Source organism: Haemorhous mexicanus, chromosome 3 (genome assembly GCF_027477595.1).
Source record: "Haemorhous mexicanus isolate bHaeMex1 chromosome 3, bHaeMex1.pri, whole genome shotgun sequence".
NCBI classification, from domain to species: domain Eukaryota; kingdom Metazoa; phylum Chordata; class Aves; order Passeriformes; family Fringillidae; genus Haemorhous; species Haemorhous mexicanus.
In genome coordinates this window covers 59,308,162-59,429,392 of record NC_082343.1, presented here as the reverse complement: position 1 = coordinate 59,429,392, position 121,231 = coordinate 59,308,162, and the positions used below count along the sequence as shown (strand labels likewise).

Genomic DNA, 121,231 nt, shown 5'->3' with positions numbered 1-121,231 from the left:
GACAGCACTGCAGTGATAAAAGGAACATTTCTAACACTGACTTGGCCTTGTAAAAACACCAAACCAAACTTCACCACCCAGCAGTGCAGTGTGGTACACACCACACCAGCTCAAGGTAACAGGAACACTGCTCAAACATCCTTTTTTTTTTGTTCTCGTACCTTGTGGGTGGCAGAGGGATTGCCCCCCATGGCTGAACAGGAAACTGCTAGGATTAGCACAGGACTGCATAGAGAACAGCAGGTATTCAAACAGGTGTAGACAAACTTGGCTGTACATGGATATTGCCTGGCCCCTCCATTAGCACAGTTCAAGAAGTGATGTTCAAGGCTGAAGTTAGCTTCTTCTGGAAAAAAAAAATAGGATGGACAAGAAACACAATAGTTCTCCCTTAGTGCATAAACACTGTAGGAATTATACTGCAGATGGAAACTTGGCAGCTGTTTGCATGTGCTCTTTGCACCCTTCCTTATGAAACTGGAAACCAGGCACCTGCAGCAGCCACAAGGAGATTTAGCTGCTCTAAACAGCTGCCACAAATGCACGGTTAAGCCTGAAAGTGTTGATACTGCTTCAAAACTTGGCTGATTTCTGTAAAGTTACAAAGTAGCAGGAAAGAAGTATCACCATCATGTTAACGGAATTCTAAAAATAGTGCAAATCTTGAACACAGTAACTGCCAGACAGTTTCTGCTGCTTTATGGAGCTGGAGTTATCAAGTCTTAAAAAAGTTAAGTTTTTGTGTTTCTGCTTTAGCATGCACATGGTTTTCCTAAATCACAAGTCTCATGCCTTTCAGAGGAGTACTACTCTGAGCTGGCACCACTCTGAACTATTTTGTAAATTGATTAAAAAACCACCTCACCCAACTAAGACAGTAAGGACAGGGCAAGTGTCCCGCATGCCAGTCATGGTAAGTCTCATTTTTCCAGGACATGAACTGATGTGCCCTCTAGGGGAAGGTATGTGGGGGGACTGGGAACTGAAAAAAAAAAAAAAACAACAAAACCCATCTACCCAAAAAAATCCCTGGTGGGATAGTGGTAGGTTCCTAGAAACAGCAACATCATCTCCTCACAAGCACCTCTCTCACTGCAGCCCTTCCTGCCCTCAGAACTGTGTATCACCACATTGCGTGCTCCAAATCAAAATGAACCTCTGAGCTACAAATTCAGCCTCTATCAATTTTCTTTCCTGTACTATGGAAATGCTAATTTTGTTCAATCAGAGTGAATAGGGGTGGTTAAGTACTAAATTACTGCTTTTAAGTTGAGGTTTACTTTAGGAGTTCTCAAAATATATCACACTTAGTCTAAGTGGGCCCTTAATGGACTGCTGCCAAGGTCCAAAGCTTGCTTATTCTCCCTTCTGATGTGGGAGACAGATTAAATATTCTGGTTTGTTTGCAGTGAATTAGGAGAAGAAATCTGCAACAAGCCTAACAGGTACACTCTCATCCTTAAATACAAACAGAAAAATAAGTATTAAGAGTACCCACATCTTCCAAATAGTGCACATTTTTATTAACTCTGACACATAAGACTATCCGAAAATAGTAAACTTGTTTTCCATTGTGGAAATGGACATCTATAAACATACATGCCTGTGTACTCACCTCAACTTTTTCCTGTCATTTCTGGGCTCATCGTGCCAGGTCCACCCAGGGATTCAGGAGCTCTCACAAGATGTCAGTGTCTAACTTGAGCCTCTCATTGCTGACACTGCTGGAAGTCCCTTTTCAGCATGTCCAGCTGTCACTCACAACATAGCAATGAATGTCAGGCACATGAACAAGATGCTTACAATAGTGGCTTTTACACAGCTGTGTCTTTGAGATGCACTTGCCTCCTACTCAGACTGCAACTTTGCATTACCATTATGAACAGGAATTCCACAGCCAGCTAAAGCATGTATCTATCTACCAGGTGGAACAAATCCAGACCTATTTGATTCATGAAAAATAATGAAGTTTACCCATAAGCAGAGCTACAGCTGGCTGCACTGGGAGAAGCTAGCAGGAAGAAGTGTTTCCCAAACAGTAGAAGATGGATAGAAATTAAAGGTGGTTTAATTACAATTGCCACTGTTCAGCAAAATCTAAAATTATTACCTGGATGGTTACTGCAGACTCAGATAATGAGTGGCAAGTAGAAGCAGTTAAGTAATGAAAAATGAGAATTAAGATGTCAATTGTAAAATCAGGGTTATAAATTGAACACAAACACAACATGAGATGCCTTACCAGAATAACTGTGTAACCCAGGACCCAACTCACCAGTCTAATGTTTTGCTGCTTGCAGTACCAGACAGTCAAGGGAGAAACACCTATTTCAGAATTAATGCCAGAAAGCTTTTGATTTCTCAGCCTAACAAGGAAACCACACATGTGACAGCATCACTGCTGGCTGCACAGAATTAGTTTACACCAGCTGGATGTATTTTAATATTATTTAATGGCTACTGTAAATCCATGATGGTCTTAACCACTTGCTCAAACTTCACTAACTCCATTGACTGTTCCAGCACGACTGCTGTTCCACATCTCAGTCTTTGCATGGGTTCTTTAACAATAATTTAATGGTAGAATTCTCCAAGATCAGCTAGGAAAACTGTCTGTGTAACTGCATCTTGTTTGACCCATTTTCAAGTTCTCAGCATCCCTGACTCACTTTGCAGGGCTAGCTTGGGGGGTTTTATTGACACAAAAGCAATTTTTTAAGAGTAAATACTGATGAAAGGAGTTCTAGTCTTAAAGTAATTTAAAAATCTTGAAAATCAAATCAGATACCATCAGCATTTGAGAAAAGTGGGTGACTTCTGAGAAAGTTCAAAGAGAGCTAGGCAGAACTTGCATTTTAGAAAAAAATTTATTTAGACATCTGTTGCTCTTATATTACAAAAGTTAAAAAGAGCACGCAGTGCACTGACACATCACCGATCACTTCTAAAGCTGTTTTAAGACATAAGGTGGTTTCTTTGAGAGAGCACAACTCAACATGATCCAAACTCAACGATCCATTTCTCGTATTTCTCAATGTCCGCAGCAGAAACAGATTTAGAAACTTTCTTCAAAGCTATTTCAAAGTCTTCCATAGTTGTTGGCATGTGCATTTCATCTCGGGGAAGATTTCTGATTTCTTCTGGTGTCAAGCCTTCAATACGCCTTCTCATAGCCATCAATGATGCATCTCTAGTCGGGAGGGTAAGAAAATAAAATCATTACTCAATGCAGGATGGCGAGTTCAGTTGTTTGAAAGGCTCAACACAGCATTCCAGTAAAGCTGCTGCATTCAAAAAGATTCAATAAAGAACTGTAAACTTTTATGGGAAGATCTCCAAGTGCTTGTACAAGCCACAATACCATGTTATCCATATTTTTCAAAAATGGCATTATCCTCGCCGGATATCTGAAGAGCTACTATTCATAGGCTAGGCAAAAGAGGTAAAGACAAACTGATTGAGGTAAAGACAAGCTGATGTCACTGCATGCCTATTATGTAGCTGCTCTTTACAGTATTTTTAACAGGAACAAGGCAATAACAATTTCACTCCTCCTACATATAGAAGGGGTAGCTGGAGTGTTTTGAATGTTTCCTGGTTTGAACAGGAATCCCAATTCAAAGACGGAGGAGTCAACAGTATCTACCTCCAACCTCTACACTCAAGAGCTAAATGTTAAATAACAAAATCTGTTCTGTCTGTAGCTCCTCAAACTTCGGGCCTTAATGAGCACTAAGCACTTTTACAAGGGTGTAATTTTCTTTAGTGTTAGGTTTGACTACATTTAGATTTCCAGCAGTAAATCTGGTAGCAGCAGGTGATGAGCTAGTGAGGTGATAATTAGGTAACACTGGTAGGCTGAAGTTCCTGCTAATTCATTGTTCTAGATCTAATAACAACAAGAAAACGCTGCTAATCTGTCTAGCAGTATAAAAGATGGAAGTGAAATCTCAGTGCTATCACAACAGTATATTGTGTCATGTCAGAAGGTGAGATTCCAAAGAGAGAAAAACTTACACATTGTCTTCTGGAAGGATTTAGAAAAATGGTTTGAGTATATTCTGTTTCAATACCTCCCGCTAAAGGAAACCATAACTGTCAGACTTTAGGAATTTACTAAATGATTCACAGAATCACAGAATATTCCAAGCTGGAAGGGACCCACAAGGATCATCAAGTCCAACTCTTAAATGAATGACCTGTACAGGGATCGAACCCACAACCATGATATTATTAGCACCATGCTCTGACCAACTGAGCTCATCTCAGTGTTAATTAATAAATTAAAACCTCTTAATGCAGGAACTATAATTTCAGAACAATCAAAAGATTGCCTCCTTGAACTCCATCTCAACCAAATATCACCGTCCTTCACTGTTACAACATCATTTGCAAACCATAAGCTACTGTTACACAATGGGGTGAGGGGACATTCCATGCATCTCATTTGCTGCCAGACAACAGTTTAAAAAAACAGAAAGTCCAGCAAAAACAATCCAGCCAACCAAACAACAAGCCCATCATACCTTAACACACTGATAGAATTGAAGTGCAGCTGCCAACACTTCCCTTTGTGAAGTCATTCATGGACAGTCATTCCAAACTGAACTCCTGGTGTTTCTCAAATACACTCTTGGTGCCTCAAGAAGCACCAAAGCTCTATTCAAACCACAGGCAGCCATCCACTGCCAGACAGCAGGGACCAGTTCTGTTCTAAAGGCCTTTCAACACTGACAGTCCACCCAAAACAACGATTCAAATTAGTTCATACTCACATCTAATCTGCAATTTGGATGCATTTTGTATTTCCTGAATTTTTAAATGAAGGTTCACCTTCATTTCCCCCTGATTATTCTGACTGCTACGAACTGTAATGTAACCTATGACTGGTTTTCACTCTGGCTCAGTGAGCTTTGGACTTCACCACAAATTCTTTAAGATAGGAGGGTAATTTCAGTAAACCAGAGCTCTTGGTCCACTTCTCCTTATGTTTTGCTTGTGTCACTAGCAAGGACTGACATAGTATACAGGTTTGAACTTTAATCTGCTTATAGCCGGAGAGTCTGAACCATAAAAAAGGCACTTTTAAATCATCCACATCTTTGTTTCATTTACATTGAGACAAAATCATATCCAAGAGCTATTTCTCCTGACACCATGAACAAAGTGTAAATACACAGGCTAATGTCAGTACTTTCTTAGTGATTTCAAACCATTAACATCCAAATCTCAGTCCATCTGGATTTCTGCTTGCTGTCACCTCACTCATCACCTCAGAGACTACCACAAGTAGAAGATTCAGATGTTTCTTTGTGTTTTTTCAATCCATTTGCTTTTTTTTTTTTTGCTGTTTCATAGTATTTGTACAAAGGGGCTTTGGTTAAAAAAACAAAAGTAATTGTGCACAAATACATACACACATAAATTTCATTGAAAAACATTACAAGTATTTTCATTTCTAAAATAAATGTATTAATATTCACTATAAAATTAATTATAAGCAACAAACACCAAACAGACTGGAGGAGACAAACTGCAGCTAAAATGCACAAAGCAGCAGACCAAATAAACTCTCTTTCATATAACATGAACCTATTAGCACAAACTCCTTTCAAAGCAGAACCAAAGATCAAAAGAACACCAGAAATTCATCTCACAAACCTACAAAATGAAACAAATCTCCACAACACAGATACAGAGCAACTAACATACCAGTCGTTTACCAGACACAGTGCAAGGTTTGTTCAGGAAACTCGACTGAGGCTCCAAACTTTAAGCCCAGCCCGCAGTGGCCCTGCTGACAGAGCCTTTGGTGACAGAGCCTTTGGTGGCAGCTTTGTGTACAGGCTGCTTGCTTTCATCCCTGGGCACAGCACACTGTCCTCTCAGCTGTGCTGACACGTGTCTGCAGAGCCCCGTTAAGAATCTAGGCAAGAAACGGAGCTGCGTTTGAGGGAGAAGCCAGGAGGTGCTTTTACTCCAGCTCTCTCACCCTGCTCAAAGCCCACAGAAGCTGGGCTGGAGCAGCTAGGAGCTCAAGCCTTGCCTTGCCATGCTTCAGGGCTACCTCCAAAGCCTGAAAGCAGTGTTACACAGGTGCTCATCAGATGACAACAGCATCTCAAGCAGCTTCAGTTCTCTGTCTCGTACTGCAGGTCTCAGAGCTTGCCACTGCCACAGCTGTGCCAGTGCAAGTCTTCTGATGTAAACAGGACAGCTGGCACTTGTCTCCTAACAGATCAGGCCCTCCCATTTCCAATTTTTCAAAGAAAATACAAGGAAAGAATAAGAAGCTACTTTTAGTCAATTATTTCAGGAATCTAGGCTAGAGAATAGGCCCACAAACAACTGTATGCCAACAGTACTGAGGAGACAGGGAAATGAAGGAGGTAGCAGAAAACTTCAGTCAGTCTCATCACAAAAACCAATGTGCTGAGTACACAGCCCTTGTACTATCACACAAGACTCTACGCCTTTTCCATGTCATGAACGAAGAAAACTCCAGGTTTTTACTTTAGTTATTCCAACCTCTATCGCTGTTGCCTCTCACACATGGATTTCTGGAGAAGTCATATAGCCCAAGGAGAAGGACTGCAACTCCACAAGTTAAAGCTTACCATCCTCTGGATAATCCTCATGCACGGAATTTAGTCTATATGAAAGAAGGTGGAATTTTACCTAAATCACAGCTTATTAGATTACTAGGTTGCAACTACTCTTCAAATGGAAATTTAGGTACATATTAATGCAGTATTTCACCTTTTAGCTATACATAAAAGACAAGTTACACTCCATTTTTATCCAGTAACTTTAATCATGTAAACTGGCTACATTACAAACAGTTTTCCTAAAGTTTGCAGCAGTAGTAACACAAATGATGCAATGCCAGCTTACCTGCATACATTGGTAATGTCTGCACCTGAATAACCCTCCATTTTCTCAGCTATGTTTGCAAGGTCAACATCATCAGCCAGTTCCAGCTCCCGCAGATTTATTTTGAGGAGTTCCTCTCTACCTTTGGCTAATCACAGAAAAGAAAATTGAGTCTGTACAATTTGCTTTCTGAAGATAAACAATAAATTGAAGGAGGATATGAAGGAAGAGTGAGAAAAAGGACGCTGTACTTGCTAGAAGGGTAAATGTTCATGTTTAGATTTAAGCTGGTCCTGAATCCATAAGTGAATTTGCATACACGTATCAATTAGATTTTTAAACCAAGTGAAAAGCACTAAAGGAAGGTTGATGAAGTTTAGATTTTAGAATTTTTAACCACTCCTCTCCCCAGTTCTTCATACCTGATGGTAAAGGAATGTAAATTCTCTTTTCTAGTCTCCGTCTTAGGGCTTCATCAATATCCCAAGGAAAATTAGTAGCAGCAAGTACCATGACCATCTTAGAAGGATCATCATTTTCAGTAGCCCCCCCAACACCTGCAGTGCAGAAAAGAGGAGGTAAAATATACATGTTTTTTGAAATTTCATGTACAGAGAAAACACTTCTGAAGTATTAAAGCAGAACTGTATTCTATTGCACTTTAATGAGCCCAAGCATAATTGAATCACCAAGAGTTCGCTTTTACTTCTCTAGGACAGCCTAGTTTGAATAGCAGCAGGGGCACAGGGCACTGCTCAGACCAGGAAGTTCCTCTCTATCATGGTGGTTTTACAGCAGAGTTAAACCATTTATCAATGGTTTTACAGCAGAGTTGTTTGTACTTCTGCCACAAGAGTGGTTCAAGTTTCACGCCAACATCTGTAGCAGCCTGTGAGGAAACACAGCAACACCCAACACTATCATCACATACCAAAAACCAATATCCCCCACAGTATTCACCATCAGCCACCCAAAAGCAGCATGAGTCCCCTACAAGGTGTCTTCACTTCTGGTCAGGCCAAAGGTCTCATATGTACAGGTGGACTGTGAAAACTGCCAAAGTGAATGTTTAAATTTGGTGGATAAATCACAACTTCTTAGAGACAGACAGAACACCTCAGTTCATAAACACTATGAATCTGCTACAAGGGGAAGAAGGTAATTTTGTTAAAGTTGCTGTTCTCTGTATCTACTGGTTTTGCTTAGAACAACAGGATTGGGCTGTGGGATAGCTGCTGTACCTAGTCTGCCTGAGAGTCTGCATATAAAACACAATTTATTAATGCCTAAGTAAAAGGATTGAAATAGTTCTTACTAATAAAATCAGATTATGTACATACTTGATATGAGAACAGTATTAGAGCTCTGCTGCTTTTAAAGACAAAAATAAAAGGGTACCAACATCAGAGAAGGAGAAATAAACATGCAAATCTTCTGACTCATGGAATTCTATCACAAAGCAGTCCATAGATTAGCACTTCTCAGTAGTTCCTTTCCTTCTCTCTGCTCCCCAGAATATAAAATGGAGGCCTCTGTAGCAACTCTGCATTATTACCTACTTTTGAACTTCGTTGATTTGTGAAATTTTAGCCACATATTTGTAGTGACATCAGTGTTTTAAAATGAAAACTCCCCCAACCACTTCTATAAAACAGAAGATCTTCACTTGTTATTTATATTTTTAGGAGAAAAAGAGATCCCAAAGAAGTGAAATGTAAGGCTGCCTTTGAAGTTTAAATAAAATAGGTAACAGTTCTTTTGAAGCACTTTTTACTTAATTTTGAAGACGTGAGTGACATGTCAGGCAAAGACTGAGAGAAGCAGGGTTTTTTCTCCTGCTCTTTTGAAATCTTGTATTTTCCATTGAATCTTCCTTCTTCTGAGTCACTAATACAAGATCATAGCTCAGAGGCCAAAAGATTGTTAAATAATGTCACTTGTGGCTTTTAACCCCAATTTCAGGTAAGGCTTCTGAAAAACTGCTTCTGAAAAATGAAGTTTTTTTGAGGGGTTTTTTTTTGTGTCCCTCAAGTTTCCTCCAGCCCAGCAGTTCCCAGTGAGCAGGTTATTTACCATCCATCTGAACTAGCAGCTCTGCCTTCACACGTCGGCTGGCTTCGTGCTCCTCCGAAGTTCCCCTGCGGCTACAGATGGAGTCTATCTCATCAATAAATATGGTTGTTGGGGCATAAAATCGAGCCTGAAGAAAGAAAAAGATAGAGCAGAAGCTGAAATAGCAGTTCACTTCCATATAAGAAGTAGCAGCATATTCAGAGCTGAGTAATGATGTATTTACCCCAGGTATCAAACAATGCCCACCCTTCCCTCTTGGACCCCAGCACTCAGGCACACAGCAGCTGTGCATTCATTCAGAGCCTTTGAGTAGAAGGGCTTTTGGCAAAGTCCTGTAGTTGTTAGGGCTATAAACAGCATTTCATAAGCTATAGGCGGTTTCCCACATTAGGAGTAGCATTTTCAACTGTGAAAGTCAACACAGATTGCTTGAATAGTATTTCAGTTAAAGCCAGGATGAATGTTAAGCTGGGACATCATGACATGGAGCCTGTCCAAGAGATAGGTCAACTGCAAAATAACTGACCCTTTTGAAAACAAGAGCATTTAAAGACAAGGATCCAGGATAATAAAAGATAATGTATTAGAGCAATTGAGATGCTGTTCATTGTGTTCATTCTGCATTTTTGACCAATCACATTAAATGAGCTGGTATCCTGCCTAACAAACTATAACGTAAAAGATCTTTTACTTCTTGCCTTTTCTGACTACTGTAATTGTAACTCTGCTGTCCCCTTCAGCACTGGGCACCCTAACAAACACTGCACACACCCCTGGTAACACATGGGAAAAAAAGACAACTATTTTCTGAGTATTATTTCAACTATTATGTGCTCTGAAGCCAACTACAGTTTGGAAGGTCACTTCTTTTAACAACAAACAAAAAACCACCCACAAAAGCAACAAAGCACACCACCTAAATAGGGTTCTCACCCAGAAAACAATTAATACCACCCCTAGATTTCCATTCAAGTCTGTTCACCAGCTTATAGTGAGCTACCTCTAATGTAGCAAGCTAACCCTGAAAGTAAAAGACGACCTATTTTTCAGCTTTTATAAAACCATTAAGAATAATCTTGAAATGCAAATGGGCAAATCAGAAATGCCCCAAGCATTCCAAGCTTGGAGAGCTTGAAACCTTGCTATAAGTTTGAAACCTTGGTAAGGTTTCACTGTTCCAAAGGTGATTCTACTCCATCATCTCCTTGTTCATGTTCAGAAACTTAAATCACCATTTCGAACAGCAGACGAACAAGTTTCTCAGATTCGCCTCTGTATTTTGAGGTAAGTGTGGAAGAAGAAACATTGAAAAAAGTTGTCTTGCATTCAGTGGCTACAGCTTTTGCTAGGAGTGTCTTTCCAGTACCAGGAGGACCAACCATCAGCACACCCTATTAAAATGAAAAAGGACCACTTTTAGGACAAGAATCAAACCAGAGAATTTTACAGTTTGTTTAGTGTAATAGTAAACTACTGGATGTAAATTTTCCCTTGAAAAGTTATTCAAAGGTAAGTAATTATTGTCATTGCTTACTCACAAACACATAGCTAAAGACAGTGTGCAAGTATCTGACTGACATCTTTATTTGTTATTACTTACAATAAATTTTGTTACCAAGACGCAGGAAGAATTTATTTAAACTGTAAAACATCTGAAATTCCTTGTTCTGCCAAGATCCAATCTCAAAATCCGACTTATGATCACAGAAGCAGATTTTTTCATACCTTCCACGGTCTTCTAATCCCCTTGAAGAACTCTGGCATCCACATCGGTAAAACTACAGCCTCCTTAAGCAGCTTTTTGGCTTCTACTAAATCAGCAATGTCATCCCTGACAAGAAATAGAAAGTTGTTTGACAGATTCAGACAGCAGGCAAAAGAATCACTCCACAGCTTAAAAAACTGCACAATTAAACTTATTGTTACACATTGGTTCTCCCATAAATCTAATTCATTTTACTGAATTATTTATGTTCTAAAGGCAAAAGCCTGTAACAGCTACAATTGACATCTGCCTGGCAGACTTCAGATGGATGCAAAAGCAAAAAAAAAAACATGGACTATTTCAATAGAGCACAACTGTCAGTATTCAAAGAAAGACAAGCTGAAGAAAGCAGGTTGGTTAAACTTAGGCTAATTATGCTTTCTTGTTTTGCTGAGAGGTTGGATGTCTCTGAAACTTAAAAATCATCTTTCATTGTTACAAGAACAACTTGCTGAAGACCAGTAAATGGAGCAGAACTAAACATAATTTTTAGAATTATTTTTCAGAGTTACATAAGTATTGATTCTTAGATTCCTTATAGGCTGGTCTTATTTCCTTGAAAGTAACTTTCAGGGCATTTCTCTTATCAGCATGTGCCCAAGTAACATTTTGGTTTCAAAACATACCTATATGAAGAACTAGTTTAAAATCTGAAGTCATAATTTAAGATTCAGTATAAAAACTGAAACATATATTTAAATATTAAACTCAAATACACAAAGTATTTTGCACGCAAAGTATTTTGTGAGTTTTTTTTTTTTAAGCCTACTTTATTTGCCAAAAGAATTTTGCTCATTTAATCCTCACAAAACCACCTAAGCTTGGAAACATTTGGAACACAAAACGACCTTTATATAAGGTTTATATTAAACCTTTATATAAGGTTTAATATTTAACACGTTTATGTAAAGGTACTGGCACAGGGTTATATTTTATACTAGTGGCCACATTACATCCAGCAACATTTCAAAGGGCTCCTATATTGACATAACTTCTTTGTTAATCAGTTTTCCATCTTGATATGCCCCAGAGTAGCAAAATAGATTTTCAAATGAAGAGATACTGACAAATTAGAAACTTTTAAATCGAAAAAGAGTATATCTCAAAAATTGATCTAAGGACTCTCAGAAAATTTTGAGAAGCTTTGTATGGCCAAGTTGGACAGGACTTTAGGCAACCCGATTTAGAGAAAGATGTCCCTGCCATGGGCAGGAGACTGCTTTATCCAGCCCAAACTATTATATGAATCTATGTGTGGAAAAAAATTTTTTGAGCTCTAGAAGTATTGAACTACATAAAAAGTTTAGTTGCCTATTTAAAGGCAGTAAGGAAAACCTGTATGTATCTTTTTATATGTAAGTATCTGTTAAAATACTTAATTATTGTCATATCACGTGAGAGGAAACAGAAACAGCTCAAGAGACTAGCAGCAGTACTCAAACTTACCATCGGATGTTGGGATTCTGAGAAATTATATCTCTTTCCAAAGCTTCTACTAAATCTTTGTCATATCCAGTACTATCAAATTTCTTTGGTTCAGACTCTGAGATCTCAGCTGTGGATTTGTTCTACACATAAAGGATATAACAATGTAAATACATTACAAAGGTCATGCTACTAATGAATTTTTACCACCAGTCCACAACAGCATCATATTTTTAGAAGGTGGCAACATAAACCAGCATGAAAATTATGAAGCATCTGTATTACAGCTGCACTGCAGGATGGATCTGCGTGTTTACCCAGATTTCTGTACTGCCCTGGTTCCATTTCCTTCTCCCCAAAGCCAGCATATTCTACTGGTGCAGTTTCCTTGTTTTGGTACCTAATCAAAATTCCATACACCTATCAGAGTGTTACAGCTTCTGCCTCTTCTCCCACAGAAATGTGAAACTAAATGAGACACAGCAGGGGAAAATTATGTAAGACTGGACCACAAAGTGTCACACTGAGAGTACCTCAAATTCTCTAAGTGTCACAAATATGCCATGTATGTGGGACACAAAAAAAAAAAAAAAAAAAAAAAAAAAAATTAAGCATGACTTCCATATGTAGAATGAGCAATGGTGAGCCAACAGGGGTAAAACCAGAGCTAATTAACTGATACAGAAGCATGGACATGAACAGCAGAGAAGCAGCTCTGCAGCAGATTCAAAGCAAAGAAGCTACATAGTTGAAAGGGCTCAAACAGCAGAGACCATGCAACTGAAAGGAAATAAAATGCACTAGACATACCCTGGTTTTATACATTTAACAGCAAGCACTGGTGATGACAGAACAACTGTAAAACAGAAAAAGAGACCTATCCTGTCTCTCTGTGGGTATATTCTGATGGGGAGAGGATTATCACTCAAAGGCAATCTAATTTAGCTCCTAATAAAAGTAGTAGCTTACACAGCTAAACAATTCCACCCCTGTAGATTATACTACCGCCACAGGCCATGACACCTTAAGGCTGCTGAAGCTAACAAACTATTGCATGGATATTTTACTTATTTAGACCCTGGAAAACAATAAATCTGCTGTTTCCTGTATGGTCTCTTACCTTGGTCATCTGCTAAATTTATGGTGACCAGAGCACAAAAATTAAAGCACTCTGCCAAGAACAGATCACAGTTCAAGTATACTGGGGTTTTGTTCATTTACAACTGAAGAGAGTATGGAGCTAGCAATGTATCTCAAAAGAAAAAAAAAATGGCAAGGGTCTCATTTAAAGATTAAGTTAACCTTGATATGCTTTAGAAAAGGCAAGTCAATCTTGATTTAAATTATACTCAAAGCAATTATGCCACAAGGACGTTCCACGTGAATGAGCTCCACCAGGCTTGACTTCAGAAATTCAGTGGTATCATTTTAAACAATTGCCTTCAAGCTGCAATAAACATGTAAACATGTCACAGAATCACAGAATGGGTCAGGCTGGAAGAGACCACAGTGGGTCATTTGGTCCAACCTCCCTGCTCAAACAGCATCATGGCATAAACAAATAAATAGGATTGTGTCCAGACAGTTCCTGAGTATCTCCATTGAGACTCCACAACCTCTCTGGATAACCTGTTTCAGAGTGTGATTTCCCACACAGTAAAAAGTGCTTCCTCATGTTCAGGTGGAACTTCCTATGCATCTGTTTCAGCCTGTTGCCTCTTGCCCTTTTGCCTGGCACCACCAAGAAGAGCCTGGAAAAACCCTCTTGGCAGCCACCTTCAGATACATTTACCAGATCCCAACCTCCTAGAGCGATTGCTTGTTTTTAATTAATCCATAACCAACACTGTGCACAAAGGAAAGACACCTTACAAGGTGAGATTCAAATCAGCACACTGACATGAACAGAACAAACATTTTATAGGCATGTCGTTTTATAATACACTCAGTAGTAAGAAAGCACAACTGAGCTTCTCAACTCTACAAAGTTATTTTCAAGTTTACCTTTTCCTCTTTCCCTTTGTTTTGCTGATCCTTCTTTTCCCGGCTGCGGACTGCTTTCCCTTTATCGTTGGGGTTCCGAGAGGACGGACGGTGAGAGCCTCTGGCAGCTGCACTCACACGATTGCTGTGCCCTCTGCAATCACTGCACGGAGCAGACTGGCGCTTCCTGGGTCCTGGCGAAGGTCTAATTAGTTGTAACATACGCAAAAGCCTCAGTGTAAAGCCACTGGTGAGCATCACAAAACCAAATCAACTGGCTACAAACTGAAAAGCCATTTGGCTCAAGATAAAAATCTGTATGTCAGAAACAAGACAGGTATTTTTAGATAGTGACTAAAAATCCATTTTCCCTGAGCCACAAGCTCAGGGTCCACCTGGTTAAAACAAGTGCCTTGCTTTGTATACGGAGATCAGAAAAAATTAACCAGCAAACAATAATTTGACAATACAGTTAAAGTAATCTAACAGCTACTTTCTGTCAAAATGCACAGTTCTTTGTCTGCTTTGCACATAGTCCTGTCCCATCCTTCATGCTACCACTGGCACGTGTTAGCATCTTCCAGTGAGCCAGGTCAGATATCTACTCTCAAAAAAAGGAAAAAAAGCCAAACAAAAACCACTAGGCACACAGAACAATGTCTTTAGCATCCTGAAGCAGCTAATTAACACCAACAGAGACAAAAGTGAAATAAAAACTCCAAACCAAAAACCAAACAACTCAGGCAACAGTGTGTGGGGGGAAGAACCTTGACATTAGTTAGGACTATGTAAGATAAAACCCCCAGAACATTCACCTGACACTTCCTTCAACACAAGTGGTGTCAAGCTGCTGGTGTGAGTGTTACACACGTAAGCTCAACAACAAGAATTACACCACAACAGGCTGAAGTCCAAGCACACTTTGTCCTGATAAATATTAATTTAGGTCTCCAGGTTTTCTCTTACCTACGTTCAGCAGGTACTGGCAAAGACCAGACTTCTGCATCGTGAGCTGGTAATTCTTGTTGTGAGGCTTTCAATGGAGTATTGTCTAGTTTAAAACTCTCCAGTGTTTTCATTATATCTTTCACATGCTTAGCTTCCACACTTATCTCCTGCCAAACCTGATTTAAAAAAAAAAAAAAAAGGTAGATTAAGCACATTGGAAATAAGTTTGTAACAGTCCTCTGTTCAAGCCCATGAAATGCCTGGATGGATTCCACAGGGTTTAATGAGCTACCTAATTCTACTTCAATAAACAAGAATTATGCACATTAGATATTAAGGAGGTTTTTCTGCCTTCCTCAACACATTTAAAGAACAAACAAAGAGATTTTGGATTTAATATCAAAGAGACTTTTGACAAATTTTGCAGATTAAACAGGTATGACAGACCCTAACAGACTAAATATCAATCAAAAGTATCATCCTAATAGGCAGAATATCAATGAAAACAAAAGAGGGTCTTTGTTGAGGACAAATTATCAACTTGCTGTTAAGGACCTTAGTCCCACTAAAACATTGAGGGAAATAAGACCCTAAAGACACCGGGCTAAAAAACTTGAGCATAACATGAGCATAGCTGTCAGGGGAGACAGTGCACCTGCTCCTCAGAGCCATGTTCCACTGACTGTTCTGCCACTGTCAGACAAAGAATCACAAAGATGACTTAAACAAGTCTATATAACAAAAAAGAAGACTATATATAACAACACCAGCGTATGAGAGAATGGAGTAAGTCTTTTTATATTTTTGTTTGCAATCAGATAGGCAATTCTTGCTACTTCAATGCTTTTCCCTCAAAATGTCCCAGAAAATTGCTATTTACCTGCTGCCATTTCTGTTGCAGATAGGTATCTCTCACAGAGTACAGATACTTATTCATTTGGTCAAGAACTCCCTGGTAGTAGACCATGGCAGAGTCGTAATTTCCCAGTAAGGCATATTCACGGGCCAGCTTCACATTCTCAATGATCATAACAAGGCTCATGTTCAACATGAAGCTGAAAAACACCAGGAAACATTAAGGAAGTAAAAAACCAACTGAGGATTGAAACAATTTTTTCCAAGTATTCTCATATGCTTATTACCTCATTTGGCATATCAAAACATAGAAGCTGAGAAAACACTGCTTACAAAAAAAGGTCTAAAATGAATGTCATACACATAAAAAGATAACTGATGTTCTATTAGCAGAAATTAAGCTTTTCACTTCACTGCTTTGTTTCATCACGGAGATTCTGTCAAAAAGCCCATGCAAGATATGCAGATTTACATGCATTATTACAAGTCACAGTTGCATACTCTCCTTATCTCTTTATTCTACTGTAAGATAAATCAGTATTTTACTGTGCCTTGCCTGTCTTATGTGGTTCAAAAAAAAACACCAAACAAGCAATAAATCAAAGCCTTTCTTTCTAATGCATTATGTTTCATTAATTTTTTTTCACCTTAACATTCCGTGCATGTGAGTTTCAATAGTCTGATTTTGCCTTGTGGAAAACACTATTCTTCCATTAGCTTGATTTTAAAATCCTTCAATTTTATTTAATATTTCTTTGAAATAAACATCCACCTTCCAGCTTGCACCTTCCTATCACTTTCATTCTTACACCTACAAAGAAACCTCTGAAAAACATCAAGGCTCTTTAAGTTATCACTGAAAGGTAAGCAAAAGGCACAATTAAACTTTTAGTGTGTAACCACTCATTTTATTTAACACACTGTTCAAACCATGCTGGTTTTCCCTGTCAGTCATGCTTGTTTGCGGTTTTTTGGAGCAAACTTCATAGACTGTGACTACTTCCACTTTGCAGGCCTAACAGAATCTGCATTTTTGGATTAGAGCAGTACAGAAGTATTATCTATACAAGTACAGTGTAAGTAGAAGCAGTAGAAGTAGTCTCATTCTTTACAGTGCCACTGTCCATGGAACAGTTGTCCCACATTATTGCCAGTGTCTTACATACCCCAGCCCATTCTTCTCTAAGACACTCGTGCTGTCTCTGCTTTTCTTGTCTCTTACACACCCAGAATTTCCCCACTCTCCTCATAATTTCCTAACCAGGCACAGAAAACATTAAAATCAGCAAGAAAACACGCCTGCAAGAGAGTCATCCTGCTCTTATTTTGGTACCTGTACCCAGTGCCAGGAAGAAGCAACTGCAGATAAGCAACTCCAGCTAAGCCCTGGGATGAAGCATACTTGATACAGATCAACTATTTAAAGAATGTAAGAGGCACTAAATTCACATGCGCAATAAACAGACTTAGGACTGAATATATTTCAGGACCAGGTCGGGGTCGAGATCAGACACATTATCAGAGGTTTCAGAAGCCACCCTTTGCACACAGCTGCCAACCTATTGCTAAAATGTGAGCTCTCCATTGTAAAGAGGGGCTGCTAAGTACAAATCAAACATTTTAGGGCTTTCACTCCTTTTTCTGCTCCCTTCCCAAGAAGTTTCATACACAGAAACACAGCTCAGGCATTCCTGAGCCAACATCCTCTTCTTTATTTGCTTCCTTCCTCTTCCTTCCCCAGCTTCCATTAGAGCAAAAAGCTGCTGACAAAATTTTCAGTCCAGAGCAGCAAAACTCTGGCAGCAGCAGAGCTGAAGAGGGGCCTCTGAAAGCCCACAGCCACCCCTGCAGAGGAGACCTGTGGGGTGAGCAGGGAAGCTGCTATCACAGAAGCCACATGGTGTAGTCTCACTCCAGCCAGACACTCGCCCAGCTGGCCATGATGTCTCCAAGCTGATACAGTTAATGTGACCACCAACTACAAAGATTAACATATCCCAAGCTAATTAGGTTTTGGAGACACAGTTTGGCTTGGGAGTTTTGTTGGTTTTAACCTCAGGAGAAAGAGCCTGAAGATGTTTGTCAGCTGCTGTATGGATCATCACACAGATGTTAAAGTTTTCCCTGCTGTATTTAGGAGCGAGCTTTTCCACTCCTGCTCATCCTACCAGATACACCTGTTTGCCTGTCCTGAGAATTCAAACCGATGACTAACACCGCTGAAATCACAAGTTGAGCAAGATGCTAATAGACATTTTAAAAATCAAGTAATAGCAAGTTACTAAAACCAAACTAGACTTTTAAATACAAAGGGAAGTCATAGGTAACTTTTTTCACTGAATGCTGTAGGAGCAATCCAAGCAGAACAGCAACTTTATATATATAGAAAAAGAAAAAAAAAGTTTACATAAGAATAGTTTTCATCTGGAAATGTGAAAATAACTAGAATTAGGAAAAAATAAAAACAAAACTAAAGAGGCTAAGTCAGAAACATATGAAAGCTTGGGACCAAAAGGATAGCACTGCACATAATAAAAAAAGTCAAGGACATTTTCAGGTTAGAAAGGACAGAGAATGTAAGGACAGAAAGCAGAAACGGAAATGTAAACAGACTAAGCTAGCAACTTGTGGGAAGAAAAAAAAAGAAAAAAAGAAGGTGCTCACTTAAGCTTATAATGCTATTGGAATCTACCTGTGACATTAGTGCTATTGAAAATGCAAGATAATTTGTTTTAAAACCAGAAAACCAATTTAATTTGTTGCTTCATCTTGACTCATGAGAGCAAAAGAGCTTGAAGCGGCTTCCAAATACAAGGCTCTTGAGTACAAGAGAGGCAGAAAAAGCTGCTGGCTCTGCTTGTGTCTGGACATGCACTGCTGCAGCCACAACTTCAGGCAGCGTCAGAGCTGGTACACTGAGTCCATGGGTCTGCTGCTCTTTTAAGTGAAGACAGTAAAGCAGCTCTAAGGAGGAAAAAGAAGAGTTAGAGTACTAATCTGAGAGTAGACTGAAGTTTGTGGGAGAAGGCAACAATATACTGGGGCAGCTCGGTAGGGTGGAGGACATGGGAGAGGCATGACTACACATGAATCCAGACTTAAACCAGAACTGAAGGGATTAAAACTCTCACAAAACTAATCCTGCACTACTTAATAATCTTTAAAATATTTACAAATACTTAGCAATATCACACATGTTTACAAATACTTGGTGCTATCACGTAACAGGATGTCAAAGCAGCAGGTCTGCACTTATCAGCCACAACCTTTCCATGAATCATGACCACTGAAGTTATCGATGTTCCAACAGCCACTGAAACAGAGAACAGCTCAAAAAGTTTATAGTGAACAGGATATAAGGAAAATAACCTAAGTCTTGCAAGTTTAATTCTTCACTGTGTACAAACACACAGACTTCACAACAAGAATAATTGCTCTTCACGCCAGCTGTGGGTATATAAGGTTCCCTTAAATTAACCCACCTCCAGTTACTTGGAATTATTTGCTCCAAGGACCTAAAATATTTCTAGAGCATAGAACAGTAATGGTTGAACCTAACAAAAGTTCAAGATCCCTACAGATTGTGAGAATGAGGTTTTGGAACTTGTTTTTATATTTCATTTGAAAGATACCAGCCTAACCATTATCAAGAAAACCTTAGGGATACTTCATGTTTTCCATAATAACTCCAAGAAATCATCAGTGGAAATGACTATAAGTAATTTCTGCTCACAGTCATACATTAGAATCCAGGAACGCTGCATCAATCCCATAACACAAAGAAGTCCCCCAAACTTTAAAAAATAAAAGAAGAGATTGACTGATAGTGTGTCAATTACCGTGGTGGACCTGCTGACTGGAAGGCATGAACCATTCATGGAAAATACTTTCAAGGAGTTCTTCGCTCCAACCTTAATGTCTGGACTAAGCCAGAGCCTGAATTTTGGCAGAGCGCACATGTTTCCATTATTTCAGCCTGCTATACAGGCTCTGACATCAAAGCAACCCTGTAATATTTGCAAAGTTCTCTTGGCAAGCCAGATGAGAAAAAAACACCCCAAAGTAACAGCTTTCAGGAAACAGTTTTTACTGATGACACAATGGCCTGCATCACCTCCGAGCTCCCTTCCACCTTTAACACTCTTCTTCATAACACCCATGGCATGCAACATTTGGTATCAACAAGTGACTGTGTTGATTACTTGGGAAGGAGAGCTGCCAGACCTACTGGATACTAAACAAAATGGTTCTCATGCAGCTGCTGTATTTAACAGTAACGGTTAGCAGAAGAACAACCACCAGCAGCCACAAACATAAGCATGGCTGGCAGTTTGCAGAAAATAAAAAACATTACAAAAATCAGTCTCTAGGTAGAGATGCATGGGTGGCATATGACTTTATGTTTCCAGGCTAAGCCTTTCAGAAGGCTTTACTAAACAGACTACTTTCTCCCCACTTCATGGAGGGTGGCATTCTTTTTGACGATCAATGTTAAATTAACAAATTTCTCTGGCAGTTTTAAGAAGTCCGCGACTGAATAGATAGCTGAAATCGCTGCCTGCGATTTCAGCTCGAGAGAGAGCTTCCCTCTCTCTGGAGAGAAAGCTTGCATCATCGCAGATTACTGCATATTAACAAAAAAACCCAAACAACAAAGCAGGTGGAGGGAGAAGGGAGACTGCGGAAGCAGAGCTCCGAGCCTGGGCCAGTGCCAGCAGCCCCCGGAGCCCACCCGGGCGCGCTGCGGGGCCGGGAGCGCCGGCCGCACACCTGAGGGCAGCGGCAGCCCCCGACGGCGCTGCCCCGTGCGGCTCCGAGCACGTGTGAGCCACAGCCCCGACACAACGAGCTCCGTGGTCACGGCTGTCGCGACAGCAACCCCCGTGGCCCCTCGCCCTCCGGCCGCGGGGCAGAGCAGCCGAAGCCCGCCCGTGCCCGGGAACCCTCGGGGTGGCCCCGCCACGCGGGGCGCGGCTGTCGCTCCCCGTCCCGGGCCCGCCTGTCCCTGCGGCCCGGCCGGACCCCGCGGGCCCCTCCCGCTGACTTACTCCTCTCCGGAGCTCGCACCCGCGAAGGCGGCGGCAGCTCACGGCGGCACCAGCCACGACCGCTCCACTTCTTCCGCCCCCTTCCTCCCGCAGCGGCGCTGGCCCCGCCCCGGCCCTGCCCGCCGCCTCCTCCCGCCGCCGCCGCCGGCAATTTTTGAAGGCAAATCCGGCTGCGTCACTTCCAGCCTGGTGGGACGGGAGAGGAGGTCCGCGCAGCCGAACCGACATGGGGTTGGTGTCTGTTTGAGCGTCATTACAAAAAGCGAAGAGGTGGTTTGGTTTTAAATGATAACAACGGAAAAAGAAAATTTTAAAAGCGGCGGGAAAACAATATTTGCATTGGCCGGGAATCGAACCCGGGCCTCCCGCGTGGCAGGCGAGAATTCTACCACTGAACCACCAATGCTTATTTAAAGAATAAGTTTTACTTTCATAAGTCGAAGGTGACAAATGCAAATTTCCCTGCTTCACTGAACCCGCCTGAGATCCTGCCCCGATGGTCGAGAGTGTTCTTTTGCTATTTCCGTAACTCGCAAATGTGAATTTTGCCGAGTGAATAGCAAGCACCCACTTTTATCTACGTGTTCTTTGCTTGTGACTTCTCGGCACCTCTTCAAGCTTTCACAGATGTTCCGGGGAAGAGAGCGTATCTGAGCGTGCTGGGGAAAACCTGCTGCCGAGCGGAGTCAGACCAGGAAACTGCCCTTAAGTGTCCCTGATGTGGAGCAGTACCTCGTCACCTGTCTAAATAGACTCAGCTGCTTAGCAACAAATAGGATCTAAAGGTTGGGCACAATGCAGGAGGTTTATGATAGTCCTTCAGGTGAACTTCAAACCCCCACAGCATTATGTCATCCTTTAATTAAGTGTATCACATCCATTCTTACTCGTCTCGTTATTCTATTTCTACCCATTCTTAAACTGGCAGTTCTAGTCTACCCCTTTAACAAATGTCTATGTTTAAAACAACCATTCCCACATTACTTCAGCTATAAAGACACAGAAAGCTGCTATGAGTTGCTAAAATTTTAAGTATATCACATCATTTGGTTGATGAGAGCTGGAGGAATTTCCTTTTTCCCCCTTTATAGGTGGGCTAATGAATAAAGAATTCCACAAGTGTAGAAATCAAGTCTCTCCAATAACACATCAGTTTCTGCTTAAGTACTTTGAGAAATGCAGGGATTTTCACAAAGACAAATACAGATGAAAGCTGTGATACATTGCCCTCTTAAGGAACAGCTTCACAGTACATAATGTATGCATAATAATAAAAAATAATAATAGTAATTAATAAGATTTACTTATTTTGATGAAAGAGGCAGCAGAAGACATGGAAAGAACACCAACTTGAACTTTTGAATATCAACATGTATACTTTTAAGAACAGGTTACAAACATGAGGTGACAGCCAAGTACAATAGCATTCCTGCTCTTACACTTGTGCCGTTTTATTGTTCAACAGTAGAGCTGTTGCGGCATGAACAAGACTTGTAGAGGAGGGATGCAAAGGGGGAGAGAAAAATAAATGCAATTGGGCAACTAATGTTTATATTTCATGTCTGAATAGCCAAAATAAGGATGCAATTTTCACTTCTTATAAAGATCCAGTGTAGGGTTTATTATTCCATCAAGTGTTACACTACGGAAAGCAATTCTGAGAAAACAGGATCAGTTTTTATAATTCAGGAATGTCACTGACTACCAGTAGCCAAGAATTCAGTTAGGCTGCTCATGAGAGCTGTAATTCCTTTTCTTATTCTAAAATAACTTTTAAGAAGGTGTCAGTGCAACCACGCACCCATATCCCGTCCCCCAGGTCAAACACACATGCTCTGTGTTCAGACAGCAGGGGCAAGGAAGTCTCCACTGCTGGGCACTGACAAACTGGAAACCTGGCACTCCTGGATGAAGTGGATGGATGCTCCAGTGTACCTACTGGAAAAGTCAGCAAAGATGCACATTCCCTTCATACGAACATCAGGAGTCTTGGAGATCATGGTCCAAGCCAGCACCCCATAAGCCCCTAAGACCCAAATGTGCATTCAGAGATCACATGGCACACATGTATCAGGATTGCAGGAATGCAGAGACTTGGCAAAAGGGGATGCTCAGGTCATGATTGAGACAAGTAAAGAATACTCAAAAACCCAGTGAATAACTTACTATGGCCATGAGATAATGTGAAATTGTTACATTTACCAGCTAGATACAGAATAAATGAATGATCCGCTTTGGCAGAATTGTGGGATGGTCTATGCATTTAATAGGAGAATCCAAAAGAACTGACAGTCTTATAATACAAAAAGGACATTATATATACATATACACACAGAGTATGTCTATATATATCTATATAGATATATATAAATCAGTAAACTTGAACAGTGCCTTTATCATGACCATCTAAAGGCATTCAAAACATTTTACTATGATATTGACCCAATTCATTATCTTTTTTGCTTTGGCTGAAATAAAGCAAACAGATTTAAAGGTCTGATCTGAAACAACCCACAACATCTGAAACAAAAGCCTAATATATCTTCAGTGACAGCAGCATAATCTAAGAACCCACCCACTGCACTGCCTATCAGCTGAATAATATTAAAAGGAGTCTAAATAAATCATTCCCACTCACAGTTTTTGCAACAGCAGAAGATACACCAGTCTCAAAGAGACTTTCTAGCCATAAATTCTATAGATTCTATTACAAATTGAGGATAGAAAAGATACAGCAAGAGGGCCTGCCCAAGGATAGAATGCCACTGAATATCAAATAGTATTTACAGTACAAGTAATAGGATTATAGAACATTTTATAAATACAATTAATATGTATACAAGGGCACATAAAAGAGAAACTTGTTTTCATGCTTTACAAAGTAAAGGTAACGTGAACTAAAACTCACTGCAGAATTCCACAGCTGCTGGCTAGGAGCCTCTCTTCTCCACTGCCTGTACAAACCAATCCCCATTGTAGGTCACCAGTGAAACACCCATGTTTTAAGCAGCAACTATGAAGAATCTCAACAGACTCTGAATCTATGTATGAAACGTCAAGTTTCAAAACATGGGTAAGGCAGAGTATGCTGGAGAGCTCTGACAACATTCATGTGTAACTAACTTTGTCAGAGGAGAACCTGGACTGTAATGAACTGTACTTTTTGCAAGGAAATACATAATACTGCAGCATATAGGTGGTGAAATTCAAACAAGGAACATTATAACTTATAACACATGATATTAGACAACGCCAGAAGCATCTACCAAATTCTAAAGTTGTGAGCACTTCCAGTATTTGTTTAAAAAAGGCAAAAGAGCATTTTGTATTTCAGTATTTGGACATGTCCTTAAAAGAATCAATGATTTCCTTTAATAAAAGCAATTGGTTTTTCTTTTTAGACCAATGGTGCCTTTACAGGACACTTATTTATTCTTTTTTAGAATTATTTATAAATTGCCTAGGATCAGTAATAGTATTAAAGAGGAATACACCATAGTATAGTGCAGGCAGAGGAGAGATATACTCAGATGAAAAGGCAATTTTAAGAGTCAGTTTAATGAACTGACATTATTTTCTCTGCACTTCAAAAATGGTGAGGCAGGCTTGATTCAATTACCTTTAACCAGCAATATATTATACTTTGCTCCAAGACAAGTAGACCAGTTTTACTGGGATACTTACTATGAAGGAGGATAATCTTTAAAGTTTATTTACATGAAAAGCAATCTTTTTTACATAATATATAAAATGGAGTAGTTATGCACTGCAGCCATTTTATAATAATTAAGCTAAATGAAATAAATCTTAAAAGCTACTCTATTTCAACAGCTGTGGGAAATGCAGAACAGGAATTGTTTTATTAAGCTGCAAACTCCTTTTCCTCATAGTAAGCAACGAACTAACTACTTGTTTGAGAAAACAACTTCTCACAACCATCTTCTAACCATTTAAACACTTCACAGCAGAGGGGTGAACTTCCACAAACATTTCCTTCTGTGACAAAGTACATTTAAGAAGCTTCCTCGCTGCCAGCCTGCTGCAGTTCCCTCAGTTATGTCAATAAAAATCATTGTTGGACCACACCAGAAACTGGATCGCTCAAATTACCACACTAACAAAAAAGGAAACTCCAAATGCTAACCAACAAGCACTTTCTTCAGTGATCCAGTATTTAGGACAACACTAGAGACAGTTGCACTGGCACAAACAGAGACACTGGACTGGAGCACAGAAAGAGAACAAATGGCCGTAAGCAATCAAACCAGCCTGGTGAGAAAAGTAAACTGCTAACTGATGTTGGCTGCAAGAACAGCTATGAACACCTATTTCATGACGTTTAGATAGTTGCAATGCCAGTGCAATGGCACAAATAATAATTTAGGAAAGCAGTAATGCTTACATGCATGTTATTAGATTATCCATTGGAATTAAATTCCAACGTAGAAGAAATGTTTCAAAAGACACTAAGTTTACTAAAAATAGTGCATTTTTTTTTACCACTGTGTTTATTTTAGGAAAAAGAAGGATAGTGGCAAAACCGTAATTCTTTCTGCCTTTCAACACTTAACTCCTGGTCTTGTCTCAGTGAAGCTGCTTAGAGTGATGCTCCCATCCATGCTCCAGATAACCTCAACAGGCTCAGTACCCTCCATGAGACCCTAGGAGATACCTGAGCATCTGCTGCTGGAAATTATGGAAACTAATGCAGAAGGCAGCAGGCACAGCTGTAAGTTCCTAATTCTCTTCTGAACCAGGCGGTGAAAGACAGAGCATTGAAACTGTACTGCCAGCTCAGACAGACCCATGCACAGCCATTCTCCTCAGTGCCTGTGCAACCAGGAGCAAACTGTTCCAGCCAGGGCAAATGGGTCTCCACAACAAATCTCAAAAGTCATAATTTAGAATACTTTCCCATTACTATCTCAAATTTATCATAAAGATACTACTCTAAAATTTATTTTTCAAACTAAAAATTCCAACTAAAGCAGCACTGTACATACTTTACAGTTTAATTGTTGTCAGAAAATTGAACTAGATTTCAGGAAGTGTTGTTTCTAAGGCTTTTTTTTCTCTTACATCTATAGAACTGATGACAAGAGACAAGTTGTTTCTGAGTGAGCAGTCCTGCTTTGAGAGTACCAGTCACATGCTACAGTGTTACTAATATCACATCCAATTACTATTTAATAAAATATACTTGTTCTAATGTTTTATCATCTTACAATCGTACTATAGCCAAGACTGACACTTTTTTGTTTCAAAGCTGAGAACTAGGCCACTCCCACAGCAGCTGGAAACATTTCAGCAGATAGGTAGCTGTTTTTCCAACACTGTGAATAATAAGGCTAAATACAGCGAGAAGTGAGGGTACAGCAGCCTTTTTTTTTGTCTTCAGAAATAAATCTGAGAACTTTATTAGCGTAAAGTAGGTTTTATATTTGGTCAATGCATGGAAAAACTGTGATTAAAAATTCTGAAGCAGAGATTTGTTCTCTAAAATTATTCACTATATGTATAAATAGATACCAGGCATCTTAGGGAAAAAAAAATCACTATTTCCTATTTTGAGTACTTAGAGTACAGAGAACCAATAACAATATTCAAGTGATTTTTTTTTTTAACCTAACATCAAATCTTTTCTAAATTAAACAATGAACATCACTGGAATAAATTAATTCTCAAGTAGGATTTCCCTGTATTCTAGGGAAACAAAATGTACAGAGAGGGAAAGTGAAGAAATAATTTTTTTAGTGTTTAAAAAGAAGTGTGCACACTTTTACCTAGCAATCTTTCTTTCAGTACTCTTAAAGAAAGAGACTTTTCAAAATCTAAAGCTGCAGAATTTATTATTTAATTTTTGACCTTTACTGCTCTACTAAACATAAACCAGATCACGACTCTGAACTCCTCTACTTGCCTGTTCATCATCATCATCATCATCTGACTGCTGTTCTGAGTTTTGGGAACTACCATACTCATACTCAATGGGCTTTGGATTGTTGTATGGGTAGCCATTGTCATCAAAAAACCTTCGGAAGGTGAACTCATAAAAAGCGTGTTCAGGATGTTTTCCATTTTTGTACCACCCATTGAGGGTATCATTTCTGTTCCCCTCCTTATCATCATCACTCCACAATTTATCTGGATCAACTGGATCAAAGTTTGACGTGTCCGTAGGATGAGCAATTTTGGGAATGTAGAAAGCAGACTGTCGCCGCAGATCGCTGGAAAAATCAATTGTTTTGAAAAATGGATGAGCTTTGATTTCATCTGCACCGTTTTTGCCCAAACGATCTTCTGGTCCTCGGCAGAGTTTAATAATGAGGTCGGAGGCCTCTGGAGTCAATTTAGCCTGAGGTGGAATATGAAGTGCAGTTTGCCAGTTGATAACCTTAAAAGCGAGAAGATGTGTTATTTATTTATAATTTCAAAAAAAGGAAAAATATGTTAAAACAACGAAACAAAACAAATGACCACAAAGAAATAATTTAGTATGTCTAAGGTTTTTCACGGTAGAGGGGAAAACATGAAGCTGCTCTTTCAGAAAGATGAGAAATATTTTGTCTTTGAATCTGGCAAAATGCAGGCAAAGTTTATTCACATTCCAAATCTAAACTAGAGTCAGGCATGGAAGACCTCTGCTATAAACCAACAAAGATACCATAAAATCTGGACCTGAGATTAGGCACATGCCTTACATTCCTAAACAGATGAGGCAGATGAGTTTTGAGTTATATGATGTACTGTAAAGCCTAAGAGATTTCAAGCTGAAAAAAAAAAATCAAAAATCAATACTGCACTACATTTGAGACACCTGAATGCAATTTTGCAAAAAATGACACATGGAGAAGACTGCTTTGATGCTTTCTCTGAAACAGCAGGGGCTCAGGAAGGAAGGGACCAAAGGCTCTGAGCTGTCAGTAGCTTTGAGCAGGCAGTCATCTGCTGCTCCTCCACCTTCCCACGCTAAGCACCTGCATGTACATCACCAAGGAAATCCTCTGCAGGCAAACAGGCATGGAAGCCAAGAGGCGAGAAAAGAACACATAGATACTGGAAGAGGGAAGGGGAAAGGGAACAACAACTGGAACAGATACAGTGAAAGGCTGAGATGAGATGTGATTTTTAGTTGACATGTTTACTGTGTGACCAGAAAAGTCACAAATGTGATTCTAGAAGTCTCTTTATAAATTAAGTGCACCTCCACAGTAACGTCAAGTTTAAAATCTTTAGTTTATAATATGCTTGGATAGGCAGTGCCCTCAAACATCACCTTTGTTTTCACTACAAATTAGTAAAACTATGTAAGTTTCAAGCCTTTTTCAGACTGTTAATACCAGATTTTTAAAGTTACCTTCATTTGTGTTTCCAGTGGCGTTTGTGCCAGGAATGGAGGCTGCCCCACTAGCATCTCAAAGAGAATTACTCCAACACTCCACCAGTCACATAACTGTGTGTAACCTGAAATAAAGTTCAAATAAAGTAGTCAAGCATAGTTTTAATCTCAAATTTCTAAGAACAAAAAAGTTCAGAAGAGAATTCAATACTTAAGATTTCCACATTAACAATTATTTATTTTTTTGTAAAGTACCACATCCTGGGGAGAAGGGGGAGTGTGGGAGAAGCAAAGCAGGACACCTGAGTACCAGCCACTTTGCAGTGAGACCGCAGTACAAAACCACATTCATTACCTGTTCGTAACAACACTTCAGGTGCAATGTAGTTGGGTGTGCCCACCAGGGAATGGGCCAGGCAGCGCTGGTGCTGCCGTGCAGCCCTGCGCTCCAGCGGCTTCAGCCGATCCCCACACCTGCAGTTGGCCGGGTCACCCCACTCACTGCTGAAATCCATGCTGTCCTGACGGGCATGATCACCTGCCAGGGAGTGACAAGGATGGCAAAACTGAGGATGATTACTTTAGTTCTTATCTAATATGAAATTTTCTTTATCCATTAACATTCCGTGTTACAAGACAGAATCTGTTTCAGTTTCAATACTGAAGATGAGAGTTAAAAAAGAAATTATCATCAAGATGTTGATTTTTGTTTATGATATAAAAAACCAACCTCTGAGGACACAATTTTTTTAAGCAATTTTTTGACATAACTCTGAGAAAACACCGATCTCAATACTTCTCAGATTTTTCTTAACATCACTACATTGCGTGTATAAGGTGTATATTGTTTTAACATTTAAGGAAACACAAACCTCTAACATTAAAATTGCAAAAAAAAAAATAAATCAGATTTTAAATCTTTATCTTCTCACCAGAGACTGCGTAACAGTCTGGGCTAAGATATTTAACATTTTGAGAAAAACTAATCAGAAGTCATTTAAACCTTGTTTTTGAAGGTGTGTTTTTATTTTTGGAAACTAAAAACAAGTTATCACATAATCTGTATTTTACCACTCTCAAAACTGTGACTTGTCTTTCACTCCACCTTTTTCTTTAGCTGTTGTTTCAAGTAATTAAGTAGGATTTTGAAAAGCCTACTTAAACCTTCTCATAAAGGAAACAGCACAGTCATCTTTCTACTCATTTCTAAATCAATTCCTTGTAAAGAATACTTGTATCTCTCTTACCACTCTGGTAGTATTTTGAGTCATGGGTCCATCGAAAACCAGTACAGAGCCCGAAGTCAGTCAGTTTGATATGACCGTCACGGTCTATCAAGATATTGTCAGGTTTAATATCTCTGTGGATGAAGCCCATTTTATGAACACTCTCAACTGCACACGTCAGTTCTGCTGTGTAGAACCGTGCCAGGTTTTCTGGGAAGACACCCATTCTAATTAGGAGACTCATCATATCACCTCCTGGAATGTAGTCCATTACAAAGTACAAATTGTCCTTATCTTGGAATGAATAGTACAGGCGGACTACCCATTCATTATCAGCTTCTGCAAGGATATCCCGCTCAGCTTTAACATGAGCAACTTGATTTCTAAGCAAGACATCTTTTTTCCTCAGAGTCTTTGTTGCATATAGAGCGTTAGTATCCACCTTTCTTGCTAGGCAAACTTCTCCAAATGCACCAACTCCCAGGGTTTTAATTTTTACAAACATTGACTTGTCCATTTTAGCTCTTCTTAGCCGAATGTAATTTGACTCTTTCTGGCACAACATTTTCCTCATTTGATCCCGGGCTTCTGGTGACAATCCAACCTGTGCAGCAAACAGAGTTAAATCTGAAGAGTGAACAGTACTCTTAATTCTTGGCGATCTTCTCATAATTAATTACAAGGCTTAGGCAAAGCAAACCAAATACTTATACACAGCACAAGAAATACTACTTAAAGGGATTTGGTTTTGTTTTAATTTACACATTAGGATTCTATGAAAACATATAGGAGTGATAAAAAACTGAAATGTGATCACTTTCAACAGCAAAATGCACAAGGTGCCATGCACCAGGAGGTTCTAGAGAAGGGACTACTACATTCTTAAGAATGGTAATTTACAAATTACTGATAAAAACCACTGCAAATAATATTATCTGAGTAACAGCGTGCATCAGCTGCCTCCCTGATTCTCTTTACAGGGTTAAAGAAAGCCAAGACATGTCTAGGAGCTGTAAGTTGCTGAGGGCTAAGGAGCTGCCATGGGAAAGGCAGACTAACTGGAGCAGAAGTCACTGAACTTGTGGACCATGCTCTAGAATTTCAGCTGCAGGAGGAAGTATGCATTCCCTCTCGCTGTCTCACTTCCACGTGTAGCTACCCAAAAGACATCCTACTGGCACTGCTTCCTACTGCCTGCCCACACCTCTGCCACATGCCTGGACCAACTGATATTCCGTCTTATCACATAACACACCCCTTTCTAACAGGGCTTCACTCACACTCTCACCACGGCTCTCCACTCTACCTAGGAACAAGCTGAGCAAAGCACCTCCTGAAGTGGCTCACTCCTCCCAACAGGATCTTTTCTTGTCTCCTATCTGCATACATATCCCTATCTTGACTGAACATCCCTGGTGTTGCAGCCAATGCCACCAACATTCTGACAGCTGAAACACTCACAGACCACACACAACTCATCACCTACAGCGTGGAAACCTTTATCTACAAGAACCACATTGATGACTCTCATTGTACTCCAACCTGCATGCCCTCCCAGTATATTTTCGCTGGTTTCAATTCCCTTAAGAGTCCCATCCAATTCTGCTGCCATTTTTTGGCAAATTTCGGGGCCTGGAATTAGAATAATCCTTCTTCTTTGTTTTAATGTGAATAGAATCTGTCTTCAGTTTTTTTATTTTTTTTCTCTGTGACACTATCGCCACGTAGCCTGATGTTCATTCATTCTTTTGTTTTCTGACTGCATTTTCAAATTACTATATGCTACCTTTCTCACAGCATCTCAATTATTTTATCTGCCTATCTGGCTTGAAATCACCATCCCACACCAATGATTTCCAAATTCAACCTATAGCATACTTCCTTATTTTTTCATGGACATGTTGATCATAAACTGAAACATGGCCACACTGAACCCCTGATAACATCTCAACTGTTCACAAGCACTATTCTAAAAGCTTTCCATTTGTAACATCTTACTGATTCTTGATACCAAATCTTGCTGCTTCCATCTCTTTAAAACTTCAAATATGTGAGATACTGTCTGCATAGCAGTATTCAGAACCATCAATAGGACTATGTAACTAGTCTAGACCTGAATAGACTGTATGTTAATAGATGACTTTGGCCTTGCCTGATTTCCAACATAACTTGAAACAAAATCTAATAGATGCAACTGACAAAAAAGGCCAAAAAAATACAATTAGATATCATTCAGTATCTTAAAAATGCTTTCACAGGTTACTAATGTCACCTATTAAAGAAAATACTGTTAGAAAATATATAACTTCTTACAGGCATCAGAGCAAAAATGGATCCAAAGGAGATGCAATTCAGAAAATGCATACAATATGCTCGTCTACCCAAATTAATTTCACAAGTTATACAAATTTGGTAGGATTGAAATCGGAAATGCTGTCTCAAATTTGAGACAAATTTTTTTGTAGACATCAGATAGGCAGTAGTTAGGACTGGTTAGCTGTAGTTTCAAGACTGGTGTGGGAAATAGGTTCAACTACATGTTTTGAATCAAAAAATTGTCTTATTGCAGGAACATCTGCGTCTTCCAAGACAGAAACATCTGAAGTTTTCCATGAATGAACAGCTTAAGGCACACTTCAACACAGAAGGAGGACTTTTTTAAGACTTACAAATGTCAAGAAAACAGCTGAAGACCTGAGCCTGGTGAAGTTCAGACAATGGTGGGTCACCTTCTTAAGGCCCACCTGAATCCTAAAGCTTGTCTCAGTACAGACCCAGTTGACACAAACTGAACCCCAGCCATCACTGACAAAGCTAGCCAAGAATAAAACCTAGATGCCAACAAACCCCTAGGAGTGAGACTCAATACAATAATTAATCTCTGCAAGATATACAAAGTCTCCAAAACCCTGGTTTTGGAAAGCTTTGCTTTCTTCTACCTGCTCTCTAGCTCTTGCATCTGAACCGTTTTATAGTAAAAAACTAGCCCAAGTACTACAATTTGTCATGTCTTCCCTCAACCCACCTTCATTTTTCCCTGTCATCCACTTAATTACATTCTCTCTGAACTGCTGTATTTTCCCTAGAACTCTCCTCAGCTTCAGCATTTACCAAAAATTAACAAACTGTCAGCTGCACAAACCTTTCTGCAAGTGTATCTCCAATTTTTTCAAGAAGACGTCAGACACCAGAACTTTCCTGACTGGCTCTCTATCATCACACAGTTTGCTCTCATTTTGCTTCCTTCTCATCTTGCTGTGCCTTAAAGGATGACTTAGGCTTCTCTTTGCAGGAAAGACACCTATTATAACTCTTGGCCAGACTCACACATCTAAATCAAACACTTTTGAGACCACTCAACTGCTAGGAGACCATAGAAATATGTCACATATGCTAGAAATACACCATCTGGTGAAAGCAGGTATTTTCACAGATGCATTCTGAGGTGTTTTCTTTCAAAATTCAAAGCGCAGAAAAGAAGGGATTCAATACTTGCTTAATCTTCTTAAAACTTTCTGAAAATAAATAATTTCCTTTTCTCCTTCTCATGAAGGTCCAAAATATAATTTATTGTTGTGGCATTCCTCTCCAGTATGCTTATGAAAAAGGAGAGGTCTGCTGCAGCACAATAACCCATCTTCCACCCTCCAGCCTGTCATTAAACATCCCAGCTTTAAATCCAGCATAAACTATTAAAACTCTAGTATTAATATTATAAATATTACAAAATACTCCTACTAAGGTGCTTTAAAAGCACAAGAAAAATATCAAGAGAAGTTATATCAGTGCTTTTATATAAATAATACTTATTCTGAGATACTACAGAATACAACACAGTAAGAAGGGAAAGTGAAGTTTGCAAATCAACATTAATTAGCATCTTACATTTAAGTACTCAAAAATAGCCAAAATAAATTCATGCTTAATTTTGATGCAGGGTTGCATGCAAAGCCCTCTAAAAAGGGATCATGCTATTCTTAAGAAACACTGTTGCTTCAGAATCTTACTTGTCTACACAGGGATGGAGGCTACAGAGTTCAGGAAAGCTTCCCACACCTTAACAGTTTAAATCAGCTGTTAGTGAAGTGAAAAAGGAAAGAGAGAAGACTAAGAATAAAGATCTAGTAAGAGTTCCAGGATGAAATCTTGCTAACATTTACATATTTGTGATTAATCAAACACTTTCAGTAAGAATTTTCAAAGAGTAAGAAAACACAGATTTAAAAAAACAGCATGTCAAGAAAGTGGTATAAGCCAAATACATACTCTCAATAGAATAAATATAAAGAACATCATACTTATGTCAAACTTTCAACTACAGTTGTTAAGAAATATATCTGTGTGACTCATCTCAATTTCACCTTTCTGCAAATCTTAGTTTCCCTACTTCCCACTGTTTTCTCTTTTGAAATGACATATGTTTATCAGCTCTAGTTTTTACCCTTTTGATTTGGTTTAACAGAACACTGAAACACTAGAAATAGACCACTGACTCCATGCAGGCACAAAAAAGTTGATTTCACATGTATTTGTTTTATAATTATGCCCTTCAGTTGCTCTTGAAGGGCATAATTATAAAACAGATATATGTGAAAAACATACATTTACAGTGCAGATTACAAAATAATTAGACAAAAGATACCATCTCTTTCATTCTAAAAAAACCCCAACTAACCTTTAAATAGTTTTTTTATTTGAACTTTAAAAAACTATCCCTACTGATAACAAACTTCAGAATGTAAATAATATTACTGTTTGCATGTCTATATAAAAGCACTAGCCAGCCTGCAACTTGTCGCCAGTTTGCTTGTACCTTCAGTACTCAGTTTAAAAAAAACAGAAATATTTTTAAAAATCATTAAAATATTGCCTGTAACTCAAAAATCAGGATTAAGTAGAACCCATAACAAAAAGCTACGAGGCATGTAGCTACATCTCAGTTCATGTAACAATTGTTTTAAGTCTGCCACCTTACTGTATGTTGGCCATACAAATTACCTTTAGACATCCAAAAAACCTACTTAAAAATCAATTTCTAAGAAGAAAATTAAATACATAAACAAGACATGGAAGTAACTTGCCACATCTTAAATACAGAGATTAAAAATAGATTTCAATACTAAAGTTCTAAATCTTCTACTTATCTGTACTATTTAATTCTACAATTAAGATATATCTTATAAAAGTAATACAAGAAGAGTTTAGTCATATATTTAGAAAGAAGGAAGAGTTTACCCGCATCATTTCATTCTCTAGCTGTTTTTTCCGGTGCAAACGTTGCTGGTGTGACTTGAGTATATTCTCCACATGCTGTTCCATGAAGAATTTAAAGGCTTGAGGGGAATAACTTTGAATGCGAGACTCTCTTCTTTCTTCATCTTTCTTGTTTTTTCTAACAGGAACAGGTGAGGTTGTAATTTGTTTCTTTTCTTTATCTGTTGAATCAACACATTCGTAATTCTTTTCATTCTCATCCTCCCTGGATAAAGGAGGTGGCTCCTCCTTGTTGAGCTTGGGTCCTGCCTCATACAGATTGACGGAAGGATTCTGATGTAACAAGTGTTTAGGGTAAGGTGGTGGGGGACCCTGGTAATTTGGTGCCTCTGCAACAGGAGACATAACTGCCATATTGGTAGAGGGACCGTCGGAGAAGGGAATGGTCTGAACAGTTTGCACGGGCTGCGGCATCCAGGAAGGGTGAGTGGGTGCCAAGGCAGTCTGTAGCTCTGGTTTCAGCACTCGCATGCTTTTCACTGGCTGCTGAATGGGAGCTGGCGTTATGGCTGTGACGGTGGTGGCTGAAGGCTGGGAGCTGCCCGAGTGACTCTGCCTGCTGCCGTGATGGTTGTTGAAGGAGTTTGAGCGCACGGGAATACTGGGCTGCCATGCAGGCAAGTCGTGCCCATTGCCCGGCGATGACTGCGGCTGCACAGGGGAAGGCTGTGACCAGGATGCAGGTATTCCAGCCACATTTGTGTTGTAAAGTTCCAGGTTGTGACTGTTTCTGTTTGGCACCATTATCGCCTGAGGAATATTCCCATTGGTGTATGCTGAAGGAGGAGCAGATCCTCCTGCCTGCATCTGCAGTGCTGTGGGACTCTGCCTGTTAGTTGGATTCATTGGGTACGGGGGTGGCTGGCGACTCACTGAATTTCCAGACACCACATTCTGGTGAACTATGAATTCTGCCTGACAGTTGCCATTTTGCATTCCAGCTCTTCCTGAGGGAAAACTAAATTTGCTGTTGGCAGAACTCTGCATGATTATTGGTTGCCTGCCAATGGGGACAGCACTCATGCCTCTCTGACCCTGTGCAGATGAATTCATAGGAGAAGGATTCATAGGTGGAGGTGGATAACCATCCTGCCATGCTCCTGGTGGCACAGGAGAAATACGGGAGATGACATATTCCATGTTTCCAGAGTACCGCTTTGTTTGAGAATTTGGCTCCCAGGAAGGAGGTGGAGGAGTAGTTCCCCTTGGAGGGGGTGTCTGCCCCCGAGGAGGTGGAGGAGGAGGAGTGACACTCCTTATCTGCGGTAGAGGTGGGGGATTCACTCTTTGTCCATTGGCAGGATGAGCCTGAGCAAATGCCGCAATGCCAGATCCAGATAATGGCCTTCCTACATCGGGCTGCGAGCTGGGACTTTCCGAGCGATAAACCACACCCTCTGCCAGGGAAGGGCCGTGCCGCTGAGGAACCAGGGACTCCTTAGAACCCTTCCAGCTCTGCTTGCGGTTAACTGACTGCTGGACAGCCCCTGCTTCCACAAGAAGAAAACACAGCATTTACATGATTGGAAAGTGTTCCTATTTACTGCTTCTGTGAAGAATATTTTCTTCTTCTGTGTTAATTACTACGGAAACAGGACTTAAATTTTCTGACACAATATAATCCACTGTACTTCATATGAAAACTATTTCTAGTAACACACAGCACTGCATGCTAATATGCTCAGTGTACCTATAAGAGGGAAAAAAACCACATTGAAACTATAAAACTATAACACCAGAAAGGGATTTTTCAGAAATTGCTTTGCTGAAAATGTATTTTGCTTCAGTAAAAATGTAAAATTTAATTGAAAAAAATGGTAACGCGCAAAATTATATTAGTCACAAAATGTATTTTTAATCATGTGTACAAGAAACTCTCAGAATGCTCAGCACAAATGCAAAAAAAAGTAATAGCATGGAAAAATATGTTATGTTGCTATCCTTTCCAGTTAACACTTGCAAAACACTTAGTGTTCTTAAACTAAAATTTAACTGAATGCTGTAAAATCAAGGCTTGCACCCTTATATGCATACAGATCATCCAGACTTGTCATATTCCCATAAGGCAGAATTTAAGTACTTTAATTTTAAAAGTTGTATCTTTTTGAGTAAAAGAGTTGTAGATAGAAAGGCAAAAATTAAAACTGTATAAATGCAAAATTTACAGAGCAAAACCCTACTATTTATTAACTTTGCAGATGCTATTTTGCATCATATAAACAAAATATACAAGGAACTGATGGTGCAGGTAGTCTTACTGTGGTTTTTATAATGTTAACACTAAAATATGTGTAAACGCATGCAGTACTTTAATTGCTGAAAATCACCCTGTCCTCACTTAAAGAACATGTTAATTACTATATTTTTGCAGGTAACAATGAAAACTATGTCTAAATGGGGGAATTTACCTATGAACTTCATACAAGCACCAACTAATCCTGCTTAACAGACTAAAGGAAAATGATGCTGTTCTTTGCAACTCCTGACTAATTTTTCCTCCTACCTATATTGTTGATTTAAAATCTAACCCCGGTGCTAGCAGCTCAGCACCTAACTTTAGTCTAATCAAAGTTCAGTATTTCTGCTGCATTTTAAAGTTACTCTTTTTTCAGGTGTATGCTACTAAAAAGGCATCAAGTCATATTAAAAATGTGCTAGCATCTGTTCAGAAAGCAATAATAGCAAGTGGCAAAATTCTGACTCTGCTAGTAAAGACACAGTCCATCCTCTAACATCTCTAAGAACATGAAGCCTGCCTTAAAAACTACAGAAACAAAAGCTGGAACCAAGCAGGAAATTAAGCAGAGTGATGCTGAAACATCACATCCTAAAATACAAGTATCATAGTTATATGATATATAAATACACACACAGACAAATACATACACAAAAACACACATACAGAATGCTGTTGTGTGGGAGTGTGCGTGAAGAGAGGAAAAAAAATTCAAGAAGAATTCAATGCTCAGCACTTACTTCTAAGTGGCGCCTGACACAGAACACCACACAGGCACCACATCAGCAAGGTAACAGAAATTACCAAAACGAGATCTGAATGCCATTCCTGGTATAAAAAATGTTTACGCACAGTAATAAAACCATGCAGTTATAAAACAATGCTTAAGAAACTCAAGTCAAATGGGCCTATCTCTCAGAAGGATTGCATCAGATATATAAAATGCTGGTTTTAAAGGCAAAAAAACCTGTATCTCAGCATTTCTGTTCTACTGTGAGCACGTGAAGGCAAAATTTACTATGTTCCGTGTTTCACCTATAAGAATACACTCAGTGAGTTACTGAGTCACCATGGATACACCTACCTGGTGGTTTCATACCTGCGTTTACAGGTCTTGCTGCTGCTGCAACCATCTGTTCCCGACGAGGATCCTGGTAGCTCATTTTACTTATAAATTCAATGGCAGCCTCTATACTACGGTTGTTAGTTTGTCTAAGAGCTTGTATAACCATATCCTAAAGAGAAAATTGTATACAAAAATTATTTACAAGAAAATCACAAAAAATACCAAAAATCATGGCTATTTAGCCAAATATTCTCCACTAAATTCACCAAAGTAATTTTACAAAGTATTGACTTCTCTCAATTGTTTCAGAACTAATTTTAAAATGTCTTCTCCAGAAGAGATCATCCAAAATAGTACTGCAATCTGGATGTTCAGAAGAAAAGTTAACCAAATGAAGCACTGCAGTCTGATGTAAATTAAGTCATCTTGCTATTCATAGAGCAGTTTGGTCATACAACCCTTAAAAAAAAGACTTTATAATAAAAAAACCTATACAAAATAAAGTTGTTGCAATCTTTACGGACCAGCTGACCTTAGAAAAAGCAGACATAATATTTTCAGCTCAAAAATTTGGTCACCTGTGTGATATGAATTAAGTCAATGTCTTAAAGAGTATCACTATACACAGAACATATGAGGATTTAACTTGAACTATAGTAAGCAAAAGAGATTTTCTGTAAGATATTTAGGATAAAAAACCCTCTTACAATGAAAAGCATTCTACCCTGATTATTATACATACATACATACATAAAAAACTATCTATATACACACACCCGATACTTACTGATATCTATCTCTTCCAATTTACCCCTTAATGCTCCCTACTACCTGAGAGGAGGAGGGAAATAACAAGAACGTCTGTTGATATTTCATTTGTAAAAAAAAAAAAAAATTCAGTACATTTTGAAACTTCTCAACCAAGAAAAATGCTTTCCTACTTCAGCTGTATCTGTTCCTAGGGACATGTGTGGATCAGTGCCATATGGGCTATTGTGGCAACACAACTGTAGGTTAACACATGGCAGAAAGGGCTTATGCTGGCAATATGCCTGAAAAAAGCCCCATATAATCACTGAAAAAAGCCCCATATAATCACAAGAGTCATGGGAATTTGCAGTTGTATCCAAGAACAAAGGGTAGAAGCGAAAGGCTTCAAGATACAAAGGATCCAACAAAAATACCAACTTAAGATACCTTTCTAATTTATTGTCCAGCCACATACCACAACCTTCAGTCTGCAAAATCAGCTGCAGGTTCAAATCTGTAAAAATGGAGCTGAGAACCAATCTACTTTGAAAAAACAAACGCACACGCCTCCTTGCCCCAAAATCCCACACAACAACAACAAAAAAACTTCCTCAACCTCAGCAATGAATCACAGAGCTGGAGCAAATTATTACAAAAATCATTTATCATTATAAAATCCTTCCATTCTTCCTGACACACAGTCTGGACTGTGTATTTGATCAAGTGAAAGGAACATGAAAAGCCACTATCAGTACTTGACACTGGGATGCTGCTGAAGAAAAGCCAGTTGGTAGTTTTGGAGAAGCTTACTCATGGTAGAGGTATATCTCTGTAAATACCAAAGCATCACAGACAGCAGAACTCATGAGCTGGTCACTATTGCAAGCAGTGTATGCCTGAAAAGTTAATCCCTGTTGTAGTACTGTGCCTTTTTCCTTTGGCAAGAAGAGTGGTTTGCTAGCTCTTTTTACACATGCTTTTGTACCCAGGTTTACAAAGAAGGCATGAAAACAAGTGTGATTTATGTGATGTGCAGGTCCCAGTAAAAACACAGGAGCTGTAAATGTTCATTTTTCATTTCTGGAAACCACATTTCAGATTATTTTCCAAAATATTTGGTATTGCCTTTCAATTCAGAACGGCCATATTTTATCAACCCATTTTAATTGAGCACAATCCAAAATTGAGTGTCAGAGGCAAGCTCTCTCCATGTTCTAGAGAGTCCAGTCCTCTCTGCCTAAAATTATATACTTAAAACAATCTACCACATAAGAACAATCTGGACAAGATGCTAAAAAAACCAAAGCCAAGTCTCTCTAAATCCTTCTAGTCCTCTTCTACATCCCCCACTATTACCAGTTTCATGTCCTAATCAGAAATCTACCATATTTTGAAGCTTTTTGCTTATCATGCTGTTCAAACATTTCCTGACCAACATGCATTAATAGTTTATAGCTAGCAGAACACCAAATCTTCAAAATAAAACACTTCACCTCATCAAAGCCAGCAGCTTGCAAGTCTTGCAGCATCTGTCGATTAACTTCTGATGTTCCTTTGACAGCTGAGGTCGCTTCATTTGCAAAAGGCAGAAGTGAGTTTCTTATCTCCTGCAAAACCTTATGATATGTTACAAATTTGGGGGGATTTCGGCCTTGTCTAGGATCTTCAGGTAACATTTTGCCCATGCTGTGTTCAGCTTTAGCAGCATCTGAGGGTTTAGGCAAATTCCTGAGGCTCTCTCGTATTTCCTGTAGCATCTGCTGGCTGCTGCCAGTGTAATTACTGGCAGGAAAAGTTTTAGGCCTCATTTGTCTATAACCTTCTGGCTTCTCACTTCTCTTCATGAAAACATGTATATATGCAACCTCCACCAAGGACTCGCACACACCAGAATTCAAGGAAGACTGGCTGATGTCAGAACTTGTGAAAGCAGTGGCTCCTTGCTGTGAAATCTTGGTTCCGGTAGTGCTGGAGTTTGTCACAACCCAAAACTGCAATTCTGTTAATAAAAAAAAACAAATCACGTTTAACAGAGCAGTAAAAAAATTCACAATGTAGCACTGGAGTTGTGAAACATTCACATGCAGCACTGCCTTCACAGATACTAAAAGCACGCTAAGCGAATTCTTCAGGCAGTCTTTACTCAAACTAATTTACAAACCATGTTGGGTTTTTAACTGTTAACAACTAATGGTTTAGGTGCCTCAAGTCGAAACAGTCCTGAATTGCAAAGGATGTGGGCATAGTATAAAGAGCTCTGTGTGGTGGACAAAGCTTTCGAGAGCAGATATGAACCACTGGTGTGTGCCAGCACTGCTTCTTTGCCTCCCCTCTCTCCTGTGTCCATTTGTAACCTATGTTCTCCCCATCAACACCTTTGCAGCTAGAAGAGCCAACTCTACTACCCAGTCAGCCAGGATATGGATCAAATAACCTTGCTGTTCAATGATTCTGACATCCAGCTCCATCAAAAGATGGAAGTGAGAAGTACACCAGTAAGAGCATGTAATTACAGTGATTTTAGCCATTCTCTAGCAGTCACATTTGTTAAAATAAACATTTGCCTGGCTCATCACATGCAACTTTATGACCTCTTGTATCATCTGCTACTTGGATCTGTTTAAGGGTTCAGATTCTGAGGCTTTCACAGTGTCTTAGCTCAAGTCTCCTTGAACCAGTCTTCGTCAATAGTTAAGTAATTTGAAAATTTATTTTACATAAGGGAAAATGAGAGTAGGAAGAGAAACAAAAAAAATTTTAATCGGATTTTTTTTTACTGTAAAATTGTTTAACAACTCAAGCATCAAATTCGCTGAGAGCATAGCTATGACATTTGGTAAGGGAAACAGAATTTTCTGCCAAAAGCCAAATAAAAAACGTTTGCATTTTGAAGGCGCTGACTCATCAGGGAAAGAGCCCCATGTCTGCAGAGAACTCAAATCTCTGTGTTCAGGCTGGGCACTAATTATTACTGCAACTGCATGGCAAAGGATAAAGCAACCACAGTGAAACACTGAAGAAACTGCAGAGCCTTTGCCTCTTCAGAGTATCATGAAATTAAACTTTGTCAGTCTCTACTGCTTCACAGAAGATCAGTTACTAAGGCAGAGCAAAATAAACTAAATGTTTCAGCTGTGTCTTTTCTTCAAAGGCAATAAAAATGTTGAACCTCAACTCACAGTGCTCCTTTACTACTGTGTTGCTAAATGTTTCGCATATTAGACAGAAATTAAGCAAGTATCCAAATTTCACACAGTCTACAAAAAAGTCACTCTTTCTTCATTCAGGTTTCATTTCTGTAACACTTGCACTGTCACAAACCAATTAGTGATTCAGAAATTGAGGGGGAATATGACAAGTTAATAGGAAAAAGAACTCTCAGAAACACATGCAAATTATATGAATTAAATACTCATGCTACCCATATATGAATAAAACCTGAAAGCTGGGAAGTGATACATAAATGAGGACTGTGAAAAGAAACACTTAACGGATATCCACTTAATCCCATTCTCCTTGGAGAACCATTTTAGAAATAAGATAATTTCTCTTCTGAAACTTGCTAAATCTTAAGGGGTATAACTGCATTCACAATCCTTCTTTGCACTGTGATAGCTTTGAAACCTTGAGTGCAGTTGGGTAGTTATATGTTTAATACAGTCTGATAGCATATAGTTCTTCTATAGCTCACTGAATAAGGAAGAGATCATCAGACATGAGTGAATTTTAATAATTAACAGTGAAATTTTGCCTGAAGTATTAAGAAATCCAGAAATCAGCAGAAAGTACAGCATGAGAGCTATTAAAATGTAATTTAATTTTGGCCACTTTCAAAATAATTTTCCAAACATGCGGTATTTAGGACATTGAAAATAGTCTTTCCAAAGAAACTTTTTCCAAATAAAATGAAGTAAGAACTTGACAAAATACCCCTACATAAGTTTTTAACAAATTCCAAAGGCCTGGAATTCAGGAGAAAACAGGTTTTGCAGCTACATATTTTACAAATTTCATCTGGTATTGAAGTATTCACTTCATGGTTACACCTCGGATAGCTGGGATAGATAAATCTAACACCCCTTAAGAGAAATCAAGGTTAAATTAACAGGAGACTAAAATAATAAATCAGGAGCAGTCTTGGAAAATAAAGCTGCACTCTAAAACTTTAGCAGCAGTTTAGGTTTAGGAGTGTAAACCAGCCGGTCCACTTATCTCCCACCACTTACCACAGACAGTGTAACTGTATGTAAGGCCACACAGCATGAACCAAGCTAAGGAACTTACCCAAATAAATAACTTTTCTTTTTGGTGGGTTGTTCCTTTTGGCAGCACTGATGGGTACCAGCATGTACATGTTAAACTAAGTCTTAGTTCTTAGAAAACAAATTAAATTAGTCCTGCAGAAAACAGGAATTACTACAGTTCACCTTGCTTTATATATGAACCTCAGAATTCACAAGTAATCTCTGCTTATAGACATTGGCACACATTTTAAAGGAAGAGAGTGTTGACTGCTGAGTAAGAAATGGATCTCAACTTTGTACTTCTAACTACCAAACACCAACTGTATCCATGGGAACTGATGTCTATTCCCTCCTGTAGTTTTGTGTCCTTAATAATCTGTTTGTTAATGCAGCTGTTTTTGCTGATTAAATTCTCTTCCCCAAAGGAGTTGAAGAAAATAATGTTTCACCTCTTTTCAAAATATGGGAATACAGTATTTTCTTTTACAGGTCAAACTGTAGGGGGGAAAAAAAAACCACCTTGGTTTTTTTTTTTTTACATTATAATCATAAAAGATTATATAAAAGCTTATATAAGTAAGTACTTGAATGAAAGCTCAGAAGTGTTCAAGGCCAGGCCTGATGAGGCTTGGAACAACCTGGTCTAGAGGCAGGGAGCTGGAACTGGATTATCTCTAAGGTCCCTTCCAACCCAAAAGAGCCTGTGATGCTCTGAATGGCAACATGCAACTGTCAATGACTCCCATGATTTTCTGAGGGTAAAAATACACAGCTTTTGAATCTAACTTTAAAATTCCTTATAAAAATACTTTCAATGCCTGTATTTCCAACTGAGTAGGGAACATCACATATTAATGTACGTAGGTACCCTCCCTCATGTACTTATTCTAACAGTTTATTTTTTACAAAATCACAATGCTTCACTGCTAGGGATAAAGAAAGTAACAGAGACTTCACAAGTCATAAAATTAAGTTTGTAGGGACCTGGCTCAGACCAACTAAAGGAGGCTCTTCTTTCAGGTAACAAGTCATTGAGCTGCAACAGCAATTTCCCAAAGGATGCATTTCCAGTGCTAAAAGTTTTCATACGATGAGGAGAAAACTGGACCCCGAAATTAGCACATAAGCACAACTACATATGGTCAGAGAAGCCAGAGCTGGAAAGAACCAGAGGCCAGCTGAACACTAGGAACATTGTGCATTCGCTCGGTTTGTTTCCATTCTTTCGCTGTGCTATCTCCTTTAGCAGGATACAGCTCTTCTACGTACACATTCGTGTACTCCCGGGAGCAGCAGGAGTCATTTCAGGCGCACCTCGGAGCGATCTTCACGGCGAACAACTGCAGGGCAGCCAATGCCCCGCCGCGCTGCTCAGGCCGGCACGGATTGCTGCAGGACAGCAGGACCCGGCCTCCCAGGGACCACACAGGCCAGGAGGGTTTCACGGCCGGGCCGAGTACCCCGAACGTGCCCCGCTGGGACACCTGCGCTTCTGTCGCCTCGCCAGCCCCAGGCCGTGACCTGAGGTGGCTCCTGCCACGGCTGCGTCCCGCAGGGGGCCCAGGACGCCGGGCCGAGCCGCAGCGGGCCCGTTACCGCCCCGACCCCCCTCCGGCCCCGCGCACGGCGGACTCTACCTGAGGCGAGAAGGCGGCGGCAGCGCCCCGGGCGCTCGGAGCTCGGCCCCGCCCGCGCGGCGCCGACCGGCCGCGGCCCTTCCCTTCCTTCCGCTCTTCCTCTGCCCCTCGGCGATGCCGGCAGCGCCCGCTCGGTCCCTCCGCCAGCGCCCGCCGCCGCCTCGGGCCGCTCAGTTCGGCGCCGCCATTTTGTCAGTGTCCCCGCCGCGGAGCCGTCCGGATATGGGCAGATCCCGGCCTGCCTCGCGCGGCTCCTGCCGCTCCCGGATGGAGCAGCGGCGGCTCCCGCCCGCCCCGGCGGGGAGCGGCTGCGCCCTGTAACCCCTGCGCGCCCGGGCGGCGCAGCCGCACTGCACAGCACTACACTGCACTGCACTACCGGGCACGGCCGGCTTCTCCCGGCCCAGTGCCGAGCACCACAGACAAATTCCCATTTTCTGATTTTCCGATTTTCTTTTAGGGGGGGGGGGGGAGAAAGCTCCGCTGAACCTCGTGTTTCAGCTGATGCCCGAACGATGGACTCGTTACAGACCAATAGGAAGGAAAACCCACCGGTTAGCACTCGGAGTGCATCCATTTCATTTCCATGTTTTGCATTTCAAATAAATTTCAAATAAGCTGCTCTAAGGAGCTCATTGGCAACTCAGTACACCTTGCCCTGCAAAGGAAGGCCTGCCCTGTCCCCAGCGCCCAATCCTGCTCCTGCAGCCAGACCCACGGAATGTGCATCAGGTAAAGTGTTCCTGCCACAGCACACCCAGGCCACTCGCACCGACGTGAATTCAAGTACACTGCAGAGTGGTTAACTAACCTGTTCCTGCCCAAATACAGAGGTTTTTCCATCCTTCAGGTTCAATACCCAGGCTCAATCCAAATAAGTTCCTGCAAACACATCTATTTGACTTATTTTAGTAAGTCAGACCACTACACTTGTGCAAAACTTTTTAATAAAAAGAGAAAGGGTTCTCAGTAACAAAAAGCAGGTACAATCCTAATAATAAAATTTAAAACTTGTCAAAGATTTCAGTAAACCAGATGTGAATTTGTAACAAAGACTATGTCTCAAGTTTAGAAACTCTCATTCTTACACCTGAAAACACAGCCAACACATCTGTCAATTATGACATCTTAATTATAAGCTGCACTTTTCTGTTGGGAGATTTACTGGTGCATTATCAAGTTTTAACATATAGCATCCATGATGAAGCTGTGAATAATTCAAAATAATGTTGCTAGAATGCTTAGATTCCTATAGAACCTTTCACATTTCATAGCTTTAACAGTTTTCCTTCCAACTCATGAACTAACATTAACAGTTTTGTTCCCCTATACATATATATAAAAACTCAGCTTAAAAAAAACCCCGTCTCTTTCAGGTGACATAAAAAGAATTTCCATGAAGCCCACAGTTTCGCTTTAGAAATGATACTTGAAAAATACCTTTACAGGGAAAAATAAAAATTCAGGGTCTACCTTTCCCTCTGTTTTTATGTGCATGATGGACATCACTTTACAGCAAAGATTTTGCCCTTAGTGACTACTTTCCTGCTTGTCAAAACCAAGCAGGCAGCAGGGAAGAAATGGCATGTAAGCTTGCTCAGTTACCCATCCTGGAGCATCAAGTGACAGCTGTCAGAATGTGAAGCAACTCACTTCTTCCACAGCACCAGGACCAAGCTGGTAACAGACCAGTGAGTAACATCAAGAATGAACCTGACATTTCCCAGTACTTCAAGCTGGTCAATACTTCAAAGGGATACCACAGTCACTTCATGCAAAAAGTTGTCTGTTCACATAAATAGCCTCTGCATCAGTACCATACACCAGGCATGGTCCTAGGACATCTAAACTATTCACAGACAAAGTCTGGTTTGGAATCAGGTTGGTGATTTCCATGCGGTCTTTGGTTGGATCATTGCTTAGCCAGGCACTCACTACAGACTGGTTTATGGTACTGTGGGAAAGATAGGCAGTGCTTCTTCCTCCTGAAAGAAAGAAGCCAAAGAAGTAAGTTTCAATTTTGTTTATATATTCTCAGAATTTGGAGAAACACAGTAGATATGGGTCAGACATAATAGAAATATAATTTTATATTTAAGTCAGTTTTCAGAGTACTTGAGATGTCATTTCTTTGGTAAATTAAGGAAAAAATTGCTTAAAAAAAAATCAAGTACTTTAATTAATTACAAAAATTGTCTACCAGGTTTACCCTCAGTTAAGACAAATACATCACAGCAGCTATTAATTCATCTCACTGGAGAGTGTAAGTACCTGCAAGTTTCTCTAGCCAGATACTAAAGCAAGGGCACAAGAACACAAGTCTGTTTACTGAGCGTCTTGCTCTGTTTGGGGTTTCCAGCTTTGCTTCAATAACACTTATTCCCTACTGCTCGTCCTCCCCACTTTGCAGCAAGTGATATACCTATATTTGACTTTTAATTTTTTCCACATAACACTTTACGGTGTGAGACTTCAATTTGAATGTAAGAACCATCATTCAGCATAAGATTAGCAGGTGTCTGAAGTGATGCTAAAGGATTTATACTTCATATACTTGAAAACATGCAGAGTCCAACTTGAATTAGTAATCCTACAATTTCCAGAGGTAAAGCTTAATTTTGACAACTTTGCGGCCAAAGGCAGCAGGTGACATCTGAAAGTTTCCCCACTATTGTCTAATGTGGCAAGCACTTAGCAGTCTTTGTGATTAGAATGTGAAAGTGCTTATATTAAAAGTCAGTATCATAGCTTTAAAATCCTGCCACCATGAAAAAGGATCCAGTTTCATTTACTGAAAGTTCCAATTACTACCCTGAATTGTAAATTCATAATTCTACTATCTCATTAACCTATCAATTATTTTTGTTTTCTAAGTTAGTGTAACTCCCTCAGAGACTCAATAATGCAAGTCAGGCTGCCTCTGTTTCTTTTCTACATACAGATGATTTTTAAGTGAATAGTCTATCTTTGAAACTATAGATGTGCTCCTTTACACATTGGTCAGAGGGTGGCAGATTAAAAAAACCCAAACCAGACCACGAGAAACCCTGCATTATAAGGGTTTGCCATATAAGTAGTTTTCCTCAAGTGCTTATCCAAGAAAAGTGCTTATTTAAGTTTGCTTTCTAAGAAAAGAAAGCTGCTTTTAATTTTCTGTGTTAAGACCGTGTTATTAATTGGGTCATGTGAGAACACTGACTGTAATGAAGTTACCAATTGACAAATCCAGTGCAGATGGACTTCAAACATCCTTACCGTGATGAAGGAAAGAAGGTTTTTCAGATACGTTTGTGGAAGTGTCCCAGTGCCAAAGAGATCCATCTTCAGAACACGTGAATAAATGATCAGGGTCAGAGGGATGGAAGTGAACTTCCCACACTAGAAGTATGAAACAAAATAATTTCAGAACAAGTCTGAAATGCATATCAAACCATTTGGATAGCGTGATATAGACATGTACTTAGAAGAACCCATGCCTCCATCAAAACCTTTCATTTTTCATTTTGTGTGGGTAGGAAACCCAAAGCCCCATCCTAAGTTATATACTGCAGTTTTCCCTCTGCTGGCAGGGGGAAAGGGGGAAAAAAATAGAAGGAAAAATAAAAAGACCCTATTTTGTTGCATTTTCAGTATAGTGAAAATTGTTGAAGTATTATCTGAATTCAGGCAATCTGCATGTCATCTACCCTGCTGTTAAGTTTAAATCTACACATAGCATGCATTCTTTCTCAGGACACACATTATTTTGTGTCTAAATACCACAACTGCAGAAGACATTTAAGTCAGTAAATGTAATATCAAGAAATATTTTTACTCCTTCAATTTAAATGTAGCATCAAATCACAAAATTTTCAGCATAAAATTAATTGCTGTCTTGTTCACATAGTTGCTAGGAAAGTGAGCTATTTCAGCCTGTGGAGACACCAAATGAATGTTAAGTCTCCCCTTCTTCCTCATGTTTTCCAGTTTGTTAGTATCTGCATTCTGCTTTACTCTATCTGCCTAACACTGCACCAGCTTCCATGACTGTTTATACACCTACCCTGCTAGAAACACAGCCATTCCGATTAAATACATCTAACAGCTCATTAAAGAATTGCTTACTAAATCTACTTTTAGTTTAGATAGAATTCACTTTTATCTAAAAGCAGTCTCCTATACAGAGAAGGAAGCCACATTTTCCAGATGAAAACATGGAGCAGCAGTAGGCATCCTGGGAAGAGTATAGAGATGAAGGTTAGGGATACAGAGTGAGGAAGGCCAAGGAGAAACTGGACCTGAACCTGGCAAGTGATGAAATGAACAACAGGAAGGGCTTCTACAGGTGTGTCAGCCAGAAAAGGAAGGTCCCAGAAGGCGAATGCCCCCCAATCATCAATGCTGGAAAACTGGTAATACTGGAGAGCGACAAGGTTGAGCTACTCAACAACTTTCTTACATCAGTCTTCAATGGCAACCTCTCTTCCCACACCTCTTCAGTGGGTGGGCTACAAGACAGGGTCTGGGGAAGAAAAGTCCTTCCCACTATACAAGAAGTTCAGGTTCATGACCACCTAAGGAACCTGAATGTACATAAATCTATGAGATTCATCCCACAGTCCTGAAGGAATTGGATGATGTAGTTGCCAAGCTACTCTCCATGTCTGAAAGGCTACAGCAGCCAGGTAAAGTACTAGGGGAATGGAAAAAGGGAAAGATGGGCAAAAACCCATGTTTAAAAAGAGGAGAAAGGAAGACCCTGAGAACTACCAACCTGTCAGCCTCAGTTCTGGTCCTGGGAAAAACATGGAACAAATCCTCCTAGAAGCTATACTAAAACACACGAAGGACAAGAGCATGTAGTGATAAGACAAAGGGGAATGGCTTTAAACTGACAGGCTTAGATTAGGTTATTAGCAAGAAATTCTTTACTGTGTGGGTGGTGAGGCACTGGAACAGGTTTTCCAGAGAAGCTGTGAATGCCTCATCCCTGGAAATGTTCAAGGCTAGGTTGGATGGGCCTCTGAACAACCTGGTCAAGTGGAAAGTGCACCTACCCTTGGCAGGGGAGGTTGGAAGTAAATGAGCTTTAAGGTCTTTTCTAACCCAAACCATTCTATGTCAATTAAGTAGCAAGTATGTGATTGTTTTCTACCACAGTTACAGCAACTTATTTTTACAGTAATCAGAAACTTCTCTAAAATGCCACCTTCTTATCCCCCCTCCATTTCAGATACTTACTTTCTGCTTCATGAGCATTTAGCAGGGACACTGGCATAGTACCCTGCCTGATGTCCCATATACTCAGCATTCCATCCTGGCCCCCTGTGGCCACAATATGCTGCTGATTGGGATGCCTATCCACACAGTGCAGTGGAACTCTGTCACCTGCCCTGCAAAGAGGAAAAAACAAAACAACCAAATAACCCAAACACGAATTTTTTATTTAGCTTCTATTTTCCCCATCTTAATCCCTAATCTGGCATCAGGAGCATTGACAAGCAAGGTACCAGTATTGACAGGACCTTCAGTTCCTTAACATCTGACCACCCCAGGCTGAAGGCACATGACATCTACTGGAAACCAGAGGTATGGCAATAACACGAAGCTACAATCGGGTTTCGTGCCCTATGGAACATCTACACAGCATCTGACAGCTTTATAGGAGTGAGAAGCCATGCAGGCAAGTAATACTCGATATATACCTATAATAATATTATTATTCTGATGCATTATATAATTATAGGTTTAGTATATACTAAGAGTTAAAAAGGGAGACCAGGCACTAACAAAATCAGGTACCTAAACCACAGTCTAGGAACAGCAATGGGAATTATTACACAGACAACAACAGAATTGAAATTTAGCCCATTTTCTTTTCTCACAGTACCTTTTAAGGCACTAAGTTACCATTCAAATACATTCCAAATGCCAGAAACCTTACATTAGGCCTGTGGAGAAAAGCAAATATAAATAGGTAAAGAGTTTGGGGTTGAGGATTGAAAGTTTTTTTTCTCAAAAAAGAGAAGCGTACAGGTATAATAGTCCTTCAAAAGTTAAATTATAAAATGGACTGCTAAGCACAATGCTGAGTCACAACAGTGGTTCAGCCATTAATCAGTCAGCCTTTTGCCTATTAAAGTACCAAAGAAGTTAAAATCCTTTAGAAAAAAAAAATCAGTAATTTACCATCCTGTTGTTAGGAAGCTATTAAGAAAGATTGAATCAGATTTTATAAAGTAACACATGCTTTTCAGTAAATAATAAAAAAGTGGTCTTACAAAGAAAATATTTGAGATGGCTCATTTCTTTGCTGTCTGAGGTCCCATATTTTTAACTGTCCAATTGAGTTCACTGTCAAGATCTCAGTTGTGCGAAGGAAAGTCACTGCGTGGAGCGTGCTGCTGTCTGCGTTGTCTGCAAGAGACGAGGAAAGCATTCAGGTAAATTGATGGAATGCTAGTCTCCATTTAATTGCAACAAAGTAACTCTTGACAGAGACCAGAACACAGCTGCTTAAACATGGGCATAACCTCTGCAGTTTCAGGGTCAGACCCTCTAGTATCTGCAAATACCCTGTGAAAAAGGAGCCCCTCCTTGCTTACTGTATGAAACACTATTGAGACCAATCTGTAAGTAGATGTATTAAATTTGCTCTGGCGATTACAAAACTACTTGTTGATTTGTAAGATTTCTTTTTGTAGTTCCTAGAAGAGGAATTAATTCAGCCAAGTTTATGGTTCTCAAAAGTTTTCTTTATATGGCCAACACCTACTGACAGGAAGCAGCTATGGAGCTTTTCATAATGGAGCTCTACACACAAGAAACAGAACTCTGGCTGACAGCATTAAGCAGTTTTATACAGAAACACTTAATTCACCAACTTTTAGACCTTTTCTGAACTGCCAATGTAGTATCAAGTTAAACCCAAATGATGCTGTGCTTGTTAATAACTAAATAGCAAGGCCCTTTTTTTCAGGTCCTTTTCTCCAGTGCCTCTTTTTGTCAGAGCCATTTACAATGTCACACAATTCACAGCTTTGAGGTGAAACTTTGGAGGCCTTCTGAAAAAAGAGATACTATTTTCTTGTATTTTATTTCTGTTACTATAGATAAACTTTTCATCCTAATTATGATGGGGTAACTTTGTTAAGTCTACTTTCACCACAAGTATTTTAAAATTCTTTGTGTAAACCCATACTGAAAAAATAGGCAAATTATTATCTTTCTGCATAAGATGGAAACATTTTCTGAGATCAAGACAAAAAAGTTACACTGATGCCTAGTTACAGCTATTTTAATGACTTTTCTGCCTACTCTTTAAATGAAAGCAGAGGGGAAGAAAAAACTCACCAAAACACCATTAAAAAGAAATGTTGGATTACTGAATATTGAGGTTCTAGAGGATTTAAAGTTTTATGACAGACTAATACAAAGTAGTTTGGCAGTGATACACTTTTATGGCTCCAAAAGACTTTTATATAATCTCTAACTTTTGAGATTTCTTTCTCCTACCATAACTGACTACAAACCTATGCACTTTGTACTGTGCTCCTAAGTCCACTAAACAATAACAAAAATACCAAGGCATTCATTTGCAACTATTGAATGAGGTACAAGAGTTCTATCTTCATGTTAAGGATTCAGCTTAGTGCCTGAGAAATGTCAAGGTGTTATTGAATTGGGAACCAGTAAAACAGATTGCTTACACCATAGAACTCCATTCTGAAGAACCTGAGAGCATCTTCCAAGATGTTCTCTCTCCTCCCTCTACAACTTTTACTGTAAAACCATGAACTTGAAAATACCTAGATGAATATAGAAATACATCGGAAATATGCTTCAAGTATTTGAATTCTGGAGGGATATAGGAATAATCTGGAACAAACATGTTCAGCCTGGAACACTAAAATCAATACTCAATTAACTTTTTTGTTTTGTTATAATAACCTGAAAACCAAACAAAACCCCCTCCAAACTAGACTAATTAAAAACCCAGGTATTTCACATACCTATAGTTCTTACTGCATCTTTTTGGTCAGCCCTGAAGAGATTTATTCTACCATCTTCTCCAACAGTGACAATTTCTGGGTTGTTGCAGACGACTCCTGTACAGGCTGCTCCACCACAAGATGTGTCTTGATCCACATGATAATGAGCTTTTGCCCACTGGTGGTCAGCAGATAATGTCTAAGTAGTAACAGACATGAAATTATGGTCTTAAATAATGAATATGATAAAACAAAGCTTCCAGAATACTCATGAAACCAGCAACAAGCTCCAGGAAAGCCACACTATGTCATGGGAATGAGATGCCCCTATACAAATAAAAATCAAGAGATCTAAGTTTTCATCAACTCTTAAGCACAAAACCATCCTATGACACATTAATTATTTCTTCTCTGAACCACCAGGTTCACATGACCTAGCAATTAGAAATAACACGATGGACTGTAAAATGTTTTTCACTAGGCTGATGTCTTCAATATTTCCTCAGGACAGGGGAAAAGAACTGATGCCCTTAGAAAATAAAAGGTCAGATTCAGATCTTGATTGAAAGGAACTTAGTTTATTTTAGGTACCACACCAAATTATTAACTTAAAGGCATTCACCTTTACTGTGTCACTGTGAACATACATAAAAAGGTAATTATGCATTTATTTCCAGTGATGTATAATCAAAGCAAAAGACTATAGAGTTTTACGTATCTTTCTTCACATGACACACATGAGAATTCATTCATAATTTGTTAGAATTGAAAAGGAGTCATTTAGTTCAAGAATGCAAAAACTCTGATAAGGCAGGCAGAAGTCCATTAATATCTACTGCCCCAAAACACTCTAATGTGTTAAAGTATGTTTTCAATGAATGGGTTTTTTGGCTACAGACGAGGAGATACCCCAGTCTGTCTTGCTCTGGAATCTAGTTTATGTAGCATTTGTGTAAAATGTTATTTTCTTTCCTCATATGTGTCAAATCAAAGCTTTTTTTTAACAGATTTCAAAAAGAAATTCATTTTGGTAGCCAGATGCTTTTTATACTAAGATCAAAGTAACCTGTATTACAGAGAATAGCATCTTAAAGCCAGTGCATGTCACATACCTGGTTATTTTGATGATGACGGAATATAGTTACAGTTCCTGTTGATGAGGCAACCACAATTCTTTCTTGATCCAAAAACTAGAGAGAGATAACAAGAATGTTATTAGCCAATGTTAGTATCAAGGTGATAATTTTGATTTTAGAGTAACCTAAATTATTGGTAGGTGGAGGGGGAAAAAACCAAACCCACAAAAAACACAGCAATATTGATTTGGTTTGTTCTTTTTCTTCGTAAGAATTTTTTGGCCAATGTCAGCATTTTGACAGTTCACTCTCACTCAACTCCTCCTAAGTGACCAGCCCTTAAAAAATACGGATCTATTTAACACAGCTATTTTACCTGCATATCCATAACATCACCGTTGTGCTGGATGTCACAAAGCAAATGAGGTTCCCCATGATATTCACCATTGAGGCCCGCATTTCCAAGGTCGCCAACAGACCAAATGGAGATCCTGTTATCCTGAACGGAAACGATACCACATTTACTCGAGAACGCTTTAGAAAGTACCTAGCAATTAGGCTCAGCGAGGGAAAGCAATAGGCTGCGGGCTGCGCACGGCTCCTGACGAAGCCGCCGCCGGCCGGAGGGAAGCGCTTGCTCAGGGGGATAACGCTGCCGTGCGCCGGGGCGGCCCCACGGCTTCCTTGGGGACGCGAGCACGACACGGTCAAGCGAAGGGCGGGACTGCCCAGCCAGGCAGCGCTCACGGCCGGCTCCGGCCCCGCTCTCCCGCACCAAGCGGAGGAGGCGCAGGGGACCGAGGTGGCGTGGAGTGCCGCCGCCACCCGCCCCGCGCTCCGGCGGGAAGGTGGCGCCGCGCCTCCTGGCCCGCCCGGCCGGTACCTCGTTGTCCCAGGAGCCGGTGGCGAAGAGGTCGGGGGGCTGGAGCGCGGCGGTGGGCAGGGGCCGCCAGCGCGTCCTGCTGATCTTCTGCGACACGAACTTGGCGCTCACGTCCTCCATGGCCGCGCCCGCCCCGCGCCCGCCCCCGCCCGCCCCGCGCCGCGCGCGCTGATTGGCTGCGGCGCGACGGCGAGCGCGGAGGGACAGGCCGGGGGCGCGGAGTAGCGCACCGTGCCGGGCCGTGCCGTGCCGTGCCGGAAGCGGCGCTGAGGCGGCGGCGGCCCCGCCGTTTGTAGGAGCCGGTCGGTGCCTGCTGCCCGTGGTTACCGGAACGGGTCAGGGCGGCTATGCATTCTGCCTGGCCCCTGCGAGCCGCTGCACCGGCGCGTATCGGCTCGGCGTCCGTTTCAGGTCGGGTCCGGAGTGGAGGAAACAGAGGAAGACGCGATGGTGCCTCTATGTTCCCTGTCTGCTCGGCTGGGCCGCGTCCAGCGGAACGTTGTGTCCGTGTGTCACCTTTGCATGACATGCAACGACTCCTGTTTTCTCAAAATGAGTGACTTACACCACGACTAAGCATTTCTGGTCTAAGATCTGCTTTTAAGTATGCCCTGCTTTCGGCTGGGGCAGAATTAATTTTCTTCCAAGTAGCAGCTACAGGGCTGTGTCGCGGATTTAATGTGGAATAATGGTGAAAACACACTGATGCATTACTTGTTGCTGAGTGGCGCTTACCCCAAATCGAGATCTTTTCAGTCCTCGCTCTGCCGGTGAGCAGGTGGACGAGAAGCCAGGAGAGCTGACCCAAACTGGCCAGAGGGATATTCCATACCACAGAATGTACACACACTGTATAAACTGGGGGATATTGGCCATGAGAGACCAATTACTGCCTAGGGACAGGCTATTTATCTTCTTTAATTTGAATTATAAAAGTTATTATGAGAATATTATTATCTCAACCCATGTTTTTTTACATTGGTTTTATTCGAATTGTCCTCCCTATTCCCCCTGGGGTGGGCTAGAGTGGGTTTGTGGGGCTTATGTGACCAAATATTTGCCTGATATTTGCTGGCTGGGGTTAAACCATGATAATGCACTTCAGAGTGATATTCTCATTGCTCTGACAGATTCCTACCTGTACAGAAATATACAGAATATTTCTTTTTTGTCCTAAATGGTATGTTAAATCAAAGAGGAGCACACATGTGCTTCCTTTCTAGTATTTCGCTTGAGACCTAAACAACTATGCAATAAAAAGTTCAGAGGTTAGTTGTAAAATTAAAAGCCGACACAGTTGTGTTGTCAGTTGTCATTTCAGAGGATGAGACTATTGGTCCAGTCACTGCAGTCCACTAAGGGACTTTCTCACAAAGATTTTTACAGCTTCGTTTTCTGCTGCATTTCTTTTCCAAAGCTGATGCTGCCAGGTCTCAGAGGTTCTATCAGATGGACTTAACAGTGGCTTGGACAAATTTTCCACTGTGTATTGCAGTTTTCCTGCTAAAGGCATCTGTCAGATTTCTTCTATACAGCATTTTTGAGTTCCTCATTAAGTCTGCTATGCTGTTTTGTAATACCTCAGGTGTGATACCAAACCAGTGATATTTTATGTCCTTCATGCATCTTTTGAACTTCATTTAACTTTTTCTTCCATAATTACATTCAGCAGAATCCATCACTGAACGTATTCCAAAAGCTGGATGCTATAGTAGTCTACCATACTGCAAACATACCTTAAAAAAATCTTTGGGGCATGTGGCAGTAGCATTGTTATTCTGCAGTGGCAAATGCTTCTGGCACCCTTTATTAAGCTGCTCACAGCAGTTCTGCAAGTCACTGTTGACTCCAAGGGTATTTTCAGCTAATTCTTATAACACTTGTGAGAAATATGAATAGGCAGCCTCAGAATATGTAAGACATTAGAGCAGACAGCTAAAAGCTGAATAGAAAACACTTTGGGATTATTGAAAAGTTTTATTAGGCAAATATTTTTGTTGGTTAGTTTGTGATTTCTGTGTGTATTATTTTACCTTGTGCTTTTGGATTGCATTTGGGAAGTATTAAGGGAAGTGAGTGGGACATACAGTCTTATTTTCACTTAGAGGAAAAGAAGAGTCACAGTTTTTCTTTCCTGTCCTACATTTTTTAAAGAAATTGTTGGCAGCATGTTATATGACAGAAGTGAGAGCTGTGACAGATTTAGGGCTGCTTTGCAAACCTTTAAATATATTCTCTGTGCTTGATCCCTTTGAAAGATGAGTACTGTGTTAGTATATTTCAGTGTAATGGCAGATTTAAATAAACATATAAAAGGTGGAAATAAGCACCAGGAGAAAATATGCCTCGCATAGTATTTCTGTGGTTTTCAAGAAGGATGTTAAGTCTAGATGAAGCTTACTCTAAGCCTTGGGTCCAAACAAACCAGCTAAGACAACAAGGAGCATCTATGGACTACCCTTAAATATGGCTAAAGCTGGGAGTGTGAGTGAAAGGGAAGAAAACTGAAAGCATGCCTGTCTCTGAGAGAAAGTAGGGGGCCTGAGAACAAAGGCACTTACTAGATCAGTGATTGTACTAGGGTACGATAAAGCTAATTCTGAACTGGATTTGCTTATAATCTGCTTTTCTCCAATCATCATTGAACAGTATTTTAAGTTATTTGGAGATGCCAAAACAATGTCTACAGCTGGTAAGAATTCCTCGAGCTGTGCCCAGTTCATTCTCTTGAGCGAGTACAGTTACAGTGCAGTGTGTACTGCAGAGCAAATGTAAGAGCAGAGGGCCCAGTGCTGAGTGCAGTCATAAGCCTTGCCCTTGGCTGGGGCTCTCATCTGGGCTGGGACACCCTGCTCTTGGCTTGAGCTCTGCTGGAGGAGGGCCTGTGCTCAGCCATGTTGCCCAAACTCGGTGGCTGGCTTGACTTGGGGCCTGACTTCACTTGATAGCAAAACTATTTCTGTCCCCAGCCCTGCTCTGCTTGCTTTGCTTAGATGCTGTGGGATGGTGTGTCATCTGGAAGGTCTCATCTGGAAGGCTGACCTTCCTTCATGAAGGGGTCCCAGTTCTGCTGCTCCCTAATGGGGAAAGTCACTGATGTGACTGAGTCCTTCTCATCTCATCGTTGAGCGCAGAGCTGGTAAAACATGGATGTGGAGTTCAAAATAATGTAAACTTCTGAAATGATAATAAAAAAGGAAGGTACACATCAAACTGGCTTGAACTTATAGGAAAGAAATGAGATGAAGGAGAGTGATTAAGTTAAAAAACAGAATGGAGTCAAGAAGAGGAGGGAGTGTAGGTGTAAAAGCCAATTAGCGTAGGGTTTGGGACATAACTGCGGAAATGTACAGCAGGAACATTTCACAAGGAAATTTCTGCTTGTGGTATACAAGCAGATGGGAGCAGACAGTGATGAGCAATTTTTCAAATTCTTTCTAAATTCAAAGAATTAAAAAAAATCTAATGGGCTTATGTGGTGGGAGGGAAGGAATGAAACAGAAATAGTAGCTTGGAGCGGTTTATATATAAATGTGTGTAAGTACAGCTAGAGGATTGGGATGTGGGTGAATGTGCAGCAAAGGAAGAAGAGACGATGTGCTTACAGTTAGTGAGATCTTCAGATCGTCAGAACAATCATATGATGGCCCACTCTGGCTGCTGGCATTCCTGTGTCTATTCTCTAAGAAGACCATCCATGCAGCAGCTCCCTGGAGAGTCTAGGGAAATGGTTCTACACATGGAAAATGGAGGTGCCTGCAATTGACAGTGGGCATCCAGGGATCAAGGTGCTCACACTGATTTGGACAAGTGAGGGGGCATAGGATACAGAAATCCTGAATGTCAGAGCAAATTGAGAGGTTCCACATGAATGATGATGGCCAGAAAACAAATTTATTATTTCTGCTCGTATTTTTCACTAGTAAAGAATGTCTAAGTTGCTTTTAGTTTAGTCTCAGTGGATGTGCTCCTGATAGGTTTTTAAAATGCATTCAAGGCCTGGGATTGTGGAACTGAAAGAGTTAGGGACTCCTACATTTGTTTACTGCATAAATGGGTGAATTCTGCCACTATTGGTGCATGTTAGTTTCCCAAGACCCTTCAAGGCAACTTGGCTTGTCTTAGAGCTCCTGGAAGCTTGCCAAGCCAAGTGCTGTTTCCTTCACACATGCCTGGTATCCATCCAAGACACCCCAGATATTGTTAAGGAAGGCCCACACTTGTTTTCATTCTCTGAATACCCATGTCAAGAACATGGCAAATAGGTACACTCAGTCAGAAAGTGACTGGGCAAGACTGCAAACTCCTAAGAGAGAAATGCCGACTTGCTCTAGGTGCTCTGTGACAAGCCTAAGCCTAATTCAAGCTGGTCCTGGTAAGCAGCATCAGCTTGTATGTAAATGGTTTCTATTGTGGTTTTGGTCTCCCAAGGGGGTAAGTATCCCTGGAATGCTTTTAAACATGGGCCAGCTATTTTCTTGGCAGCAACCTCTCTATGTGAGAGCAATGCAGTTTGCTTGCATCTGACAACAGAAAATGTCTTTTGCATTTAAAACAATTAAGTATTTCTGTGCTGTACTTTTACAATGTCTCCTTGTTCTCTGTACTCGCTGCCCTTGGGAATTCTTCTCACTCCATGGCTTCTTTCCTTCTCTCTCAGCCCACTGGGTGTATCAGGGAGACCTTTTACATTCTGGGACAGGCTGGGAGCCTCACACGGACTGCAGTTGCCAGATCATGCTTAGGAGAAGTTAGGTGGAGAGCACAGAATGAAGCAGTAGATCTGTCTCCAGGATTAAAAGAACCAGATAGGAAGTCTATGGATGGGATCTTGTATATGCATTGAGCAACTGTCAGATTCGCCCTGGACTGACTGCAAAGTAGAGAAGCAGATTCCCACCTTCACGTCTTCATCTGAACCAGCAATGATTGCATGAAATAGATGTGCTATGTGAAGCTGGAACAGGTTCAACACTCCCAGCCAAGATGGGCTCTCTCACAGAACATAATGTGTGTAATCTCCATGGTGGTATCTTAGGCTGTGTATCTGCTGGATGACACCTTATCTTCCCCAAGGTTTATACAATATACTATTGATAGGGCCAACCTATCCGTAGTTTTGTATCACTATTCTCATGTTTTAAAAGCCAAGCACTGAAAACTCTGCTGTCTGGTACCATGTAGATGAAATACCTGTGCCAGTGTGCCTGGTTAGGAAAGGAAGTGCTGTAAAACTATTCCCAGGTGTGTGAAGCCCATTTGCAGGGACCAGAAGGCAGCACAAACACAGAAGTCACAGCACTGACAGTGGGTTCCCAAAATTGCAAAGATGATATATCCTTTCCCTTTAATCAATAGAAACGTGTATAAATAACAGGTGGCAAATGAATATCGGCGGCAAAATTAATCATGAAGGAGTTTCAGAGCCAGGAGATATACTACATAATGATAGAAAGTGAATTCTCTGGTTACAGGCTGTGGGAGGATCCGAAGGTGCTAAAACTTTTCCCTTAAGATTGCTACTTCATCATGGATCTGTGCTGGCATACAATAAAGGCCCATCAGCATTTACTAAATTCTGAGCTATTGTCCTGGACACCTCCTAAAAGGAATTTTAATCTGTAACTTTGTCCTACGCCATCAGCCTTGAACCGATAGATGCTCCTGTGAACCATCGGTACTTTGGCGGCCTGTATCCAATGTAGGGCTGTGACAACTCTCCCTATCCTTCCACGCCGCTGCCATTCCCGCGTTGTTCCCCGGGTGCGGGTCGCACCGCCCTGCCTCGTCCCCGCCGTGGACACGCAGGGGACACGCAACTCCCGCGCCATCTGACCAATGGCTGCCTACAACACGTAGGCCTGGCCCGCGCGGGCTGGCCGCGGCCAATAGGCGCGCCCCATGCAAAACACCGCGCCGGGAGACGCCGCTAATTGGCTCCGGCGCAAGGGCGGCGGGTCGCGCGCTGGGCCGGAGCCCGGAGCTGGCGGCGCAGCCACCGTGATGGGGCTCGCCCGCCCCGACACCGCCTTCTCCGGTACCTGGCGTGTATCGACTTGTGTCACGGGAGTGGCTAAGGCCGCGGCAGGAAGTGCGTGCGCACCGAGGTGCTGTTTCATTGTCTCATTCATTAACAGATCCTAAGTTCACATACCCGCGCCCCCAGACCCGTTCCGCCTCGGCGCCGTTTCTGAGGGGAGGGCAGGACCGGGGTCTCGCCGCCAGCGCTGGATCCAGGGCCCCGGCGATAAACCGCGCGGGCCGGGAGCAGCCGCTGTGCATTCCCGCCCCGGCGCGCGAGGAGGATCCCCCACGCGCGCCCTTAGGCGCGGTGGGCGCGCATGCGCGGGGGGGGCACCGCGCCGGCCGGCGGAGCGGCGGCGGCGACAGCCGGGGCATGTCGGGCGCGCGGGGCGGTGGGCGCGTGGCCCCTCCCCTCGGCGAGCGCGCGGCAGCCGCAGCGGCGGCGGCCGCGGGAGGAGGCGGCGAGGAGGCGGCGCCTGTGTCGGCGCTGGAGGTTGTGTCCTTCCTGGGGAAGCTGCTGTGCGCAGTCGCGGCGCTGAAGGCGGCTCTGTACCTGCTCCGCAGAGTGTGCCTAGCGATGGCCTGGAAGTCGGGCGGCGCCAGCCACTCCGAGCTCATCCACAACCTCCGCAGTGAGTCTCGGGGCGGGGGCGCGGGCGGGCGGGCGGGGCTCCTGGGCTGCCCGGTGACCGTTAGCGACCGCTCGCTCCCGCAGCGCTCGCCCGACCCGCCGCCAACTGTCACAGGGAGCGGCACGGCCGCGCGTGTCCGTGCTGTCCGTCCGTCTCTGTTTGTGCACGTCTCTGTGTCCGACCGGGGATGTGTCAGTGCGTGCCCGGGTGCTCGGGCGGGGGGGGGGGTGTGTGTCCGGGCGGCGGCCGGTGTCGCAGGGCGGGCCGGGCTGTTGTTGCGGGAGGCAATGCGGCGGGCGGGGTGGCGCCGATGGCGGTCCCGGAGGGGAAGCGCCGTGCGGCGGCCGTGGCTGTTCCCTACTCGCCGCGTCCCCCCCTCGCCGGCCCCGTTCCCGCCGCCTCGTTCCCGTCTGCCGTGTGCGAGCTGAGGCGGGGCCGCGGTGGCAGTGCCGGAGGGCCCGTGATCCCCCGCACGCACCGGGATCGGCGCCCTTCTGGTTCGCTCCGCCCGGCAGGACTGGTGGTGTCGGCGGGCGCCCTCCGGTCTTTCAGGCCCGGGCTGAACAACGCAGCGGGAGCCGCCCGCGTTTGGGAATCGCGCCGAAGAGGCCGCGGCTGTTTGTGTTGGGTGAAAGGGGCGTGTGGCAGCAGTCCCTCCTCCCCCCTCCCCGGCGGGGTCCCGAGTGGCTCCGCTCGAAGGGCTGGGCTGGGACCGCGGGGAGAGGAGCGGAGCTGTCGGGGTTGCGGACTCGTGCTGTGACAGCCGAGCTTTGCGGCGGCTGCCCGGCACTGGGCGCTCCCTTGTGCTCGCCGAGGGTTTGTGCTGTCCCCGTGCTGAACGTGGAAGGTGTTGGGCGGGCGCTTCTTCGCCGATGTACTTCAGTACATCCTGAAGTCTGCAGGTCCTGAGAGGACGGATATACAACACCTGCTGTATTCGAAGCTTCCATTTTTCATATTAGAATAGAGTTAACCTCCCTTATATATACTTAGAGTATCTCTCGTCTCTGCTCCTGGCCTTTTCCCTTTCTCTTCTCAAGTTCGTGTCCTAGATGCAAAAGGATGTAGATCTGAAGCCTGTATTATGACGGTTGGCTCCTGTTTTAGTGATGCTACAGCACCACAGACAAGTTCAGCTGCGTGGCCTCCTCGGTATTCTGGTGTCATAAGAGAATCACCCTTGTTGTTTTCTCCTTTTCTCTGCTTATGTTAGATCATCTGATTCTGTGGGGTTTCTCAGTATTTTCTTTTGAAAACTATCACATCCAGCAGAATAACACATGCTGAAGTGACTTTCAGCTTCCCTGTAAAAATTACTAATTATTGTAAAGTTTAATTGTAAAAATTCTCTTTAATAAATTGAAAATAACTTCTCTAGTTACAAGTGTTGCAATACATTTGTTTTGTTCTGCAACTGAAAGGGCTAGAAGTACTGTTTTAGTGAAATACTGCTCTCTTACACAGCAGGGAAAAACTTTCTGATGTAAAAACCAACGTTAAACTCCAAAAAGCATCTAAAAAGCAGTTACTGCCAGAATAGTCTATGGCGCTCAGAACCTGAAGGCAAAACCATTTTCTTTGTTGCAGAGGACAATGACAGTTTTTCAACACATGGAAACTGTTTAGGGCGTTGCAAATGATGATGACAAAGCTAAAAACCATTGTAGTTAGTGTACAGCAATAGTTGTATAGGAAGAGGAAAGTAGAATAGAAGCGCTCAATATTGTAATCGCAAAGCATGCACTGATGGTAATTTCCCCCTCTCTGTTTTGCATATGCATGCCAAAATGTTTTGAGGGGTGTTAAACAGGGAAATAGTGGATTGACAGTTAAATATTGTGGAAGCAAAGAGACTTTTGATCTTGCAGGAAGATTGTGTTGTCAACTTCAATGGGTCTCTGTTCATGTTGTAGGGCTTTATCAGTGCAGAGCAGCTGCTGAGTTAAGACCTTAACTTTCAAGTTAGAGTTCCTCAAGTAAGATGATACCTTGTTGCTAAAGTTGGGAACAGATTTAGAAGAAAGTACTGTTTTAGGTGATAACAATTCTCTCAGATATGTTTCAGCCAACTTAAAAATTATTGGTTACAGGAAGACTAAAATGTTCCATAGAATTCTTTTGGAGTAGTAGATCCGTCAAAGTGTTTTCCCCTCTCTAAAAACAGCTACATAGCTTTTACAGAATTTTATGCAAAAAGTGAGAATGCAAATTGGATGCGGTTAGTTTGATGTTGTGCAGTGTTTGTCTTGTGTGTAACTTAGTAAATGTGTGTGTAATGTAGTGTATTTTGCATAACTTAAAATAATGCAGGTTGTAGTGACACAGTGTTTTCTTCTGCAGCAAATCTTGGTAGAGAGGTTCTTGCCCCTGCCCTTATGCCACATTCTTCTCTTGACTGTTCTTATAGAATTGTGAGGGAGGCAGTGTTGCAATGCACTGAGACTGGGTCACTTTCTCATGACTTGTGAAACATCAAGATTTAAGCTCCTCAATGTCTGTAAGCTGTTGTACTGTTATGGTTAGAGAAGCAGTAAACTTGGTTGTGCATAAATGAGGGCTGGGGAGAATGGGTACTTATTAAAGTGGTTTTGCTTCCAAATAAAAACATAATTGGAAGATTCCTGTATGCTACATGTTCTTTTCCTTTAAAACAGCTGTCAAGATTATTCTTAATTATAGGCTGTTATTGACAGCTGCTAGTGCTTCTGTTTTGTGGCAATAAAATTCTCCATTTTGTGACATTTGCTTTGCTGCTCATTTCACTGTTGCCTTAACCATAGAACTAACTTTTCTGTAATGTAGCAATAATTGTGTTAGGGCAGTGACAAGTGATTTTGGGTATTTACAGTGCAGATTTAAGCAATTATTCTTTATAGGCTGCATCTTTGCTGTCCTGTCTTAAAAGGGACAAAACTAATAAGGAGGGTCCCAGAACTTTGCATGTTTTTCAGCACGTGCTTAGGGACAAGTGACTGAAGAATGATGCAATATCTTGTTTTGTTGTTTCAGTTTTTAACTTCTTGTTGCATTGTAAACATGGTTTTTTGCTGTTAATTTGAGGAGTCATCGATGCACAATTTGACATATGCAAAATAAACTTGTTTAAAACATGCTCTTCACAACAAAAATGCTGTCCTTGAATGTGCTGTTGCTACGAGGTGTTCAGCTGCTTTGTTTCAGGGATTCTTGAAAGTACTTCTCATATTTTAAAAAGGCCTTTTTTAAATCTGAATGATTCTTTCTTCATTAAAGCCTTAAAACAGATATTTTTCACCTTCACAGAATAATTATTAAAATCTTTGCTTTTTCCTAAGTGAAAATAGTTGAACATGTTCCTTCAAACTTGAGTAAACTTCTCCCTAAAATATATTTAAAGTAAGATCTTTTAGCAGATGACATTTCTAGGAAGCTCTCTAAATGCAGGTTACAGTAGGGTTAGAAATCATACTAAACACAGAAATAATTACCTGTATTTAAATAACTAACTCTGACAGGAGATTTTTTTAAAATTCTGAATCTGTCATATAGAGATGCTGGGGAAGGAGGAAAAAAATTGATGAGTTATTTCTGTTGTCTTGCTTGGCTGAAAGTCTCTTCTGTAATTCTTTTCCCCTCTCTGTATCTTCAGCTATCCACTGATAGGTTACTACTAGATCATTTCATCTTCTGTCTTTCATACTTGGGCTTTTGCCAAGTCCTGCAACTTTACATGCCAGCATCTTAGAAATCAGCTTTTCTTTCCCAGCTGAAGGACACAAAAATTTGTTCCCTGTCCAATTCACGAGCAAATAAAGTTCATTAAGTTTCCTTGTTGTACTTTTCCCTCCAGTCATGTTGCCATAGGACAAGCTTGCTTTGCTTATTTTTCTGATCATGTGTCAATGGTGTTTTCATCACATATACCTGCTCTTGAATCTGCACTTCTCGTGAAAGTGAAGGTGAGTTAACTTGACTGTGGCAGACCATCTGTGGATTTGTTTCTTGCTACATTATTTTACCTTCCTCACCTAATAAACTTGTGTTGCAAAAGTTAGCAACTCTAATTTACAAGATCCCTTAGAATTTTGCGCCTCACATAAGATCAGGGTCTTAATTTTTATTAATGAATAATGCTTGAGATCAGTATATATTCAACTATTATCAGGGTCTGAGAATTCTATTTTTAATTATGCTAAAGGTATTTCTCCAAGTGTTTTAATTATTTAGATATTAAATAATTAAAAATGGCACCTTAGCATGCTTTGTCATTATAAAGGCTTATCTGCAATAAATCTGCACCTTTGGTGCAAGTTTCTGGTTGCTGAGGACAAATCTCTTTGGGAAATGCCGTGAATGGGAAAGCATTGCATACAGTAAGCCTAAGCTAGGTTCAGCAAGCAGTAAACGTTGGTTTTGTTTAGTTAATTTTCCTCTATCATGTCTTTTCCCTTGGTTTTTCCAAATCCCTTTTACATCTGTCTAATTTTGCTTAAGGAAGAGTAATGTAACTTGGATGAGCATGAAGGAGGGAAATAAGATTGGAAAATGAGACCAAATTTAATGACTCCCCTGTACAAGCACTTTTGCTGCCTGTTGTGTACATTCAGTGACCACCCCTTCCTTCATCATGAATGTATTGAGGTTTCAGTGACTAAGCATTGTAACTTATGACCAGGTAGTGAAGTGGTTAGATAGTGTACTATTTTTTTCAATTAAAAACTAACACATCTACTGATAAGTTAATTTAAGAATATCTAAAATTTCTTAAATTTAGTTCACGTCTCAGGTGGCAGGCTTGAAATCTGTGATGCTATTTTTTGGAGCATTGAGATTTAAAAAAAAAAATTGTTAGCAAGTAATTTGAATAATCGCCTAAAGGAGTTGCTGTGAAACTTTTTTATTTTTAAGTAAGATTTAAGTATTTGCTAATGATTTGCCCATATCAGTGAAATGTTTTGAAGGAATTTCTGTACCCTTGATCTTTTAAGAAGCAGGCATTCAAGTAAATCAAGACAACTAGATATCCCAAATAATAGGCAATGATAACAGAAAGATAAAAACCCAACCGAAATTTAATAACATTTATCATGTTTTATTGGTGTGTAAATTAAGATTGTGTTCTTAACTGGTTTTTTGTTGTTGGCATGTTTTTTGCACTTAATGTTAGACGGGGTGTCAATGTAATGTTAAAAATATACCCGTACTTTCCCAGGAACTTCCAAAATTCAGTGCATCAAAATCCAAGTCCTCAATCATTCAAGAAAAAAAGAGGGCATCTTTTGCTGATTATTTACATAAAATATCTTTATAACTCCTAATAAATAATTTCAATTAAAATATTTTGTTATTTTGCTGATTGAAGATGTATTTTTATTTTTGTATGTGAATATAATTGCATATATGATTTTTTCCTGGTGATCTGAAGCTGCCTAGTAATCCATAGCAAAATGGAAATGATACTGCGAATGTGTCCAAAACAGGTCATTACTGCTCCATGTAGGCATTTTAAAAAGAGGGAATCTTCTATGGTTTAGGTTCAGTACAGCTCTAAGCTTTTCTTTTAATGCTACTGTTTCTTTCATCCTGATGTACTATCAGGAGATCACCAAGAGCTACTGGAAAGCCTAGAAAGAAATGTGTAATATTCATGTTCTTTTTTGTGATTGTTGATGTAAATGTTATCCCTTAATGCCACAAAGTCACATTCTTTAGTGCTACATGACACTTTAAGTAAAATATTTTATTTATTTTTTATTAGGTTAATTGTATTAATGTTTTAATTTTTAATTTAAATTACCAACATTTGGCAAAAACTGAGTGAACTCTTTTAAAGCTTGAGATCAGTAAACTGTGGACTTCTCTTGGACTGGCTGGCTTATGAGTTACATTTTAAGACTTCAGAACCTGAATACTTTAATAGTGGACTTGAAGACAGAATAGTTTTGAATGCTTGCACCGTTGAAATACAGCTTCAGAAATTCTTTCTAATTTCTGCTTGTAGGACATTTCTTTGTCAAGAGTTAGAGTTATGTTTTGCTGATCTGATCTTCCTCAACTTTCATGTAGTACTAGTGCCTATCTTAATGAAACCACCTTCATAATGATAAACTTTATGTGGTCTAGCTGCTGGTCTTAGCAGCATTGGTTTTCTGAAAACTGCAGAGTGGTTGCATGGAATCTGCTCAGTAAGGTGTGAGATGTGCACCATCTGCCTTCTTTACAGAGTTACTAAAGCTGTAAATAGTTTTGCCGCAAGCCTTACTGTGGAGAGAGTTCCCTGTCTATCTGTCTGATCCAGCTAACTTTATCTTAACCTTTGCAACACTTTTTCATTATTACTGGTAGTTGTTGTCAGTTTGCATTGAACTCTTTAGTTTTGACTTCCCATGTGATGTGTAAGTGAAGTTCAGCCTTCTCAAATGTTGAGGGATTGAGGAGTGCTCAGAGGTTGAAGTCTCCCTCATCCACATGTGGGTGTTGAAGTTCATTGGAAAATTAGGTTCTATGTTTTTGCATGCTGAAACCAGCCCTAAAGTTACTTTTTTCTTTCATATACTCCTCAAAATTTCTTCATTCAGCTGCTGATACAGATTTAGACAAAATCAACATAATCATTATGATAAATGTGAGTACATGACAGAGAACTTTGGTATAAATCTGTGTGCTAGAAGGCTGTGTTTAGCAGGCCTTTCTCCTCCCCCAGAAAAGAAAATGGTTAATACCTACTTTGCAACACTGCCCTATGGTAGGACGGGGCAATACAGTTGTGGTTTAAATGTCTCAATTGGTTAACTGACTTTCAGATCTGTGAAAATGAATAGAAAACTCTTACCTGTTACACCAAAGTGGATGGGTTGTTTTTGAAGGTAATCCTATGCTCATTACTAAATAAAATTTGATTAACTGAACCACAGTCTTTCCCATCTTTTTTCTTCCTCTGCTCAAACAAAAAGACCCCGACTTTAAAAATGTCAGTTGATCAGGTGCTTAAAACCAGCAATCTTCACATTGCTTGCAAATCAGGCTGTGGTTCTGTTCCAGCCCATTCTCCTCTGGAAAGCTGCTAGCTGGTTTTTATGGGTCAGGTGGAGACTGTCATTTGACACTGTCCTGCACTATATCCATTTCTTTAAAAGCGAGTGGCATGGATTAGGCGGATGGACCACTTGATAGATAAGGCTGGGTGGTAGCACTCAAAATAGCTGTGGTCAAAAGCTCTATGTTCAGGTGTAGACCGGGATGAGTGGTGTTCCTCAGGGGTTGGCACTTGGACTGGTGTTGTTTAACATCTTTGTCATTGACGTTGGCAGTGGGATCAAGTGCACTCTCTGCAAGTTTGTGGCGAGCAAACTGTCCTGTATCAAAAGTGTCATGGCCAGCAGGGCAAGGGAGGCAATTCTACCCCTCTGCTCTGCACTGGTGAGACCCCACCTGGAGTGCTGCATCTAGCTGTTTGGCCTCTAACATAAGAAGGAACTAGCTGACCTTGAAGGATTCTTCTAACCCAAACCATTCTATGATTTGTCACATCAGTAATTTCCATCTACAGAAATGAATCTTTTGTAACATAAAGCTGTATGTGCTTTGCATCATGCCTTAAGATCTCTGTGTCATTTCAAATATCACTGTTTCGCTGAAAATTCATCTTCCTAAGTGAAGTATTCTGCAGTGGTTATGGAGAAAGTAATCTAAGAAGCTGAGCTACGTGGATGCTGAAGTACTTGCACTACTTGTGGATGTTGAAGTAGCAAATGGTTTTGGGATCTGCAAGAGGATTTTTTTATTACATAAAGTCAGCCACAGGAGGAGTTTGAGTAGGTGTTATGGTTTGTATAGTAAGTTTGTGTGCTGGATCATGTGGCAGTGACGCATCCTCTTTTCTGATCTGGAAGCCAATGTTGGTGCACATGTTGACTGCTAGTATTTTATAGTTTGGTTAGAAATGTGTTTGGTAAACAGTCAGGATACTGTCAGTGGGGTAGGCAGTTCTTTGAAACATAAGCACTTCAGTAGTGCATATGTTGCTAAATAAAAGACAAAATAAAAAGATAGGTCGTTTACTTGTTGGAAGTCCATGGTGCCTTTTCACACTCTTCTTTCCTTTCTCTCTGACAGCCAACTGCCCAGTTTCCCAGGTTGCATTCAACAGTGGTATATTCCCACCTTCAAGTCCAAGGACTGCTCTGAGCTCTTTTCCTGTTTTCATGGTGTTATTTGTGGAAAAGAGGCAGACCAGAGGGAGTTTTCAAAACATGCTCCAATTATGTCAAGTTGTCATTGCCACAGCCTCTGCACAGAGTGACTCTTGAACTTGGCAGGCAGTGCTCCGCTGTTAAGTACTTACTTTTCAGCTTCAGCCCTTTGAAGCTTGGAAGTTGTGCTGATATAACTCTGTTTTATTTGAGTTTACTTTTTATTTCTAGCCATCAGTGTGTTTGTGTATTATCCTTTGCTTGTAAACACTTTAATATCTGATTTGTTTGCAGTACAAACTGATTATCATTCTTGAAAACAAACAGTCTCCTCAAGGAGATATTTCTGTGCACATTATAATTGGAAAGGATATTCTAATATGCATTTAATTGTGAATTCTTTTCTTGCAATGTACAGCTTCACTTTAAGATTTAGAAAATGATTTTAGTTAGCATTTTATTAATAGTTAATTTTTTTAATTGTTTTTTGTTTAAAAATAAATATTATTTATTTTTAAAATAAATAATATATTATAAAAAGGAATTGTTTTCCTTAAAAATTTCCTTAGTAGTAGTATATTTGTTTTGGTTTGTTGGTAGAGATGGCATGAAATTAGAATGTCTTCTTTGCAATATAATCTTTTATTATTGGCTTATTTAGGGGATATACTTGTTTTCTGGACTTATTTGAGAATTTGATATATATATTATAAATATATAAATATATTATATATATTATAAAAGGGAATTGTTTTCCTTAAAATTTTCCTTAGTAGTAGTATATTTGTTTTGGTTTGTTGGTAGAGATGGCATGAAATTAGAATGTCTTCTTTGCAATATAATCTTTTATTATTGGCTTATTTAGGGGATATACTTGTTTTCTGGACTTATTTGAGAATTTGATAGAGACACGTTTCAGGCAGAATTAAGATCCTGGCAGGTGGTCATCTTGGGACTGACTATTGCAGGAAAGAAAGGGCTTTTTTGGAGTTCAGCACCTTACAGTTGTTATGTTTCTCTATATTCAGCTGTGAGACTAAGAAAAAAAATCTTATTGTTATCAACACAGTAAAAATGTCAACTAAGTCAATATTGACCTTACTGTTTAGGGCTTGATTGTTTTTCTAAAATCCCACCTAAAATTTGATGTTGTTTCCATTTTATAATAAGCAAATTTGAAAAGCAGACCTAATCTATGGGGGGTAGCTGAGCGGGTTTTTTTTTTTTGAGGATGGAGCATTATTCAATAATTAAAATAAACGGCTGACAGCAGATTCAGCTTCTTCCAAAGGTTCTGAGTATGGGTAACTTTCTTCAGTTCTTATTTACTGAGGAAATGATTACAATAATCAAAGACAGTACAACAGTCAACAAATCTCACGATTGTTTGCTGAATGAGAGCATCCTGAATGCTCAAATCTGTAAAATATTAGTAGTTTCTGTTTTCAAGGTGTTTTGGTAATTTGCCTGTCAGTGTAAGCATTTTACTTGGTAGTTTTATGTACTTCGACTGGACTTAAGTTTTGTGAAATTAGAGAAGGTTCTTGGCCTTATCATAGGGCTCTGCAGTTGCACTTCCAAGCTGTTCTTTTTGTTCTTTGCATGTTTATTCCACAAGGCACAAAAGGAAAGGACAGGTAGCTGCCTATAGTTCTAGAATATATGCCTGTAAAGAAATAAATCACTGTTTTAGACCTTTTGTGAGTACTTCTCTGCTACTGCTTTTTGACATCTCTTCATCCTCCTAGAGCCTTCATCTCCTCACTTCTGTTATAATTAGACTTGCTTATTCTCCTTTTTTTAAAGTATATTTCATTTGTAGATACTAACTTCTTCATGATTCCTAATGAAACTCTTAAGAGTAAAAGTTGGAATTTTTTTTTTTTTTTTTTTTTTTTTTTTTTTTTTTTTTTTTTTTTTTGCTTCTGTGCTTTATTCACAGAACTGCTATACAACAAATCCAACTAATTTCTAGTGGTCAGGGAAAACTTTTTTTTCCCTTACTAGCCTCCGTTGTTAGTGCCAATGTATTAATGGGTTGATTTGTTTGTTTTCTTTTGGGTACAATTTTGCTCAGTAAGTAAACTTATGAACTGCTGCAAATGCCTGCTGGCTCAGAATTAAAACCTTGGATTGGAATGAGTTTCCTACAACTAGAACTGCTGTGGTATTTAGTTCAAAATGAAGTCAAAGAATAAGATCTATCTAAGGTGTGGGGATTGTTAGTGGAGTGTATGGTTTTTCTAGGACTTACCAGATACAGAAATATTTTAAAATAAATAATATATTATAAAAAGGAATTGTTTTCCTTAAAATTTTCCTTAGTAGTAGTATATTTGTTTTGCAGTTCTATGTGATACTTTGTCTTCAGACCAAAAAGGAATATGATCTGAGGAGTTATTTTCCTTTCTGAATTCAAGTCTGTGTTATATAGGATAATTAATTCTGGACACAGATAGTAGATAACAAAAAAAGACAGGAAAATCCCATGGTTAATAGGTGTAGTTGGGAGCATCCAGTAAACAGTCAGTAAAGTCTCTGCAGAAGTTAGCCCATTCCTGGGGTGTGTTTTTTCAAAGAAACCCACTGGTGCAACTTCAGGACAATCTTACACAAGTTCCATAATCTGATTTTCATATTTTGGGTTAGATATTAATGGTGCTTAAATGACATTTTTCCCCCTTTAAAAGTATAATTTTGCAAATAAATCCTTATTTAAAGAAAGCAGTTACTGAAGCAATCCATCATTGAAATGTCAGTTATTTGTAGTTTATATAATCTTTTAATGAAAGTAATTAGTTAATTTCTTCCATTTGTTTTCCAAAGTTTTTTGTTATTCATTAATGGGCTCTTGAGAACTTGAAAAAAATAGAATTAACAATGTTTTAAAAAAACTTCAACAAAACAGCAAGGAAAAATGGCTGCTTCTGACATTTTACATGCCTGTGCATTTATATTTTATTTTGAAAAGTGAAAAAAGATTCAGAGTGTTTTGATATATAAACTTTTTGGCCTCAGTCTGCCCCAGCATAAGAATTCAGATTCAGTGGGAGTTTCTTAACAAAAGGATTTTTTTTTTTCTTTGCTAACACAAGAGAAACAGATCTGGAAAATAAAGTACTGAGCAGTGATGCTTCAACTTAACGTTTCTAACTTGATTTTGTATATTTTTCAATAATTATTTATATAGCTTCTTAGAAATATGAAATATATCTTGTTTGGTGTGTGTAGTAATACTAATTTTTTACTGACCATATTTTCAGGATTTGTCAAAGGTGTGCATGAAGTTGAGTTTTCCTAGGGGGTAGACCTTTGCAAGTGGTTTCAGGAAAGCATTTGTAACTGCTGGGAAAATCTTGTTCAACAATCACTGGCTTAAGCATCATTTGGTCTCTGGACTCCAGATTTAATTTTAGTATCACACAAGGGTTTGTGCTGGAAGGGACCTTTAACAATGATGTCCAACCCAACCCTTGCCATGGCCAGTATGATGAGGGCAGGAGTGTAAGATCTGTGTAAGGCACATGATTTCTCACGACGTGTTAACACATTTCACAGACTCCTGCACTGTAGAAGAGAAACAATGCCTTCATTTTTATATATTTGTTTGTTTATAGAAAATGGAATAATCAAAACAGACAAGGTATTTGAAGTAATGCTGGCTACAGACCGTTGCCACTATGCAAAATACAACCCCTACATGGACTCCCCCCAGTCTATAGGTAAGAGCATCTTGCAAAAGTGATTGAGATTGTTTTCTTTTGTGTAACTGTGGCTGCTTTTGTCATTTATGTGTTAAGAATGTGAAAATATTTTTTTTTTTTAATTTGGAAGGTTGTTTAGTTCTTCATCAGTTTATTGCATACCTTTTAACTAAGCTTCAATTTCTTGCAGAATGCAGTTGGCATATTTGGATACGTCAGGTAGAGAGGTGTTTTTCAGCCAGTATTAGTATGTGTAAATATGTGTTTGTTTTTCAAACCACAGCAACTTGTGATGGTGCAACTGATGTAAATACATAAAAATAATTCGCATCCAGTTTATGGTAGAAACATTCCCTGTCTTTACAGAAATTATTCAGCTGGGACCAATGCAAAGTTTCTTAAACCATTATGTGAAATCTTTACAAATAGGCTTTGAATTGGTAGGTCTACTGATAGGACAGTAATTTCCCATCCTGGTCCCAGTTTTGTCTTTCCAAGACAAGAGAATGATCTATGTAAATGTGCCAATTTCTTTTTTCTTGATCTTCCCCCTGTCTTTAATTGTATTAGGATTTTGTTAGTTATATAGGAAAATTAAAAAATATTGTTCAGGTACATACTGAAAGGCTTATGTATCTTTACAAAAACAAATATAGGTGAGTGTTCCTCCCATTCTTATAGGTGTTTGTTCTCATGTGTTGTTTGCAAAACACACAAGGTTGTTCTCCAGATGTTCTATAGTCTCCACTACATGAAATTCAAACTAACGAATTCAGGTTTTTACATAGGGGCTGACTAAAAAGGAGTTACATTATTTGGGGAGACACTACTCTTCTGAATTAAGCCCACTTGCTCAGTATGTGTTATGCATTCAATGTATAGTGACAAAATGGAGATTGTAACTGAGATCAAGGATATAACCTTTTCTTTTCCTGTCCAGAGAGGACACAGCGTAGCTTTCAGCTGAGTTACCATAGCTCACTTCTGATGTAGAGTACCTGTGTAACTGCAGGGGTGTGGATGTTTTACTCTGAATGAGGGTGACAGTGAAGGTGTTGCACTTTACAGTCAAGATAATAAAGAGTGTAAGGTTGCTGTCTGAACAGCAATGAACATCTTCCATTCTCTTGTGTTACAGGTTTCCAAGCAACAATCAGTGCTCCACACATGGTAAGTTTTAAACTGGGTGATTAGTGTAGTGATTTTATAAACATCCAGGTGCTTTTGAAATAAAATATTTACCCTAGTAAATTTAATGAGCAGTTGATTGCAGTGACACTTTTGTGAACTGCTTTCTCTGAGGAAGTAGAAGAGATTGATCAAGATTTTTCTTGCAGATGTACAGTAATAGGATGAGGGGTAGTGGGCAAAAAAATGTAACATAGGAAATTCTGGTTAGTTTCTAGAGTAAAAAAATTAGGAGGGTAGTTTAGTACTGAAACAGGCTTTGCAGCTTGTGGAAATTCTGTTCTTTGGTATACAAAGAAGCTGACTGAACAGGGTTCTAAGCAGCCTAATTTAAAATGCCCATGTATTGAAATAGGACTGGACCAGAAGATTTCCAGAGATTTTTCCATTAGAAATTACTTTTTAATATATAAAATCATAAGAATTCAGGAGTGAATGACAGTAATTCCTATAGTATGGTACTGCGGTAATGCCTTTAAATCTTTGGTCAGGATAAAAGATACATTGTACTGAGTTGCAGGGCTATTTTTTGCCAAGTGGTTTGTGGCCAGGTTGAGTGTTCCAGTTGGGATTTCAATGCTTACATCTAACCCAGATATAATTTTTCTATGTTTCTTTATTTGAGATAAAAGGTGAATAGAAGCAAGTATTTTTTCTTTGCAATGTTTGGAAGGTGTCAAATCATAGTAAAAGTCTGCTTCTCTTGACTAAAAACTGTGTAGTTGGCTTAGAATTTACCTAGTTATCAATATAAAAAACCCAGGATTTTTGTGTAGAGATGTTAACAATATTATTCAAGAAAAGACTGAAAAAAGTACTGTTGCTAAGAGGAAAAATAAGTATTAATTATGCTTCAAAATTTTAAGTCCCTTAAGTCATTATTTTTCCAATGTTTAGCGCTAGTAGTATATGAAGTATTAGAGCAAAAAGTTAATATATCCTCTAAGCAAATATTAACAAAGAATGTTCTAACAGAGAGTATTCTAATTATTTATATTTTCTGGGTGGGATGGATTAAGCTGAAAGAGTGTGATAATGGCTGTCTCTGAAACATGAAAGAACAAATTGGTTTTTTCAATGTGCAGCCTACGCTTAGTTTGTGTACTGCTCCACCACATAGCAAAAGTTATCAAGTGTGTCTATAGACTACTTCAGTTCATCCATGAGCCTGGCTATCTGCCTTTGTAAGAGACCGCTTCTTTTTCCTATTCTTTGATTCAGCAAGTGTGCAGGTAATACAGGAAGTAGTTTTAATAGCCGTTTTCCTTGATGCTCTAGAGCTGCCTTCTTCCTAGCTAGCTTTTGTACCAGGAAATTCCAATGCATATAGCATAATGATAACCTAAATTCTTTATTGACCATATATTGCCAGAATATTAAGAGTCACCAGACCTGAGGAGAAATAAACTGATTTATAGTGTCTTTCCTAATATATAGAGTCTATGCTAGAAGCATAAATGGTCAGATGAGGCTTTGTATATGAATACTAACAAAAAAAAACACACTCATGAAATTTGTTGAAGCCAATGAAATAACAATTATTATATAATATAGTTAACTCATTCCCCATTCCCCCCCCCCCCCCCCCCCAATTTTTTTGTAATATAAATGATTTTGAAATTTCTTACACAAATGCTCAGGGCATTTCCCAAAATCTCTAAAGAAATTAACATATATTGAGTAAAACAGACACTTAAAATAATTTGAAATTTTCTCTCTCTGTGTTCTCTTAGCATGCATATGCACTTGAACTTCTATCTGATCAGCTACATGAAGGAGCCAAAGCACTTGATGTAGGATCTGGAAGTGGAATTCTTACAGCATGCTTTTCGCGAATGGTGAGTTGTTCAGTTTAATCACTTGATCATCAGAACTGCTTGGACACGAGTGTAACTCTGAATTACAGGATTAAAAAAAAAGCATCCTTCATAATTGATTGAAGTATATTATACAGAAAATAATTTACTCTCCTGGGTGTGATTGGTACCCATTTCTTATGGTAGCTGATAGTAAATGTTCAAATTAAATAGCCCAATAAATTGTATAATGGTGAAGAAATCCCCTAGTGAGGAAGTTTAGGGTTTTTGGATTGTTTTGGGTTTTTTTTAATGATTGAATTTTAGTTGTTGCTTTATATCTTGAAGGAAAAGATGTTTGTCTTGAACAGTTCAAATTTTGTTATCTTGTGTGCCTGTGAATGTTCTCATTGTGATAAATTGTCATGGACTCCTGTTACGAGAGCTTAGTGAGGCGTAAAAGAATCTTATTTCCACAGGAAAATATCTTGTGTCTATAATAAATTGTCTTTTAATTTAATTGCTTTTTTTTCTTGTTATATTGCACAACATTACTATAAGTGTACATTTAACCTTTATAAAGTTAGATATTAATTTGAATTTTACATCTTTGCCAAGTAACTTAATCTCACTTGTGTTATTCAACCTGTACCTAAGGAATTCTGTGTTCTTCCCTATCCTACATTGGAAAAAAAAAGATGAAAAAAAAAAAATTAAAAAATTTGGATTTTACTGGCTGTAGCTATTGTATTCTTAGACTGATTAATGAAAAGGAATATAATCAGTTCTTCTTTCTCTGTTCCAGGGCTTTATAATTGCTTTATGATTAGTAGAGACCTTCATTAAACTTCCAACTAGATTTTTTGTTTTGTCTTTCTGCAAAGTTAATTTGAAATGTGTTGATGCATATGATAATTTCTCATTTAGGTTTCTTTGCTACTTAGTTTTCTGTAGCACCAATCTGAGTCTGCAATCACTTCTGTTTCCCAGTGTTAAGAGTTAGCTGAGAATGTTTAGAACTGGGCCATGCACTTGCTAAAGTATTTAGGTTTCAAAGTGTTAGCTGCAAAATCTGGAGGGGGGGAAAAAAAAAAATTAAGTTAACCAAACTGCAGTTTAGAGGAAATCTTAAATGGCACTTAATTCAACTTGCTGCCTATTATTTTTGATCTGTGAAGTCAGCATGGGAACGCCAGTCCTACAAGCATTAAAACTTTTGTCCAGGCTGTATGTATTTCTCACTGAAGTTATGAATGCATAAAGGAATAGCCATTTCCATTTAGGACGTGCTAAATTGTAGTTGTGCACTTTTTTCTACTAAAACAAGATGTGGAGAAGTCAGAATCAGCAGAAAAAGGAGATCTCTTTCCAAGTTTCCTGAAGTTAATGCCTCTATCTTTTTATTGCCATATGAATGTCATGTGCCTCTTATGAATCCTCTTTGTTTGTTGGTTGTTTGTATTGGAATGGCATACAGATGTGTGTCATGAAAAATTGAGTAAATGCTTTCATTCTGCTTGATAACAGTAATAAAAACTTGAAAGAAGTTACAGACAATTGGGGATACAAGCATCATAAAGTCACCCCAAGACAAAGTATATTATGGGAATTAATGGTAGAGTGTTTTACCACAAAAATTCAGTTGGAGATGTGCATTTTGTGACTATGCTGATGTTGCTGATCAGTCTAATTGAGATCTAGAATTAGTAGCTCACATTTGTGTCACAAACACCTCAGTGCTCATAGATGACAACTTTACTCTTATGATGATAATCTTATTTGTGGTACCTCTGGGAAAGCTTTATGTTTACTTAGACTAGTAAAGTATCTTGAAGTATGTTGTTTAGATTTTCATGTTAAGCTTCTGGAATAATCTTGCAAGCTATGTAGATAAGTTTAAGTTTATTTACTTTTGAAGGTTGCTGGCAAATAAAATGAATTACAGTTTTCATCCTGTCAGTACTGGATTTATGAAAAAAGTGGGGTATATGTTATTCCTAACATAGAGATCCAAAAATTGTGCCTCTTTGTGTTGTCTCAATTGCATGCCCTTCACAGTTCCAGGGTAATAGAGACAATTGATGAGAACTCAGAAATAGCATAATGTGCTGTCACATGCAGCAGGAGGTTCTCTTACTTTATCCATTTCATGCTCTGACCATTTTGCTAAATTTTCATTTCTGTGATGTTACTGTTTGGAATATACTGGATCTTTTGTCAGCTTATGGTACAGCTGACTGCCAGTCATTCCTCTAAACAGCAACCCATGGCTGTCATAGTGAAAACTTGTTCCGTGTCTTGCCCTCTTTCAAAGGCTGGGGTGATGGTCTTCCACTCAGACAAGAAAAGCTAATACTGCTTTTTTAATATTTTTTAAATAGGACTTGTTCATAATAAAACAAAAAAGATTCCCCAGGATAATTAGTTACTAATTTTCCATGTCTTAACAATATTAAAATGTGAGGTACAGAAACATAAACAATGCATTTAGATATGTCCAAAGACAGGGCAACATGGGCTCTGCTAGGACATACTCTGCTATTGTTGTCTTTGAGCTGGATCCTGTTAAAAGTGGTCAGGTTTTTTAAGATTTGGATTGGTTTTGAATGTTTTTTCTGAACTAAAGACAAAATTCTGGAAGAAATATCTGTAATGGAGAAGTTTTTGTTCGTTGGTCTTTTTCCCACCCCTCAAAATACAGAGATTTTTGTGACCTTTTTTGAGTTAAGAACTCTCAGAAGTTCCTCTCTTCCTGTGGAGGAGAGCTGTAAATCTGAGAGCAGATTCATGAATGCAAGGGTGAGTGGAAGGTAATTTGTCCATGACTGGTAATTGCAGCATTTGCTCCTGAAAGAATAGGACTCTTGAGATGGTTTTGAATAAAAATCATTATTTAATCCTTCTCTAATAGAACCTTAGTAAGTTTTATTCAGTGTGAAAGGAGATCAGTTCTAGTCTTTGTCCTTGATGTTGTTACTTTTTATTGCAGGTAATGAAAACAAACATGATCAAATTTAACTTCTAAAAATTCCAAGAAGAAATCCCCACTAACAATATAACACAAATGAGTCGCATCTCAAAAACATCACTCTAACAACTATTTATAAAAGTCTGCAGACATGCTTTAATTATTAGGTGCTTCTAGCAGTCAGAATTTGTAATTTCTAATAGTAGTTTTAATAACATTGGGAAAATATACTTCCACTTTCCTGTTTTTGTTTTCATTTTAGAGAAATGAGTTCAGGAAGTATAAGTACTCATTCTGTAAATAAAACTAGCAGAAATTGTTCAACTGTATATTTTTATTCCAGGTTGGTCCCAAAGGACAAGTTGTAGGAATTGATCATATCAAAGAACTAGTAGATGACTCAATAAATAATGTCAAAAAAGACGATCCCACATTGCTGTCTTCAGGAAGAGTGAAACTAATTGGTGAGCATCAGACTGATATACTTACTAATTAAACTGATATTCTTTCTAGCAGCTGGTTGAAAATGACTGAATTGGATGTTATTAAAAGTTTGAATTTAGTAAGCTAAACCCAAGAAAGAGAAGCCAAATGAAAACTTTAAAATTTAAATGTGTACTCTTAGGCCTTTGAAAATCAGTATCTTCCCCCCCACCCCCACTTTTTCAGAATATGACTTCTGGTGATCTCAAAGTCTGTGTGTAATCATTCTACTAGAAAAGGTTAACAGGGGAGTGGTTTTTTGGTGAAAATACATGCTGAAGGTCTATTATGTTATATTTGCTATTTAAAATTGGGGTTGAATTCACAATTGTTCTTGAATAAATACCCTGTCATCTGAATTTGAGTGTTTTAACAAAGCCATCACACTTCTGATAGGGTAGTTGAGAAAGCTGCATGTGAAGATTCAAGTGGAAAAAGTACTAGATTGGCAGTATGCACCACAGATGTTTATTTCACTTGTTTTTAAAATTGACAGTACTTAAATGTTAGGGAAGTGATTGACACCAAAGTACTTTAATTCAGTTAGAGTAACTGAGAGGAAATAATGCCCAAACAATAGAAGGATGGTGAATTATTTTAAATAATATTTTTTTACTAAAAAAAAAAAATTTGGGTTTTTTGTTTGGTTTTTTCCTTTATTTGTTTGTGATGTTTTTTGTTTGGTTATTGTTTGTTTTTACTTAGAAGATGTAAGGCTGGCAAGAGTAAAGTGTCATTCTATTCACTGCATTTAAAAAAGGAGTTGAAGGCCTGGATGTTTTTTGAGGCTTCTTACAAGAACACTTGGAAAAATTATTATTATGTGATGTTTGGCTCTTAGCTTAACTACTATTTTGATTCTTGGTCTTTTCTTGTAAATGAGGAACTTTTCTAAATGTTTTTTAAATGAGTTTATCAACATGTACACATTTATAAAATGCAGTGTATCTCACTGAGATCACTGATGTCTCAGATCTTCTTGGAAAAGAAGTTAGACTGGTAGGGCTATAGAGGGGGAATGAGGGAATAATTTCCATGGATGCTGCACAAAAGCAATTTTGACTTATGCTTCTGGTTGTTCTTGAAACAAACTCTGGTGCTCTTGCAAGTCTAGAATTCTAAGTAAATATCATTATCTATATTATTTTTGACTATGTAGCAGGGTGACTAAGAGACTTGTGGATAGTTTTGTTGTGAGGTTCATTTTAAAAAATAACAGATGGGCAAGTAATACTTCTGTGAATTAGGTTGAGAAGATTGGATTCCTGGGAGCTCTTTGATGTGGAGCAAGAATCCAGACAGCTGTTAATTTAAAACAAAAAGACAGCAACAGAAAACCCCACTCAAAACCCCCCATCCCAAACACACAAACAAAAATAGTTGTGAAAACCAGTTGATGATGGGAGCTGTATGAAATAAGACCAGGTGTGTCAGTTGCTGGCTTTTCACAGTGTGCTTCAGACATTCTAGTCTGCTTTGTCATATCTCACATATACCATAACTGCATTTCAGGAACACCAAAATTATTTTGGGGTGTCTCAGTAGAAGTGCACTGAGAAGTTGGGAGTAGGTATACTTGGATTAACATTCAAGTCTCTTTGTTAGTTTGCAGGTCATTTGGATTTTTTTTTTTAATACCTTGATTTTTATTTTGTTTCCTCTTAATATCAGGAGGAAGCCTTTGAGGTGAATCTCTCAAATGCTTCTACTTATCACTCTTTGGCTCGCATGAGAATACTCCTGGAAAGCACAAAATGCGGTTCCTTTTGGATGAAACTAGACAATATTATGTGTTAAAAAAAGCAGCCAAATATGTTTGATATGTGCATATTAAGACAATAAGACTTAGATCTAGACTGCAGCAATTATCCTGAAATGCCTATGTTGCATGGATGCCAGGTTCTCAGCAAAAACTTTTGCTGTACAGATCTGCTACTATTGTACAGCACTATTTGCTGATGCAGCCATGGCCCGCGGGGATGAGGGATTCTGAATGACTGAGGGAAGTAATTTTCTTCTATTTCTGTGCTCATGCTACAGCTCTGCGTGAAACAGGTCTGCATAGAGGGACTGAAGGGTTGGGTACTATGATCGGAGGTCAGGTCTAGATTTATAATCAAACTGCAGAGCCCTTTTATATCAAAATGTCCTGACATTTTTTCCTCATCACCACCTGCCACCCTCCACCACAATTACTTCGCTAACAGGCTGCATGTAACTGGAGATGTGAGTAGGATAGGGGACATTATTCAGGATGTAAACACAAGCTGAAAATTTGGGCTGCTCTTTCCCCTTGGACATTGAATAATATAATAATTTGAATAACAGTGAATGTATGAATGCCAGCTTAATAATTTTTTAAATGTTCTGGATATCTAAAACTGTATTGCCATTGTGGGTGGATATAGTTCTTTAACTATAAGAATTTTTGTGGATTTTAAAAGGGAAGAGCAATGCTGTGCGTGATGCATATGAAGGAGCATGGTTTTTTTCCCCTTTGATTGGGTGTGTGCTCTTTTTGAAGATGTTAGCTATTGATTCTGAGAGCAAAGGGATTAGTTGTTTTTGGGTCTGTTTAACTGCTGTCAGTAAAGTGATAAGATGTGCAGAAGTCACATTCCAACTTCTCTGGAGAGTGCACTAGGGACATTTATGTCTCAGAATACATGTGTTCATCAGAGGTGACAGCAGTTTCTTTCACAGCTGCTTCTTCCACTTGGCAATCACTTCTTTTGCCAGCAATACTGGAGATCGTTGCTTCTAATGCCTGCTGTGCACCCTGGGGAATGAGGATCTGCCTCCTTGTGTAACTAACATCATTTTTAGCAATATCTGTATGAATAAGCTAAAGAAGCCTTTCTCCATTGCCATCTCTTATGGAACAGCAGCTTGATTCAGTAACATATCATTGCTGCTTCTTTAGGAGAGTTCTACAGTGCTAATAAATATAAGTATAAATTATATGCTTGGCTGCATTGATTGTTCCAGTAGGACCCACTTTGGCAGTCAGAGGGATTACACCCTGGAAATACTGGAACTTTCATTTCTGGTGATCTCTGTTGCCATCTGACTTAGTGGAAATGGTGATCAATAGGGATGAGTTCTCTTGAGGCAGTGGTACTTCTTGCTTGGCAGCTTTTGCTTGTGGCCCTTGGTTGGAGCTTGTGCTGGTCAGAATTGATTGTATTTGTGTCATTATTTATGACTGTATTTACCAGTATTTATGTCACTGACCTCTAAGAGGCTTCTCAGCTTCTGAGGAAACATGTACTCTTAAAGAGCATGGATGTAGAAGGTCCTTGCCAGGTTTATCTTTCAGGACCTCATAAGGAAGATGACAAACACTTAAGTTTTAATTGTTTTGAGGAGGTGTGCCGGTCTTCTTGTACTGCCTTGGATACCTAAGGGTGCTCTTACTGTCCAGATGGCCCTCCTTATCATGGAGTTCAAAATGAAACCTACTGTGGTGACCATGTTTTTTTCCTGCTTTGTGAGTTTTTGGAAGGCAGAAGGTTAACAGATTTTAAGCCTCTGACTGGGGTGTAGCACTTCTCTTGACTCTTTCAGTTTTAATTAACCTGTGATATCGGTGTTTGCACAGAAGTCAAAACTCAGCCTAAAGATGGGGAAACTCCAAAATTACTTGTGCTGATTAGAGGACTAGCCTTTATGTTTTTTCTTCTTATCTGATTATTGGAACTTCTGTAATCACATGGTATGAATTTATGGTTGCTTCAGCCTCATTTATTATATTTGTTCTAAATAACTCCAGAGAGAGCCTGCCTAACTTGCTCTGATTTCCTGTTGCTTTCCTGTAAATTCTGTGGATGCCATATTCACATCATCTTCTTTCAAAACTTAACTCAAGGTCCAGTTTAGTTTGTCACATTTCATTGGCTTAAAAACCCCAAACTGTTACTCTTTGCTTCCCCATAAGTGGGATGGTATGAGACGTCTGTGACAGAGTGCTTCTCCTTGAGTTCTCCACCAAAGCTCAAGCAGCACTGCTCACCTCTGAAAACCTTAATTACTCCTAGCATCTTCCAAGCAGCCACCTGGATCTTTAGCCATGAATCTGACCTGGCTCTCTGGGTTAGCAGTGATTGTCTGCAGGAAGAATAGTGAGGCCCATCTGCTGGAACATGGGGTGTGCAGAGGTTACTGCAGTGCTGCATTAATGTATGCATGTGGCTGTGGACTTTTGTTCCAACTGGTAGTGCAGTTGTAGGCATATAGTCCATGGGAACACTTCCTTTGTATTTTCCTCACCTTTGCAGTCTTCTGATATGTGCTTCTGACATTTAATGCTTTGGACTTAAGATTTGCATTTTATTTAGGAATGGTGTGCATAAAGACAAGGCAAAGCAAAGTGTATGTTCTCAGAGGGTAAATGAGGGGGGGAAGTCACCTGCACTGGAATTGGTAGGGAACATAAATACTTTAGTCTCTTTTCTAGGTGGACCATGTGTTTCCAAGAACTTCCATTATAAATCCATGCTTTCTAATTTCAGATGCTTCAATAGTATTTTCTATGTTTTATAAGCATGTGTGTGCACATATAAAGGTGTTTTGTTGCATTTATTTTGCAAATGTGTTAATTTTTTACATATAGATATGGGAAACTATCTGTTTTCTCCAGTCCATTTGAAAATGTTTTAAAAAATAGTGTTTTCTTGCAGTGGGAGATGGACGAATGGGATATGCAGAAGAAGCTCCCTATGATGCAATCCATGTTGGAGCTGCAGCCCCAGTTGTGCCCCAAGCAGTAAGCCTTTATGTTCTGTGTGTGTGTTTCTGTAATATCTTAGCTGTAGAGAATGCTTTGCATAAATCTATATGTAAAATACTTGAGAGCTTCCACTGCTGGGAGTATCAGTGGGCAGTGTGGTATTACTGTATGGTGTGGGGTTTTTGTCTCTGTTACAACTGGGCTTCCTGTTGGTTTGATAAAGCTGTATGTTCTAATAACTCTGCTCTAAATAAACATATTTTAAAATGACATGTGTGCAACCCTCTATTATAACAATGAACTGGAGCATTTTATTTAATAAGATAATTCAATTTTATCAAACAACGAGTTCCAAAATTTAAGTGTGTTTCCCAAGTTCCAAAGCACTGAGTCTGTTGAAAGTAAAATGCTCAGCTGGAAGTACAAACAGTGCCATTTGTTTGAAGGTTTCAGAATGGATACAGGGCAGTTCTTACTAGAGAAGCTGAAGAGTAACTAGGGGCTTTAGAGTGTGCATACATAAAGTACATTTTTACTGATAAGATTTTTTTTTCTCTTCCTTTCATCAGGAACATGGTAATACATAGCATGATTTTATATGCTAGATGCCAGTTAAGGTTTTTAAATCTTAGTGAGGGATAGTGAAAGACTGGGCTTTGAGGTGTTATAGATAGATTGGGCATTTCCAAACAATGACCAGTGGTGGTGGTGGTTGTTTTTTTTGCTTCATGTTTTTAAAGTAGGTTGTGTTTTTAGTTTGAGGGGGATTTATTTATTTGGGTTTTGTTGTTTGAGGTTTTTTTGTTGGTCTGTTTTGGTTTTTTTTTTGGTGGGAATGTGCAGGAGGGTGTTACCAGCAAAATGTTGACAGATGACAATTAAAAAAGTAATTGAAAGTTTATTTATAAATGAAACAATTCTTAATTATAACTTTTGTTAGCATTGGGGATTAAGTGGTTTTTTTCATGATGTCTGGGAAGTATGAAATTTTTGTTGAGACTACTGTGATTAGCCTCCTTTAACTATGGGGAAAAAATGCAAGCATTTCTCACATACTATGTTTACATGTCACTTATCTTAGTCATATTCATTTATTTTAGACTAGTTTCAGAAAAGGCTGTTCCATTCACAGAATGAAAGAGGAGCTGTTGGGTAGTGAGTGTGTTGTAGACAAAATAAAATTTTTCCAGGAAGAGAAATAAAGTCACCATTCTCAAATCTTATTCTGAGGGCTTAAGGGGAGATCAGTTACCCCCAGAATTTTTCACAATGGGCCAGTACTGATGCACAATAACTATTGAATAGTTAAACAGTTTCAAAAGGTTGAATCTGCTGTAAAAATAATTTATGATTTACGTTTCCCCCACATATATAGAAAATATAACTGCAACCTACCCAGTTAATTAAATTATTTTACTGTAATACCAATTGTTATACCATGTTGCTGTGATACTCTCATTTTCAGTGCACTTTTTATTTTTCCTAATGCAAGTAGTTATCTACTGCATAAAAGTAGATAGATACATGATGGCAAAGCTATTAATCTACTGTAACAAACTTTGGATCCAGCTTCTCTGAGGTGGCTGGTTACATTCTAATTTCTGTGTTGTGTTCTAGCTTATAGACCAGTTAAAACCTGGCGGAAGATTGATATTACCAGTTGGCCCTGCTGGGGGAAACCAGATGCTCGAACAGTATGACAAACTAGAAGATGGCAGTGTCAAAATGAAGCCTCTGATGGGAGTGATATATGTGCCTTTAACAGATAAAGAGAAGCAGTGGTCCAGGTGGAAGTGATTTTCTGTTCCACTTACTTCTTCCACACACATGCAAGGTGAAAGGGTGTGAATTTTAAGCAGATAGACTGCAAGGCCTGCCTTTGCTGCTGTCATTGCTTTTTGTTCCTCCATACCATGAAAAGTGACTCAGTCTGCATTACTACATCACCCAAAGGAGGTTATGCTATTTTTGAGTTAAATTAAAAGCAGAAGAAAAATATTGCATGGGTTGCACTTTGTCTTTTTTGGACATATTTTCTTTAGTCTTTGGTGTTTTGAAGATTCTTATTTGCTGTTTTAAATACAGTATTTTCTAAGGTTAAACTTCACTTTTAATGAATTTTTTATAACTATTTAGCCCAATAATTAGGGTGAAGTGTAAAATTTTCCTTAATAAATACTGTTTTGTCCTTTAAGTTAGTGGTAATTGGGTGTTCATTTTTTATTTTTCTGAAACACTACAAATGAAGAAAAATCTTTGTAAAATCCTTTGTGACAAATGTAGGTGATCTTGCAAGCACTTTTCCTTTTTAGCCTCCAAGTAGCAAAAAGTAGAAAAGATAATTCCTTCTTCCCTAAAGTATAAATGTAGTTGAGTAGTGTTTAGAAGATTTTCCCAGACATGTTATTAGAAGTCTGTTATCTGTCTCTGATGGGGCAGTATTTGTGTTTGCCAATACAGCAAATTCTAAATGCCTTTCTAGAAGTAGGAAACCTTCCAGTTTGCTGAATTGAACAGCCAGTAATAAATGAATAAATAAATAGACTTAATGCAGCTGTCAGCTTAAGCCATGCTAGTATGTGAATGAACAAAGCAGCAGCGCTGTTTTGCTTCCTGGCAGAAAGTGCTTGTGAATGTATTATTGGCATTAGTGAAGTGCAGAGATGTGCACTGAGCTCTGAAAACAACTCTTGAGTTTTATAACCTAAATTTAGATTTTTGGCTTTTTTCCCCTTGATATTTTAGAGTATAGTTTGTGATTTGAATACACAAATACTCAGTCTAACCTATCAAAATATTCCTAAAAAGTACAAACAAAGCAGTTTGCATACTGTTGCTTAGCGAAACCTCATTTCACTGTTTCTTGGATTACTATATAGCCACCACGTACAAATTGCTCTTAAAACAACTTCAGTGAGGTACTGCTTAGTTCAAAGCTTGTGTGCTTGTTATTCAAATGTTTTGTATTTGTTATGCAAATGAATGCTTTAGCCTTGAATATTGCCAGTATTCCCTCACTGTGGTACTCGGGGATTTCCTGCCTCTTGTAAGGCTTTGGAAGCTTTCCTTTGTGGTCGGTTTCCTCCTCTGGCGAATGTTTAATTTAAGTTTGGAATCCATGCTTCACTTGCTCTAAAAAAGAGTAGTTGTCTTCTTAAACCTTCCTTCTCTCATAGACTTTTCATAGATTTTTTTCTATTTCCACCTGATCTGATTATAGTAGCAATTGGGATTTTTTTGGTATCCCAAAAAAAGGATAGCAGTGTGTGTTCATAAAACACTTTAAGAAGGGTTTCTTGAATGACAGTGTTTATCCCTTGCTCCAAGTGAAGCTGGGGTACTGTGTTAAGGACTAGAATTCAGAGTTTTTTGCATCTCTTCAGTGCAGTTTGGTATTTCATTTTGTATTTTAGCTTGGAGAGAGCGAATAGTTTGTCTTTGGGCCTTCTTCAGTCATGCATACTGTAGGATTATTTTCCTCAGAAATTCGTACCAGTTTCTGTGCTCTTCTGAAACACTTCTTGATTTTATTAATTTATTTTTATTTAAGAATTTACAGTGGTGTTATCAGAAAATATAAGTGCTTAGCCTGAAGGGTTCATCTGCAACAGCATAGAGGCTCTATCTTGCTATGCGCATTTAAATTTCGTTCAGTCTTGGAACTCTCTGTTAAAGAAAATCTCAGAAGTCCTCTTCTTGTAACATTTGCTATTTCTTTAATTGTCCTTTTTGTGCTTTGAAGAAAATTCCCACTCCATTTTCTAGGATAACTGTCAGTGTACTGCTGACCTTACAGGAGGTCACATCTTTTTCTTTTCTTTGTTTTTCCTTGTTGGTGGCTATGAAGTATATGGTAAGGCAGCTGCTAAGGAAATTCCTAATTATAAGTCAGCATTTGCTATCTATGCTGTCATCAAAGATGAAAGAGCTGGTTTTTCTTCATTTCCTAGATTTTATTTTTTCTTTTCTAAATTGCTCAAGATCTGTGAGCAGAGTTCATTTAGAGACTCCTCTGAAAAAGCATCTCTAAGTGTTTCTGTAATAAAAATCTGTAGTGTATGGGAGACTAGTTGATGTAAATCTCAAATTCATTAAACAACAATCATTTTAAGATTAGCTCAATTCTGTGTGTTTAGTTTGTTATTTAGTTTATATTATGTGATTTCATTCCTAATGTAGGTAACTCTTTCATCACATTGAATGAAGAACGGGTGTCCCTTCACAGAATAGAATTGATAGGCCAGCATCATTTTCCTAGGGTAGCACACCCTCCAGCTGGCAGGAAAGAAGCTGTTAAATTTTTGCTGAGCCATTCACATTTTGCAATGTTCTTTAACAGGGCTGTAAGGTGCTTTTGCAAAGGAGCACAACACTCTTAAGTGGTGTTTGAAGTCAACCTCATCTTCAGGTATTTTGTATCATGCTTCACTATGTAAAACTTGTAGTGAAAGGAAGTCTGGACTAGCTGGAAGGAAAAGATTCCTTGGATTTCAATACATTGCTAAATAAAGCATATTATTTGTGAATACTGTTAAATTTCTTTAAATTTAGGCCATGACTTTAGAGTTTTGGTTCAGTTGCAGCAGTATTTTTTAAGCTCCCAATATTAGTGGGAATCCTCTCAAATGTGACTTCCTGGGACACTTAGAAGTAGAATATACACAGGAACCCTATCTCTGGTACAAAACAAAACAATGCAGTTTGCCAGAAATCCAGCAGTCAATGCCCAGTTATGTGATTATACTGATAAGGGTATCCTTTCACATAAAACTTCAATTGTTTTGCGTTTTTTTACTGAAAAATAGGATGGAGAGAGGGTCTCTTGTGTTGCACAGTTGGGGACATGGCTTGGTGGCTGCCTTACTGGCAGATCTTGTATAAATTAGGATCTCTCTGCTTTTGTTTCTATGTGGAAGGACAATTTTAAGTGTCACAGAATCATGGTATTATTTAGGATAGAAGACATGTTTAAGGTCATTGAGTCTGACTGTTAACCTAGTGCTGCCAAGTCCATTGCTAAACCATATTCCTAAGGGCCACTTCAAGCCATATTTTAAACACTTTTAGGGGATACCTTGTCCTGCTGGCCTCACTACTGCTGGTACAGAGGCATAAGAGAATAACAATGTAAATAACAGCAAAGAGTCTCTGTTGCATTTTGGATTTGATTTCCAGACAGGCAGCTTTTTAAAAATTGTAACAACTACTTTTGTCTTACATATTGTATTAGTAGAATTTATTTATAAATGTCATGCTGAATTTATATTTGCTGATATAATACAAAATTATAATGACAGTATGACTTTTCTGAACAAAAACTTCAATGACTAAACTGGGGCTGTTACTGTATCCCACTTATGTGTACATAAACCATGATTAACACTCTTTTGGAAAATGTATTTATTAGGATACATTTTAATATGTTTCTGCTTAGAAACTCTTATTCAGTGTTTCAAATGCCCCTGATGAGCTGGTTGACCAATTTAGTTTGGAACTTACAGGTATTGTTTGCTGGAATTCCTCAGGCCATGCAGAATAATGATTATGGTTTAAGTTTTTATTTTATTTTGGCAAAAAGAATTTCTGCACAAAATATTTTAGGTTAAATTTAAGAATTATGAATTATGTATCAGGGTGGTTTGACCCTGACTGAATGCCAGGTGCTCACCAAAGCTGCTCCCTCCACAACTGGACAGAGGAGAGAGAACACAACGGAAGGCTCGTGAGTTAAGGACAGGCAGAAATCACTCACCAATTACCACCATGGGTACAACAGACTTGACTTGGGGATACTAATTGAAATTATTGCCAAGCAAAATCAAAGCAAGATAATGAGAGGTAAAACAAACCTTAAGAACACCTTTCTTGCATCTCTTCTCCCTCCTTCCTAGCTCTATGACCTGCCCCCCAGCAGTGCAAGGAGGTAAGGAATGAGGTTTACAGTCAGTCACACATTCTTCCTGCTGCTGCTCAGGGAGAGGGGTCCTTCCTCTACTCCAGTGTGAGATCCCTCCCACAGGACACAGTTCTCCATGAACTTCTCCAGCATGAGTCCTTCCTATGGGCTACAGTTCTTCATGAACTGCTGCAAGGTGGGTCACTGTTCTTGGGGTGCAGTCCTCCAGGCACAGCCTGCTCCAGTGTAGGTCCTCCACAGGGTGACAAGTCCTACCAGGAAACCTGTTCCAGCATGGGCTCCTTTCTCCATGGGCCTGCAGCCCTCTGCCTGGAGCCTGCTATAGCACATTTCCCACAGGGTCACAGTCTCCTCTCAGGCATCCACCTGCTCCAGCATGGGCTCCTCCACAGGCTGCAGGTGGATCTCTGCATCCCTGTGATCTTCCATGGGCTGTAGGGGCACTGCTGCATCACCATGGTCTGCACCAGGGGCTGCAGCAGAATCTCAGCTCCAGTACCTGGAGCAGCTCCTGCCCCTCCTCCCCCGATCTGGGTGTCTGCAGGGCTGTTACTCTCACATATTCTCACCCTGCTCTTCTCTGCACAATAACTTTTTTCTTTCTTGAATGTGTTACCACACATGTGCTACCAGAGGTGTTGCTTCCATTCCTGACTGGCTCAGTGTTGGCCAGTGGAGGGTCTGTCTAGGAGCCAGCTGGTGATGGCTCTGTAGAACCTGGAGGAAGCTTCTGGCAGCTTCTCACAGAAGCCACCCCTGCAGCACCCGCCCCACCACTACCAAAACCTTGCCAGGCAAACCCAAAACAATTATGTATAGTGTTTGTGATATATCTGATACAGCAGATTACAGAAAAAAATCCTTTATCATTTCAGTTTATTCTCAATTTTATGATTTATCATAGCAAATAATAAATATTTTATAATAGCACCTTTCCAGACTAAAATGCTGGAAATCTAAATATTGCATCTTAAAGTTATAAAGTGAGAAATAATGGGCTGCTGAAACACTGAGTAGATGCTGTATTTCTAATTCATAAAAGGCTACATTCTGAATTTCACTTTCAGTAATGACAACATATTTTTCATAGATGAATGACATATTGAGAAGGGAAAGTCAAATGCTGCCTAATGACAAGAAAATTGAAGTGGATCTAAAACAGTGAGATACAGACTTCAGATAGATTTATAAATGTTTGTTCAAATATTTAATTTGAATGCCTTTCCCTAAAGTGGCGGTGAGGGGTCGCAGAGCTGCATGACTTGTATCCCAAATTTATTGTTGATAAGATTATTGATTTTTTTATAGTTTATAATTTACCTGAAAAGCTGCATATTAGATTTTTTCTGAGAATGTTTCTTGGTTTTTTTCGTTAGATATTCATAATGGGAATTGTAGAATATTCATGTATATGTTTTCCCTAGTAGCAAACAAAAATTTTTCAAACTTTCTTACAATTTTTCAAGAATAGTAACTTTGAGCTGATGACTTCTGAAATTTGCTTTAACTTGAGCTTACAACGTTGCTTTGATGCCTCAGTTGATAGATGAGTGGTTCTCTTGCTGCAATTCCAAAAGCCTGAGAAGGACTACTGTGGTGACTTAAACCCTAAATATATATATATCACTTGGTAAGCAGATTGGAAGGAGTGCATATATGAAGGTGGAGAGAAGTTACGTGAGTTGTGTAAGAGTCACAGTAAATAGCCATGGCCAGAAAGAATACAAATTAGTAGATCTTTCCTGTGGCTCTAGAGGACAACAGGATAGTTTTAACAAGGAAAGAGAAATCTTTTGAGTCTCCTTTTAAGCTTTGTAGCAGGATAGATTTTGTTGTACCACTGGGAGGATAGGATAATATATCCTCATTCTTACCAGTCGCTGAAACCTGGTGGATTTCATAGCTTGGCAACTTCCGATCCATACAGATCAGCTCAGGTCAGCTGATGCTGGTTTCTGCAAGCTGTGCTACTTTAGGGAGAAAGCTGACAGCTGTTACCTATCAGGTGATCTGAGATTTTTCTGGCACTTTCTAATACATACACTCCAATAATGCACATATAAATTCAACTTCTTTCTGTAGAAAATAAATGCTGTATAATTTTAACACTTATATTGGGGATTGGTTTGGACTGGCATGCTGTTGTTAGATTAATGAGTAGTGAAGAGCAAGGGAAAAACCTCTTGAGGCAAGCTGATCCCCTTAATAAAGTAAATGTTCTAAAAAATAAAATATGAAAATCCTTATTTTGAATGTCACATACAGGATGTAGTGGTCAGGAATATATTAAAGCAATAAAAAATACCAACAATTAAAACATTGCCATGCTAATACAATTTATTTTAAATTATCTATTTATATAATACTTAAATGTTTTAAGTAGAAATATAATTTTGGAAAAGAAAAAAGAGACCCACACTTTAAATACCTTAAGTGCATTAGCAGCATTATGCAAAACCCCTGCTAACATCTGCAGCTGGGTAAAATCATTATGATTAATAGTTTCAAAGTAAATACAGAATGCTTTTTAGGCTTACAGTTTCTTGAGAATCTGCCTTGTATTTGAAGGATGTCAAATTGCTTGTCACAGTAGAAGACCAGGGTTTTATGAAGCTGTGAGTGTGTGGTAGGAATCAGGATTAAAATCATACCCACAATTAGGCATATGAGACTAAACCAGCAACAGCAGTAGTCATTACTTACATACACTTCTTGAAGATGTAAAAATTAACTGATGGCAGCTCCTGGAAGTGCTAGGGATGAATGAAGCACTTGTCCTGAATTTACTGGCACTGCATTTTAAACTGGGTATCAGATGTTCATTTCTTTTTATCTTTTTAAAGTATGCAAATACCCATTCTGTGAGATAGGCAAATACGAAGAGTTTCCAAACCTTTAGCTATAAACAGATTTTTCTTTATCCCTGCCAAGATGTGTTCTTCTGCCTTCCACTTTTTTCTGCTGTGTGTAATTACTGCAGTGCTCTAAAGCTGTATGATTAGTACTTTACTATTAGGAGGCAGTGCAAAGTGCAAAGAATGCAAATATTTATCACTTACAAATCACAACATTTGCATCCCAACTGCATTAGATAGAAAACTAGTCATTTAAGCACTAGTTTCTACAGCCTGTTCAGTTGCTTTTACAATGTTTTGCATGCTGTCATTCCATGCTGTATGATTCCTGGAGCATAATAATGTCTTTGGAACTTAAAGGTTTTTTATGTGTGCATGTAGAACTATATTTTTGTGGATTAGTTTGCATGATAGCTGGAAATACTATTTTGTATTGAGCCAGCAATCACATTACAGAGTTTTTTTCTAATTCAGACACTGTTTGCTTCGGCTAATGAGGCTGATGCACCTAGTAAAAGAAAAATTGCAGCAATTTCATTCTGAATTTTTAGATTGCTTGTGCCTTGTCAAAAAAAAAAAAGAGGCAAAACACTTCTCTTTGAGTTTACCAGTGCTCAGAGTGTCACAGTGCACAGCTTTCAGATTTGATGGGTGTTTTGCATTAAAATTAATGCTTTAGAAATACTTAAATCACTACTATATGATAACTTTATGGTTGGACTATAGGTTCTATGGGTTTCTTGTTTCAATGTGTTTTAAATGTCCTACAGGAACAAACCTCTGTATTTTCTAGATTCCTTTCAGTGATTTAGAGAGACTTTGTGATTCATCCTTTCTCCTAACTAGATCTCCTTTTAGCTCATACATACACTCACATACACACACCCTGCCCCCAGCCTTTCCACAACCTACTCCTCATTTATCGTAGCTCCTTCAGGAGCTAATCGAGTTCCTCTGAGAAATAAATAAATTAAGTGGAACAAAATGCATAACAGGGATGCACTTGTGAGTGTTTCCACTTTCTTGAGAGACTGCGGCTGAAGCTAAACTTGCCTTTTTGGCAGCTACAGAGGATGGATTTTGCCAATACTCTGTCTAGTAAGTTGGCTCGGTTGCTGCCAGTGTGAAGCCAGCAGAATACGGATGGCAGGTAGCTGTGTTACTAGCTGTGCAGTGTGGGGGGTTTCCTTAAAGCAAGTGATCCATTAAATGTAAGATAGAGGGACCCATATTTCACAATAAGTCTCATAGTAGTATGAGATGATAGGGGATTGCTGTTGCCTTTCCTTTGGTGTTTGTTTTTTTTTCTCAAATGCTTGAAGAGATTTCTAAAGTTTTGCTGATGTGCGTGAGCACTTAAATGTAACCTGATTCAATATCAAAACTTTTCAAATACCATTTCCAAGGGGAGAAGAAACATAACTGCATGTGTTTTCTTTCTACAGGGATGAATTGTAAAATCTACATCATCTTGACCCAAACATAGTGTTACAGTGGACTGCTCATCTCCCGTTCTAAAAGCTTTTTGAAAACCAACAGCATTGCAGCTTGTTTTGGACTTCGTTATACTGTTGTTATCAGCATGGAAAAGCGTGGTGTTTGTTTTATTTTCTTAGATGCTCAAGGCAAATCTGATAAAGAAAAGGTGGAAAGTTTTATGTGGGCATTGTTTTATTTAACATGCCTTTATTTCACTTTCATCTGTTCAAAGTGAATTTCTGCAAAACTGCAGATAAAGACCTGTAGCTTGTGAACTCTAATGTTGATGGGGGAACTTGAACACTCACTTCTCTCTGCTCCTGTGTCCCTTGGTAAAACTGCTTCTGTGCACCTTACGACACTACGTAGGTAATACCAGGTTTTCTGTGTTCCAATGTCTGCTAGATGCTACTAAAAGGAGATGAACTTTCTTTCTAAGCTTTTGACATGGTGTCATAGACTAGCATGTAGTAGATACAATCAGCTGCTTTTTTACCTTAAAACCAGGCATTTGTATATATTAAATTTCAAGACATCAGATGTAGGTGGCCACTCTTATCAAACATTGCTGTTCAAGCTGGACATAACAGACATGGTTTTCCCTTTCCTTCTAAAATTGATTGATGTAATCTTGAAATTCTGTTGTGGTTTATAGCTCAGAGCTGGTGTGATACACATGGAGCTAACTCCATAAATGTGAGGTGAGGTGTATTCCAATCACTGAACAATTTATGCAATGCTGCTTTGCCAAATAAAGTTAAAAGCAAAAGGGGGCTTTTGTGCTTGTGTGGAAGATTAGGATGGGTAGATAGACTGATATATGGATTGCTAGATTCTTTATTAAAAGCCAAAAACCCTTTGGTTCTAAAAGAAAGTTGCTTTTGGTAAAGCTATTTGCTGTATTAACATTCTTGGTTTTATAACTGTGGGCACCCAGGAAAAATTCTGGCTTTTTAGAAAGTGAATTCTAAATTGCTGTAAAAGGAATGCATCGGAAAGAATCCTGGACTCCTAAGTACACATAGATGCACTTGTTCAGTTTTCATACAGAAGAATTGTTGGAAGGCTATTAACCTTTTTTTCTGATATAAGTTTTGTGTTCTGTTGGTGCTGTAAAATGCCGACAGCAAATTGCGAAGCAGTACACGTGGGCTGCTTTAGGAAAGGGGGGAAGTGTGTCTTCAGTCATCTTGCTCATATTTGAGCAACCTGGAATTCAAGTAAGCAGCATATTATCCTTGTTTTTTTATGATAGGAAGGATTATAGAATAAAACAACCTACAGTGATCTCTGGAAAAAAACCCAAAACAACTTCCTATGGTGGAAGAGCAATAATTTTGTGATAGGATTAATCCCTGAAAGCATAAAGGTTATAATTCAAAGGCCTCTGAATATGGAAAAGGAACATTTTAAATAACCTGCCTTTTGAAGGCCAGCCACATTTTGTTCCTCTGTGAAAGATACCATTAGACTTAATTTATTTAGATGTTTGGAAGTTAATGTACCACCTCCTGATTTGACTGCAGCCTGGGAGCACATGCACAAGATAATTCTTATAAAGAAATTAATATAGTACATATTCTAGAAAATACAATCCAGAAAAATCCACTTGCGTCTGACAAATTTGTACTAACCCACAATCAACTGTGACTCTAGTTCTTGGTGTTGAAGTGAAATAACTGATGCATGCTAACGTTCAACCTTTTGGTCGCTGTATCTTTCAGTTTGAGTTCAGCTTTATTTACATCTTCTCACTAATTTAATCATTTAAATGAAAGATATGAGCTCAACTGTATCCAAATTCCTGTCTCTGGACACAGTGTAATAAGCTAGCCTGACTTGGAAGTGGTGTTACAGCTGAGACCCGATGACAACTTCCTGGGGGAGAACCACTTCAGGAGGTGTAAGGCCTCAGGGACCAAGGCTGGTGGGAATAGTGCACCCATTCCACTGAAGGGGCTGATGACAGTCAAGGTACTCGGACAGAAAGAAGTATCCAGGAGTAGCATTTAGGAGTCGAAAATGGAAACTCCTCCATGATGGAGCAATGATTCTGAAGTAAAATCTGAGAGACGAGGACAAGTTGAAATGCAGAAGACTTGAAGAGCTTGAATAAATGCTGTGTGAACTGTCTGAATTGCTACTTTGCCAAATAAAACAATTTGAGAGGAAGCTGTATCTAGGTGTCTGCCTGATTTTGTGGTTGGTTTTGTTGTTTTTTAACCTTCAACAGGATTTCACACATCCAAAAGAAAACATGTATAAAAATACTGGTTTGCTCACTGACCAGAACTATGTGTCCATTTTCAGTCAATTAATGTATTGCATCAGTTACAAAGCCTGTTAATACTACCTGGAATGTAAGTGGTGTTTTTGGTGTCTGTTTGGAATTTCTGAAACGCACATCTGTGTGTTTTGGTGAAGAGGCTCTGTGCACAGTTCTGTCTGCTGTCCATAGTTGTACTCAGCCACCTTGGAGAGTGTGATTTGCCACTAAGAAGGATTAAAGCTTTCCCTCTTTATAAGAGGGGCAGTCATGTTTCACTGGGCTGTTATTATCACCTCTAAGTCAGAACAGCTTGAGAGAACAGATTGGCTGAACTCTGAGTTGCTTATCTGGTTGTGTCTGGGATCCAGACAGTAGAAGACTTAGAAGGCCAATACCTGTATCTTGAAAACCCACCAAGAGTTGTGGGTTCTCCACAGAGGAGTTTGATGTGCTGTAGGAATGCTTTTCTGTTCAGCCTGGTCAGCTGGCTTGAGGCCACAGAGCCTGTAACATGACTTTTTCTGGAGGGAAACCAGCAGCCGGCACATGTGCAGCAGCACTGCTGATGAAGCCACCTGGATGATTCCTGAAATGTTTTGTAGTCATCGAGTTTGAAATGGGCAGCCAGGAGGGCTCTGCGTGGTAGGCTCTGGAGCTTGCAGCTGGCAGCAGTTCTCTGCACATGTGCAATGTTTTTGTGACAGGGTGACAAGCTCCAGGATTTTTGAGTGTGGAAGGACTGTGTAATTAACCCATCAGCACAAAGAAGTAAAGTAAAATACTCAGAGAAAAATTCTGAACTAGTACTCTCCTTCCTGCCAGGAAGAAGGGTGTTTAACCCATTCTTACAGTAGCAGTGTTTTCTTCCTTCTACTCATTAATGTGCCCTAAGTTGTGCTGCTTTTGATTAAAATGCAGTTCACAGAAGGAAGACATGAGACAATTCCTTCTGAACTCTGAGTAACACAAACCATGCTCATGATTTGTAACTCTGGTTCTATTCAGCTGATTTTAAACATATTAGGATGCAGTTCAAAAGATGAATAGTTACCTTTATGGAACCTTGATCCCTGTCCCAAGCAATGTGGAAGAGGTATTTTGCTGAAGTGAATGAGGGGAGGTCCTTGTTCAGAAAAAAGGCAGATGGTGAGGTTACACATGCACGTTGTGCAGAACCAACCAAAAAATTCCGAGGGGAAGTGCTGCCTCACAGATGGCACAGGGAGACACAGGAGATAATGAGGTCTGAAATTGGTCTTTTGCATTTCAGGATGTTTAGACTTCATAGATCAGGAAGGGTAAATTAGAGTTTAAGTACTGTGGTATACAATAGCTGGCTTCAAGCATGGGGGTTCAAGTTGGCTTTGTGGGTTCATACATTTTGCCTTTGTTGAGTCTATTTGAGTTTTGTCCATTTGCGTTTAACTGTGAAAGGTTGTGAAGTGCAGACCAGTTGTGGTAAGTCACAGGCACTCTTGGGGTATCATAACCCCATTTTGCCTTTACTGTAAATAACACACCCTTGTGTGCTCAGACCCCTCAGCTGGCAAGGTTTGGGGTTCCGTGCCTCAGCCAGGTCTGAGGAAATAAGCATGGACTAAAACTTGGCCTTATGCTGGCAGAGGTGATGTAAACTTCCCTCTACCTGGCCTATTTACCTCCCACACTTCATCCTTGACAAACAGGGCTGCTTTCTGTTCCAGGTAGTAGTTTTTTACACAGCACAAATTCATGCTGCAGCTGATGCACTCTGAATTTTCCTATGAAAGGCTGTTACTGTTCTCATGCTCTTGGCAGGGTGTTAATGAGATGCTCAGCAGGATGTGCTCAGGAACTAAAATAGTATTTCTTTAAATTATGAATTGAGTGGACATGGCTATTGCTGAAATATGTATGGAGGAGATCCAGCTGCCCATTGAGAATTGCCTGAAAGCTTCAGAAGGAGAAATTAATATAACTCACTTTGTGTCTCATCATACCAAACTTAGAACTTGTGACAATTCCGTGCCTTTTAGCAAAACTTTTTTAGCAACAACAGACAATTTTCATAAAGACTGTTGTTGGAGTCACTCTGGGATCTCAGTTTGACTCTCTATGGTTTCTTTTAGTCCAGCCATTTTCATCATATGCTTCTGAGCAACTGACCTGGTAGACACTCTTGAGAACATTCCCTAACGCTTCTGAGAAGCTGAAGTGCTTTTTCCAGCCATGGTTTGGCTTATGTTTGCATTTTATGTGTTTGTACTATTAACAGGCCATGTGTCTTGTTTATTATGCTCTGCCAAATCCTTTTTCAGCTATAATGTAGAAGTGGCATCAGATAAATCAGTAACTTTTATTGCAGGTGCCTTATGGACTAGGAGGAAACTCTCGGGGACACGCTCCTCTGGTTAGGAAAATGGGTGATTCAGAGCACCTGCCAAGGCTACTGCTCTGATCAGAGCTCTAGAGAAGCTCCTCTCCTCTGGATATAGAGGCAGCCTCAGGACAGTCATCTCTTGGGCATGGAATTACCTTCAGGGATACTTTCCCTGTGAGTCATCTTCCACTGGGCTTCTTGCTTTCAAGTCCTTTACAGTCCTGCACTCATTCAAGTTCCCTGCTCTTTCTATATCTGTGTTGTCCAGGCATTTTGTTTGAGTGTAGAAATCTTAAATTCATCTCTTTAATGCATTAGGATCTGGTAGTTTTAAGAACTATGTTGAAATGTCTTGCTCTGCCCTCTTTAGAACAGGATTATACATTTCTGTTGGCCAAGGAAGAGGCAACTCTCAGTTGTTCACTGAACCTTTCTGCCATGTCTGGTTTCGGCCAGCTTGCTCAAAATACATTTCTCATTGATTTATGAGTGGTTTATAACTGTCAGTCAGGAGTCTTATAACTGCAAAAATTAAAATTTTAGCAGGTATATTTAAAAAGTGCTTCTGAAGTACGCTGATCCGGTCGTTCTAGATTTCTCTTTGTGTTCACGGACTCCAGTGCAGAGTGCAGCTCACTTTTTCAGTTGTTTTTAGTAACTATTACTTGAAAAATATAGAGCAGAGTTACTTTTACACAATTTTCCCCCCTTTAAATATTCCTTGTTTACAGCATGTTTCCCTGTCACTCAGCTCAGACCAATTGTGTCATGGGCTCTTTTTCATATTAATTACTCTGTGTTTATTGCCTCTGTCTGGTCTTTATGCCCATCAGCACTCCATGAATCTTCTATAGCTTTTCCCTTTGCTCTTTAGCTTTTGCCATTAGAAACTGAAAAATCCCAATTCCTGATGCACATGAAAACAGCCAGCACAGACCTCAGTGATGCATGACTGTGGATTCTGTTAGGGCTTACTGGAAAGGCTCTCTCCCTTTGTTTTGGGGTGGTGTGTTTGTGTTGCTATTGGTTCATGCCTCTGGCTGGCTCTGTGCAGTTTGGGATTGAAACTCTTACGCTTTATCTAGGATTTGAAAAGCAAATGGAGCATCACACTGACCTATTTCAGCCTTTTTGTTTTGCAAATGTGCTCTTGGAACTGCCCCTGCTATTATCCTATAGTGCTATGGAATGATTACAGCGAGATGTTCAGGCTAGCATCCCCTGCAAAACTGGTAGCAAACAGCCCATATTATAGAAAAAAAACCCCTTACTTCTAAATATGAATCAAACCTAGGTAAGTATTGTATTCTTTGCTACTCTGAAGTAATTTGTATCCTTAAGCTGTCTGAAGGGCAAAACAGTTTTAAAAAAATAGTCTTAAGTGAAATAAGAATCTTGATCAACATTAAAATACAGTGACAAAATAAATTTGAATGACCTCTCCTAATACATAGAGGAGCAACTTCCACAGGGCTATGCAGTCAGGGTAGTCAATATTCTCTGCTTACCTAAGATACTGGTAAGAACAGGTGGAATAAGCATATTCACAGATATGTGGATAGACAAACATCAGTGTTTAGGACAGGAGAAACAGATCTGACAGACTTCAAATAGTGATGACTTTCACACAGTGTATCTCATGTTTTCTGCAGGATAAACACTTGTAGGTGGTCCCTTTTGACACAGAATATTCTGTGATCTGTGACTGTGTAAAACTCCCCAGCTCCGGGGTGTGCATGAGAGGCCATGAATGCAGTTTTAGTAAAGCAGCCATGAAGATGGACTGGAAGCATTGCCTGCTCTGAGCACTCCTTTGACATCAAAAGGAGAGCCCCAACCTTGGGAGTGGCTGGGGAGGGGCTACAGAAGTGGTCTCAGCAGGAGGCAGTGACTGTGAGCTGCCTGGGGAGAAGGGGAAAAGCATCCTGAGCATGTCTACAGTATTTTTTGCTACTCCCAGGCGTCCCCTAGCTCAATAGATCAATATGACTTAAAATGAAATAGCATGAAAGCCATTAAATGCAAACACATGGTATTGAGACCAGTGTGTGTGTTAATTGCAGGAGCTGCCAAGCCAATCTGTTACTTTGCCAACTTTGTCTTGCTCTCCATCGAGCTGACAATGCCCCCAGGCTCTCTGGTAAGCTGAAAACTATTTTATTTCAGTCCAGCCGTGGAGTTTGCTGTCACCTGGGAAGTAACAGGCCTTAAGCTGGTGGCCCGCAGGGCAGCAACTGTCACCATTTCCTGTCCCAGAAAGAGTCCCTGGAAGACTGGCCACTCTAAGGCAGCACTAGACAGACTCCAGACTCCTGTACCTTGCTTGCCGTCTGTGGCTCTCTGCTTGCAGGCGTTCGTTCTCAGCTGTCATATGCAAAATCCGTGAAGGTTTATTCACTAACAGCAGCACAGAAACAAAGCCTGCTGTTGGGTAGAGTGACTGGAAAGTTGAGCAGCCTCTTGCACCATGGCTGCACTGGCTGGCTTGAGCTTTGTGCCAGATCTTGCTGTTGTCCTGCCCGGCAGAACAAAACCAAACCTTTTGTTCTGCTGCTGGCTGTGTGCCAGGGTAATGGGTTTTGGTAATAGGAGCACAGTGGGCACAGAGAGAAAAGACCACTTTTCTTGCTGCTTTGGTAAGGTGGTGAAGGACATTTAGGTATTTAATTAAAACCCAATGCAAATTTCAATAATGGAAAATAAGACCCCAACCAAATGGGCAGTGAGTTTCCCTAGAAAGCTGTATTTAAAAAGTGGCTTTCTACGTCTTGCGCTATTTGCCATGTCTTCTGGGGGCTGGGATGGAAGAGAAGCTGTACTCCCAAACTGGAAATGGGCAGCATCCTCAGATGGTCTCCTGGACCCACTGTAACATTGAAGTACAAACAACCAGACTGCCTCATGTGGCACAAGGAAGGAGCACTGGCAACCAGACTCCCTGAGTGGCTGGTACAGCCAGCTCTACAACTGCTGTCCTGCCCAGCTCAAGCACTGCTCGAGAGACAGGTCACACAGGCAGATGCCCTGTCCTTCTCTGTCTCCCTGAAACAAGTATCTCAACAACTTCTCCCACCATACACATTCCAGCTTCTTGTAAGGCTGTTTCACCAGAAAGGAGAAATTGTGTCTGCTCTCATGATGCAGTCTTGTAGCACAGAATTTAGCTGGCAATGGAAACGAAAGACAATGCAATAAATATAAGAATAGAATCGGTTTATTAGAGCTATTTTACATAAAGTAATCAAGAACAAATTACTTGAAGAACTATTTGTATACCATGGCAATATTCTTGCTGACTCGAAGTTACTGAAGTACAAAAGACGACATACAAAACAATGCATGTCTCATTTGACTCTGGTTTTATTGAAACCCATGAGGAATGTGACATCCTTGGGACAGCCAAACAAGACAGACAGCACAGTGTGTGTGTATATATATATGTATATATAACATGTAACACATCTGCAGTTCACTCACACATATCAATTACTTGCTCTAATTCTATGAGAATTTTTCTGGGGTGAGGGCAGATCACCGAAGCTTTCAAGCTTTGCAGGGAGCTATGGGATAACCAGCAGGAATCCTGCACTCCATCATCTCGGGTAGGAACTGCTGTGTGCAGTTCCCACACTGTGTGAGGGTGATGGGTTGGATGTGAAAAAGGCTGAACAAGCCCTGAGCTCCAGGGAGAGAGACAGCTCTGGGATTGTACACGGAATCATAGAGGGGTTTGGGTTGGAAAGGACCTTAAAGATCATTTAGCTCCAACCCCCCTGCCATGGGCAGGGACACCTTCCACTAGACCAGGTTGCTCAGGGCTCCATCCAGCCTGGCCTTGAACATTGCCAGGGATGGGGCATCCACAGCTTCTTTAGGCAGCAGTACACGGCTGCTGTTGAGCACTGGGAAGTCCAAGCTCATCGGCTGAGGAGCTGCATTTTTTCATTTCAGCATTTAGCAAGCATGGCTGTCTGCTAGCAGCACAGAGGTTTAAACTGAGTAAAAATAACATGCTTTCTTCCTTAAACCCCAATTTTCTTTGCAAAAGCTGGTGCCTAGATAGCAACTGCTTTTAATTAACAAAGCAAGACACATTCTTTAATGAAAATACTCCCAGTGCACCAGGTGGAAAGAACACAACTGGTCTCTGCTGGACGGTGAAGGAACGTGCTGGCTTGAGCATCCTGGTTCCCACAGTGGTGGCAGCACTGAGAAGAGCAAGATGGCACAGACTTCCCCCCACGCCTTGGCCAACACAGCTGGGCTGTGGAGCCTTGGCTGCTCCAGTGCATGGGCCCTGGGGTGCACTCAGCCCTGGCTGAGACTCCAACTGCTTGTGGGGAGGGCACGGGGACTCCACAGCCAGTTTGGGGTCTCCCCACCTTGCAGTGTCTTCTGCACAACAATCAACTAGAGCTACTCTCCAGAGCCTGAACGTTTCTTATTTTCTGAGCAACGTCATCTACCCACTTTTTATATTATCACCAAAGGGGAAGAGTATGTTCATCATCTCATAGGCTTCTTCTACACTTGAAAATAAACTAAGGATTTTGGTCCTTTTATAAAGGCTGAGATTCATGGACACAGGAGAAAGGGGAGAAAACAACTGACCCAAATCCAGGTTTTAGAGATACATCCCATTGATGAGGTAATCGGACTCTTCAGATGTAATGGGTCGAGCTTTTTTGAGCTTCTGTTTCACTAAGCGCAGTCTGCAAGCAACCATAAGCAGCAGCAAAGCAGTGATTGCCAAGCCTAAGGCTAAGGGTAACACAGCACCTACAATGAGGTTAAGAGAAATTGCATTTTATTTAACACAGTGAGACGCTGGTAGAGAAAACCTGAAATTTTTCTTTAAAAATACAGCTAGTCTACCACTTAGATGTTAGTAATTGGAACAACTCATACTATGAAACTGAACTGCACGATCATGTTAGGGACAGTTCAGAATATATAAATACATTATTTAATTTTTGACTACTTTATCTGTATCTATAGCACCTGACTGAAAAACTGATGTAATTCAAAATTAATTCACATGGTTGGTCTTACCTGTTTCTGGGACTGGACGACCACCTCCAAGCTGATCTCTCTTTGGCATCATTATGCCATCCCCATTTTTATCATCTGTTCTTTTCCCTGAGGAACTGTTATCTGCACAAAATCAAGAAAGATAAATAAATGCTGCAGTTCAGTGACTCAGGAAATCTTATCCACAGGAAACTAGTATTAAATAATGTGAAATGCTTAAACTTATGGGAAAAAAAACAAACAAAAGAACAGTTCTTAAACTGTTGACTGTATGACTTGAATTTTTCAATTAATGTGAAACTAAAGCTAAAATTTAAATTCAATTTTACATCCCAAACCACAATGTATCTCAACCAAAAGCAAGGGCACTTTGACTGTGCTGTAATACATTTCCTGGCAGCCTTCAGAAGTGTTACAGAGCTAGCAGAAACACACTATGCTACAAGATCTGTAGAATATGAATGTGAAATGTTGTAATTGGAATTACATGTAGTGGTGGGTGCTAAGGAAGTATTTAAGTCAATTAGCCTGTGTGTAAGTCCCACCCACCAGTACCAGCTCTGAAGAGCTGCAGAAGGTGTCCCTGGCAGTGGCAGCAGCAAATGCATACGACTGCTAATTAAAACCTAAATTGTTTCACTGGTACTGTCATCAAAGTCTTGAGGCAGAGCCACTCCAAGGCAGAAGGCAGCCTCCCAGGCTGTGGCTGTACTGCCCTGCCATGTTGGCTGGGGTGCATAAACACTGACTTCACCCACAGGGAATGCCGTAGAAACAAGCCATGGTCCTCTCCTCCTTGGGCTCCTGATGTTGTCCTGGCATGTAAAGTGGGCTTGGAAAAATCCTAACAATGAATGTACTGGCCTTAAAATACCCAAATGGTATCAGAGATGTGCAGGACCACCTGACTGTAACTGACTCCAAAACCAGCAGCTGTTTTTCCTGAATTAAACTAAATGAGTATTTGTCTTTATTTTGGAAATAAACAAAAGACATCAGCTCTTTTTAAGAGCTGTTCCAGCCTGCATCTAAATGCCTGTTTTAGAAACTTGTTTCCCTGCCATTTAAGTAAAGGGAATATTTAAGTCAACTGCTTGTAAAGAAATTTGGCAAATATGGAGAAAAGTTTAGTGGGAAATTTTTGGAAGGGTAGAAGAACAGAATCATTTCAATAAAGCTTGTAGGGTTTTGCTAGGACTTGTGGCTGTTCTTACATGACTGGAGAGACAATCAGAGTCAATGCTGCTCAATATCTTATCTGTTATCTCTAGAAGACAAAGAGCAATTTCCCCAAAGAAGTTTAGGAGCCTGGCATAAAGCATTTTACATGGCTTTAATTTGGTTTTCACTTTCTCTTGATTTTCTCGTCTACTCCGAGGAAATTGCCACTTGCAGCCCTTTCCAATTACCCTAAATTACAGATCTAGGCTACGGCTACTGCTGTGGGTGCCTCCGCAGCAAAAACATGACTAAGGCTTGGGCACTCAGTCAAATGTTGTAATGCCAGCCCCGAACAGCACGGCACAGGCTGCCTGGGACAGGCAGAGGCCCTGTGCCAGGGGAATGCAAAGCTGTTATGGTGATTTATACACTCGGTTGGCTGTGCTGGGGAGTGCAAATCTTCAGACTGCTTATGAATTCAACCCGTCTGCATGACCCTGTTTGCTACTGGCTACTGCTGCTTAGAAATCAAGCCCCCTGCTCACTCCAGAGTGCTGTGCTGCTACTGAGTGTTTTCTATATTCATCTGCAAGCTCAGGAGTGCCAGAATATGCAGCTAGGCTTAAGAACTTCCCTGGAGAAGGACACTGGGGCTATAGGGAGGCAGCCATGCAGAAATGCTACGCTGGCCTTTGCAGGAGATGCAGTCTGGGTAACTTTACTACCATGGAAACATGTCTGCAGAGAGAGAAAAGACCCTTTCATTGACATCAAATGCTTCTTTCTCCATCCACTCTTGAATTTGAAAGAAAATGTTTGGCCTTTCAGCTTGGGCAAAAGTAGACCATGTGTCTGTTGCAGAAGACTCAGTGCCCTGAATGCCTGAGGGGGTTATCTCAAAGTCAGACTCGGTGCTCCCCTGGACTTGCCCTGCTGTAGAGGAATCCCCTGAAAAGGCAGAAGTACAGAACAAGATCTATCCATTGTAAACAACCAATGATTTTTGGATTTTGCATTGGTTGGTTGTGGTTTTTTTCACTTTACTTTGAATAGATCCCCTGTTAGGTCAGGCAGAAGTTTTACACAGTCCTTAACTTGGACTTGTGTATTTTCAAACTATAGTGTAAATCCTTAAAAAGCTTGTATCAAGTCAGAGCTAAGCATGAAGGGCCACTGTAAGGAAGGTTAAAGGAAATTTGGAACAGAGAATCTATTAAGAGAAAATGGATTCTAGAAGGAAGTTCCCTTAAGTATCACCCTCGTAGGCAGAAAGCTCATGTATCTGCTGCCAGGAACTATCTCACAGTCCAAAAGATTACAACTTAGCCCAGCTCCTTTGGAGAAAAGGAGAAAAGATAAATTTGGTTGTACTTGACAAAGAAGTCCCTTTATTAGACATCTTTATTGAATTCTCAGAGATGAAAACTGTTTATGGAGAGGTAACTAGCAGAAGGGACAGGCCTTTATTGATACTTTAGCCACTACTAATAAACAAATGTAAAAAAGAAAACAAAGAAACTACCGAGTCCTACAATGTTGCAGGAAAAACTTCTCTTGTTTAAAAATCAACAGAAAGCTCCTGTATCAAGCACAGAGCGTAGCAGCCAGCTGCAATGTGCCACATGCTGTCTCCAGTAGGTAAAACCTTCACTTCCTCTGCCTGCAGTCACCTGATTTAAGAGCATCACTTCTTCCTTTCCATGGATTGTATTTCCATGATGATCTGAAACTGTGAGCTGAGAATTAAGAAAAATGTGGCCCTGAATGGAGCACTTGCAAGTGAAAAGCCAGAACCTGCGCTACCACTGTAAAGCCATACCTCCTAATATGTATCTTAAGTAGACAGCTTTTCACCATAGTGACATTAAAACCACTGAAGCTTATTTTCAAAATTTATGCAAAGTAGTATATAAGAAGCCTGGAGGTTTGCAATGTCAGCTCCAGGCCAACTCAAACATGATTACCTCGGTCCAACAAAGACCTTTACAGTGATTCTGAGGCATAAGGTTCTACCTTGATTGTCTCCTGCTTCTACCAGCAGTAGGAGATAATCCCTCCCAGAACAGGATTTCTGCCAGTGGAATTGCTGAACCTGAGCAATTGAGCCTGCTGGTATGATTTCTGCTCAGCATTCCTTACCTCTTCTCAAAAATGCATCTAGCATTACTGCCCTCCTGGACACGTTTCCAGATGAGCTTTATGGAGCTGCTCCAGCATTTCTGTGCCTCTCATTTTTGTACCACATAATTATTAGATTTGGCCTGTAACCTCCCTGAGATGGCAGTGGTGGAGGGAAGTCTAATTAATGGATCTGGGGGGATTTTAAGGAATAGGTTAGATGCCTGTCTCTCCAAGTACATAAAGATTGTGGTGCTTCCCAGAAGGGTAGGACTTGAGCCTCTCTGGAACTCTGTGAATCATTAATGCACAGCATGGAACTCTGAAGTTTCAGAGTCTGCAGGAGAAGACAGCAGCTCAGAGCAGGTTTTGGCAGAGCAGTTTTTGGCAGCTGCCCTTCAGACTCATGTACCTAGCACGTACCTAGCACCTCTTCACGTCCCACCCCATGCACCCTAACTGGAATCGATCTGTAGGCAATTTTAAACCTTGTTGAGCTGTTTGCTGCTTTTAGTGGTTAGAAGTATTGGGCTCCTGGTCAGTAAAGACTGGATCCTTTTACTCCACGGGGAAATAATCAAGCATCTAAAATTAAATTTTGACTGAGCCCCGTCAAAAGAAAAATATTAAACCCACAAGAATTAAAACAGCTTGAAGTCTTGCTTGTTGAAAATTAGAAGATTACAACAGGTACTGGTAGTACACTAACCACTGAAGCCCCATCATGCTTCTTTAGTTTTCTAAGCATCTTTTTCTTTGCTTGTGTACTGCTGTGTAAATGGCTACCTTTAGAGCAAAACTGGTGCAAGTAAGTAACTGTGCAATGGGTAAAGACAGAAAATGATTATGCAAAAATGCTTCTGCATTGTACTTCCAGTTATCAACTGCTGAAGGCGGTGACCTCAGTTCTGGTTTGATGCCTGGATTCACAAGCCAAATGATTTTTGAGACCTTCTTAGCAGCTGACTTCCCACTGGGGCTTGCAAAGCCCTTTGGAAGTTTGATGTTCAGTTTGGGTGGCCCCATATCAGGTGTCACTCAAGACTATGTGAGTGAGAAGGGCCTGAAGCAGACTTCAGAATTTTAGTCAGCAGTGAGAAGTCATCTAGAGGCCATCTATACTGCCAGAAAAGGGGAAAACATTTGGGACAGGATTTTGCTGTCAGTCCCCACAAATTCACTGAGGCTCGAGTGTTCCCGTTGCGGAGTTTTCACTCCTTCTGCACTCCACAGATGAAGTACAAGCACCCTGAAGGGAACATCCAGGTGCGAACTAGGGCAGTGCCCTTTTCCAAAGTTGACAGCAGAGGGCACTGAGCACTGCTCTGTTGTAACTGGAAAATAAAGCTGTCTTGGGGCACATGAATCAGTCTAAACCATGAAGAAATAAAAGTGGGGGGTTTGTACTGATTCCAGGCTCTGTGCACACAGTCTTGCTTTCATATAATTGCCATTTCAGATAATTTTAATTCATCAGCATGAACCTTAAAAGACACATCAATTTCACTGCAGCTTCTGGAGCTTTACCAAGGCCAGGGCTGGGGCTCTGCCTGTAATATCACACAATGACTCACTACAGGCTTGCAGCCACTGTGCAGAACAATACTGGGGACCTGTACACGGGCACCTGAGGTAGCTTGTTACCAAAGCCTGAGACTTTTCTACAATGATCAAAGACTGCTCCTGCCCTGGAGACACAGTTCAGGGGAAAAAAAAAAAAAAAAAAAAAGAGAGAGAAGTAATACTTAGCACCTTAGGAGAAAAGCAATTACTCTCACCCAAGTTGAACAGTACTTTATTATGTGCTCCTGAAGTACTCCCCTACAGATTTAAAGAGCTTTAATACATCAGCCTACACAGCTGAACCTGTGGCAGAATATTTATTTAGTTCACTGCACATTTTGTTCCTTAGACTGTATTATTTCCCTAGCATTCCTACATTTCAACTTTCTTTTTGCACCTAGTATAAAACAGACTTAACAATAATAAATCAAAACCTACTTAGAACTTCATTATTACAGGTTTCTTTTGTATTTATTTACATTTGAAATTTTTTTCCTCTTAGCCAGGCACCAAAAGACAAATTACATTTTAAGTGCAAGACACTTCCTTTCTTTAAGGAGAAGGGTTTATTGAAACTGATTAAATTCTTACCTGGCACAAATCCACTGATTTGTTTCTTTGGTCCCTGAGAAAGCGATTGGTTAGACATGTCTGCATCCACTGAGAGAAGTGGTTGATTTCTGGCAGTGGCTTTCAGGGTATTCACTGCAGAGTCTTCCTCTGTGTTTTCAGTCAGTCCTGCAGTCCTTTGCTGGGTAGTGCCAAGAGCTGCATGTGTCACCGTCTTCCGACCCGAGCTGACTGTTAACAGAAACAAAAATTTTTGTACAGTGCTTTTGTTGTACAAAAAAATGCTTGTACAACAAGGGAATGGAAATGTTCTTAAGGAAGACTGTCCAAGATGGGCCTTGAGGCAGAGTGAACAACTTCCTCAGGTTCACACATATGATTGAATGTGAGTCAGAGATACCTAACGCTTGCAAGAGTACACTCATGACCCCTACAGTGAAATCCAGCAACTAAAATATAATGAAAGAGTGGTTAGCCATTGTGCCCATTCACCCTCTGGTGGTTTTTGCTCACTTAGCTGAGCATGGGCACATGCTGAGGGGTGACTAACAAAAGAAAATAGCATGATGGTGAATGTCCACAGTGTTTCAGATTCTTGCAAGGTGTCTAGCAGCACAGTAGTAGGGTACCTCTGAGACATCCTTTCACACAGAGACCATGGTTCTTGTTTCCAGAATCACCATGTAAGTGCAAAGCTGATCTTTTAATTGCTGAACACAAAACCTCTCACTTATGGACCCTTGACAGTTTTAATATGCTTTGAAGAAAATTTTTGAGCACCTGAGTATTCAACCTTCCCATGTGCTAATTCCAATGAAAGACTGGGAGCAAACTGCTTGCTCACAGGGAGAAAGGCCACAGAAGTGGCATTGTCCCTCTTTGGTCATTGAGGCTGTGGTTACTTTCACAGTCTGCTGTGCCACTGTGGCCTGCCACACTTACGATTCTGGCAGAAGGTCTCGTCTGATCCATCAGGACACTGTCTCACACCATCACACGCAAACGTGATGTCAATGCAGCAGCCATCATCACAGATAAACTGGTAGCGAGAGCAAACCCCAACACAGGCTGTTGAGAAACAATTCCCAAATTACCAAAAGAGAAATCCAAGAAGTAAATACTGAGTAAGTGACTGAGTCAGTGACTAAAATCTGCAGCATGGAGGAAAAAGCAAAAACCACGCTATGTCAAGAAGCACCATGAACAAAGCACAAAGTCCAGACTCAGCTGTGTGACATCGTATTGACTCAGAAGCAAATACAGGCAATAGCTGTTCCTGGCACCATCATCACTAGCCTGGTAATCTGTTTATTACAGGAATACTCAGCCTGGAGGCTGTTGCACCTTACACCTTGTGCAGCACCCTTAAAGTGCTTTGAATTCTGCTGGCCTAAGCTGAAAGGAGATCTTCCTAGGCTGAAAGTATGTAGAACCAGTCCTGAAAATGAATAAATAAGATCTCTGTGGCTGTAACTGCATCCCTCCAACACGTAATTCCTACTACATATCCATTCAACACCAATATGTTGCTTTACATGCACACATTTGGACCATATGGGATCTTTTATGGCATATTTTCTGCAACATAATTAAAATACTCAAAGAATGCTCGTCATTTATTGACATCAGAAATCCAATTACTTCAATACAGCACAGACCAAAATAGGACTAGGTCACATTCTCACAAATTACTTTCACCAGAAAGAACTGACTGTTGCCTGCTTTAATATTTAGATTCCCCTGGAAATGGAGAGTATCCCTCGATATCCCATTTTGCATACTCAAAGCTTTCCTGAAACCCATTCTGATTCTGTAATTATCAAGTGTTTACATCTGTGCTTTTGTCTTTCCAAAAGCAGTGCAGTTCATCACTCCATAAAGCACTGTCAAGTTCAGTGCTTGATTAGTGTTGTAGAAGCAAATCAATTTGCATAAGGGAGCACAGCCTTTGTTTGTTATCCTGCTGTGTACCAAACGAAGCACCAGGCAAAGGGAAGGATGCCAGGAATGCAGACAACTGTTTAAAACCCCTAAAATCTGAAAATGCATCTCCCGAACTTCAGCACTAGTAATAGCACTGATCTTGCACATATTAAGGCATCAAGAACTGGTCTGGCTACGGCAGTAGCACTTGAATTGCTAATGTAGCTGGGGAATTAGAAAAATAAAGAAGACAGCGAATCCCCTATGTGCTCCATACAAAAGATACCCCAGATACCCACACCAGCAAATAAACAAAGCAGCAAACCTCTCTGGCTGCTTTAGCTGAATTAAATATTGATGAACAGAACTCTATCATACATTACTGGAACACAGGCATTATTAAGCAGATTTTTTCTTAATAACAGCTTATTGCCACAGGGACTGCCCTCTCACATAGAGCTATTGTGCTGAGGCAGAGCAAGATTTTCACTGGTTCTGCTAAACATGGTGATAATGTTATTTAACTTTATGCCAGAGCAGCAGATCTGCACTAGCAACTTGTTAATTACAATGTAATTAAAAGTTATTACATTTAAGAGCAGGACTGCCAGCCACTGAAATCTAACTTACTTTCTACCTTTTATGCTTTTCACATGTTTCTGAAGCTTGGAGTTTAAAAATAATGGGTTAGTTCCAGTTTCAGCTTCCCCCGTAGCATAAGGCTTCAATAAAAACCATCAGAAAGAAAAACTTAAATGCACTGAAACAAAAAACCATGTCAACTTTCAGACTACAGATGCAGGTCAGTATTATTCTTAGTCTTCCTCAAACATACTATTGAGTAATTTTAACTGGGTCTTCCCTATAGCACAAGCCCTGTCATGATGCCCACACCATCTGACTGTTACAATGCACATGACACCTGTGTCAATATTTCACTCTTCCAATCCTGTATGCTTATTAGCAATAGAAGGGCAAATACTTTGCCTGAAAGTATTATTGCTCTAACAGGCAAGTGATGCTTGCTTGTTTCCTCACTTTGAAGGAGTGATTCAAAGCTGAAAGAGATGTCATTATGTAATGAGCAAGGGCAAAATAAAACTCTGAAAATGGAGAATAACATTTTTACCTTTATCAAGACCCTTGCTCTGCTCTGAGTACCATACCCTGGGTGTCTCAGAGGCAACAGCTCCAGCCATTTTCTCACCTGCTGCAGAATGAACCATGGGCAGAATGGTCACAGAGACGTTGTCGGAGCTCCGCTGACCTGCAGTGTCTGTCACGGTTAGCTGGAAAACATACCCGCCTTCCTGAATGTGGGACAGTTTCAGTGTTCCTGGCTGTGGCACCTGAGTGAAGGCACACGGTAAGGAAAACATATTGGCACAATGGATCCATCCATGACCTTCCAGGAATAAGATTAAATACTTCCTGCAGTCCAGTCAGCCTATTCAAGTGTGTATTTCAGCATGTAACATTTGATATCTTTTTTTTTTTTTTTTGCATCCATTTGTAAAAAACCCTTCAACGTTCAGGTTGTGTTGTCATGATCTACTCAGTTACCTGGAGCTGTGAATCTCAACACACAAATAGAGAACAAATGGTAACACACATTTAAATCAATTTTTGAGTAATTAGAAATGTAATTTTAGAGGATAGACAGTAAAATATTGGCCCTTTGCTCTTTATCATGTTAGTCTGTAGACAATATAACATGGATCCACAGAAATAAATTTTCATTTCATAAAGAGAATAAGAATTTTTGATTAATATAGCTAGAGTCCTAGACCTTCCATTACAGAAGAGTATATTGGTAAACACATTTTTTCTCTCAGTGAGAAAATTTCCTACCTGAAATTTCTTTCCTTTACTATTTACATGAATGCACTCATTTATCTGATCAGACTGTTGAGTACCTCCTGATGGAGTGTATAACCCCTTACAGTTTTATTCTTTAATGCGTTAAAGAAATGATTATGCTCTAAAAAACACCTGCTGTTGTTCACTGTGACTGTTGGGAGAGTAAATGTGGTGTTTAAAACTCATGAGCCATGGAGCCCAAGTCTCTTCCCAGTGCAGAGACAAAGAAATGCCACTCACTTCTGAATACACCACCACTCCTACTGGTGACCACTCTGTTTCTTTTTTATTTTCATGCTGCCCTGAAGAATGCTGGCCTGTATTTGCTTACACAAAAACTTTGGCTCAAAAGGTATAATCAGCATTAAAAAAAAAAAAAAATCCAACCCATTACTGTCCCCAAGTGTCAAGGAGCTGGGCAGCTACAGAGTGGAGGTAGCAATCAGATTACCTAAGTTACCTAAAAAAGCAATAAGCACAACAGGAAAAAAAAAGGCTTCCTTCTACAATATGATAAGATCTCTTTATAGCAGTCCTTCCCCCTCCTCTGCCTTCTATTTATTCTTTGCTACATAGAAGCAATGCAACAGCTGCCTTTTATCTTATTTAAACACACTCCCATCTCCCTTGTAGCTATGGATTCATACATTATTCTCAAAGAATAAATGACACAAAATCCAGTAACTTCAGGGCAGTAACCAAAGCACTAAAGACATCAACTGAAGAATTCATGAAAAAAAATCACAGCTATTAATTCAACTCTAAGATTTAAATTATCATGGTTAATCACCAGAGTACATATCTGTAGGAGACATTCCCTGCTCATTTGAACACAATGGAAAAGTATTTATTTAAGCATAAACGTGTGTCAAATTCATTTTCTGTTAACAAATATAAAAAAGCCACCAAGGTTAATGTGAATTTTACAACTTTGAATGGATACACAACTAGGCTGTATTTTATAAAGCGACTTTGAGTAATATTAAAAATATAAAATTTAAATGCTTTTATTAAATTCTAATTTTTGTCTTAATCTATGTTACTAAATCACAGATTAATTTAAAAAGTATTTAATTGCTCTTTAAGGAAAATAATGCTGCAATGGGTCCAATTAACAAGTCTTTGATAATTAAGATGATATCTAGCAACTAGTCTTAAAGCTTCATTTCGCTTTACACTCTCTCACCATTACATATCCTTCCTGCTCTAGGTGGAGTTTCCAGTGTGTCCTGGAAGTTGTGGGCTGTGAAGAGACTATGAGTGGAGTCTGTGGACTTGAGACATTTTTTTCTTTCTTTTTCTGCTAATCCTACAGCATTCACAAAAAAGACTAAACTGAAGAACTGCTCTCTTCATGGGAAATTTGAAATCCAAGTGCAGTAGAAAATGTATGGATAAAATATCTCATAAGGTTTTCATCATGTTTCTTTGCAGCTTCTCCATAAGCACTGACAGGAGACTGTTGGTGAAAATCCCTTATTATTTTTAGTAACTGAATTACTGAGGGGTCTCTAACTGGGGTGACAGAAGCTGAAACCCAAGTGCAGCGAGCACAAATAAAGCAGAGGTCAAATCCAATGGAAAATTATTATCTGCTTGTTTGCTGCTGGCTGTCCCATGCCATCCAGGAAAGGGATTAACTGTGTAAGCCACTAGAAATAATCACTGGAACTACCCAGGGACACAGTGTAGTCTCCTTAACTGGAGGTCTTCAGGATGGGATTGGACAGATAAGATAATCTCATTGAGGCTCCCTGCCCCACAAACAGTTGGACCATGATGATCTTTTGAGGTCCCTTCCAACCTGGGCTGCTCTACATTTCTATGAAATAAATGTTCAAGTTGTAAAGATATCCTAATTTTGGTGCCTGGCAGACAGATTTCAATATAGTTCATATTTTTAGCTGTACATTTAAAACTTGAACACAACAATCTGGAAGTAACTGGCCACAAGGGGGGCTGCAGATGTACCTGCATTTCAACCGATGAGTCGCCCTGCAGCAGTGTCCACTCATAGTGCACAATTCCATGGTCATCGGAACTCTCCCGGCCATCCAAAAGCACCCAGTCCACAGGTGACTGCAGCACAATGTCCTGGCCCGCCCGACACTGGGGAGGCTCATCGAATTCTTCTTCTTCAACAAAAAAAGAGAAGATCAGTTATTGATGAGGGGAGGCCGAGTGATTATTTATATAAAACGCTTTTCTTTCTTGGTTAAGGTATTGTTTCACCTCTGTGCAACTTCCTGAAAGAGGAACATGTTCATTAGTGCACATTTTGTTAAGCAAAGTAGTATCTGCTTCTATTTTAGTTAATTGTCCTATGATGTCTTCAGGAATTAACATCAGAAGCACATGGCATAGAAAACTTCTCAGCAATACAATAAATGGGATTATTAGCATCAGTGTACTTTTATAATCTGAACTAAGGAAAATGGGTTTAAATATGACTTACACCCAGATGGCAGTTACTGCATAATTTTTATACCTTTTATAGTACTCTGCTTAATTCCATAGGCTTCTAGTCCCTATTTATAATACATCCTTATAGGAATGAAACACTGATTTAGCATAAGGTAGCACCCTGATGAAGCAGTGCACATGATGATTAAAATTCATCAGACACCATCAATTTTAAGTGCCTCATTTAAGATATCAAAAGCTCGATTTTCAGAATATTTAGGATGTTCAGAATATTTATTCACAGAATTTTGCTATATTCAAAGTACAATCTTCACTGATTAAAATTGTGAGTACTAAATACTTTTGCCAATTGGACCACAGGCTTTTGGGTTAGACTAACAAAAGTCTAACCCAAAGATTGTATCTTTCTACAGCTCCCCACTCCAGTGTCATTCCTTCTCTGGGCACCCTGAAGTGCCAGAGTGTTGTCTGCTCTTCAAGCTCTACAAAGAATACCCTGTAAAGGATATTGATGTTATGCTCAGAAGAGCAATTACTGAAATCAAGGCTGTAACTGCACTCCATGTGGGCAGAGCTGCACAAGGAAAGGTGCTTTCCCATCAGTGTGGGGAGTATTCCTTGCATTCCTTCAACAGTATCATGAACATGCTTGAAGCCTTGTAGCTCATGGGAGTAATGGGACAACTGTTTATCTCTGACTAAACGGCAAAATTCTTATTTCTTGGTTTTCTCAGCAGTAGGTCAGATATAGAAATTTTCAAGGTAAATGTCTAAAATTAGGAAAACATACAATAACTACTTTCTATAATAATAGAAAGTATGAAATGGTTCTTACTCATCTGATGACAAAGGCAGCTTTGTCTAATTTGTACACACTCACTTCTCAAAACCAACTTTATTTAAAAAAAAAACATTCAGGTGCAAACCCCCCCAAAAACTCATTGCTAATAAAACTCCAAAACAAATTGTTAATAAACACCATCTTTATGGTGCCAGGGCAACTTTTATTTGATATAAATGAGTTTCGTACAGTCTTCACACAGTTACTTACTTTACAAATAACTGTCAAAAAGAAACTAACCTGGGTCTCAAACAGCACAGCCCCGTCTTCTGCTTCTACCTTGGAAAGGGATTTCATGTCACCTGTCTGGTTAAAATGACTCAGTCAATGCCCTGCAGGGGCAGAGACAAGCCCCACTTCCCCTAAGCAATAAGGATACTCTCTTCCTGCACTAACTTTATCCTCCAGCAGCAGGAATTGCAAAGGAAGGACCACATTGAGCCAGTCACAGAAGTTCATGCCCTTTGTTAAAGATGAGTGAGGGACCACACGAACTTCTGGTCCCAAAGAATGGGCTACCAGATCATCTTCAGAAAGATAAATCAGTGGCAGAAAGGAAAATTTGGCCTGATGGAGACATATGGCATGGGAGGAGACAGCCTATTGAGCTGAAGATTCTTTTGCCACAGCAAAGTTTTAAGCAATGGAATGCATGATCCTTAGCAAAACACCTCCAAACCTGGGTAATAAGAAGTCAGCATAAAAAGCCAAGGAGACAAACTCACTGGAGGCATACTCCAAGGAGCCACTGGCAACCACCACTTGTGGGAATAAAGCATGATCAGCCACAGGTAAGCAAAAAATCTCTTACCTTCTGCTTTCAACTTGCATGTAAGTTGAATGTAAACAAGCAGAATGGAACTGAAATACCAGGTCAACCCTCTGAGATGCTAGAGCTGGCTGCTTTCTAGAAAAAGGGGTGAAATGCTTTTTTCTCTGGGAGACAACACAATGGGCTTTTTTTCCATCCTGCTTTTTATTTATTCTGCTCCCTCCATCCTTTATACAGACTTGTCCTGTCAGTGAAGCTTCAAGCTAGTTTTCTGAATGAAGGCTTTGTTATAAAAGGTTATCTCATTGTCAACTCCTGAATGCGTTTGGTATTAGTTTACCGTGATGTTGAATCCTCCCATTGCTCACCCCTAGTGATCTTAGAGATCAATGTATCCCAATGCATAGAAATATTTTGGAATTATGAGGGCACCACATCTGTGGGTAAATGTTGGTTTGGTATTATCAGAAAGAAAACAGCAGAAGACTCAACAAAAAAAAGTACTCTGAAAGAAAATTAAAAAAAGGAGCAGCTAAAATGCGATCCCCTCATGGAAAAAAAATTCTTGAAATGAGAAGTTCTTTCCTAAATTTTTTTAAACTAATTCATAGGGTGACAGAAGGGAAAAGAGATGTGCCTTCATCACCCCGTTGTCCAGGTTGTTCTTCAATGTAATTCAAGAATGCACTGGTAACAAAACATCAGAGCAAAATAATTCAATCTTAATTTTATCTCTCCTGGTCTATGTCACACCTGACAGATGTTTAAATAAAAGTTCATTCTCCTTTGTGGCTTTGTTTCAGCTCCAGTGTAATTGCATTAAGAAATCATAATCCCCTGTTTCCAATACCTCCATCACCCACAAGGCAGACTTTTAAAGAAAACCAACAGGACACAGAGCAATTTGCAGACTAGGAACTGAAATTGCCTTGCAAGTCCAGTGCTGATAGTGAGAAAAGCTGCCAAAAAGGCAAAGCATTTAAGAACTCCAGAATTCAAGAACTCAACGAATTCAAGAAATTCAGGGTTTCTAATTGACAGAGCATCATTTGTACAATATATTATTTATATTGTGCCATAACCGCACCCTAAATTTGTTCCTAATAGGTTTTAATAGAATTAAGGCAGTTCAAAAGGAAGCTTAATTCTGTGTGACTTTGATATAAAATCTCATCTTAAGCCTTATATCATGCAGCTGCATACAGGCTTATTAAATACAACTACCACGAAACTGCTACATAAATAATACTGTGGAACTAATACTCCTCCTGTTGAAAATGTAAAAATTACACCTTGGGTTTTTCTGGTTCCTTAAGTTTGCATCATCTCTATTGCTGAGAGATCCTTTCTTGTAGCTCTCTAATCTACCTGCCCATGAACTTCGCAAAAAATATTTAGGAATCATAATGCCTCTACAAATGGAGCCCCTTCTCTCTTGTATTTCCACAGAATTCCCACTGATATTCTCATGAAACGTGCAGGACTGAATGGACCTCAAGTCTGATGTCTCCCCTCTCAAGAGAGCAGTAACAGCAGGCACATCTGGGCACTGTTCTCACCCACACCAACACCAGGTCTTCCTCCTGTTGCATGCAGTGACTAATTTACTTCAGATGAGATCTATCGCTGAGTAAGATGCAGATGACATTTGGGAAAGTACTGTCCACAAAGATAATGAAATTAAGTCAAAATTAATTAAGAGGAGACTCTTTAACAACAGGAGGTGGGGGAAGGCAAACAAATTCTTTGAATCAGGTGCTAGGAAACCGACTCCAAATTTAGAAATCCAGATTTGTTTTCATCTACAGCTGCTTGCTCTGGATAATATTGCTCTTAAATATGCTTCAGAGTTGAACAAACAGCTGCCTTTGATGTGGCCTAGTTTCCAGAGGTGCTTGTCGAGAATGTCCATGCTGTACCTGGACTACTGGTGAGGTATTCTTGTCTTCGTCAGTCTAGCTCTTGAGTTCTTAAGCATGAAAAATCTTGATTTAAGTGAGTAAGAAGCTGTCTCAGGCAATGACATTTGGACAGCACCCCCAAGAACAGCATGTGCTTGCTCTCAGTCTATGCACCAGGTTATGGCATAGCTGGGAAAAAAAGCACTTCATGCTTTTGAAGGTGCTCAATATGCTCAGTTCCTAGGGAGCTGGGACTTCACTGGTTCCCCAGGGAGTGTGGGGCCAGTGAACACGCACATCCCACTGCCTGGCTTCCAGCCACCGGCTGGCTGGCATGATACCCTGCCAAAGGCTCTGCAGAGGCAGAGATATTGAGGGATGGGTTTCCCCAAGCCCAAACACTCCCAAAGCCCTCACAGAATGGGTCAGGTCAGAAGGGACCACAGTGGGTCATCTGGTCCAACCTCCCTGCTCAAGCAGTGCTCTCCCACAGCACATGGCACAGGATTGTGCACAGATGGTTTTTGAGTATCTCCAGTGAGGGAGACTCCACACCGTCTCTGGACAACCTGCTGCAGTGCTTGGTTACCCGCACAGTAAAGTTCCTCCTTATGTTCAGCGGGATCTTCCAGTGCATCCGTTTCTGCCCGTTGCCTCTTGTCCTATTGCTGGGCACCACACGGAGAGCCTGGAAGCACCCTCCTGGAACCCCCTCCCCTTAAGGTATTCATACACGATGGTAAGGGTCCCTCAGGCACGGCCGGGCCGCCTCTCCCGGCCCAGGGAACCCCGCCGAAGGGCACGGCGCAGCCCGGCTCTCCTCGCCCCGTCCTCCCACCCACCGGCGACGCCCCACCGCCCGGGAGCGGCTTCCCGGCGCCGGGGCAGCGGCACGGACGGCGCCCGCTGCCCGCCGGCGGCTCCGCGGCCCTGCCGCCCCCGCGCCGAGCGCCGCCATCTCCCCGCCGCCCTTCCCGCCGCGCAAGCCGCTTACCCGCGGGCGGAGGGGCGACGCCGGCGGTCCGGCGGCTGTAGGAGCTGTAGCCGCGGTGCGGGGCGAAGCGGCAGACGGGCCTGCCGCGGTGCGTGCAGTTGAAGAGGTAGCAGCCCGGCTCGGCCGCCGTGCCCCGCGGGCGGGCGGGCCCCTGCACCACGGCCAGCGTGCAGCGCGGCTCGGCGCAGCAGGCGTCCAGGCACTGCCGCCAGCCCGACACGGCGCCGGGCGCCCGCAGGAAGGTGGCGCCGGCCGCGATGGAGTCCTTGGTGCGGATGATGGAGTCGGGCCTGGCGGAGAAGCCGCCGCTTCCGCCGCACCGCTCCCCGCCGCCCCCTCCGCCGCCCGCTGTCGCCGGCGGTCCCGGCTCCTCCTGCTGCAGCTGCCGGCGGAACTCCTCCAGCAGCGTCTCCACGCCCGAGATCTGCGAGCGCAGGTCGGCCAGCGGCGCCGCGCAGCGCCCGCCCGGCAGCACGGCCCGCCCGCCCAGCGCCGCCAGCAGCACCAGCACCAGCGCCGCCATGGCCCCGGGCGGCGGCGGCGGCGGCGGGAGCGGCTCCCCCCGGGGCACCCCCAGCGAGCGCGGCGCGGGGAGGCGCCGGCCCCGCCCGGCTGCACCAGGCGGAGCGGCCGCGCTCAGCACCCGCCGCCCCGAACAGCTCCGGTGGGCCCCGCCCCGGGACCGCCCCCCAGAGCGACATTCCTTCAGGAGCCGCAGTGATAGGCGAAGGAGGAAGGGGCTCGGACTGAAAGAGGGGAATTTTGAGATGTATGCTAGAAAGAAATTCTTTGCTGTGGGGGTGGTGAGGCACTGGAACAGGTTGCCCA

At 40.3% G+C, this 121,231-nt stretch overlaps 5 protein-coding genes and 1 non-coding gene across 13 annotated transcripts; 1 reads left to right on the top strand and 5 right to left on the bottom strand.

Moving 5' to 3' along the window:
• Positions 1 to 2,848: 2,848 nt before the first annotated feature.
• Positions 2,849 to 21,095, bottom strand: KATNA1 (katanin catalytic subunit A1). 3 transcript variants are annotated; one of them, XM_059841997.1, is made up of 12 exons: positions 20,971 to 21,071; positions 16,570 to 16,747; positions 15,948 to 16,122; positions 15,086 to 15,243; positions 14,141 to 14,324; positions 12,158 to 12,279; positions 10,672 to 10,777; positions 10,179 to 10,337; positions 8,947 to 9,073; positions 7,296 to 7,430; positions 6,895 to 7,021; positions 2,849 to 3,190 (listed from the first exon to the last, which is right to left on the bottom strand). In XM_059841997.1, exons 2-12 carry the CDS (start codon positions 16,584 to 16,586, stop codon positions 2,992 to 2,994), a joined length of 1,509 nt encoding a protein of 502 aa, XP_059697980.1. In that variant the 5' UTR covers positions 16,587 to 16,747; positions 20,971 to 21,071; the 3' UTR covers positions 2,849 to 2,991. The 3 variants fall into 3 exon arrangements, with proteins under 3 accessions (XP_059697980.1, XP_059697981.1, XP_059697979.1); XM_059841998.1 differs by lacking the exon at positions 16,570 to 16,747 and having other exon boundaries at positions 20,971 to 21,095; XM_059841996.1 differs by lacking the exons at positions 16,570 to 16,747; positions 20,971 to 21,071 and adding an exon at positions 19,096 to 19,235.
• A 210-nt stretch (positions 21,096 to 21,305) lies between these two features.
• On the bottom strand, positions 21,306 to 21,376 carry TRNAG-GCC (transfer RNA glycine (anticodon GCC)). The gene has a single exon. It is a non-coding gene; the product is annotated as a tRNA-Gly (tRNA).
• Positions 21,377 to 23,213: 1,837 nt separating this feature from the next.
• LATS1 (large tumor suppressor kinase 1) lies at positions 23,214 to 44,979 on the bottom strand. Of its 4 annotated transcripts, none has more exons than XM_059841989.1 (8): positions 44,743 to 44,979; positions 40,355 to 40,860; positions 38,130 to 38,280; positions 34,771 to 36,299; positions 29,557 to 30,139; positions 28,665 to 28,847; positions 28,328 to 28,434; positions 23,214 to 27,364 (listed from the first exon to the last, which is right to left on the bottom strand). In XM_059841989.1, exons 2-8 carry the CDS (start codon positions 40,703 to 40,705, stop codon positions 26,849 to 26,851), a joined length of 3,420 nt encoding a protein of 1,139 aa, XP_059697972.1. In that variant the 5' UTR covers positions 40,706 to 40,860; positions 44,743 to 44,979; the 3' UTR covers positions 23,214 to 26,848. The 4 variants fall into 4 exon arrangements, with proteins under 4 accessions (XP_059697972.1, XP_059697974.1, XP_059697973.1 ...); XM_059841991.1 differs by having other exon boundaries at positions 38,145 to 38,280; XM_059841990.1 differs by having other exon boundaries at positions 34,771 to 36,296; positions 44,743 to 44,978.
• A 693-nt stretch (positions 44,980 to 45,672) lies between these two features.
• NUP43 (nucleoporin 43) lies at positions 45,673 to 54,814 on the bottom strand. The gene is made up of 8 exons (XM_059841993.1): positions 54,672 to 54,814; positions 54,165 to 54,287; positions 53,825 to 53,902; positions 52,734 to 52,911; positions 51,003 to 51,138; positions 49,963 to 50,114; positions 47,998 to 48,120; positions 45,673 to 46,727 (listed from the first exon to the last, which is right to left on the bottom strand). Exons 1-8 carry the CDS (start codon positions 54,789 to 54,791, stop codon positions 46,513 to 46,515), a joined length of 1,125 nt encoding a protein of 374 aa, XP_059697976.1. The 5' UTR covers positions 54,792 to 54,814; the 3' UTR covers positions 45,673 to 46,512.
• A 6,234-nt stretch (positions 54,815 to 61,048) lies between these two features.
• On the top strand, positions 61,049 to 96,795 carry PCMT1 (protein-L-isoaspartate (D-aspartate) O-methyltransferase). Of its 3 annotated transcripts, none has more exons than XR_009485830.1 (8): positions 61,049 to 61,327; positions 73,116 to 73,220; positions 74,341 to 74,372; positions 76,124 to 76,228; positions 79,498 to 79,618; positions 84,317 to 84,402; positions 85,984 to 88,774; positions 94,584 to 96,795. XR_009485830.1 is itself a non-coding variant. In XM_059841987.1 (8 exons), the coding sequence occupies exons 1-8, from the start codon at positions 61,069 to 61,071 to the stop codon at positions 94,594 to 94,596; spliced, it is 891 nt and encodes a 296-aa protein (XP_059697970.1). In that variant the 5' UTR covers positions 61,049 to 61,068; the 3' UTR covers positions 94,597 to 96,795. The 3 variants fall into 3 exon arrangements, 2 of the variants coding, with proteins under 2 accessions (XP_059697970.1, XP_059697971.1); XM_059841987.1 differs by having other exon boundaries at positions 85,984 to 86,153; XM_059841988.1 differs by having other exon boundaries at positions 85,984 to 86,200.
• A 5,789-nt stretch (positions 96,796 to 102,584) lies between these two features.
• LRP11 (LDL receptor related protein 11) lies at positions 102,585 to 120,926 on the bottom strand. The gene is made up of 7 exons (XM_059841985.1): positions 120,404 to 120,926; positions 115,443 to 115,606; positions 112,819 to 112,960; positions 110,631 to 110,756; positions 109,710 to 109,919; positions 104,298 to 104,399; positions 102,585 to 104,024 (listed from the first exon to the last, which is right to left on the bottom strand). Exons 1-7 carry the CDS (start codon positions 120,924 to 120,926, stop codon positions 103,870 to 103,872), a joined length of 1,422 nt encoding a protein of 473 aa, XP_059697968.1. The 3' UTR covers positions 102,585 to 103,869.
• Positions 120,927 to 121,231: the final 305 nt, after the last annotated feature.

Coding starts and splice junctions, on each gene's coding strand:
- NUP43 (XM_059841993.1), bottom strand. CDS start 54,791: ATGGAGGACGTGAGCGCCAAGTTCGTGTCGCAGAAGATCAGCAGGACG. Junction 54,288..54,671: donor CCGGCTCCTGGGACAACGAG/GTACCGGCCGGG, acceptor GTTTCCGTTCAG/GATAACAGGATCTCCATTTG. Junction 46,728..47,997: donor ACCTTCTTTCCTTCATCACG/GTAAGGATGTTT, acceptor TCTTTCTTTCAG/GAGGAAGAAGCACTGCCTAT.
- LRP11 (XM_059841985.1), bottom strand. CDS start 120,926: ATGGCGGCGCTGGTGCTGGTGCTGCTGGCGGCGCTGGGCGGGCGGGCC. Junction 112,961..115,442: donor ACTCATCGGTTGAAATGCAG/GTACATCTGCAG, acceptor GCCTTCACTCAG/GTGCCACAGCCAGGAACACT. Junction 110,757..112,818: donor CATGGTTCATTCTGCAGCAG/GTGAGAAAATGG, acceptor GTTTCTCAACAG/CCTGTGTTGGGGTTTGCTCT.
- LATS1 (XM_059841989.1), bottom strand. CDS start 40,705: ATGAAGAGAAGTGAGAAGCCAGAAGGTTATAGACAAATGAGGCCTAAA. Junction 38,281..40,354: donor AAGCTGCTGGCTTTGATGAG/GTGAAGTGTTTT, acceptor TTTTCTCTTTAG/GATATGGTTATACAAGCTCT. Junction 28,435..28,664: donor TGAAGTGTTGTTACGAACAG/GTAATGAATGTG, acceptor ACTTTATTTCAG/GTTACACACAGTTATGTGAC.
- PCMT1 (XM_059841987.1), top strand. CDS start 61,069: ATGTCGGGCGCGCGGGGCGGTGGGCGCGTGGCCCCTCCCCTCGGCGAG. Junction 73,221..74,340: donor GGACTCCCCCCAGTCTATAG/GTAAGAGCATCT, acceptor CTTGTGTTACAG/GTTTCCAAGCAACAATCAGT. Junction 74,373..76,123: donor CAATCAGTGCTCCACACATG/GTAAGTTTTAAA, acceptor GTGTTCTCTTAG/CATGCATATGCACTTGAACT.
- KATNA1 (XM_059841996.1), bottom strand. CDS start 19,118: ATGTGTGATATTGCTAAGTATTT. Junction 10,338..10,671: donor GGATTAGAAGACCGTGGAAG/GTATGAAAAAAT, acceptor TCATTTTAATAG/GGTGTGCTGATGGTTGGTCC. Junction 3,191..6,894: donor GACATTACCAATGTATGCAG/GTAAGCTGGCAT, acceptor CCTCCCGACTAG/AGATGCATCATTGATGGCTA.